This window comes from Gobio gobio, assembly GCF_949357685.1.
Source record: "Gobio gobio genome assembly, chromosome: 3".
In the NCBI taxonomy this organism is placed as follows: Eukaryota; Metazoa; Chordata; class Actinopteri; order Cypriniformes; family Gobionidae; genus Gobio; species Gobio gobio.
The window spans coordinates 26,560,802-26,704,980 of record NC_137099.1 but is presented as its reverse complement, the minus strand read 5'-3'; the positions used below and the strand labels follow the sequence as shown (position 1 = coordinate 26,704,980).

The following is a 144,179-nucleotide window of genomic DNA, read 5'->3' as shown; positions in this document are numbered from 1 at the left end:
AAAACATTTTTTTCATATATTTTCACATTTGTTTTACATAATTGGATCTAGATTGTAGATTTTAAAGAATAACAGGAAATCAGAATAATCAGGAAATTAAGTTTGAAAGAGAAACAAAATTTTGTTGTGTAGATCACATATAATATGATTATAATTAACATATTTCCTTTAGACACAAGCCAAAATATTACTTAATCCATGTCTGTCACATGTTCGTTCTAGTTTTCCAGCCACTCCTGTGTTCCCATGGTTACCCTCATCAGTTCATTTGTCCCAGCTGTGTCTTGTTAATTACCTCATTTACCCTGTGTTTTTATGCCGCGTTCCAGACAACCCGTAACCCGTGTTTTTCCAACCTTCTTCCCGTGAAAGTGAACTGGAACGGCAGCCAAAACCGTGACTTCCCACCCGTGAACACGTACTAGATCGATGTACTCCCAGTTACGAGTTTTGACGTCACGTAGTCCGCGAAGCAACAATGGCAGCCTCCTACGGATGCAGTGTTTATGAAACAAATATACAAATAACGTAAAATAAAAGGTATAACAGCTTTTCTTGCCGTCTGCACTGTTTTTCTCCTCCGTTTCCCTCAAATAAGCAAGGAGTAAGCACCTTTGGCGATAGAAATGATTGTAAATGAGCATACAACCTGTACGGTCCGCCATGCTTTGTTTACATCTAGCTACCACACAATTCCTTGCGCTCAGGCAGTTTGGCGTGACTTTGCCTGGAACACTACAAAGTCGTGAGTCGTGGTTTGAAGTTGTAATTTACGGGCTCAAAAACCTGCCTGGAACGCAGCATTAGTCTTCAGGGTAGGGTTGCACCGTTCGTAAGTTCTTTCTTAAATTGGAACGTAAAGTCCACACTAGAGGCTAGATAGTTTGTAACTAACTCTATACTTTTTTCGGTTGCACCATTTGTTCTTAAGGCAGAACGTAAATAGTAGGTAGTAAGCTTTCCGTAAAGTAATACGTAGTCACATAATATGACGTTTACCCTCAATGATCCAATAGCAGCCTTCAAATTCGTGAGCAAAAGTTATGTTGAAATACCGTGAATTTCAGTGTCCTTCATTATTATAACATCTTTTGCCTCACGTAACCAACGGTAAAAATCAGTTTCCATTAAATATACTTAATCATGAATAACATAAGTGCTTTTATATATAAATAACATTCAGAAGCATTCAGTATATGAAACGACATTAACAAGGATCAATAAATAAATACTGAAACAAAAAAACAAAAAACATAAGAAATTACATTTATTGATTATGACTGATTTTATTTGACATCATGACATGCACAACACGGACCGATGGGACAGAATCACGCAGTGGCGTGCACAGTTTTGGCTGGTTTCGTGTTGAAGAGCTGCAAATAAAGTAATCTATTCACATGATGTTTTCTCTCTTAAAATGTAAGTGAGTGTAAATGTCAGCATTCTCATATATGTGTAAAGAATTGAAGTCTGTCATGTAAAACAAGAGCTTATTATGCAGTTCAGTCAGTCTGCTTTATTATTCCAAACATTACTCCTGGGGCCAGTTGCATAAACTAAGCCATTATGTTAAGACAGTGTCTTAAGATCTAGTATGAGCCACTAGCAGTTAGGCAAGTGGCATTCAGTCTTACTTTTCGTATCAAATTAGGCCAGTCTATGTTTTTATGTAACTGATTTAAAAAAATTATGAACAGTCTTAAAGAAAAAAATGTATGTCTAACTTGTAAGACTAGTCTTAACGGTTTATGCAACCGGTCCCAGATCGGAGGCTTCCGTAAATATTAATTTATATGTAGAGTTACCCTTCAACTAAGTTTAATGGTGCAACGCAAAAATATTTAGTAGTGCGTAAGTTGTAACTTAGTGCCCATTCGCATCAAAACTAGTTGTAACTTATGCACAACTGGTGCAACTGGCCCCAGTTCTCCCTCGGTATTGGTCTGTTGACGTCTACGTATACTGGTGTTTGAGTGTTTCCTGAGTGTCTTTGTCATTAAAGTTCCTATTCCAAGTTCTCCTTCTCCTTCGTGAATCTTGATCAACACTAAGTTTGTAACAGATAGTGATGGGCAGACCGAGGCTTCGTGAAGCACTGAAACAGTTGAAGAAAATGTACCATATTGTTTCGAAGCTTCGAATCAAAACAACACCCGCCTCTACGGCGACACCTCGTGGTCAATTGCATGTGTTGATCTGAAATAACCTGACAATGATCCATGAAAAAAAAAGTTTCTTACATCTGCCTGACAACTATATGATCTTGGTTTTATAACCCTCCTGTAGCCTCCTCATTGTGAATAACTATAGGTTTATTTTGGTCATGAAAAATGAAGATTAATAAAATAAATAAAGCCACAATGTGTCACATTTGTTACATAACATTTTTTATTCAAAAATAAATATTGCTTTTTTACATTTAGTTTCTCAGCCTTTGAAAAATCCTCTCACAAGGGACACTTGTTGCTGGCATGCACACATATTTTTTAGTAAGTACATACAAATGAGGTAAAATTACTGCTCTCTCTTTTCAATAAATGAATGGATCATGCGTTCTGTGCAAAAATGCATCTTTGAGGTACTTTTTCAGTTCTATATCTCACCTATGAATCTATATCTATATAATTCTATATCTCTAATTTATGCTGTGCTGTCACTATCTAACTTAGCCTATATATGAATGTGTCACTTTATCTATCCTAACTATATGTCACTGTCTATAAGTCAATATATCAAAATCTAGCCTAAATATAACTATAGCATTATATTAATTAACCAAAGCGCACTATAAATCTCACTTATATCACAAAATGTCTCTCCTCTCACAAAAACCCACGAGGTGAAGATGGATTAACTTCACTTTTCAACTGTGGGGAATTAGGTTCATACAGATGTGTGACTGTGTGGTTTGTTCCTGCCCCTTTCAATCAAACGCAGTTTCGACAGGCGCCACCTGATGAAACACTTTGAAGCTTCATTTAGCCATAGTGACATGGGTGTTTCGAATCACAGGCCGGAGCAGTGTTTCGAAACATCTGCGCTTCGGGATCTCGATAAAGCGCTGAAACGTCAGTTTCGCGTTAGCCATCCCTAGTAACAGATCGTTACGGACCAATACAGTTTTTATGGTGTTGTCCCACTTTTTTTTGTTTCTTTTTCCTCCTGCCCATCCCACCCTTCCTGCTGTGCAGCTGCTATGCCTGGAGCAGGAAGACCGTCCGCTGGAAGCGTATACACGGGACTTCCTAGACCTTGCGTGGCAGACGCACTTCCCAGAACGCTCGCTCTGTGTCTTTTACCATGCCAGCCTGAGCGAGCAGTCGAAGGCACGCATTCCAGCGAGCAGTCCAAATGAGGATTTCGCCAACTCGTCACTCACCATCGGCCCTGCTGAGGAGGACAGCATTACCAGTCCCACTCCACCACCGCCAGAGACCAGCCATCTGCCACCGACCGCGACCGGCACGAGGGAGTTGCCTGTGCCCAAAGCAGATCGTGGAGACCGGCCAGCCACGATTGACGAGCCCGAACCCAGGCAGAGGTTGAGAGGAGTCTTCGTCCCGGAGGCCGGACCACAGGGAACGTCTGACCAGGTGTGTGAGCCGGCAACATCGTGCGTCGTGGAGGGAGTACTCGTGGAGCTAGAGGGTTAGGAAAGGAGTGCCGCCCACCACCCCGCCGCGGTGGAAGAAAGGAGGTCGTCTGGTGGACATCTTGAGGAACTGCTTGATACTTTTGAGGTAAATTTGATGGACTTTCATTCGGAAGTCTCTCCAGCGCCCCCTGTCTCTCCAGCGCCCCAAGCTTCTCCAGAGTCTCCTTCGTCTCAAGAATTCCCGCCCAGCCTCCCTCACCCACCTCCTCAGTCAGTCAGTTCCTCAGCACTGCCTCCGCTGCGGTCCTTCAGCCCCTCTGCTCTGCCAACATGCTGTTTGGAACCACCCCGTGTCCTCAGTCCATCAGCTCCAGCCAGCGCAGAAGATCCCCTGTCATCGCCGCCAGTCTCTGCACCCTTCACTCCACCGTGGCCTGTCAACACTTGGGCTATGCCCTGGCTCCTCCCTCCCTCGGCTCCACCGGAAACCTTTGGCCATACGGCCTCTCACCATACGGTTTCCTCGTCGGTCATCCCCAGGGTGTTTTCCACCGAATCGTTGACACCATTGCTCCTCCCTCCTCCGACTCCGCCCTGGGGCCTCATCATGGCTGGCCTCTGGCTTGTCACCTGGCTTCTCCTGCTCCAGGCCCCTCACAGGCCACTTTGTCATTAAAGTTCCTGTTCCAAGTTCTCCTTCGCCTTCGTGAATCTTGATCAACACTAAGTTTGTAACAATGTCAATATATCATATTGATAATATAATAATTTTCCATAAACAAAAGCTGAATTATTTATAATATGAAAGTAGAATTTTCACTTAATATAAAACTAAAAACATTCTGTTAGTCAATGTTTAATTTAGTTTACTTACTATCAATAAAGACAGGAATATCCTCTTTGAAAGATCTTAATGTTTATTGTGGTCTATTGTGATCTGCATTTTATACATAATGCATAACATTTTCTGTTATGTACAATAAATACATACATACATACATACATACATACATACATACATACATACATACATACATACATACATACATACATACATACATACATACAATAATGTCTGGTTTTTATTCCCTGTGCTGAAACATGCACACAAAGAGGTGTCTTCCATATCTTCAGAATAAGATTTCAGAGAGATCAGAATAATATATTTTTTTCTTTTTTAAATGGTCAGTAAAAAGAACTGTTTAACCATTAGAAAATATTGAATATCAACCTCAAGCGGTCTAATTAAATATTATTTTGTCTTTATTTTTAAATAAGGTCTGTAATTCTTGCAACCAAATTATCAACATTTACACTAAATATATGAAATTTGTTTGATCGTTTATAATTCTTTGGTTTTAGATTTTATTTTTTACAATATTTTTAGGGCAGAGTGGAATTGTTCAACATGACAAATGCAGTCAACAATACAATTTGTGAAAACATTTTGAAAATGGAATAAGATTATTGGATGAATTTGGAAGAGCACACTAGCATGCTGCTCTTACTATTTCTGCCTTAAATATGTAAGATAAGATAAGGATGATAGTATGCTATTCTGGATTCATCTATTTAATTATTTCCTGCCAAAGTGCAATGTCTGGCAAAGAGATCATAGGCAAGAGCAAAACAAAGTAATTTTTGGACATGCCCCCATGTCTTTTCTCTCGTGTAAATAAAAAAAAAAAGTAGAAGTAAAATAATTTTTTATTCTGAACCTCAGGTTGTAAGGACTTTGCCGCAATAGTGCAGCCTGAAGGAGTCTAATGACCCCACTAATGGAGGTAACTAAAAGGCAAGAAAATTAGGACATTTTTTTAACAAGACAGGAAACAACACTGTCCAGTTAATTGATATGTTTTGATGAGATGTGTAAATGAAAGGCATTATTAAAGCCACATCAAATGGATTTCTTGGATTGAGCCTTTGTGAAACTGGTAAATTTAGTCAAACTCAATGGCTTTACAGTTTTTTTTATTTGTTTTGCTACTATTTCACAAAAAAGTAGTGAATTTTCAAAAATCTTTTAAACTCTGAATTGTTCACAGCTATATTCTTTCAAAACTTGACCTTGTGTTTTCATTAGTCGTGCATATTTTCGTTCCACATAATACTTGTTTAAAAACTCTACGATTATTGTAACAGGAAGTAAACTTACTTTTGCTGTAGAGGAAAATAATACCAATTAACCACAAAATTGTTCCAATGGAATAAATCTCACAAATGTTGATTTCCAGAACGGCAAAATTAAGAAGAGCATAGCCATTAAACAAATGTATTGAGATTAGATTTATTGAAATGGAAAAATTAAAGGTCTAACCCCTGAAGACATCTTGCACAACAGCAGTCAACAATATATAGTTGGGCTTCTTTAACCTTGAAAATCTTAATGAAACCATTTTTTTTTTTTAATCTTGCATGAGGTCAATTGGAAACTTTCTACAGAAAAAAAGGGTGGTTGGGAGATTGAAAACACAAGCTTCAAAAAGAAGCTTTGATCTGACAAGATAGGGCTTTACAAAAGGAAAGGGCTAAGGTAATAATCGTGGAACTCTGACATCATTCCTCAGAGCGTTTCCTTATTGAATCTGGGAAGAGTCTTCTCAATATGTGTCTGGAGAGAAAACCTTGCCAAAGATAATATTGTCTGTGGTGAGAGCAGAATATGATGCATTATGTATAGTACCTGGATACTTCAAAGAAGAATGAGTAAAGAAGCCTTTTCTGTTTCATCTTCAACATTCAAAAACACACTGCTCTTTTGGTTCACAATATGCAAATACCGAATGTGTAGGAACACTGAGAGATTACATTACTGTGTTACACCAGTGCTTCTCAATACTGTCCTGGGATTGCCCCCACCATTTCACATTTTGAATGTCTCCGTCATCAGACACTCCCAATGCAAGTTTTGCAATCTGTACTAATGAGCTGATGAGTTGAATCAGGTGTGTCTGATGAGGGAGACATTCAAAATGTGCAACGGTGGGGAGTCCCTGGGACAGGTTTGAGAAGCACTGTGTTACACAATCAACTACATTCCATGTTATCTCAATTTTGAATCCTGATTCTATGGAAGAATCCTCCTCTAATCCTTGGTAATGGTGTGATTCATCATGAGCTATCTCTGTGTGCTATGAATAGGAGGTTATTCCTGCAAAAGCAATGGATGAACATGATCAATGTGGCATGGTTGGAATGAACAGTTAATTTTTTTCAGAGCACTATTTTGAGGTTAGAGTTTTCTCTGAAAGGAGAGCAAAGAGAGGCAGAAAAATGTAGGGTCAAGGACACTGTCAAAACTTTCTGAGCCAACTAAGGATTTCAAAATCTTCTGTATAAGCCCTGTAAGCCTTTACAGTTCAGTTGGAAGAACAATGGTAATGGTACTGCAGAATTGTGAAGACACAGATTTAAAGTTAGTACCATAGTGCTTCATTACTTCTGCTCAGAAAGCCATTGACCTCTTACACACCACCACATCAGAGAACATTTCACGTTTGCTTTACATCCTCTGACACAAAAAGAAGTCAGTTTTCAGCATCCCATCTTCTACAATCTTGTTATTCTAGAACAGAAAAACCTTGTAAAGAAGAGTGGGCAAAATTGTTATCAAGACAAGATCTATTTTAAGATGTCTTGTGTCAGCTCAAGCATCTATTGCATTGTATATATGGCATATATTACTTAATTTATCCCAGATTACTGGTAACTTGTTTTGAACAATGTCAAGGGGTTGAGTAGTTTGTTCGTCCGTCCGTCCATCCATTCATTCATTCATTCATTCATTCTTTTTTATTTCCCATATTTTTGGATTTGCTTATTCTTATTGTATTAAAGATATTCATTAAACCACTAAAATGTTTATTAATCAGAAAAATCTATTTGTAAATGTAAAACTCTATTACAATTCGGTAGAAATCAAGATAATCATGCAAATTTATGGAGAGTGAGCAACATTTCAAAAAGCCAAAACAAAAGGTTAAAAAAAATTATAAGGGGCGAATCCTGCAATATCATCACATACTAATGCAGATTTTCAGTATTTCTATCTTCCTACAAATATGACTTAATAACAGATTAGGGGCTGATGTATAGGCTGAACCAATCACATTATGAAAAAAGAAACGACAATAACAGTTTTTCTCATTTCTGTTCTTTTTCTGGCTGTGTAATGAATGTTTAAAAGAAATGGCTTAGCAATTAACAAATCATCAAACATGTCATATGATTAAAAACTAACTGATGCAATGAAATCACACCATGACAAAGTGTAGTCTACTAATCTTTTTAGAATGTTCTTTCAATTAACTTTAGTTGACATTTCCAAAACATAACACAAAAAGAACTAAAGATGAGCAATTGCCAGTTACTTAAAGCTGTAATGGTCTGGAAATGTTCCTATAAAAATGGGTACCACTTTACCTAAGGATCAACAAAAAAAACCTCAATTTTTTTTCCTCTTGGTAGCCTTCCTTCTTCTTTTCGAAGTGTTTCACATTCTATTGAGAAGAGGGTCAGAGAAGTAGTTTTGATGTTGGCCCCCTTCTCTCATCTTTTACCAGGCAGAGATTGCTCTGGATAAATTGTCACAGGGAGGCTCGCTGATAAATAATACTGTGGAACAGATTTTTATATCCTTTGTGTGTTTCCTGTGTGTGTTGGCAGAGTGGCATGATGGAGTACACTAATTAAGATCTCATTCTGAGGGATGTTTTCTTGCACACACAGCTGATGTGCCAAACAGGCTAGAAAAGTCAATGACATCCCATTTTCCTCTGGGATGTTTCATTCTCTCTCTCTATATGTCTTTCTCTCATTGGAATATAATGAGAAAGGACACTGTGTGACCTCTGCTGTATTATAAGCTTATACTTCTAAATCATATACATTTCAAATGATGTATTGTGTTGAAAAGATTCTGTGGTGGAAGTTATATTAAATTGAATCAAATTGGCAGATTCCTTTGTTATGCAAAGGCTTTTATGTACATTTTCACATTAAATTACATCATGATTGAAAACTACAAAAAAATTATAAAAAATTATATTAAAATTGAAGCTATACATGATTATTTCAGTCTTTGTTTAGATTTACATTTTAGAGTTTAATATTCTTGTTCAAGGGTAAAACAGAAAATCTATATATAAATTGACAAAAAATCATTGTGAGGGCAAAACAATTCCTGTTTAAAAGATGAAAAAATTGTCTGCTTTTTTCCCCTAAAATAAAGTCCATAGTTAAATAAACATGCATACAACATTATTTCCTTTAAATATGTGTTTGCATAAAATAAAAAATAATAATTCCTTTCTAAAAACAAGTGCAATACATGCACCGACAAGCTATGTGACACATGATGTGGTTGGCAGTCTTTCCTCAAACAGTGAAGGCCATCACCTGACATGCTCCCCTGCAGCTCTCCCTCCCTCCTTGTTCCCCCCGCCTCTGTCTGTGATAACTGCCAGCAAACCACCAAATTGATTCATCCCCCGTCCAGCCCTGCTTTTGATAAGGTGCCGCTAGATGATTGAGGTGAGTTTTAATATATGCAGTTAGCCATGGCTGAGAAAATCACCTGTGAAACACACAGAAACAGCAGCTGCTGGTGGTAAAATATGTTATCCACAGGCTCCTTCAGCTCCTTAAGAGTATTAAAGCCTGTCAGAACACCTGCCACGCTAAAGAGACATTTTCGGGCTGAAAAAGACAGGCTGAAGTCCTCCAAAGTATGATTGGCCCAGTAAGGCTCACTGTTGAAATATTACAACATCAATTTGAGCTCTTCTAAAATAAAACTGCAGATGTTTTTTTTTCTCTCTCTAAGACTACATTTACATAACTGCTATTTTTTTGCCTTGCAATGCTATTGGATGGAATATTTTGTCAATAGGCCTTAACCTGGCTAAGAACTCACACAACCTGCATACTTGCCTTGAAGCACATCGTCATGTTTTACTGGACTGAATAAATCAGCATTCAAGTAATTAAAATGCCCAAAATATTTTCAAGTGATTAGCAATATGTCTAGATCACGCAGATATTAAGGTACTGTTGAATGCTTTAATCATATTAGACTTTGAGTTTGTAATGTAAATGTTGTAATTTTACAACACTGGGTGAAAGGGTTAGCAAACTTTGCCTGTGCACCTTGCACATTACATGGATGAATTTTACTTCTAACCTGCATGTGAAATAAATACTAAACATAATGCTTTTGATAATTAATACGTTTTAAATGTCTTCTTTGTTACAATTTTCAGTTTTAATCAATTTTATTATTATTAAATTATAAGTTGAATTAAGGAGTAAATTATTTATTTGAAGTATTTGTGTGGCAATATTTGAAACTGTATCTGTTTCTTATCATTTATAAAATGTACTTAACTGGTCCTGTTTTCTTTTCTGGGCTTTGCTTGTTTGGCCAAATATCTGCTTGCTGCATGAGGGACAGGTGATAATGTTCTGGAATGTGGGGGGTATATGCTATTAGCATGATAGTAGAGGGCTCAATAAGCTAGCCAGACTGTGTTGTGTGAATTCTGTGGAATGTGTGAATTCTTTAAAATCTGTAAGTATGATTGGGATATGGAAAATAACTAGTGTTTTTTTTTTTTTTTTTCATTTCAGAATGCCACCAGCCAGGAAAGGCTGTATTATCTACAAAGTGCATGCTGTCATTTGAAATGGATTCTGATACATGTGATAAACAGGAATGTGGAGATGCCTGTGAACTGGAAAATGAAAGCCCAGTGACCACCTATATGATGATTATGTGGACATTATGCCAACAAAATCAAGTCATTCAAGAGCACAGACCATGGCCCGTGACAGGTATCACTGGCTGATAAAGGATTTTATCAGTCCCGACACTGATTTTTTAGGTCAGGATATCACTAATGCATCTGCTTCTCGAAGGGCAAGAACTGCCTTTGGGACTATTTTTTGTAAATACAATCTAAACATATTTTTTTATAATAAACTCTTTTTCATAAAAATATGACTTGTCCAATCGAGGGTATGCACGTGACGTCACCGTCTGCCTGAGTGACTGTGGTTACACCCACTGAGTGGCAAAAAGCCTGAAAGGGCAGCATTGGTTTTCAGCGTGAATGCCGCGAAAAACACTCAAAACCAGGCTCTGTGCCAGACGGGGGGTCGGGGGGTCTTGGCCCCCCTTGGACATTCCTGTGCCCCCCTCCGGAGGGAGACGGACTTGATAATAGCGTGTAATTTTCTTACTCAAACCGCTTGCTGCTTCCGCTACTGATTGCTTTTAGAGGGAAAAGCTGCCCATAACTGCTGGTCTAGGACCTGTTTTCTTCGTAATAATAGCATATTATTAAAAAATTGGCAAAAGATCCAGTGCGTATATGTCAAATTATTAAATTTCGTTGAGTAATGTAGCCAATCACAGACATGTTTGTTGATTTCTTGAACACAATCAGAGGTGTTGAAGTTAGAATCCACTCACCACTCAAGTTCTGCACATGCACAAATCCTCTCTAACAAAGTGTAACGTTAGACATTATGTAAATCAAATATTAATTACGTAGTCAGCTTCACTGATTAATATAACAGAACTTTGTGAGATCGAGTTCATTGAATGAATGACAGTTTTTAGTGATTATAAAGGGAGCGCTCTTTGCCCGCTGTCTATGCATTATATAAAAAAATCATAATAAATAATTATTATATTCAGAATTTGAATAAAACTTTTGTTTTCCATTCTTGACAAGCGGCCACATACACGCTTCAATACATAGACCCAGCCGCATATACAGTGGCAAGAAAAAGTATGTGAACCACTTGCAGAATCTTTTTTAACTAAAATAATTGTAACTAAATAAGAGATCATACAAAATGCATGTTATTTTTTATTTAGTACTGTCCTGAATAGGATATTTTACATATATATATATATACATATTTTTGAAGAATGTGCAGGACCTGGAGGATATTTCTGACGAACATTGGGCAGTTTAACTGCTCAGGAAAAACAAGGGACAAACAAAAAAACAGCTGTGGATCGTCCAGGGAATGACACACAGTACTGAGAACTAATGGTTCATAAACTTTCTATCAGGGTTATTTTAATAAATTCAGCTAGTGGACTATATGTAAACATTTTTTATGTAAAATACCTTATTCAGGACAGTACTAAATAAAAAATAACAAGCATTTTGTATGATCTCTTTTATTTAGTTAAAATTATTCACATTTTCACAGATTCTGCAAGTGGTTCATATACTTTTTCTTGCCACTGTATATCCGAAATTGTGATGACTTACAGTGATAAATATTTATGTATCGAAATCGGGCTTATATAAATGTCAGGAAAACACGATTCCTGGCAGCATGTCAATATCCATGGATCACTGGATCTTTGGTAAGTTGTAAGGAACACTATATATCGAGTCCAACCTTTAGTTTATACTGATCATTTGTTTTACTCGCGTTTCCCCTTATTAAATCCATCCAGTCATGCAGCAGTTGTGTTGTGGCTTCACAAATGCTTTGCTGCATACCTCGGTTGTAACGAGTGGTTATTTCAGTCAAAGTTGCTCTTCTATCAGCTTGAGTCAGTCAGCCCATTCTCCTCTGACCTCTAGCATCAACAAGGCATTTTCGCCCACAGGACTGCCGCATACTGGATGTTTTTCCCTTTTCACACCATTCTTTGTAAACCCTAGAAATGGTTGTGCGTGAAAATTCCAGTAACTGAGCAGATTGTGAAATACTCAGACCGGCCCGTCTGGCACCAACAACCATGCCACGCTCAAAATTGCTTAAATCACCTTTCTTTCCCATTCTGACATTCAGTTTGGAGTTCAGGAGATTGTCTTGACCAGGACCACACCCCTAAATGCATTGAAGCAACTGCCATGTGATTGGTTGATTAGATAATTGCATTAATGAGAAATTGAACAGGTGTTCCTAATAATCCTTTAGGTGAGTGTATATGTGTAATGTACTGCTCCGAGACTTTGGGTTGTAGATCCAATTGCAGCTTTATTGAAGGGTAATCCACAATCGTAGTCAAAAAAAGGCAAAAGGTCATACACAGGCAAGCAGTCCAAACAGGCAAACAAGGCAGGAGAGACAAGCGGCAAAAGGGTTGTCCACGGAACAGGCAAGTAATCTGAAACCAAGAGACAAGATGGGACAAGACTCTGGAATGGCGGCCATGACGGGACGAGACGAGACTCTGGAATGGCGGCCATGTTGTCCGAAGACACAGGCATGGCAGATGCAGTGGGAATGTCACAATCCCTCTCCATGACACCCACTGTGAAAGCAGAGCCGCTCTGTTGCAAGGCAATGTCTATGTAATATTTCAACGACCAGTCCGGATGCCATAGTGGCATATACAAGCTGAGTGGCTCTGATAGACCCCCTCAAAAAAAAAAAAAATACGGCATACCTCATCCATGGTGGTCTTATTTGCCAAATCAATAAAGTCCTTCACATATTCCTCGATCGGGTGGTCACCCTGTCGGAGACGCATGATCTGTGCTGCTGTATTCATTACAGCGAAGTTTTCTGTTACGTACTGCTCTGAGACTTTGGGTTGGAGATCCAAATATAGCTTTATTGAAGGGTAATCCACAATGGTAGTCAAAAACAGGCAAGCAGTCCAACAAGGCAGGAGAGACAGGCAAAAGGGTAATCCACGGAACAGACAAGTAATCCAAGACCAAGAGACAAGAAACAAGTAACCAGGGATAATGCTCAGAAATGCTAGCCTGACAAGCCAGACCCACATCAAGATGTTGGGTCTGGAAACTCACCATTGGCAGGGCTCAATCCGAGGGGCAGGATAAATGGTTGTCTTTCAAATTCCCTCTGCGCGCAATTGGATAGCGCCATCCGCCATGAGCGCCACAACCAATCAGAGCGAAGGAAAAGGTGAAGCCGAGCTAACGTTATTTGATAGACTTTCGCCGTATCCGGTAGGCAAAACTTCGAACATATCTTCTTTTCTTAAGAATGACTTCAGTGCCGTTCTTTGTTCTTTTCTCAAAGAAAAGCTGTACTCCAAGTCTTCCAGAGTTGCGGCCAAAACCGATTCAAAAGACCGCTGTTCGTCAGCTTTGTTTACGAGTAGCACGCAGAACCTCCGCAACTCTGCCGTGACGTGCCATCATTATGTTAAGCCCGCCCACCGACTCTACACACGCTGTGATTGGCCTGACCAGAGTTTGGTTTTTGCAGCTCTCAGGTCTACCGAGAGTTGCTAGACTACACTCGCGGCAAAATAAATTTTCTGCCGCTAGGGTGCGTCTAGATTTCTAGGCTACAGAAATGCAGTATTACACTTGACAAGACATCGCAATGAATGACAAGGTGAATATGGTTTGTATAGGCAGATGAAATTAGGTAAATGAGACACATGTGTAAACAATGAGTGATGATGAGTCCGGGCAAAGGATTATGGGTAATATAGTTCTTGATGGGGTGACAGTCCGGGGTGGAGTGCCCTCTGGTGGTAATCAGAGGCACTCTCTGTGAATCATGACAGTATATGCTTACTGTAAACAGTCACACAACACACGTTCAGATAAAGGTGTTTTAGTCTATTCAAAATGTTCAAATTTTGTATTAATTGTTAAGTTTTGTTTTGCAAATTTTATCATGTATTGTTGTTCTCTTATTCAAATTATAAATTATATAACTAAACAAATTAATATTTAATTAGGTGAAACTGTGCGCTTGAATTTGTCGTTGCATCATACATCCTATTCAGTGCGGTGAATTATTATTGCTCTTTATTGTCTATTTGGGGTATTTTAGTCATTTAAATAACATGGGTTAACTTAATATGTGATTAATGACATTTTATTATTATTTTACACCATCCAAATACAGTGCATCCGGAAAGTATTCACAGCGCTTCCCTTTTTCCACATTTTGTTATATTACAGTCTTATTCCAAAATGGATTAAAGGGTTACTTTGTATCAGTAGAAAACTGGTAGTATATTCAAATGATGGTACTTTCCCCCTCATATCCCCCTGAGACGAGATAATTATGCATTTTATTTCTGGAAAAAATCCTCAGATGAAGCAAATATTGTCATATAATTGACCCAGTTTAAATACACATTCATCTTCCCAGCGCTGAAGTACCCCTTTAATTTCATAATTTTTTTCCTCAATTCTAAAAACAATACCCCATAATGACAACATGAAAGAAGTTTGTTTGAAATCTTTTCAATCAGGCCTGTATGGTAGAGTGGCCAGACGGAAGCAACTCCTCAGTAAAAGACCACCTGGAGTTTGCCAAAGGCACCTAAAGGACTCTCAGGCCACGAGAAAAATAATTCTCTGGTCTGATGAAACAAAGATTGAACTCTTGGCCTGAAGATTGGCCTGAATGTCAAGCGTTGTGTCTGGAGGAAACCAGCCACCGCTCATCACCTGGCCAATACCATCCCTACAGTGAAGCATGGTGGTGGCAGCATCATGCTGTGGGGATGTTTTTTAGCGGCAGGAACTGGGAGACTAGTCAGGATCGAGGGAGGGATGAATGCAGCAATGTACAGAGACATCCTTGATGAAAACCTGCTCCAGAGCGCTCTGGACCTCAGACTGGGTCGAAGGTTCATCTTTCAACTGGGCAACGACCCTAAGCACACAGCCAAGATGACAAAGGAGTAGCTACGGGACAACTCTGTGAATGTCCTTGAGTGACCCAGCCAGAGCCCAGACTTGAACCTGATTGAACATGTGATTATTATTTTTATTTTTTATAAATTTGCAAAGATTTCAAACAAACTTCTTTCACATTGTCATTATGGGGAATTGTTTGCAGAATTGATGAAAAAACTTACGAATTTAATTTATTTTGGAATAAGGCTGTTATATTAAAAAATGTGGAAAAAGTGAAGCGCTGTGAATACTTTCCGGATGCACTGTAAAATCACCAAAAAGTGATTAGTGTAGCCTGCTTAAAATAGCATAAAACAACAGGACAAAAACATAGTTGATGACTAAAAACAATAATTTCATGACTAGAACACAGACATTACTTCGTGAAGACAGTGGCATAATACAGTGACAATACGTGTTTTAGCCGTATTAAAACAGTAATCATGTGCATGGGTAAATTGTACCCACTGGCGGTTTTAGGTATACAACAACCCCTGGCATTTTTTAGTGTTAAGAACCACACATTTTCTCATTAGCTTCAGTCTGAAAAATACTTTCAAATGCTTAAAAAAAACAAAAAACAAAAAAAAACACCAGTCAATTCTAAATTCCATCAGCAAAAAAGCATTCAGCCTTGAAATTCTGTTTTCCTGTATAATTCACAACTTTATATGCTTGTACAGTCCTGACACAGCCATAAAGTAGCTTCCAGCGAGAAGGACGTCATCGCTAAGACTGCACATACCAAGAAGAGACCGATTTTTGATGGGAGAGTGGCTGTTTCCCCTTCCTGCCTTTCCATCATTAATTTGTGAGCTGACAGCTTTATTGCCATGTCACAATTCTTTAAGGGACCCAAAAACACCAAGTTAAAAGCACTTAGAGTCTCTGCAGTGTTGGGAGGAAGAATGTTGTGTGTGTCAATGTGTTCATTCACTAAATGAACAGAGGATAGGCAGATGTCATCAAGAATAAAAAGAGGAGGAAAGAAAGGAAAATTACCCTCTGGTAGGGGGCTGTGGGTAGAGCCTTCACAGATGATTCTGACGTGCAACAGTGGTCTGATGCTTATGCTGTCAGATAAAACTGAGCCAGTTGATTTGTTAGAATCATTAGTAGTTTGTAAAGTTGTTCTCTGAACAAACAGGGATGTAATGTGTATGTTCTGTTTTGAATTCTGGTTTGCTTGTGTTTTTGTGCACTAATTTGTTTTCGTGGTTACTGATTTAATTCACCTGTTCTTTGATTACTTCCCTGGGTATTTAAGACCTTAGTTTCCTATGTTCTTCCTTCTGCTCTTATCTCTGTGTCAGGGAGGATGGCCACTGGAAGATTTTGTTGAAGACTTTTTAGATCTGTGTCACCATGTGGAATGAGAGCACATTGAAAATGTGCTTTTGGAGGAGGCTTGATGATGATCTCCTTTAGATAAAGCCAATGGGGAGCAACAGTTGCTTATTTCTCCACTACAACGAGTATTCACTGGTTCACCCCTAACTGTGGAGAAGGAAGCCCGCTCCATTCCATTCATGCCCAATCCAGCCATCTCTACCTCAAATCCTCCAGTGGACATCATACAGCCCAGCCAGACTTCAGCCCACCACAGACAGAGAGCCTGAGCCCACCGCAGACTGGGAGACTGAGCCCGCCACGAAGACAGCGATAGCCCAACCCATACTCCCGCCACTGAGGGTGTGCTTTGCTAGGTCCCCATACCATTATCTGAGGAATTGGAATGGATTATTCTGGTCTCGCCTAGCTCCAAGACTCCTGCGTCTTCGCTGGTCCTGCCCAGCTCCAAGTCTCCTGCATCTCCTTTGATCCCGCCCAGCTCCGAACCTCCTGCATCTCCGTTGACCCCGCCCAGCTAAAAGTCTCCTGTGTCTCTGATGGTCCCACCCAGCCTCCTTCTCCCATTTAATCTATCCAAGATTTACTCATCTGTAACTGTATATGTCAAATATATGTGTGATATACATAATATATTTAGAGAGAAATGTTTTTTTATTGTATAAATGAGTGGTATCCATAGAGAAATTGTTCAAAATATACATATCGACAAACCTAAAACAAAACACAATAAATAAATAAAGAACAATATAAGAAAAGAAAAAAAGGGGGGGGGAGTCCTAAATGTAAATGAAGTCTTGAATATGAAATGTTTCATCGTCCAGCATCAATGACTTGTTTAACATAAGGTAACTTATTGACAGCCGATTGAGTGTCACCTCTAGTTCAATGTGTAATTGATAATAAGGCAATAATATATAGAAGTGCGTTAATAATAGAAAAAAAACTATATACAAATTAAAATACAATAATAATAATACGATTTATTTATATACTTTTCAGGCATAGAATGCAGTTCGAAGTGCTTTACATAAAACAATTTTATATAAATATATATATATATATATATATATATATATATATATATATATATATATATATATATATATATATATATATATATATATATATATATATATATATATATATATATATATAAACAAATATCAATAGCAGAATCACATTCAATAAAAACATGTATATCAATCAAACATAAGCGATTCAAAAATATTAAATGCAACATACAGGATAAAATACAAAACATATATGAACCAACATAAAAATTAAAATAATCATCCACAACACATCTGACAGGGAATGCAAAGCACATGGGACACAATTTATTATAAGCACAGTTCAGAGTAACTAATTAAATGCAGAGTAAAAAGATACATTTTTAACTTTCTTTTAAAAATACTAAGTGTACTAGCTTCCCTAATATCTGATGGTAGTGTGTTCCATAGTTTTGGCACATAATAAACATTTATCCCTTCAAATGTTTTAAACCAATTTAATACCATATCAGAAAGACCTACTAGCTTTTCCAGATGATTGATTAAAATATCATGGTATTCATATCAAACGCTGCACTTAAGTCTAAAATAACAAGAATTGAGACTGGAATTTGGAAATTGGAATTTATTCTGAGGTCACTAATTATTTTTGTAAGGGCAGTTTCTGCACTATGGTATGCTCTAAAACCAGACTGAAACCATAATTTGATTTCCTTCAAGAAAGGAGTTTATTTGTGTTGAAACTACATTTTAAAATATTTTACTAATAAATGAGAGGTTAGATATCGGTCTATAATTAGCCAGGACATTACTATCCAGATTAGGCTTCTTCTTAGGGATTCCGAGTTTACATTAGTTGTTTTAAAAGCCTCAGGGAATAACCAGTCTGAAGAGATGTATAGTAATATGCAAAACATGACTTGAGACATTGTCAAACACCTATTTAAAAAAAGTTGTAGGTACAGGGTCAATGCATGAGGTAGTGGAATTACAAGCGGTAAACATTTTACGAAGCTCAGTTAATGTTATAGAAGTAAATTATCCCAAAGTTACATCTCTATCATATATTTTATCAACTATATTTTCATAGATTACAATACTAAAAATGCAAGATGGCGCCGCCGTGCTCGGTCGCCGTTCAGGTCGCTCCGCTAAGACTTTGCTTTTATTTATTATTCTACTCTCTTTTACTCTCTATTTTTTCCAACGGATCATCTGCTTTGATCTGTTACGACAGCAAAACACTTCTGGAAATTGGTTACCGCTACACTGACCTGTTTCAGGACACTTTCTCCAATCTTCCATCTGAGATTCGCCGGGACGCCGAGTTGAACAATGGCCACTCGAGTCGACGGCGAAGATTCAAAAAACACCGCGGGAAACGCGCTGGGATCCGCAACAGACTGAGAAAAAGAGCATTCAGTCCTCCTCTCCCGAGCATTTTGCTCGCAAATGTCCAATCCTTGGAGAATAAGATGGACGATCTTAGAGCCAGGATAAGTTTTCAACGGGACATGAGAGACTGCAACATCTATTGTCTGTCCGAAACATGGCTCACGCCAGCGGTCCCGGATACAGCTGTGACGCCGTCCGAGAACTTCTCTGTTTTTCGGATGGACAGAACAGCCGAGGCCGGGAAATCTAAAGGCGGTGGAGTGTGTTTCATGATAAACAAGAAATGGTGCGATCCTAGGAACATCTCCATTCTTTCGCGATCCTGCTCGCCTCACTTGGAACATTTAACTATCATTTGCCGGCCTTTCTACCTGCCGAGGGAGTTTTCCTCGGTCATCGCCACTGCCGTTTATATTCCACCACAAGCAGACACGGGGCTGGCTTTATCTGCCCTCCATGATGTGACCAGCGGCTTCATAAACAAACACCCCGACGCTGCTTTCATCGTCGCGGGTGATTTTAACAAAGCTAACCTAAAGAAAGTATTGCCAAACTTTCACCAGCATGTCTCCTGTCCCACACGAGGAGCAAACACACTGGATCATTGCTACTCTCCGTTTAAGAACGCCTACAAAGCTCGTTCACAGCCAGCTTTTGGCAAATCGGACCATGCCGCCATTTTCCTCACACCGGAATATAAACAAAGGCTCGTTCAAGAGCCCCCGGTGAGGAGGGAAGTCAAACGCTGGTCATCCCATTCAGAGATCACGCTACAGGCAGCTCTTGATGACGTCGACTGGGACATGTTCCGCGCGAGTTCTGAAGACGTCAGCGAGTTCACAGAAGTGGCGCTCTGCTTTATCAACACACTGACAGAGCAAGCCACACAAACATTAACTATAACGTCCTTCCCTAATCAGAAACCGTGGGTGGACAGTTCAATTCGCACTGCAGTAAACTCGCGCACCACCGCTTACAATGCCGGTCTCCTAACGGGGGATATGAGGGAGTACAAAGCTTCATGTTACGCCCTCCGGCGCGCCGTTAAAGCCGCAAAACTCCGCTATAAAGACAGAGTGGAATCTCATTTCCAACTCAACGACTCCCGGCGGATGTGGCAGGGACTGAGAACCATCTGTGCTTTTGGAACTAAATCCTCTGCAGAGGTGAGAGCTGATCCGTTACTGGTGAACGAGTTAAACTCTTTCTACGCTCGCTTTGATGGTAATCGCGGCAGCGCGACTCCGGCGAGTGACGCGTCAGAGAGAGTCCCTCAGAGCAGCAACGGTCACGTGATCTCTGTCTCGGAGGACGAGGTTCGGAGGGCACTCAAACGTGTGGATGTCAGGAAAGCTGCTGGGCCGGATGGTATTTCAGGTCGTGTTCTGCGGTCCTGTGCTGATCAGCTCGCAGGGCTCTTTACATCCATATTCAACGAGTCCCTTGCTACATCTGTTGTCCCCACCTCCTTCAAACGATCCTCCATCATCCCTGTACCTAAGATCAGTAAACCCTCTTGCCTAAATGACTATCGTCCAGTGGCTCTCACATCTTTAGTAATGAAGGTCTTTGAGAGACTCATTAAAAACAACATTTGCTCCTCCATTCCTGACACTTTGGACCCTCTTCAGTTTGCCTATCGTCCCAATAGATCGACTGAAGATGCCATTTCTCACGTCCTTCACTCCTGCCTCACTCACATCGACAGCAAAAGTGGGAACTATGTCAGGTTGCTATTTATTGACTATAGCTCAGCCTTTAACACCATAGTTCCCATTAAGCTAACACACAAACTCCTGGATCTAGGCCTGAATTCTTCTCTCTGCCTCTGGATTGAAGATTTCCTCACTGGCAGACCCCAGGCGGTGAGAGTAGGCCAGTTCACCTCCACCTCCATCACCCTGAGTGTTGGAGCTCCACAGGGCTGTGTGCTGAGTCCCCTGCTCTACTCTCTCTACACCCATGACTGTTTGTCCACACACAGCTCCACCTCTATCATCAAGTTTGCTGATGATACTGTTGTCCTGGGTCTCATCTCCAACAACAATGAGACGGCATACTTGGACGAAGTGGAGCAACTGACATCATGGTGCCAGGACAACTGTCTCTCTCTGAATGTTAACAAGACCAAAGAACTGATTGTGGACTTCAGGAAGAGACAGCATCGGTCATACTCCCCTCTCATGATCAGCGGGACACCGGTAGAGAGAGTGAGCAGCTTCAAATACCTGGGTGTGAACATCTCCGAGGATCTGACCTGGACTACACACATCCAGACACAGGTGAAAAAAGCCAGGCAAAGACTGTACCACCTGCGCCAGCTGAGGAAATTCAGGGTTTCACCAGCCATCCTGAAAACTTTCTATCGAGGGGCGATAGAAAGTGTCCTGACTCAGTGCATCACAGCGTGGTACGGGAACAGCACCAGTCATGATGGCAAAGCCCTGCAAAGAGTGGTGCGCTTATCCGAGCGCATCTCAGGCTCAGCTCTCCCGTCTCTGCAGGACATCTACACCAAACGCTGCAGAGGTAGAGCTACCAAAATCATCAGAGACATTAATCACCCTGCAAACTCTCACTTCACCCTGCTGCCATCTGGTAAGCGCTTCCGTAGCCTGATGGCAAAGACTGAAAGACTCAGGAGGAGTTTCTTCCCCCAGGCCATCAGACTCCTGAACTCAGTCACGTGACTTCACTTCACCCCGCACACGCATAAACATACGGTTTTTTAACATTAACATCCACATACTGCAATTGCACTGCACTTTACTTTCCTATTGTTACTGCGTAACAACCTGTAATAAACCTTGCACATTATACTTCTTTATATATACATATATATATATTTTATGTTAACCACTTATTTTTAAGTCTACAGTTTATCTCACTTATCATATCCACATATTTTTTTATATTTTTATTTATCTTATTTCCTATTTTTATCTTTTACTTGATTTATTTATAATTCTACTTATGTTAATACTTTTTATTCTAATTTTATTCTATTTCTATTTTAATTTCTTGTAACTGTTATTTGCACTGTCCATGGAGCGGACCTGTTTACATTTCACTGCCAGTTGTATATTGTGTATATAACTGTGTATGTGACAAATAAAACTCTTGAATCTTGAATCTACTAGTTCTTATTGATTATATTTTGTCATTCAAAAACAATGCAAGTTCTTTACAATGTTCTAGAAGTACCACAATTCTCTGTAATAATCTTGGAGAAATAATCCAATTTATAATAATAATAATTTTTGTCAGAGATTAGCCAGGCTCCACCATCACCCAATCACAGCGTTCGATATCGCGGAGTTCTAATCACACGCACCTGTACTTCATCTCCTCATTAGCACAGACTCATACAAGCACCAACCTCACACAGTCACTTTGTCTGGTCTCGTTTTTGAGTAAGGACTCACCTTCCTGGTTCCACTTACCTGATTCCTGCGAAGGTTACCTGTCTCCTCCTTTGTATCTCCTGTTTCTCCATGTCTCCATCGTCATCCTGGTCCTCTGTGTCTGCTGTTTGTCTCCATCTCCAAGTGTCCTTCCAGTCATCAGTTCCTTCACCGAGGTGTATGCACCCGCTTCCATCGTCTCCGCCATCCACAACCTCCTCATCCATCTTCAACAACAAAGACTGTCAGTATTCCCATTCTCCATTCATCTACTTTCCATATCATCAGATATACTCACCACAAACTCTTGTCTTTTACATAATCCTTGTTGTGAGTCCGTACTTGTTCCGTAACACTTTTCTTGCCAAAAGTAGTGTTTTGTTATAGACAGTCCTTACTTCTTTATATATATATATATATAGTACAATGAACTGTTAACTGTGTTTTTCTCCATTTTCGTTCAGCAGCCCGACAACTTCCCTTCGCTTCTCTCACTTTGTTCTCACAACAATATATTTTGAGGTAAGAAAGTACAAATAATAATCATATAAATAATCAGGCTATGGGGGCCCACGCATCCTGTCTGTTGGATTTACTACAGTTACTGTTACAAAATAATTCTCAGAAATTCAGAAATTACTTGTAAATTTCACAAATAACTACAAAGAAATGGCAAGTTACACATAGAATTAAACATGAAGTTTTGAAGTAGAAAAACAAAAATACTATTTTCTTGTAAAATGCAGTCCAATAATACAGCTTTGAATTTTTTACAGTGTGTAGATTGTGTTACAACATCTCCTCAGGAGGGTTGTGGTCATGTATGAAATTGGTTTCATCCCTGTAACTCATTTATAATCAGTTCAATTGATGATGTCTGGAAAACAGACTTATCAAAAGGGAATTTTCACAGTGCCAAGAGTTTAGTCTCTGTTTGATCCAACAGGGCTTTCTAATCTTTACATCATTTATTATTGTAGATTTATTGCCGCTGGACGACATCTACAATAAACACCTCCAAATGCAATTTGTAATAGATCTCAACTCCATTGAGAGTGCTTATTTGATTTCAAGGAACACAATTAGGGAGAGAAACATGGAAAGTGAACAGGGTCACGGATGAACGCTTACTACAGAGGAAGCTAAAGAAAGAGAGTAGAAATGTGGCAGCTTGATTGTGTTTGTTTCTCACTCACCTGCATGTGTGAGACACATGGACGTGTCATAGAGGCTGCAGCTTTGGTTACTCAGTCCAGTCACACCTTCCAGCAAATTACACTGCTTATTACCCCTCAGTGTGGCAGAGCCGCTGTAAATCACACAGAGTTATGGGAACACAGCAGAGGAGAGAACTCAGCAGAGAGCCAAGATTTCATAGCCTCAGGGAGAGATATCTGCACTCTGGTGCGCCAGGACAATACACTTCAGAGAAATATGACTCAAAGCCAAAACAAAATGGACTTGGATGGATAGACATAAATATGCAGGAAGACCCATAGGGGTCTAAATACACATGCATTGATACATGTAACAATTATTACACAGGTCTCTGGAATACTTCATTCTGGTCGGTTGTGCCATCCTATTATTTTCTAATATTAGCCATTATCCATTTCAGCACTGTATATTTGACTGGTTTCCAATGTGCATTACCGGCTCCTTTCCTGCTATACTCACCTGAGAATACTCCAAGCAATCTCCTTGTGATAAATCCAGCGATCTCCTTGTGAAACTCCAGCGATCTCCTAGAAAGACTCCTAATATCTACCTGTGATACTTCAGTGATCTCCTGTCCTGTGAATACCTGTCATTGAAGAAGTGAGTTCACTCCTACTCCATTCACAGTCAAAATCTCTGAATCCTGGTAAAGAAACAAAGACTCTGGTAATTCTGCACGTTGAGTGTGTAAGACCCCATTTCACGTGGCGATGTGCAATGCATTTTTTTGTAACTTCCCACATGGAAATAATCTATATGAACATATATGTTTTGATATAGGTTTTTAATATATGTGACATATATAAAATTGGTCGTTTTCCTATATTACATGTACATATGTGTACATATATACACGTGCATGCATATACCTATATAGGTACATATATGCACCTATATGTTCACCTTTGTACTTTTTTTTTTTTGTTGCTACATTTAGACTGTAATGACCTTTCAGCCATATTCATCTAGAAACTGCATTAAGACAATACAGAAAACATTGTGTGGCGAGCAGCGAGGCTGAGGGACCGTGAGAACGGGACGAGGCCTTGGTCATTATTATGATGATGAGCGCCAGCTGCGTGCCGCGTTGGCCTCGTGTCTCACGGAGGAGTGACGGGAGTATAAAGGAGGAGCGACGACAGTGAAGGACGAGAGAGGACCAGGCCTGGATTATGATTTGTATATTGTTTACGTTTTGTTTATGTATGTGCGCGGCAGTCGTCCGTGAGGGGCTGCCGCTTTTACTTTCATTTTGTTTGTATTGTTTTATTAAAGTTTGTTCTATTGTTCGCCGGTTCCCGCCTCCTTCTTCCCCGAACGTACGAACCTCGTTACACATTGCATTTTGCATTGCATTTAGTGGATGTAACAGTGAATGTGTGGATGTGTATGAGCTTTAATGTGAATCTGGAAGTGACTTGAAATTGGAAAAAAGGCTTGATTGACAAAATAAAAAAAAACGACAAACCATTTTGTTATACATTTCCTTCTTTTCCACTATCTTCATACAAGAAAGAATCAACCTTGTAAATGTTTCAGGAAAACGTGTAGACACCATAGCTTTCCATCTCCTCTCACCTAATGCCATAGTTATATTCCATAACATGCCAATTACATGTGATACCAATTTCACGTGTTCGCACATACATAAGTTCTAGCATAATATTTTTTAGTTAGTTCTTAGTTATTTCATTGATAATAGATAATATGAGCTAGGCATCATGTATGACAGTTGCCAAAGTGAGATATGAGCTACAAAATGACCAGATCCTGCCATGAGCAATATATGAGACATATCTTGTATGTATAGGGCTTATATGTGGATATAAAGAAGCAATACAGGAGACCTATATGGCCTGTATATGCACCTCAATTTTGCCTATATGCGGCATATATACGCATATATGCAGCATATATAATATCATATGTGCATATATGCTGTATAAAGTTTCATATATGCGCATATATCCTCATATAGGTTCTTTCCATGTGGGTTTCCGAAGAAGCAGTTAGCACCGATTTGCGTTTGTCCAAATTAAAAGCTTACATCTACAAAATGAGCCTGCACTAGCACAAATAAGCCTTTTTTAATAAAAAAATATAGGTCCATGTTTATTTAAATTTTCATGAAATTAAATTAAAATGTTTAATGAAACTAGAAAATATTTAAGAGGTTGTGGTTAATTTTAGTTGTATACATATGTTCTCATATCCATATATTTTGTTCTAATGTCACAAATAATAATCTTAGTGTTTACTGGATTTTACACGATTCTTTGCTTTTGTAACGTGATTTGGTGAAGTGAAATCTCCTCCAGTTTATGTTGCCAGTTCCATACTCTGGATCAGCGTAGGACTGCAATGACTTCCTGCTAAATTGTTCACTCACCCTACAGATGCAACCACATCGCTTCCACACAGAAAGAGTCAAAATATCCTTCATAATTTTATTGCTAAACGGGTGAGTGCTCCAGTGGGCTGAAACCATTTGACAACAGGCTGAACCAGTAACACAATCTCTCGACAGTTTTGTTGCTCTCTTCAGAGATGTTTTCGGCCATCCTGTGGATGATTCTTCTTTTGGTGAGCAACTTTATCATTTAAGCCAGGGAAAAAGTTCTTAATGACTATATGCTCTGAGGTTTCGTACCCTAGCAGTGGCCAGTGGCCACTTAACGCCAAGGATTGGAACTGGCTCTGTGGCTGCATCTCTGAGCTTATGGCGATTCCTTCAAGTACAGAACTGTATGGAAGACTAACAGTTCCAGCAGTCCTCCTACTTCCACCGCCAGGCAAAGTTACCCTGCATGAGGATGAGGATTATTCTAGGGCGCCCATGGCTCGTGACCCACAATTCCATCCTATCCTGATCCAGTGGAGAAGTCCTGAAGTGGGGCGATCAATGTTTCCCTGACCTGATCCCTGATTCCTTCCAACCCCAAGACGCACTCCATTAACTCTACCTCCATTGAGAGCTCTGTGGAGCAGCAGTCAGTGGATATTACAGCACGCTATGTCCACTTCTGTGACATCTTCTGCCCCAAATGAGCCTCACATCTTTCATTACCGCACTACTCACCACCTTCGTGAAAGGCAGGCCCAAGTCTCTGTGCTGGACTCCCAATGCCGTTATGAATATTACATAACAGCTTTACTGATGGAAGTAAGGAGCATTCTTTAAAGGATTAAATGTAATATAATGACTAATTATTACATTGAATGCAAAGTTAAAATGTTACTGTTAAAATTTAAACATCCTTCTCCAGAATTTGAAACGTTTCATGTTACATTATAAATCATACAAAAGTTTTTCCCCCTCAACAATAAATGTTCAAACTCACAATAGATCATCCAAAAAGAGAGATCAGGCATGGCCCTGAATGCAAATAATTGGTAAAGCTCCCTCCCTGTGAGATGTGCAAGGGAGGGTTCTAGCTCAATGCTCTGTCTGGCAGGATATTAACAGAGAGGCTGATTATTCAGTCTGGGCCTCTGTGCCACTACTGAACCACAGTTACTGCTTGTTTGTTGTACGCAGTACCGTCGCAAGGGCTGTGCCAAGTGTGCGACCGCACAGGACCTCGCACCTTACCAGGGCCTTGCAAAGTAAAGTGACAGCTGACTTGATGTAAAAGCCAACAGTTAAAGTTTATGTTTTTGTCCTTCAAAATACTATAATAGTTAAAAAGACACAGCTAAAAATGTGTATCATGATGCTGTATTATTCTGCCTGTTAAAAATGTATTAGGCTATGCAGTAACTACAATAGGCTACAATATTTCTCTTTGCGTGAGACTGTGCGTGTGACAGTGATTCATGCGCATACATGTCAGTCAGTGGGCATCGCACCTCAAGTTAGAAAGCTTTAATCAATCCATTCAAATTTGATTTTGGCTGCCTCTGAAATGGGTTAAACCATAGATATTTCACTACCTAAGAAGTTCAAGTAAATAGGCTACACTAGAAATGCGCGCTCATTGAAGGATGTGCATGTATTGCATGGACGGAGAAAGCAGGACGCCTGCATTTCATCTGACGGTACGCACAAAAGGTTTTTTATTTAACACTGTAAAGTTAAATAACCATATAGCCTAACTATTACGCACCTTTCGGAGCATCAGTGCCGCAGAACGAGTAAAGCCTATAGGCTACTATATCTCTAGACGTTTTAAACGTTTTTAAATGTGAAAACTGCAAAAAGCAATTCAATTGTCAGACATCCATTTAGCGCATGTTCACAGAGGAAAACAACTGAAAAACAGCGCTGGTTGTTCTCTCAATACTGTCTGTTTATTTTACTGAGTGAGAAATCGCTTCAGATGATTAAGTGAGAGAAGGCAATCCAAACTCATTCAAGTGGATTCAGGCCGTTTTGCAAATGCGTGTGACCAATTCATAATTTACAACATAATTTAAGCGTCAAAATGTGCGCACTGTGCAGTTCAGGTAGCCTACAGTTTAACTTCTTGAACCTAATGCTGTTAAACTGAATTTATTTTATTTTCCCACTTAAATATCCACATAAACAGCAAATAATTCATCACTATAGCAACAGTATACCCCCGTTAATATACCCAAGGGGGGTGTGAGGCCCTGTGCGAACGTGATGTGCGAGGCGCACATCACGTTCGCACAGGGCCTCACACCCCCCTTGCGACGGGCCTGGTTGTACACACAGCTCCTGGTCCCCGATTAGAGTCCTTAAACCTGTGGTTATGAAGGGTATGCATTTTAATGCATTTCAATCAAGTCATTTTGTTGACAAACTGCTAATAGGAGAGCTGTATTAGCGTAACTGTGTTTTACTTCTTTGACATTGTGTAGTTTTTTAGAAATTAATAGAGATATAATATTAACAAGGTTTAAGACTTTTATTTTGTAGAGAAGGTTATCGAGTCTTTTTCCTACATTATTCATTTATCTTCTGTGTAAAACAACAAGAAATGGGCAAAAAAAGAAGAACCCTTTATATGATTAATTTAATAGTAATGTATTACATTTTATATAGCGCTTTTCTAGGCACTTAAAGCGCTTTACATCGAAGGGGGGAATTTCCTCATCCATCACCAATGAGCAGCATCCACCTGGATGATGCGACGGCAGCCATATAGAGACAGAGCGGCACGCGTCATAATCTGAAGACCACGCCCACCGGGGGGGAAAACAACCGTCTCCATTGACTTTGTATTGCGGGAGGCTGCCTCCTTGTCATTTCGGACTTATTACAAAAAAACTGAACAATGTATAAAAGCTGATATGTGACAAAGTGAACTGCAAACAAGCTAAACAAAACCCAGAGGCAAAAACCCAGACGTTTTTATAAGCTGTTGACCCAAAAAACGAGCGTTTAAGGACAAAAAAGTGGATTCAGGCCATTGAGACAGAGCGCTACAGGTCATATTACACTGATAACTACGGCGACTAGAGGGGAATGTAATCAACGACAGGAAATATCATATATAAAACGGACATTTGGATATTTGACTTAACAGTGACAAAATGTTTACTGCACACATACACATACTGAGACATACTGAGTGTCAGGATCCCAACATTTACCCATTCATCCTGCTGAAGCGTCACTTCGTATTGCCTGTATCCACTTTTATCTTCTTAAACGCTCGTTTTTTTGGGTCGACAGCTTATAAAAACGTATTTCTGTGTTTTTTTAGCTTGTTTGCTGTACACCTTGTCACATATCAGCTTTTAGACATTGTTCTGTTTTTTGTTATAAGTCCGAAATGACAATGAGGCAGCCTCCCGCAATGCAAAGTCAATGGAGAGCGTTGGATTGTTTTCCCCCCGGTGTGGGCGTGGCCTAAATGCGCTCTATCTCTATTGCACCAGAACGCCCACCACACACCAGCTTTGAGTGATGAAGCCAATCATATATATATATGGGGATGATTAGGAGGCCATGATGGACAGGGGCCAATGGGCAAATTTGGCCAGGATGCCGGGGTTACACCCCTACTCTTTATCGAAGGACATCCTGGGATTTTTAATGACTGCAGAGAGTCAGGACCTCGGTTTAACGTCTCATCCGAAGGACGGTGCTTGTTACAGTATAGTGTCCCCATCACTGGGGTGTTAGGACCCCCTTAGGTAAGCACCCCCTGCTGGCCTCACTAACACCTCTACCAGCAGCTACCTAGTTTTCGCAGTTGGTCTCCCATCCAGGTACTGACCAGGCTCAGCCCTACTTAGTTTCAGTGGGAAACCAGTCTTGGGCTACAGGGTGATATGGCTGCTGGCCATATATGCTGAAATGGTTCTTTGTGATAGAGTTTAGAGTTCTTTATTCCCACCTTATAGTTTTTCAAATCTGCAACTGTCAAAACCACCTCATTAGCTCATACATTCAATTACACAGACTGCAAACACACTCTCAACAGGTAAATTATTCCTTTCTTAAAATGTCTATCAATTTTAACTTTCCATTTGTGACTTGTTTCTTACTTGTGGTTTATGTATGATAGATTGGTGATTTCAGGGGTTAATGTTTATTTTTTATTTTCATGACTTTATAATTTAAATGTGTATTTGTGTATATTTGCCAATTTCATTATTTTTGGTATTGTATTTTGTTGTAGCCTATTCGGTTGTCTAAATCGAATGTCATGTGACTCTTCCTGATTTATTTAACCTGGTGTTGGCGCCAATGGAATGGCGAAACATGAAATTCGGATATACATGAGCTCCTGAACATTCTACTACTGGTTACCGGGCAAACACGGAAAAAGTGTTTATATTTTTTATATTTCTTTATTTTTTATATTGTGTCTTTAGTGGTGTTGTGAGTAAAACCGTGTTTTGTTGTTTTTGTTTGTGTCTAGTTTTAACGGTGTCTCAGATCAATAAATAAAACGTATGGACATCAGTACTTCTGAAGCGTGGACTGTTTAATAACCAGCGAGCAGTTACACTACTAATCATGCCTTTTTCTCTTTTTAGTTTAACAACATGTAAGTGTGACCAGCTCTGTTCACTTAAGGATAGTACTTATCTTCTCTTCTGCACTGAGTAACATAAATATTGAATTTATGATGCATATTGTTATATTATGTTTAATTATTACTTACTAACATAAACATACCTAGTCACAAAAAACATTAATGCTATCCCATGACTTTATATATATATATATATATATATATATATATATATATATATATATATATATATATATATATATATATATATATATATATATATATATATATATATATATATATATATATATATATATATATATATATATATATGTATATATATATATATATATATATATATATAATTTCTTTTAATATTGTAAAGGGCTCACATACTGTCCATCTTTGCTAATTTTGGCCTCCTCTGTCACCACTCCATAGTGTGGATTTACCTCGGGTCTTCAGGTCTCCAGCGCTGCACAGGCAAGTAGATCCCCCGGCTTTGCCTCCAGCCGCTGATCCCATCACTCCTCCACAGCCTGTCGACCTAACGGTTCTGTCCTGGCTCCTCCCTCCCTTGGCTCCACCAGACACCATCGTCCTTGCAGCTCCCTCGTCTCTCCTGCTATGCCTTGGTCAGATGTCGTCCTGCCTGCTCCATCTCAGGAGTTTATACTTATTAAACGCACTGTTTACAAAGTTACATGGGTCAGAAACAACAAAAACAATAACGTTTTGTGCATTTTGACAGGGCAAGTAAATGTCTGAATTGGTCTGACTGGGCCAATAGAAAAAAATTTAGTCCTGATATATTGAAGGTAGGTAAATGTGACATTTATTTTAATGGGTTTATGTGAAGGAAACTTCAGACAATAATGCCTTAGAAGCAGCCATACTTCTTGATGAATGAGCTCTAACAAATAGGCAAAGGAAGGCCACGGGCCCCATAAGCTATAGAAATCGCCTAGACAATCCACCTGCTTATTCTTTAGTTGGTTGCTAAAAAACATCAGTCTGGGTTAACTAAAGCATACCAGCAATTAGTCAGTTTTACACCTCTGGGCAGCGCGGTGGATGTAACAGTCAAGTGCCCTGACCGGGCAAAGCAAGTTGACCTTCTCTTAGTCCACCATTGGAAAGGGAGGAGGACAGAAGGCCTGCAGAACAATACAGTGTGCTGTATTTGTAGGAACCTTAGACACATAACCCAGTCTAGGGTGAACAGTCTGTGGCTGCCGTCGCATCATCCAAGTGGATTCTGCACACTGGTGGTGATTGAGGAGAGACCCCTGATATGAGTGTAAAGCACTTTGGGTGTACAGTAGTACATATGAAAGTGCTATATAAATGCCTCATTAATTAATTAATTAATTAATTAATTAATTCATTCATTCATTCATTCATTCATTCATTCATTCATTCATTCATTCATTCATTCATTCAAGGCAAGGCAAGGCAAGGCAAGGCAAGGCAAGGCAAGGCAAGGCAAGGCAAGGCAAGGCAAGGCAAGGCAAGGCAAGGCAAGTTTATTTGTTTAGCACATTTCATACACAGTGGCAATTCAAAGTGCTTTACACAGAAATTAAGTTAAAATAGTCATAAGTAAATAAAAAAAATATATATATATAATTAAAACTAAAAAATAAAACAGGGTTAAATTGAAACACAATTAAAGTGCAAGCAGTTTGGACAAAGCACAGAGCTCATTCAGTAAATGTATAAGATAAGGTGCAATCAGTCGGACGTACAGTGGCACAGCTCAGTCAGTAAATGCACAGCTAAACAGATGTGTTTTTAGTCTGGATTTGAAAGTGGCTACTGTTGGAGCACATCTGATCTGTTCAGGAAGCTGGTTCCAGCTACGGCTGGCATAATAGCTAAAAGCAGACTCTCCTTGCTTTGAGTGAACCCTTGGTATTTCTAATTGACTTGATCCTGATGATCTGAGTGATCTGTTGGGTTTGTACTTTATCAGCATATCTGCAATGTATTGAGGTCCTAGGTCATTGAGTGATTTATATACAAGTATTAGCACTTTAAAATCGATCCTAAATGTAACTGGAAGCTAGTGTAAAGACCTGAGGACTGGTGTGATATGGTCATATTTTCTGGTTCTGCTCAGAATCCTGGCAGCAGCGTTCTGTATGAGCTGCAGCTTTCTAATGGTCTTTTTGGGAAGGCCAGTGAGAAGACCATTACAATAGTCCACCCTGCTGGTGATAAAAGCATGAACGAGTTTCTCTAAGTCTTGCCTGGAAACAAAGCATCTAATTCTTGCAATATTTTTCAGATGATAGTAAGCTGATTTAGTTATTGCTTTGGCATGACTACTGAAACTCAGGTCTGACTCCAAAATCACACCAAGATTCCTGACTTGATTTTTTGATTTTAGACCTTTAGCCTCAAGATATGCGTTTCACCTGAATTTCATCTTTGTTTCCAAATGTAGTGATTTCAGTTTTGTCTTTGTTTAACTGAAGAAAGTTTTGGCACATCCAACTGTTAACTTCATCAATGCATTTACATAAAGAGTCAATGGGGCTGTAGTCATTAGGTGATAGGGCTCAGTAGATCTGGGTGTCGTCAGCATAGCTGTGGTAAGCCATTTTGTTATTTTTCATTATTTGGCTCAGTGGCAGCATGTATAGGTTGAATAGGAGAGGTGCAAGAATTGACCCTTGTGGGACTCCGCAAGTCATGGATGTCCACTCAGACTTATGGTCACCTGTACTCACATAATAACCTCTCTCTTCTAAGTATGACCTGAACCATTTGAGGACCATTCCAGAAAGTCCAACCCAATTTTCTAGCCTGTCAAGAAGTATGTTGTGGTCAACAGTGTCGAATGCAGCACTGAGGTCGAGTAGTACCAGAATTGATGTTTTGCCTGTATCTGTATTGAGGCGAATATCATTTATTATCTTTATGAGCGCCATGCCATCTCTGTGCTGTGATGCGGTCGGAAACCAGATTGAAAATTGTCAAAGTATCCTTTTGAGTTCAAGAATTTGTTCAGCTGACTGAAAACTACTTTTTCAATGGTCTTGCCTATGAAGGGGAGATTTGAGATTGGTCTGTAGTTGCTCAGTATGGAGTTATCCAGATTTCTCTTTTTCAGGAGAGGCTTTACTACTGCGGTTTTAAGGGAGTTTGGAAAAGTCCCAGAAAGAAGTGAGGCGTTTACCACTTCTAGGAGATCTGCTTCTAAACAGTTAAACACACTTTTGAAAAAAGAAGTGGGGAGTGTGTCAAGGGCGCAGGTTGATGTTTAAAGGTGCTGTACCATTTCTTTTAAAATTTTACCATCAATTGCTTCGAAATCAGTCATAGTAACTTTCTGAGGTTGTGGTCTGATCTGACTCACCCCAGAGCAACTCAAGTATGTGCTGATCGCATTTCTGATATTATTGATTTTCTCTGAGAAGAAGGAAGCAAACTCACTGCATTTGCTGTCTGAGAGCATTTCACTGGGAATGTGACTCGGAGGGTTTGTTAGTCTCTCTACAGTAGCAAAAAGAGTGTGCGTGTTGTTTATGTTTCTGTTTATAATATATGAAAAGAAGGTCTGTCTAGCTTTGCCTAGTTCCACATTGAAAGCACGAAGACTGTTTTTATAGATGTTGTAATGGACTACAAGTTTTGTCTTTCGCCACATGCGTTCAGATTTCCTGCATTGTCTTTTCATTAATTGCACTGCTGTTGAGTTTCTCCAAGGTGTTTTTTGTTTGCCACTCTTTTTTCTGACTTTCACAGGAGCAATATCATCAATTACACCCTTGACTTTTGAGTTAAAAGAGTCAAGGAGAAAATCAACAGAGTCTGCAGATATGCTTGGTGTTAGAGATATAGCCTTCATAAACAGCACACTAGTGTTCTCATTTAAGCATCTCTTTTTGATAGAGACAGATCTAGTTTCAATGGCAGGAGAGATTGATATATCAAAGAAAATACAGAAATGATCAGACAGTGCCACATCCTTAATAACTATCGATGAAATGTTTAGCCCCTTACTGATAAGTAAATCTAGAGTGTGTCCACGATCATGTGTGGGTCCGTGAACATGTTGTGTCAAATCAAAAGTGTTAAGAACAGTCATGAGATCTTTTGTTGTACTGGATTCAGCATTGTCAATGTGAATGTTAAAATCCCCAGCAATAACAAAACAGTCAAACTCAGATGTGATTGCTGATAACAACTCTGTAAAGTCATCAATAAAGGCTGGACAATATTTTGGAGGCCTGTAAATAATGATTAGCAGGATGCATGGAGCACCTTTTAGCACAATGCCCAGATATTCTAGAGACAAGTAGCCACCAAATGATACTTGCTTACATTGATAGACATCTTTAAAAAGAGCAGCGACCCCTCCACCCCTCCTGACTGCTCTGCAGACACTCATAAAAGTTAGGAGGGGCTGTTTCATTGAGGACTGTTGCACTGTAGCTGTCTTCTAGCCACGTTTCATTTAGAAGCAAAAAATCTAGGTTGTTTGTGGTTATTAAGTCGTTGATTAGAAATGATTTGTTTTTAAGTGAAAGGATGTTTAAAAGTGCTAACTTAAAAGTATTAATATAAATTTTTTCCCCCACAGTAATCTTAGTTTGACAAGTAACAGGCAGCATATTAGATGGGTTTGCCATACGGCCTGAGAAGGCCTTAGACTTTCTATCACGTAACAGTACAGAAATAGAGAAAGAGACAGGCACACTGGGTTCACGCTTGTTTTGTAAACATTTGATAAGGCTGCTGTTGACGTTGCGAGGACCCAGAACACGTCACTGAGAGCTGGTATCAGTTGTTTTTGGTGCAGATGGAGGAGGAGGGTGTGTGCCCTGGCGTTGTGACCGAAGAAATCTCACAGGAGGAGGGGCAGAGCGAGCTGGGCCCACAGTCTTTGGTGGTTGTGGGGCTCGACGCTCTTTGGTTGATTTCTGGGGGCTCGCAGCGATCGAGTGTGATTTGTCTGGTTCCAGTATAAACAAAATCCATTTTCTCTGTGAAGCTCAGAAGTGGGGATGCTGTAGAGAGGAATAACATGTCTGGTGAGGGGGGGCTGTTGCTCTGGTGTTACTGGAAGCTGCAATATGTTATCGTCCGGTTCATGGAGTGACTTAGACATTTCTTCCAGCTTATTGTTCAGACCACACATAAGGCGTAAAAGTTCACCAGTCTGACCCCCGATGGTCCCCATTTTTACCAGTGCATCCACAGACTGCACAGTCCGGGCTGAGATGTTACTGTTTAGTGGCTCGATCTGTGTCACTTGGAGCAGTTCTAATCCATCACAGTGTGTCTGTGGTGAGCTCTGAGGGCGGGGCTCAGCTGGGAGTATGTCCATGAGAAGTGGTTGTTGTGGCTGCGTGGTGTTTTCATTGTCCTTGTGGGGTGTATCAACCGCATGTCCACATTCAGATGCTGAAATGAAGTCCTGTGATCGTCCATACACTGTACTCGTGTTTGTGTGCCATCCAGATTGAGTGGGTTGGCACACACAGCTGAAGGATGATGAAGGGAAAAATAAATATTGTCCTTTAGCACTCTTGCACGAGTTTGTTTGGGTGGAGGCCATTTGATGTAAACAGTTGTCTCTGACTCAAGAAGAGATTAAAGTTGTCGATAAAGTTCACTCCCTTCATGTTGCAGTTTTTTTGCAGCCATGTATTAATCCCAAGTAGCCGTGAGAACCTATTTGTTCCTCTTGCTGGAAGTAGTCCACTGATGAACGGCTGAACTTTCAGTTTTCTAAGTGTTTCAAAAAGTTCATTGAAATCCCTCTTAAGGAGTTCTGACTCCTCTCTCTGAATATCGTTCTTCCCCACATGAATGATTAGTCGATTTGCAGTCTTATGTTTGATTAGAATGTTCTTAAGTTCCCTGTTTACATCAGAAACTGTTGCTTGTGGAAGGCAGCATGTGGTATTATCCCTGCAGCTAATGTTTCTGACGGTGGAGTCCCCCACTATCAGAGTCCTGGGCTCGGCTGCACTCTGAGCTGAGGGCCGCTGTCTGCTCGACCTTGAGCGCCTGTTAGCATCAGTGTTAGCTACGGGTTGATTCAATCTGTGTTCGGTCACATTCATCACATTTGGGGATTCCTCACCCACATTCATTAACACTTCAAATCTGTTTTCAAGATGTATATTTGGTGGTAGGAAACTAGTGTTTGCAATCCTTGTGTCTGGGGTAGAGCATGCTACTGCGGCAATATGTGGTGCTCGTGACAATCTGATGTCTCGAGTGCCTTTGGGTCTTGCTCCCTGTTTGTGCCATCGATTAGTGTGTTGATCAGTTACTTGTTTCTCTACCTGTTGAGTAGCACTACATTTATGGGACTCACCGGCAGTGTGCAGAGGGCGATCATGATGAAGCTCTGCTGTGTGATTCGTCTGTTTGGATGGTTCCGCAAATAACTTTGTTTCAAGAACTGCAATCCTTTGTGAAAGTCTGTGGCAGGTTGTGCAGCAAGTAGATTCTAGAAGAGGCATTTTCTTATCCTTTTGAATGTAGGCAGCTGTGTTTTCCCTTCTCCGGAATGTAAGCTGAAGGCAGTGGGAGGCTGGTCGGTTGAAATATTCTGCTTTTTGTTTAGTAATCCAGTCACCAGAGTTTCTAATTTTATCATTGGAGTCAAGCTTTGTCGTTTGAGCACTGTGCTGAATTGCTGAAGTTGAAATTATGAGATAAAATATAGAAGCGATAGAGCAAAGCGCGGAGCAGTAAGCAAGAGCGCCCGAACAGTAGCGAAGCAGTGAGTAATGTGCTTCAACAAACGCTTTAACCCTCCCAGGAGCAAACTCAAGGCAGGAGGAGGCAACCGACAGGGCCTGTGAATCTCCATCCCTTTTAATGTGATTGTGAGCAAAAAAGCCGTCTTGAGAGTCAGGAACTTATCTGAAGCTACTTTATTTATAGCTGCTTCAACAAGATATCAACTGGGGTTACCCCAATGATCCACTACTCAAAGGTGCGTAGTAAGCTGCAATGGCTGCCACATAAACCTATAGAGTGGAAGGGGTTAACCCTGCAGAAAAACGGTCCTGAATTAACTCCTACATTGAACCAACAGGGCAGTTAACTGGGTCCAACTGGTATTCTCTGCACCATGAAGACAAGAGCCTTTACTTCAAGGCATATATTTTTCTCATGGAAGGAGCTCTAGAATTAACGGGGGTCTCAACAACTGAGTCGGTCCTGCAATCCCTCTTTTGGAGTTAAAAAACTACTGTCAGGATTAACTAAAGTTATTATTGTGGCTGATCTTGTTGCATATACATTTGTAGGAGTTTCCCTTTCAGACGCAAAATTTATGGGAGGAGAGTATTTAAATTAATCATGCATGGTGATTTACTAAGGTTTACGCTCGTCAATTGTCTGGTTTTTGCACCATTATTTAAATGCCCCAAAAAAGCATGTCTTAAACCAGGTGCTAATTTGCACTGCTCTTGGTAGACTGCGTTGGTCATTATCTGACTTGTCTGTGTTCTTTAACAGTGTCATCAGTAGATCACATGCAGAACTTTTTTTGAGGGAGAACCAGCGTGTCTTGTTGGATGCGAACAAGTCTACTTTCACCTAACCAAACTTCTTCCAAATCAACTCCATCATCTTCAGGTGGAGTCTCCATTCTCCGGGTCTCAGCCCCTACTTCGACAGAATTTCTGCTCCTGGATTCAGGTACCCAGGAATGTAAATTGCCCTCACCGAGAGTAGCTTGCCCTAGGACCACAGGAGGATCTGGTGTGCCAATCTGCAACGAGGGCGTGATCCCAGACCCCCCTGGTGATTTATGTATGAGGCCACCGATGTGTTGTCTGTATGGACAAGGACATGGTGGTCTCTGAGGAAGTATCTCAGTGCTAAAAAATACAGCCAACATCTCCAGGCAGTTTCTGTGCCATGAGAGATAATGACCTCTTCACAGACCTCGAGTCGAGGACTGCACCCCTGCCAGTAAGGGAAGCATCTGTCAGAAGTGTTCTGCGATGACAAGGTGCCCCCTGTACCCCTGAACCAAGGCTTCTTCCACAACACTAGAGTACGAAGGCAAATGTGAGGGCATATTTTACAATGACACTTGGCCTAGCATGATTTTGCCTACAAGCTGAAAAAATCAAGCAGGCGACCGATGTGCCTGCATCATACCATCCCTATAAGAGTGGTTCTCTTTAGTGAAGAAAGCACACTCTTCTTGTAGTCTTTCTGTTGATGCCATTATGATGACCTTGTGCTTGGCTGGGGCAGCTCCTTGTCAGCAGCCCCCAGGACCTGGGTCCAGCGAGGGATGAATTTACACCGCTGCCTGTTTCTTTGGTCCAGGTATCCTACATAGCTTCCACAGTATGCCGTTGTGCATCACGAGATGATGTTACACCAAAGATTTTGGAGTAATTCTACACATGCTTCAAAAGCAATCACATAGCGTTAACATTCTGATGCAGCGTTGAGTTTCCTCTAAGTCTAAGAAAACTGTCTTTCATAGAAAATAAAGTAAAAGAACGATACAAAGATAGAATTAGAGGTGAATTTATGACCTTTCTGAATGTGACATTAAACGAAATTGGCCAAATATCTTCGGTATTTGAAATAAATCAGCACACTTTCAGCCCTTATCCTCTCTATAGGTCAGCAATGAAACACAAGGGTTTTGTTTCTGTGCTTCCAGATGGGTTTTTTTAGGAAGAATAAGAAGTGTGTTTACCAATTGAACTCCAACTCAAGATGCTCATCTGCTGTCTCAATGTAGCTTGTGCTGAAGATTCTCAACAGCTCAACAGCTTTGACATATATTCACGTGATTGATGCATGGACACAACAATCTTTTAAGCAATCAAAATTATCATTCCACTCATTATATAAGGCAAATTTTAGACCCCAAGCCTTGAGGTAGTTTCAAGAGGGACCCCCTCCTGGGTTGAGGATGCAGCTGTCGCTCTATTCTCTCTGGCATCAGTGTTCCACTATTTTCTGTGCCAGGGAGCTACTGGTTCGTAATTGCTATTTTGATGAGAATAAATGTGGATAAATAAAATTAAAGAAATGAATGAGTTAGAGGAGTTAACGGTGTGTTTCAGACAAACAAAAGCCTGTGTGTGCTAAGAGATTAGTGCCAATATTGATTTTTTTTTAAATTCTTTTAAAAAAGAAACTAAATTATAATACAGTGTACTTATTATTGTTGTGTCTTGTTTTGGGTAGTAGAAAATAGACATTTGCAGCATTTATGTAATCAAAATAAATAATTCCCTGAGAGCTTTTAGATGATCGCTTTTAGATTAATTTTGAATAGTGACAAATTTATGCTCCATCCATGTTGAATTACTATTATGGACACATACTTGCATTTTGCTCTAAAATAAGTTTATTTACCCATATCCCAGCATGAAACATCAAAACAAGCACATGCTGCCCTCACTTCAAACTGATGGACAACAAGAGGATGAAAACAGCTTTGAACCAATATTAAAAAGGCTTTGTGGCCAAAAACTAACAAGTATTAAATTTCACTGGCAGCCTGAAGCAAAAGCTAAACAGGTGTTCACTACTTAGAGGGCTTTGATGACACTGTAAAATGTCTCTTCAGAGAAAACTGTGAGGTTTGTTCAAAAACCCACTGGTAAGATGACAGTAAAAAAGATGTTCTCCTCACAGATAAATTTATAAACTTTGTTAGAAGCATGAAGGATTATTTGAAGGATTATTTTCTGACACCTAGATTTTACAGTGATGGGGTGATTGATTAATTCACAATATTAACATTTCTCTGATGGACTTTGCCCACTGATTCAGGTTATTATGACAAACAGTTTTGCTGTTTAGCAAGTTACAGAAAAAAATGGGTTATTATTAAAATGATGATATTAATTATTTTATTAGTAGGAGTAGTATTGATATTGTTATATAAAATAAATAAACTTCTCAAAAAAAATGATCAGAAGTGCAGAATAAGTAAGCCTAAAATAAAGTAGTAACACAACACTGAAAGTCCATGTGTGGGTTTTTGTTTGTTCTCTTGAGATTACTTTTTCTATTCCAAATCAGAAAGCTTGGAAAAACAAGAGAATGTGTCAAGAGTGTTCCCAAATTGTGTGTTTGTTTGTTTCTATTCTTGTTTAGTTGGAAGTGATGTCCTATTTTCAAGTATATTCACATCTCAACAACTCAAAAATAATACTTTCCAAAGTGTTTCTCTTTTTTTTTTATTAATTGCTGCTACATAATTTAGCAGATAGCCAGGGAAGTCTATACTTTTAAATAAGATTTAATTGTATTTTTTTCCACTGCTACAACTTCCATTTTTACAATCTTTAGATCTGTTTTAGTACAGTATCTTAAATTCAAAGATAATGATTTTGTTGGTAAATTGTTAATCGTTATAATCAATTTAGCATTAGCAGTGTAATTAAGCTTAAAAAGATGTTGAAGTCTATTGATTTGTGCTCACATATGAAAATGTACGCTAATCTCAGTCAATATCTCAAAAATCTGGGGTAAATATTCCTTTTGAGCCATAAAACAAGATACAACGAAATGCAGATATTAATGAACATATAAGCTAGAACAGAAATTCAAAGTACACAGAAAAATACATTTAATTTTTTTTTTTTTACTTCTGTTTTTTTCTTCTTCTTCAGATTAATTATGATCATGTGACCAGATCAGGCTCTTTGTCTCAATGGCCTTCCCCTGGTTTGATTTGTTTCATTCATGCGCCATTGTTTCAGCTTTCAGTGTTTGAATTATAGATGGAGGTCATGTTTTGTTCTGTTTAATCAGAAAAGACATTATGGTATCCATGGTTTCCTGTGAAGTGAGGTAGTGTGTGTGTTTTGTGTAGGGCTAGGGGTGGAGGCTGATAAACAAGCTTCATGTGTGAGGACAGCACTTTAGTTCACTCCACTTTTTTTCTGCCTATTCCACTCTCTCTTTTCTACCCCCTTCTTTTTCTCGCAGCCCTTTGAACATGGAGGCCTTGGATTTGTGAAGAGTTGTGGGAACAGCAGGGTTCTGAATAGGTGGCCTTCACTCTCTGGTGCTCAGAGCGGCCCTCTTCCACAGGGAACGGAGCCAAAAAGAGCTTTCACTATGACTATGAATGGAAAAACGAAAACAGATCCCACGAACAAGAGTGGGCCCATCTATGGGGCCTTACTGTAATTAGTTATCTTTTTACTTGGCAACCCTCTTGTTCACAGTGCACTTTCTATTGAGTGTAGTTCAGATGTGGCATAGAGATTCGTGGCTGATTTTCACTAACTCTCCCCTCATTTGTGCGACTGGGGCCCCTGAGAGGGATCAGCAAAGACCCTCGATAGGCTGATTTGCCTTAATAAGGCAGGATTTAATCGCTATTTAGAGCACTAACAGTCATTTGGGGTACTCTATGGCATGCACCCCCAAATGGATGCCCCACTATATAACATGCAAGGACATTGTATGTTTTTTTGGTTAATATACATTAATATAAAATATTATACAACAGTTCAGTCTGGTTCTCGAATCTGATTGGATGAAAGCCTTTTCCAGCCATGCGATATTCTACCAGTATCACCACTGCTTGCAACATTTCTCATGGCAGATGAGCAAACTTTACAAATACTACTGTTGTTGTGTCACAGAATGTAGTTTTAAAGGTCCCATGGCATGACATTTTCATTTTATGAGGTATTTCAACATTAATATGAGTTCCCCTAGCCTGAATATTGTCCCCAAGTGGATAGAAATGTTGATCGGTGTAAAACCGAGTTCTCGCTGTCTTTCTCTGCCTTTGAGAAAATGACAGGCCAGACTAGCCAATCCTGAAGTCTCCTGTTTTGACATCCACACAGGAACGGTTACCTCCCTTTCCTCCACCCAGAGAATCTGGCACGCCCATGCAAACGCTCGAGAGATCATGGCTTGTGAACGAGTGAATGCTGGCAGTTTCTCAGTGTTTGGATATACAAATGAAAACAGAAGTCTTTTTTCAATTCCTTCTGATCTGTGATCAATGATTTCTTATGTGTAGCTAATTATTTATTATTCGTGCACACACTGCGGCTTCTCTCTCTCCCGACAGAACGGTGTTTTCGTGTTTTCTATCTTGTGAGTCAGTGTTTTTGTACGTCCTCGTCACGTCTATCTGTTCTACAATGTGCATACAGTCATGAGTTTCTGCTCAACATTGGCAGACTCACATCTCTTTAGAGATAAACCTCACGCACGCCGAGGCTCGGGCTGCACTGACCAGTCGGCCTTCAACATCCCCGACCCCCAGTACTGCATCTGGCCCACAGCGGAGGCACCAAACGCGGCGCGAGATTAAGCAGAAGGGGGGTAAGCGTGAGCATATCCGGGCTAGCCAGCTTTCCCCACAATAAACTGGATTACATTTGATTACTGCTGTTGTGTCTTTGTTTGCGCTGTGTACTCAATGCGCGTCACTGACACTTTTCATATGATTGGAACATATCTAAAAATAATGCTATAATCAACACTTACTAACTCGTTCATCTCGCTGTAATGATACATTGCATTGGTTACAAAATTGGTAGAATAACGATGAAGACGGACTCGGCGTGAATGGGACTCGTGTTTATTCAGAACTCTCAGATACAAACACAATAAACTTGCGCTGACTGACAGCGCTCTCACAACTCAGTAAGTTACTATAAATAACTTTGTTAGCAATCGCTCCGTCTCCGTGATGTCCGGTTCGCGAACGAATCATTCTTTTGAACCGGTTCTTTTTAGTGAACCGAACCAGTTCACCAAATCGGACTGAATCGTTCTAAACGGTTCGCGTCACGAGTCAGTGCTGATCCATAATTTACTAAAGTTACTAACTTTCTGACATGAGTGACAGCCCCTCCGACTAGAAATAAACTAATAACCTGAAGTATATCCTAGTAACTACAACAGTTCACTGAACTGAGACATGCTGAGAACTGATGTGAAGTGAACTATGAATTTGCCGCTTGCTCTTATGTTTATACATGAGGTATAATTCATTTTGGGTATATCAAGTGGGCAATCTTTGGTCTTATTAATCTTTTAATTGTTCCAGAGCAAATTGATTTGTTACATTTCATAGATTTATATTTTTATTTAACTGAAATCCTGTACTATAACTATCACTTTTGTATTTTTGACTGACTGAACTGTTTGCTGTGTTTATTCCATAGGGCCAATAGCCAACGAGCCCAAAATCATGTTCCGTTTCCACTGTCAGGCCAGTAGCCCTGCAGCACTGCTCTAAAACCCGCAATTAACACGCCTCCATAGAACAACGACACACCCCCATGCACCATTTCACCAGTTGGCTGAAAACCAGCAAAATGAGTATGACAGAAGCGAACATTTTAGCCTTGTTTGACTGCCCACACCGATCGGCGGCTGACTTGAAGCAGTGCTTCTCTAGAGCAGCTGCACAAGCTCTGATGACGACACAGCTGACACATGATTGGCCAGATTGACTGCATAACAACGAGCATTTGTGTTTCTGACACCTTCAGTTCTACTAATGCTCACAAATCTGTTTTTTATAATAGTAAAAACTATATTGTGTCATGTTTATCAAAATTAAACTGATAAAAAAAGTAGACCCCACTTCATTGATAGTGTAGGCTTATGTTGAACTTCATTCTTGTACCAACAGATGCTGTATTAAGCAGTACATAAAGTATTACATGACAATAATGTCTCTGAAACATCAGAGAACAAACAGAAGCGCTAACGTTACCAGCTCTCACATACCCTGACATTGTAAATTACCTGGTTTATGGTATCGGTGCCTATACAATTACTATTTCAAACACTCGCTGGTGTCTGAATATGAGTTTTGAGCTGAAAATTGTTTAAAATGACGTAAATGTTGACGTTGGTAGCTTGGTATAATAACGTGGGGAATGAGCAGCAGTGTTGACCGTCTCCTGACTAAACTCAGACTTTGTTCATGACCACTCCTCAAGCTCCAGTTGACCCGGTTTAGACCAAGCTATTCGGCGGGCCAAAAAAAAAACTGTTCCCAGAACTGTTCCCTGTCTTAGCTTTTCATGGAGCTTATGAAAAGGACAGGGAATTTAGAACAGAGCCATATCGCCAAAAGTAACTTTAGCAAACATGCCAATTAAAGATGACTAAAAGTATGGTATTTTTGACTTAAGTGGTCCTGTCTGAACTGCTTTTTCTAAGACGTTTATATTAGATGGTTTCCAAATTAGTGCTATTTAGCAGACATCTTAGAGACGTACCTGTGCTATCATGAAATTTGTTTGAGATGAGATTTTGTGTCATCTATGATTAAGATAATAAATAAACATGAAATAAAGCCAATTAGAATGGCTGCAGCTCTGGTGATCTTGCAGAAATGTGCACCGATTACAAACTTCTGTACTTCTTAGTGGTCCTGCCCTAAGCATCTGCAGATTAACCTAATGGGGAAATGTATGAATAGCCCTTTTTCTGTAATGTATTATAGATCTCCTTGAAGGGCCAGTTCACAAAGAGCGTGTTTTTGCTGTTCAAAACGCGAGATGCAGGTCAGTGGAAAAAAAAAAGCATAAGGTCTAGAGTTCAGTTTTTAAAGGTTGAACTATTTTAACTTGACCACCACGTTTTTAGAACGCCCTGTCATTTGTGAGACGCTGCAAAAGACGTGAGATGGTCAAAGCATGATGGTTAAAGTTGTCTATCTATAGCACACGTTTACATTGAAAAACAATGTAAGTGCAGTGGAATGATAAAACACGTCTGTGTGAATTACTCCTAAGTCACTATTCAAAAAGCACTATTACAATGAAAATTAAAGGGAAAACTGCAAGCAGGTGAAGACACAAAACTAGGAACCTAAAAGAATAAATATATCAAACTATGAATAGCTAATGACAACATCAACAGCCCATAACTGCTCATATATAAGCTCAGATGATATAACAACCTTTACCAGGTCAATGATGTTTCTAAATACTGCACTTTTTAACAACTATGAATTATAGTTCAGAAAGGATTTGAATTAATGTATTACCATAATTTATTTAAAATTACTATTGCTAAAAGATTTCATAGAATCCTAACTTTCCCAAATTGCAGACAAGCTATTTCCTTTAAGAACAGCTCTTTAGTTCTAAACACGCACCAAAGTCTAAAAACTTTAGTGAGAACCAACACACTTCTAACAGAATAGCCTGTAAAGTCAGAGGGACTTCTCCGCTCCTCATGCACAACAGAAACCAGCCACACTCATCACAAATTCATTTTCCACAGATGAAATGACTAATGGGCCAAAAGGCTGGGGAGAGATGGTAAATAAAACAATCTTGCAGCAAGAGGAATGTGCTGCCGGATCTTGTATTAAGCAGAATAGGAATGTAAAGCAAGCATGAAATGAAGGCGGGCATGCAGCATTCAGCAGCATGCATGGAAAGTAGGTCAAATATGCTCAGAGAGACTCATTTCAGGATTTAATTCACTGTTAATCCGTCTCCTGTAATTTCCATATGTAAACATCGGTAGTTAAACACCTAAGGGGGAGAGCAAAATTAAAAACTATTTGTTACTAATAGATGCTGAAGACAAAATAGCCTACTTTACATTGAAACTTTAATAAGATATTAACAATTGACTATTTGACAAGTATCTGCATTATAACCTGCAAACATTCAAGAATTGTCCGCTCATTATCAATCATACCTCCACCAGTGCAAAGTACAGAATTTGGACCACTTTCAGCAACTCAGAGTGAATATGATCCTTCTGTATTAAAATTTATATAAACTTCTTCAACAAACATGAGAAAGAGATCTGAAGCTTCCCAACATGCCAATTAAATACGCAAGCAGACATAGATTATGGATGGCGCCTGTAGCATGCATGGGCTATGACCTCACAAACATAAACCAGTGCCCAGCCATGACTCGATCATTGCTGCCTGACACCACGTTGGATAAGAGCTGCACTACAGCTGCCATAGATGGCGCCGTATTTGTACTGGGCCAAGTTTTCCCTGAACAGGGATGCCTATATATCACATTATGAGGATCACAGGCATCATGATGATCACAGATCACAGCAATTCCATTCAGAAGAATGACCACAACCGGTTTAAACATGTAAATAGCAGGGTTGGTCAAAATTCTGAATTTAATTCAGAATTGGCTTTCTTTGGAATTTGAGTTAAATTGGCCACACCACACAGGAAGTTGAATTGCCATTTTAATTGAAATGATAGGAAGAGGAATTTACTGAATTTCAATGCAAAGAAATGTGACACAATTGTGCATTCTGAGAAATAAAGTGTACTAGCCAGTGTTGTTATTGTTTCTAAAACTAAAACAAAACTAAAAATCATTTTCACTAAAACTGGAATCAAATAAAATATTAGATGAAAAACTTAAACTAAAAATGTTGCCTTGGCAACTAACTGAAATAAAAGAAGTTGGAGTTGAAGTACTAAAATGACAAACTAAAAACTGAAATAAAAATAAAGCAGAATATTTTTTTTGAAAAAAACAAACAAACCGTCTCAGGTTACGAATGTAACCATTGTTCCCTGAGAACAGGGAACGAGACGCTGCGTCAGCTTGACGCTACGGGGAACGCCTCCAGCGTGACTGGTGCCTGAAATCACTATCAAAAAACTCAATCCTATTGACCGGCGACAGCCTATGATGTCATCAAGGTGCGACCAGGAAGTATATAAGGGCGCCTTGCCAACATGACAGTATCTAATCGTCTGAAGGGACTGTTTTCGGCAGGCAGGCCCTGCGGCATGGCACAGCGACGCAGCGTCTCGTTCCCTGTTCTCAGGGAACAATGGTTACATTCGTAACCTGAGACGTTCCCTTTCGAAAGGGAACTCGCGCTGCGTCAGCTTGACGCTACGGGGAACGATATACCCACGCCGCCATGCCGACGGGAGTGCATGCCCACTGGCAGTGACAACTGTCAAGACAAGCAAATTCTACTGAAATGCCTGAACTCCCCTTCTGGTCACATTAGGCTGTCAGTGACAGCGCTCCCTACGGTCATAGCCCAAGCTATCGCCCAAGAAGGAACCTTCACACACATGAGGTCCTTCCCAGGCCCTGCTCGAAGGCCTGGAACCACCCATTCGACTTAGAAGGGGTTCCTTTAAGGGAACGTGGCAAGGGAACTACGAGGGAACCCTATGCCAGTCACTATTCGGGAGGTTCTCACCGAATGCCACCAGGGAGACCTGACCAGGTGACCCAGTCTGTTATGGGACACGTAATACGGTCAACCCTGTCTGTACAGTACAGAGCCTCTGGTACTCGCCTCCGAAGAGGCATCCCGCTAGGGTGCTGCAAGAAAGGCAGTAACATCCACTAGCCGGATCTCAGAGACGGGTTACCCCGGAGAGCAGCTCTCAGCGAAGTGCTATATAACCCTTGCTAGCGAGGGGAGTTTAGCCGCTCAATCCTCGGATCTACCAAGCACCTACTTTAAAACGTGCTTAGGAGGCCAGAGGCCTTACAGGCTGATTATGCCAGGGAGGCCCCGAGGGGCCTCCAACCCTTAACCAGCGCCAAGCGGCCGTAAGCTCATAGTAGACCCTCATTCGAGAGGAGCTCATAAGCCTGCCTGGTAGGTAGCCATGCAGTAGGCAAACTATGAAAGTTCCCTCCCGTGGGGACCGCATAGCAGCAGTAACGTCTCGTCGTGCTAGGGTAAGAACACCGCCTCCAGGTCTCGCGAACGGCCAGAGACCGGCGCCTGATAGCGGGTGACCACTAGCTGTCAGCGTAAAGCCAGTTGTGTGTTCCCGCCAGGGGAACTCGTTCCCCATGGAGGCCGAGAGGAGCCTCCACCTGGTAACCCTTGCCGACTGCTCGCGTGTCCAACAGCGGAGCTCGCCCTCAGGAAGGCCATACGGGCCTGAAACCTGATCGCAGTCGTGCTAGCCCTCGAGGTAGCTGGGAAGACCAGGGACTCGCTTCATCAGGGAGGCCAAGCGGGCCTACCAACTGCAAAGATATCGGGCACTCACAGCCTAGCTGAACGTGCTACTCGTAGCACTTCATGCTCACCACAGCGGCTGGGGACCGGGAGCTCGCTCTCAGGGAGGTACCATGCCTACCATCTGACAGCAGAACGTGCCGCTCACGGCACTTCATGCTCACCAGAGCGTGCCCTCAGAGGAGGCCACGTAGGCCTACTACTCCAAGCGAATCCCCTCAGGGAAGCCCCGTGCAGCTTGCCTGATAGCATCCCATGCTACGATCCGTTAATCGACCGGGGAACGATTTCAGGGAGGCGCAATGCCTCCACCTGATAGCAGAGCGTGCCGCCCATAGCCAGAATGTGCTACTCATAGCACTTCATGGTCACCATGGAGACTATGAGGTTACTGCTGACGTCGACACCAGTGGAGAAGATCCTCCAAGGCCCACTCGTGGGCCATGGCGTCGAGACTTCCTTGCAGGGAGGCCGGTTGACGCCTACTACCTGTCCTGAAGTCCAGCTGCCCAGACTGCCCAAGCTGGCTACTAACAACCAGCTGGCTCCTACGCCCGCACCTGGGGCTGGCTCCATCCCAGAGGCAGCTAGGGACAACCGCTTCGCCGTGTCCTAGGGCCCCCCGGACGGCGCAGTCTCTCGGGCAGCGCCTACAAACATGGACCTAATCACAATGCCAACAGCAGTGTACTCAGCGAAAGTGCTTAAACAAAAACCCTCTAAAGCGAGGGGAGTACAACTTACGTCACCTGCCTTGGGGCGGCTGTCTTACTTTCCATGCAGCGGCCAACCATAAGTACGAGGGCGTCAGCCATTGGCAATGCTCGGGCCTCAGGGGAGCATCCGACCAGAACCTCCACAGAGGTTTATCCGATGTTTAGTTCAACCCGAGCCCTAAAGGAGGTGGAGCAGAGACATAGAGCAAGGGTGAAACAATACCTTTTCTTTTAGAGAATATAGAACCCACCGGCCAAACATCCTCCAGGAAGAGGCAGAGGGCCGCCAAAAGATGGCGGCCACCAAGCTCTGAAAGGCGGAAACGGCAGATAAAGTCTGATCGCAAACCAGCAAAAGACGCTTCACTCCGCCCCACGACCACTGGCAAAGTCGCTGTCTGCTGCAACACCCCGACTGCGTTACTCGTAACCCCAGAACGCAGAGAAGGGGGCGGGCCTTGGCCGGACGACTCTGTAACAAGAGGAGGCTGAAACAAGGATGCATAAACCACGCCATGTTCTTATATCAAAAGACAGGCCAGGGGCGAACAACCTTCATTAAAAGGGAACGCCCCCATCCTTGACAAAGCCTAGGCCAAGTAGTGCGACATAAGAACGCACTAGATCTACTCAGGGCTCGGGAAAGAAATATTATCACCTCTAATATTACACATTGAGGCCCCGAACCCCTTTTCCCAAAGCCCCGCAGAGCTGGGCGCAGATCTTACTACAGCTCGCGCATTAGCGCGTACCCGGTCTTCAGCTACTTCCCACTTTTACGCTAGGAAAACACAGCTAGCCCTCTACACTACAAGCCCTCGGGCAAGAGCGCGAATTAATCACCCACATAGTGGGAAAAATAACACGGAGAGGCAGCAAGACTCAACTAGCAAAAGTGAGGCATACACACACAACCACATAATGTTGCAAAGAAGATCGTTCTTAGCTTACTCACGGGGAGCTGCAGGCCCTGCGAAATCCCTCGATGATCCAAAATCTCCCCAAGCAACCCCCCAGGGGAGCGACGGTCAAAAAGTCCTGAAAAACATAGTTTTGAAAATGTTTCGCCCTCATAGAGGGGGACTTACCGATCGCTCCTCGCGGTGCTTCAACCCAGCCATCGAGCTAGTATCCGCCCGCCATCCTGAGGGGGGCGCTTTTAACAAACAAACCAGGCGGGCCGGCAGAGTCTTACATTTTCTGCTCATCATAGGCCCACCGGCCTGATGTAAAGCGCCCGGGGGAAAGCCAGAGGAAGGGAAAAAGGCAGCGTTCATCTCCACGTCCTCGAGGGCGGAGTCCGCTGCCTGCGCTGGTTCCGGTTACCAGCCCCGGCTTCCTTCCTCTTCCTGTTGCGGGTGTCCCGCCTCCCCTGCGCCCCAGTCCTCTGCGGCGGGGCGCTCGAGAGGCGACGCTGGCTTGCTGTTCCCGTCTCCAGCCCTCAGACTGGAACGGGCCGGGGACACCCGACTGCCTGGGCGCGGTCCCGGACCTCAGCGGGATGCATGTTCTAAATGCTGCCGAGCACGCCTTTGTCACAGATGTCTCTCCGTGGCCACCGTCGCCGCCATCGGCGCAATCTGTACGGTGGCCCGGAGAGCGAAAACCGCGGTCCGGCGCGACTCGACTTCCGCCTCAGGGGGTCCCTCCCCCTGATCGAGGTCCCTCAGCAGGTCTGCCTGGTACGCCTGCAACACAGCTGTGGTGTGCAAAGCCGCCGCAGCGTGACCCACTGACATGTACGCCCTGCCATTCAAGCATTAGACCGGCAGGGTGGGAGCCACAGTGTCGCAGGCCGCCCAGAGGCGAGATAAACATAACATCTTGTCCACGGGCAGTCCCGACACATACCCAGCCAGGCAATCCCTCGACATCAGCGAAATTTAGCTCGCCGATGTCGACAGATGCAGGGCTGAGTATGGTTTCTTCCATCCCCTCGAGATCTGCTGATGGAGACCTGGAAGGAATGGAAGACTCCCAGGAGTTGGGAGGTCATGGGCGGAGAGAAACCGATCGTCCAAACTGTTTGGACGCTCAGCCTCTCTCCTCACGCGCCGCAAAGGCAGCTGCAGTCTACCCGCAGCGCGTTCCATGACTTCCAGCAACTCCCCGTACATGGGACAGGATGGTTTGAAAAGCTTCAGCATCTTTAACTGACTCACCCATCCTCTGCTCGAGCCTCTCGCAATCTGGATCGTCCTCAAGAACCATAACTGTCTCCAAGCGACGAGCCAGATCCATCTGGGAAGCGCATTTCAGACGCCGAAATTGCAGCTCTTGTGGGGTTTTCCTGGTCTGCATTGGTCAGTATCCATCAAAAGTGGTCCAGGTGACAGGGTCATGGGCAGCCAAGGCTCATTGATGCATGTGGGGAGCGAAGGCTGGCCCGTGTGGTTCGATCAAACAGACGAGCTACTGTAGCTCAGATTGCTCATGACGTTAATGCTGGTTCTGATAGAAATGTGTCAGAATACACAGTGCATCGCAGTTTGTTGCGTAACGGGCTGCATAGCTGCAGACTAGTCAGGGAGCCCATGCTGACCTCTGTCCACAGCTGAAAACGGCAACAGTGGACACGTGAGCATCAGACCAGGACCATGGAGCAATATATATATATACCATAATGTTGTATAAATAATACTAAAATAAAACTGGTTCTACCTTGGATACAATGAAATATATATAAAAAGAAAACTTCAAAACCAAAGCCAACATACAAAGTTTGTCAAGACAAACTCTCCATTTATTTAAAAATAATATTTCTGTGCATTTATTTAAATTTCAATTCATTTTAATTCTACTTCCATGCATTCACAAGTGCAATTCTGCATTCTTTGCTACCATGAAATTCAGCTCAACTAGTTCAAATCTGACTGGCATGTAACCCTGCTAAAAAAAGATCTTTCAACTGATCAGCATTCTTTAATTCTGTTAAAGCAACAGTGGGAAACCACAGCACTAAAGAGGCTGCTTGAGAGAAGAAGTGGCATTATGCCCAGAGAGACTAGTAGCGAGATTTAATAAAGCTTTCTGTCCTTTTTAATGATTTAATGCACGCTAGAATTGGACACCAGGGTGGTTAATTGCAATTAGCAAAATTCTGTTGCCTTACTTTAGAAAAGATTGTTTCCACCCTTTAGCATCTGCAGATAAAGTTCAACAGTGAAAGTTGCTGTCACGCTCTACTCGGTTTTCCATTTCATCAGCAAGCTCAGTGAATCCCTCCCACGCCAAGTTCTCAAGCTAAGCTCTTCACGTCTGGCAAAGTGGCCACATGTCCAGCAAATATTTGGGAGTTTTAACTTCACTATCAAGTATAAATTGACAAGGAACCTCTTTCTTGTTATCCCTGAAAATAGCATGCTGGAAAAACAGCAATAGTACTTATTGCTCCTTGAGGAATTGCACATGCTGTGGTGAGAAGACATGATCTTGCTATCCAAGCTATCCAGTATAATTAGGCAGTAGGTTAAATTTCATGCATTGCAGATATATTAAAGCGGAAGAGGAAACTTATTTAGGTAATCAAAGCCATGTTGCTTGTTCATTGCACTGTTCGTGTCTGCAGGAAGATGTGTGAGGTTTCCTGCTCTGAAATGGCATGAGCAATGACCTGTCAGATCAGGAGAAAGATAAAGCAGCTGGGAAATTATGTGGCCAGAGCGAAAAATAAAACATGGAGGTGTGATACGACAGATAGAGAGGGAGGAGGACAAAACAACTAAGTGGAAACTCCTCTACGAATTGCATCAGATTTGACGTTTTGAGATTTGACAAGGTTTCTAAGAAAATATAGTTCTGTTCTATTCAGGGGCACAATCTGAAAGCGGAAGGACACATTATAAATCTCATCAACCTCTTTTCACAAGTATGAAATGGTTTAAAATACCTACATCAGAGTGAGGCTGGTGAGTGGTTTGTGTTTGTAGCTCTATATAGCTCTGTTTTGAATTATCATTCCTTATTTTTTATATTGCTAAATATAACTTACTCATCACCATATATCTGATATCGTCTAATATTGCCTATCACATTAATCTGACATCACTAGCTTTCAATCTAAATTGATATCGCTAGCACAATGCATTAGCATTTCGCTAGCCTGTTAACTTGATATCCGTGCTTACCATCTTTTTTCGCTTGTGCGATCCTTTTTTACGAGTTACTGTGGTAAGTTGGAATCAGTCAACAAACACGATGAATCATGTCATCTTCTCCTGTTATTGTCACTTGCACTGCCTGCCACATGTTTAGCGTAGCACTGCCACATGTCATAAAAACAGGGAAATAGTCAGGCTGACAGAGAAAATTACAGAACTAGAGACACGCATCCAAACTTTAATCAAGGATAGTAAGAATGCAAGGACTCTAGATACTGCTTTGGATGCGACTAGCCTAGCGAGCCCCGTACATTGTTCGGTTTCGGATGCAGAGCCCCCGCAGCAGGGCAACTGTGTGACTGTGAGACGGCAAAACAAAACACAGCTGTTCCGTTCCGATTAGAACATCAAACAGGTTCTTCCCGCTCAGTGATGCACCCACTGAGAAACCTGTTGAAAGTGCTCTAGCTATTGGAAAAGTTTTTGGGGCAGACCTGACCTGTTGAAAAGAGATGGTATTCATTCTTTCTGGGGTGATGCTGCTCTTCTCTCTAGTAATATGGCCCACAGTCTTAGAGTTTAAGTTTGACTAATGGGGCCCAGGTCAGGAAGCAGACAGACTGGCTAAACTGACCGTCTGCTAGCCACCTCATGTCACAGAAGTCAGATAAATCCCAACACATAGAGGCTCTTTCACCTTGATATCATCATATAGAGACTTTGTCTGTTCCTCGAACTAGGAAAAACAAAAAACGTTTTGTAAATTATATTATTACAAATCATAACCTAGATCTGATGTGTTCGACAGCAGCCTTGCTAAAACCAGACGATTGTATTACTTTAAATGAGTCCACCCCCCAAGATTACTGTTATAAACAGTATAAAGCCTCGTCTGAAAGGAAAAGAGGGAGGTGTTGCTGTAATTTATACATTAATATTTCCAGTATTACTCAGAGATCTAGTTTCAAGTATAATTTTTTTAAGTGATGGTACTTTATGTAATGTGTAAGTGATAAATCCTGTTGCTATTTGTCTGGCTACTATATACAGGCCACCAGGGCACCATACAGACTTTATCAAAGAATCTGCTGATTTTCTATCGGAATTAGTACTGGCTGCAGACAAAGTCTTAATTTTAGGATGATTTTAATATATATGTATATAATGAAAAAGTTGCATTGGGATTGGCATTTACTGACATTCTAAACTCTATTAGAGTTAGACAACATGTGTCTGGGCCTACTTATTGTCAAATAGTCCAATGCCGTGGTATAACGAGCACACTCGGGCCCTGCAGAGAGCAAAAAATGGAGCACAGCTGGAAGAAAACAGAACTAGAGTTACTTCGCATTTCGTGGAAGGAAAGTGTTATTACATACAGATAGGCCTTAGATACTGCTAGATCTGCTTACTTTGCAACTCTATTAGAAGAGAACAAACACAACACTAGGTATTTATTTGTTACAGTGGCTAAATTAACGAGAAATAAAGCCATAACTTCAGATGTTTGCAAACAGCACAGCACTTTATGAATTTCTTTACTTACAAGATTGATACTATTAGAAAGAAAATTATAACCATGCAACGTCTACTACAGTATCGCATAAGACGTCATGATCTAGACCCCCTACTTAAACTTAAATCATCAAAATCAACAACATGTATGTTAGACACTGTACCAACTAAGCTACTGAAAGAGATGCTTCCAGAAGTTATAGATCCTCTTCTTAATATTATTAATTCATCATTGTCATTAGAATATGTACCAAAAACATTTAAGCTGGCTGTTATTAAATCTCTTATTAAAAAATGCAACTTGATCTTAAAGAATTAATTAATTACAGACCGATCTCGAATACCCTTTCTGTCATAAATACTAGAAATGGCAGTCTCCTCACAACTGTATTCCTTTTAGAAAGAAATGGTATCTGCAATGATTTTCAGTCAGGATTTAGACCATATCATAGTAGTGAGACTGCTCTCATCCGATCGTGGTTGTATCTCTCTACTAGTGTTTACTGGATCTTAGTGCTGCATTTGATACTATAGAACACAACATTCTCTTGAACAGACTCGAAAATTATGTTGACATTAGTGGAATTGCATTGGCATGGTTCAAATCATACTTATCTGACCATTAACAATTTGTTGGAGAAAATTAAGAGATGTCACACCGATCACAAGTTCAGTATGGAGTACCGCAAGGCTCAGTGGACCGTTGCTTTTCACCCTGTATATGCTACCCTTGGGAGATATCATTAGGAAGCATGGACTTAGTTTTCATTGTTACGCTGTTTATACATTGATCAGGTGTTATAGGACCTATAACACCTAATGTACTTGTTAAAAAGAATGGCATCTACGCTAATATAAATCTGTCTGTCTCATCCTTATCCCGAGGTTACCGTAGTCAGCCGGATCCAGTCTGTATCCAGATCAGATGGTGGACCTGCTTACATGTTCACATCCGTTCTATCCTCCGAAAGATGCATTCTTTCAGTGTCTCAGCATGAATACCCAAACTGCGCCTGCAATAGTTATGTATATTAGTTATGTATATTTATTATATTTCAACTTGCAGATTAGTTCAACCCACAACTAGTTTCGGCAGAGGTTGTTGCTTGATCGTACAGTGGATGTAGTATGTCTAACATTTCAATTAACAACTGTAAATGTTTAAAATTAAAATGTTCTTAATTAAATGTCAGTCTGTTAATATAGTTCATAAAATTTTTAATAAATGGGGCCAAAGAAATAAAATCATTTGACCCCTGCATAAATTAAAATGTTTGAAAACAGAGTTAACACACTTAAATGTGCCCCAATTTCAAATTTAGCACATTCAAAATTAGTGTTACAACTGTACTCAGCATGCACTCCTTTATTGCAACTATTAATTGTGAAAATAAATCCCATGTTTATGCTGGTCAGTATTTGTGCACTATAAAGATGTGACAATTGTTCTCTACTGTTCAATTTTGCACTTTTGCGGATGTATGTTGTTTATTTATTTCTCAAACAGCTACATTGTTTTTTCTTCGTTGAATTGCAGTCAAGCAGAATAATCTTTAAAATACGAGGATCTCTCTCTCAAAAAAAGAGAGATATGCTACCCCCAATTATAGTAGTTGCAATACAAAAGAGATAAACTCTAATTGTGTATTGCATTCTGCTGTGTTCTGCTCTATACTGACATAGTTGACACCTACTGTATAACTGTGCTGCCTATATACTTTGGTATTGATCACTTCAAGCACATGAACTGCAGTGCTAGAGTGTATTTAATGTGAGGGTGTAAATTTTTCATCTGTATTCAGCTTTAGTCTCGAGTAGCATAAATTCTGCCTTCAGGCCCTGCTACCTGAGTGTTCCGAGAATGTGCGCAATGCACACACTCAGTTGTGGACTCAAATGCACACACACACACACACACACACACACACACACACACACACACACACACACACACACACACACACACACACACACACACACACACACACACACACACACACACACCACAGATGCATGATCAGTCAGTACTGAACAGTGTAGAGTAAGGAGGCCATCTGTTTTTGACAGCTGCATTTTTATGGTGATGATGACATTGTAAAGGTTGCCTCTCTGGAGCGACAGACTATTTAACACGCGCAACCTTAAAATTCTGCCCAAACCATTGGATCTTCATGCCTCCACAAGAGAAATTAGCCCAATCTTTTATTTAAAAGGGAAAACGCACCATCTGTGATTCAGCTGCTTTGTTACTGATACAGTGCACTCTCACTGACAAGATTACTGTGCCATAGACAGCTGCAATAACAGGTTTTACCTCTCGGTTGATCTAATGTGAAACTCAAACTCAATTCATTTCAGTCATATATCACAAGCAAAATGTCACGTGTGAAAAATGCCCTCTGGTGGTAGCTTTTCAGACAGCCATTGGTCTGTTCTGATTGCTAGTACAGCTAGTCAATTGGAATCTCTTCCATAGCAACAGTCCTACATGGTAACAACTATCTTGAATACAAGATTGCCATTATGGTCTGCTGCCTTCTCAAGAGAGACGTCAGTTGGAGTCTTTTATCCTGAGAGTGAAACTGCAGCAATAGATAAAATGCAGCTCTCTGCGCATCACACATATTAAGTTCAGAGATTCGTTTTTGTTGTTGTTGTTGTTGAATTTTTCATTTAATTTATATAAAAAAATTACACAACTAAATAATAACGATAATAAAATCTCATCAGAGATAAGATATGGCAGGTCAATATAAAGTAAGACCAAACAGTTGATGGGACCTCATTTACTTCCATAGTATGGGGGTGGGGGCATCACATTTTTTCAACCCACATTCTTCTAAACATTTATCCTTTGTGTTCAGAAGGATAGAATAGAATAGACAGAATAGAAAATAAATAAATTCATACAGGTTTGGAACAATCAAATAAATGATGACAGAATTTTCATTTTGGGGGAACTATCCCTTTAGGTTTCAACCATAGTTTGCTTTCATTAGGTTGGTTGGGTGACTTAAGGTGCTGGCGGTTTGTTAGACGTGAGGCTGCAAGGAGGCCAGGTGAAGTGGGGGTTCTAGGGAAAAAAAATCTTTATTGAGAAACAGGAACTTTATAGGTGAATGGTCTTGTATTACTTCAATCTCCGATAAAATCCCTTTTCTGCAGTACTTTGTTCTATCTGACCCTCTTTTCGCCTCACCCTTGAAGGTTTTGCAGGAAATAAGTGATGGAATCTGAGTTTCGTGTGCACTCATCCACGCTCTGGTCCACTTATACAGAGGCTGGAGTCATCAGACCCATTACTCAAAATGTGCTGATGTTATTGCTGTGGGAATGTGTGGCACTTTAGTGTCATTGTGAGAAAATTTAGTAACTGCTGCTCTTTCCCCATGCAGTGCTGTTCCATCTCCACAGTACAGCATTTTGATTTGACTGTCTCGGTGTTACAAAGTGCACTCTTGTCTTTCATTTTCATCCTGTGGGAAAAGGTTCTTCTATTGGATCTATGACGACACCCCAGAACAACAGATTTAGATCTGCACAGGGATTAGTCGTTTCTGAAGGGAGGTATGGAGCTGAATATAATATAAGCCAATGGCTGACTTGAATATTTAAATTATCTATAAAGAGAATTTAAAAAGTTTGAGGTTCAAACTAGGGTCAAGAGTAGCTTTTTAGTCTGATTTTATAGCTGACTGCTTTCGTTATTTTTTTAAGAAAAATATCCATATTTAAAACTTTATAAACTGTAATCTCTAACTTCCACTAACTGTTGTATGCATCATTTTTGGGTGAAATCCCTTTAAGGTTTGACGTTTTTGGAGATGCTATTCTGTGTAGCACTATTACAACACTGATATTTCGGCAAAATTCTCTCCAGTGGTTATCTGAATTAAAGTCTGATCACTGAAATCCCTGTCTATTCTGTGGCTGCTCAATCATTCATTTGAATGCGAGCGATTCAGGGAAATTGGGAGAAATTTGAGGGAATGAAAAGTATGCTGTAAGGGGCAGGGGGATTAGTGTTTTCATCCCCTGTGGACGTCTCATTTGAGGACAAAATAAGACTTGATGACATGGCTCAAAATTTTCCCATTTGAGGGAAACAGTTATTGTGGATTTGGATAAATCTCTAAACACTAGGCCTTACATCTACAAATGTAGTTTTTTAAAAGCAAGATTTCACCAATTTTAGTACTGAGACTGTTGACGGCTTTCAAGATAGGCAACAGAGAAAACATGTTGGATTTTGACATTTTCATGCAGAAATCAAAGAGTGATAAAGGTGGCGGTCTTCCATACAAACACTCAGGATGAAAAACAGATGCTGGGAAAATCACTGTCTGGCTTCTAAAGTCTGAGTGGCATGAGAAATCACTGAGCAAGGGGGAAAGCAGCAGTAAGGCATCCCCTATGGCGCAGGACGCTGACAGCTCACTCTGCCCCCCACTTGGGCGGACACAGAGAGAGAGAATCACAATAGATCAACAATGTCGGGGAGATGCAACTTCTGTTTGTATCAGAATAACAGTATAATTGTTCTTCTTGATTATGCTTTGGCCGTTTTGATACTGCAATAAAAAATGACTCATTTGCCAAGGGTTTAAACAGCAGTCGAAGATAAAACCTCTAATAAAACACTTTGGTAACTAGACCTCAAATCTGGAAACAATGAAAAGCTGCAGATGACCTTCTTCGACCGCCAGCACTTGGAAAATCAAATCTATTGATCACATACTGTTCTAATACTTGATCCGTAACATGCAGTGCAGTGAGAGAATGTAGTTCTGAAAAGCAAATGGCTTCCTGTAAAAATGAAATAAATATAAAAATTTCCAATTGTAACTGGTCTGTTGTCTGCGTTGTGTTTTGTGTGTTTGGAAGAACAGGACAGCATTCGGCAGGTTCACTGATCTTCTATTCCTCTCCAGTTCATCACCAATGCAGAAAGCAAGATAAATCACATTAAACAAGAAAATAAATGTAACAGAAAACATACCTGATAAAGAACAAATAAAAGCAGCCTCTTTGTGAATGACAGTCACCCTTGTTTTCTAAAACTAATATGATCTACACCTGTCACCATGTGCTTCATTTCCACTTATAAGACAAAAATAACTCAAAAAGAGTAAAATTACAAAAATAACCACACAGATAAAAGAATATTATATACATAAATTGGAGTGAAAATATAGACATAAAAGCAACAATTAAAATAAAGATCTCCAGTGAATCACCCATGCAAAGAGGAAGAGGAGGGGACAGAACAGGAAATTATATTGACTTATGATGTCATCCCTACAATTAAAGGGGAAAGCACTCACATTTCAAGTAGGCAGTCATATCATCTGTATGTAAACAAACAATTTTGAGTGAATTCTAATAAATAATATATGCATTTAACAGGAAACGTTCTGTACTTTCTTTCTATTACAGTACTCAAACACACTGAACACTCTAATATATATTTGCCACAGTGGCATACTTTGCTTTAATCAGACACTTTCTTTAATAGTGTATCTTTCCTGAAGCGGCTTCCCCTCAGCACTGCAGTGTTAATGCATCTTACTAATCTGACACTTAGCTCAGGAGACGAAACACTCTACTAATGAGCTGATGAATTGAATCAGGTGTCCAGACCTTAACTTAGCTAATTAGAGGTGTACATACCATCAGAATAACAAACATTACAGGATGATAACAAGTCAGACGTTGTTGCTTAACCACTTAAGCTCTGGGACCATTTTTGGGGATTTCCGATTTGGCCTACCCAAACAGAAAACCCTTTGAAGTTACATAAACCACTGTTAAAAGTGATAAACATGTAGGACCTAAGTATATGTTGTCTGAGCTGTAATAAAATGTGTAAACTTTGTGTAAAACAAATGCCACAGTGATGCATGTCTCCAGAAAGTAGAGACTCTAAGCTTTCAAATGGTACCAACATATCAGACATTGCTCCTCCACAGACATTTAAAATCTAAAGTAGGGGAGAGCGGGGCAAAACCAAACGCTTTTTGACTGTGTCAGTTTGTGTAAATCCACTTGGGGTTGAGAGTATTTATTTTATCCCATATTAATGTCACACATGTCTAGTACAATTATGTGGTTTTGTTTCAGTAATACAGTATATACTTTTTTCTTGGTTTACTCTGAAAGAATGGAAGTGAAATGTGACAACGTGCCCCATAGGTGGGGTACATTGTAACATGAGCAAATAACAGCTTAAAATGTTACCTGACATAATCAAAAAAATATCCAAGACACAATAAAATATTTTGTCAATAAAATACAACTATTAACTTTTTAAAATACATTTTTTAATTTATAATTAAAAATATACTCATTTTTGAGTTTGACAACAAACATATCGCTAAATACAGCTAAACAGCATATTTAAAAACATCATAAGAACAAATAATTTTTGAACGTTAACTCTCAGTCATCATTCACCCCTTTTTCATGGTTTCTCAATTTTTTTTTATAAAAGTATAGAATATAATGGCACATTTCTAATAGGGGCTCATTGTAACGCAGTGTTACAACGCACCCCATCTGCACAACTGGGATTTAAATCGCTGCTCGTGTCTTCTGCTGGTTAGATCAGCATTAAAGAACGATCTCAACTGTTAAATATCAGATATAAGATTATAATAATATCAGAAATATCTTATTTTCAATTAAAACAACAAAAAAATGAAAAATTAACTTAGGTAAGAAATAAACTTTTGCAATGGTTAAATAAACATTCAGTAATATCTTCCAACGATTTTTACATTTTGGCGCAATTTTTTCTCAAAATAATGTTGATATGGCAACTAGTAAATACAACCCCAAATCAGAAAAAGTTGGGACAGTATGGAAAACGCAAAAAAAAAGAAAAAAAGAAGTGATTTCTAAATTTACTTTGACTTGTATTTCATTGCAGACAATATTAACACAAAATATTTCATGTTTTGTCTGGTCAACTTCATGTCATTTGTAAATATGCATCCTTTCCTGTCATTCAGACCTGCAACACATTTCAAAAAAAGTTGGGACAGGAGCAATTTATGGCTAGTAATGAGGTAAAATGGTTAAATAATGATGTGATTTGAAACAGGTGATGTCAACAGGTGATTGTAATTATGATTTGGTACAAAAGCAGCATCCAAGAAAGGTCTAATCCTTTGATGGGCCGAGGATCACCAGTTTGCCAACAAATACGTGAGAAAATTATTAAAATGTTTAAAAACAATGTTCCTCAAAGAAAGATAGGAAGATAGAATTTGGATATTTCACATTCAACAGTGCATAACATAATTAAAAGATTCAAGGAATCTGGAGGAATTTCAGTGCGTAAAGGACAAGGGCGCAAGCCTAAGCTGAACAACCATGATCTCCGATCCCTCAGGCGGCACTGCATCAAGAATCGTCATTCATCTATAAGCGATATCACCACATGGGCTCAGGACTATTTTGGCAAACCTTTGTCAAGTACCACAATACGTAGTTACATCCACAAATGCCAGTTAAAACTGTACTGTGCCAAAAGGAAGCCCTATGTTAACAGTGTCCAGAAGCGCCGTCGACTTCTCTGGGCTCGGAGGCATCTGGGATGGACCATCACACAGTGGAAACGTGTACTGTGGTCAGATGAATCAGTATTTCAGGTATTTTTGGGAGGAATGGACGCCGTGTGCTCCGGACCAAAGAAGAAAAGGATCATACAGAATGTTACCAGCAACAAGTCCAAAAGCCAGGGTCTGTTATGGTATGGGGTTGTGTCAGTGCCCTTGGCAAAGGTAACTTGCACTTCTGTGAAGGCACCATTAATGCTGAAAAGAACACAGAGATTTCCAGGGACGTCCAAGCATATTTCAACAAGACAATGCAAAACCACATTCTGCACACATTACAAAGTCCTGGCTGCAGAGGAAGAGGGTACGGGTACTTGACTGGCCTGCCTGCAGTCCCGACCTGTCTCCAATAGAGAATGTGTTTGAAGCGCAAAATGCGACAACGAAGACCCCGTACTGTTGCCCACCTTAAGACTTGTTTGCAAGAAGAATGGGACAAAATTACACCTGAAACACTGCATCACTTGGTGTCTTCAGTCCCTAAACGTCTTTTAAGTGTTGTGAAAAGGAATGGCAACATTACAAAGTGGTAAATGCTTTACTGTCCCAACTTTTTTTGAAATGTGTTGCAGGTCTGAATGACAGGAAAGGATGCATATTTACAAATGACATGAAGTTGACCAGACAAAACATGAAATATTTTGTGTTCATATTGTCTGCAATGAAATACAAGTCAAAGTAAATTTAGAAATCACTTCTTTTTTTTTTTATTTGCGTTTTCCATACTGTCCCAACTTTTTCTGATTTGGGGTTGTACACTGAGTTTCGTCATTCTGGCATGTGTGGAAAGTGTTAAACCATGCGTGTTACAACTAACCCCACGTTAGGTTGTGCCCCGCGCTCCCCTATATACTTGGTGATGTTCCTGTACAGGGTCTGCAGAGTTTAAGAGGTTAATTCTCTGAATGGCTTAAAGTGCTGCTTTTAATTAATTAGGTTCCTAATTAAATAACTTAAATAAGGTCTGATTAACACAAGCTCACTATATTTTCACAGTTTATATGACATAAAACAGTAATACCCCCTTGAGATTTTATAAAGGACGGTTGCTAACATGGGACTACAAAGGTTTCAGGGGCAGTAAACATCACACACCGAACAGGAACTCATCTCCCAAGTCTATTTTCACACCCTACATGTGCTTATGTACGGTGGCCCAGTAGTGCACAACACAACGAAATATAAAAAGCAAACATAAGTTCACAACACAACGAAAACATCTCAGGTTACTTGCGTAACGTATGTTCTCTGAGTAGGGAACGAGACGCTGCGTCACTTTAAAACGTAATGGGAACGCCCTCTGGGTGTGCCGATTGTCTGAAGCCCTTATAGAATCACGCCAATTCATTGGCTGATGGCGCGGGCGCCGCCCTGACGCTCTGACGTCGCCACATTATACTGGCGCACACGACATCTGCTCCTCAGATTTCTCTGCCGAAAAGGAAGGCCTGTCAGCTGCGCGAGGAGCTTGGCAGCGAACGCAGCGTCTCGTTCCCTACTCAGAGAACATAGGTTACGCAAGTAACCTGAGATGTTCTCTTTCATAGGTTCACTCCACGCTGCGTCACTTTATGACGTAATGGGAACGATATACCACACACGCCAAGCTAAAGCACTGTCATATCTGGCTCAAAGAATACCAGATAATCTGCATGGTCAGGCTAAGCAGATAGGTCATGCAAACCCAGAGCCATGTCGAGATCCAAGCTATAGAATCTCACAAAAGTGTGCGGGGAGGACCAACCTGCCGCTACACAAATATCCTCCAGAAGAGCCCCTCTAAAAAGCGCTTGAGAGGAAGCCACACTTCTGGTAGAATGCACCCTAATGCTAAGAGGTAAAGGTATACCACGCACCTCATAAGCCACCGAAATAGCCTCCGTCACCCAATGGGAAATCCTTTGCTTCGATGCGGCAAGCCTGCGGCGGCCAGCACCGAAGCACACCAAGAGCTGGTTAGATTTCCTCCAACCGTCAGACCAGTCTACATAGCACTTCAATGTTCGAACAGGGCAGAGCAGATGAAGCTTCTCGTCCTCCTCCGAGTCAAAAGGAGGGGCGTGAAAAGAGTGATAACCTGAGAGCAGAACGAAGTGGACAAAACCTTGGGCACATAACCTGGCCTAGGTCTTAGGGTAACCTTGACTAGGCCAGGAGCAAAATCCATACAGGTCCCATTAACAGAGAGAGCCTGTAGGTCGCCCACTCGCTTCAAGGAGGATAAATCTAACAAAAGAGCAACCTTGAGAGTCAGAATCCTCTCCGGAGCTGACTCCAAGGGCTCAAAGGGAGCCTTTGTTAGCCCCTCAAGGACAACTGAGAGGTCCCAAGAGGGAATACCAGGGGAGCGTGCTGGCCTCAGGCGCCTAACCCCTCGCATGAAAGACGAAACCAATCTATGCTTGCCTAGAGGAACTTAGTCCAACTCCCTATAAGCAGCGATCATGGCAACATAAACCCTAAGGGTGGGTAGCCACTGCTCCAGCGGCAAACTTTTCTTGCAGGAACTCCAGAACTGGACCCACTGGGCAGTTGACTGGATCTACCGCATGGGACGAACACCATGACTCAAAGACCCTCCACTTGGAGGAATAGAGCCTCCTAGTGGAGGGAGCTCTCGCACTCGCAATGGTCTCCTGAACATCGGCAGGAAGACCAGTGTCCAGCGCTACTGGCCCTTGATGGGCCATACCCACAACTTCCAAATTTCCGGGTGAGGATGCCAAATCCTGCACTGAAGCTGGGACAATAGGTCCTCTCTGATCGGGATCTCCCAGGGGGGGGAGTCCAGGAGGAGAACCATCTCCGAGAACCAAGTCTTGGACAGCCAACGTGGAGCCACCAGCAGGAGGCTGACCCCACTCTCTCTCACTCTGCACAGAACCGCCGGAATCAGTTTGATGGGTGGGAACGCATAGAGTTTCAGATTGGGCCATGGATGCGCAAATGCATCAATCCCCAATGGGGCCGGAGAGCTCAGAGAAAACCAGAGTCGGCACTGGGACGACTCCTTCGAGGCAAAGAGGTCCACCTCCGCTTTGCCGAACACTTCCCAAATCTGAGATACAGTTTGAGGGTTCAGCATCCATTCTCCCGACCTGAGCTTCTGCCTCGACAGGTAATTTGCTGCGAGGTTCAAGACTCCGGGTACATGGACTGCTCTCAGGGACAGAAGTTTGTCCTGAGACCACAGGGGGAGACGGCGCGCATGCCTGTCCAGGGTGCGTGACCATGATCCCCCTTGGCGATTCACATGAGACACCACCGCCATGTTGTCTGTCCTGACAATGACATGATGTCCCATGAGGGAGGGGAGAAAGTGCTGAAGGGCCAGGGACACAGCTCTCAGCTCTAGGCAATTTATGTGCCAGGAGAGAACTTCCCCTTCCCAAACCCGCATGCCGGTCTGCCCTCGAATACCGCACCCCAGCCGGTTAGAGAGGCGTCCGTCGTGACCTTTTGGCGATGGAAAACAGCCCCCATATTGACCCCCTTCTGAAGAAAGAAAGGGTCCCGCCATACTGATAGGGCGCGGAAGCAGCCGCGCGACACCTTCAATAGGCGAAGGGCCGATCCTGTTGACCGAGCCTCTGTGCATTTCATCCACCAAAGGAAGGGTCTCATGTGGAGCAGTCGCAGGGGAAGCACCGGGGAAGCTGCGGCCATGAGACCCAGGAGCCTGCGACACGTACCCACTGAAACATGATGGCCGAGCCTAAAGCGGGCCAAGCATGTTACAATACTGTAAATCCGAGCAGGGGCCAAGCGGGCCTGCATCGGAACGGAATCCAGATGAACACCTAAGAAGAGAACGCTCTTGTCTGTGTTCACTCTCAAACCAAGAGACTGAACGTGCTGAAGAACGACATCTCTGTGGTGAGTCGCCAACTCCCTGGAGTGGGCCAGAATGAGCCAATCGTCCAGGTAATTGAGAATACGGATGCCCTGGAGCCTCAGTGTGTAATCTGACTGAATTGTGCGAAGAACCCAGGATGATATCCCCGGCAGATGCTTCCACTCGTGGGAGAAATGTGACAGAGGGAGTGGGGTGTTGAGGTGCGGTGGACATACCTGCGATAGGGTGTCGAGCTGAACCTCGAAGGAAGGTGTGGCCATCCGCGAAGGAGAGCACGTGGCGTCCTGGCACGGAGTGGGAGATATCACAGCTGGAGTGGGAAGACTGGGCCGCTCTGATTCCCGGAGAAGACCGAATGTGTCTACGTCTGAACGAGCGGCGGATGGTGAGCCAATCAGACGTGAGGGGAGAAAGCAAAAGGCGTCTCCTTCCTTCAGCGCCGGAAAAGGCATGGGTCGGGCCAGTTCTGTATTCCGAAGCGCGCTGGGCGGCGAAAGTAACAAAGCTGGATAAGGAGAGCTGGTGAGAGGCGGGCAGAAACGCTTGCGCGGTCTGACCCAGCCTCGGATGTGAGCTGAAGCTCTCCTTTTTCTGACCGGAGGGTCAGGAGCGACTCGAAGTGGCCGGAGCAGAAGGTTTGCTGGGCCGCTTTGGGTCGATGCGCCTGTGAGGATGTTGGCGGGGAAACGGGCGACCACGAGCTCCCCAGACAGTGGTGGGTGGGGGATGACCTTGGTCGCTACTCCTACTGATAAACTCCCTTCTGTGAGAAGGGTGTTCTCTGGACTGAGAGGGGGAGGGGTGAGGAGAGTCCCTCGCTCTCCTAGGCATGAACTGCTTAAAGGCGGCAGACTGAGATTTAGCAGCTCTAAACTTTTCAACCACCGTGTTGACCGCCTTCCCGAACAAACCAGACTGTGAAACCGGAGCGTCCAGTAGGAAAACCTTTTCCTTATCACGGATTTCCGTGAGGTTGAGCCACAGGTGACGCTCCGCCGCCACCGCGCCCGCCATTGAACGTCCTATGGCGCGAGCTGTGTGCTCGTGGCTCGTAAAGCCAAATTCGTGGCTTTGCGCAGCTCCTTGACTGCTTCCGGTGTCAAACCGGCGCCCTCGTCCATTTCTTTAAGTACGTCCGCCTGATAGGCCTGGAGAATAGCCATGGTATGAAGGGCCATGCCAGCCTGACCAGCCGCCGTGTAGGATTTACCGATAAGGGCGGAAGTGGTCCTACACGGTTTAGTGGGAAGAAGGGGACGGGACTTCCACGAGGGAGCTGAAGAAGGAGCGATGTGAGTGGCCAGCGTATCCTCAACTGCAGGAATGGCGGAATAGCCCTGCTCCATAAAACCCACGAGGTTGGTGAAGTCAGCGGCTGCCGTGTTAGTTAGGCAGGCTGAGAACGGCTGCTTCCAGGATCTGGATATCTCGCTGTGCAGATCGCTGAAAAATGGCAGCTTCCTCCGCGATGGCCTGGAATTAGGGCCACTGAGAAATCTCTCGTCCAGCCTAGAGGATTGAGCTTCGCAGGGTTCGTCCGGCCACTCGATAGCGAGCTTCTCCGTAGCGCGCGACAGCACGTCGACGATTTCCGCGTAAGCCGCTGAAGGCCGCGCTTCCTGGCCGCTAGGCGGGAGAGCCTCGTCATTAAAGGCAGGCCCGAAATCCTCAGAGTCGGACGCTGCAGTGAACACGACATCATCCAGTCCGAAGGAAACCGCGTTGCGTGCCTCCGGGCTGGGACACAGGTAGTCGTGCGAAAATTCGACGGGCGAAGTCCCGCACACGTGCTCGAGGGAGAGAGGGAGAGAAAGGGCGAGGCCCATCTGCTCACACTCCACATCCTCAAGTTCTACATCCGAACCCCAGGTCGCGGATCCAAGAGAGGCATGCGCAACCTCGGGAGCGCGACGGGAAAAAACGGATGACTCCCTCTCAAAAACCGCAAGCCTCGAGCGGAGGGTTTTGAGAAGGAGGCTATCACAGAATTTACACTTAGAAAACCCCTGAACCGCCTCGCACGCATGTGAAAACCCCAGACATTTGACGCACTTACTGTGGGGGTCGTCAATCGCGATGAAGCGAGTGCACGGCGGTGGGCAACGACGAAAATCCATGACACTACACCGCAAGGAGAACAATGTTCCACTATCCGCAGTCACTGAAGTGCTGGTGATAAAGGTCGAATCAAATCCAAGATATTTGGGCCAGAAAAACCGAAACCGAAGGGCATGAAATGGCCGCTTCGTGAAGGCAGAGAAATCTGAGGAGCAGATGGCGCGCGCGCCAGTATAATGTGGCGACGTCAGAGCGTCGGGGCGGCGCCCGTGCCATCAGCCAATGAATTGGCGTGATTCTATAAGGGCTTCAGACAATCGGCACACCCAGAGGGCGTTCCTATTACGTCAGAAAGTGACGCAGCATCGAGTGAACCTATGAAAGAGAACAAGCCACAACACAACGAAAAAGCCACAAAACAAATAAATCAAGCCACAACACAACGGAAACAAGCCACAACACAACGAAAAAGCCACAACACAACGAAATCAAGCCACAACACAACGGAAATGCTCCCAACCACTCGGGGGCATTCGGAGCGCAGTAAAGTTGCCACTGTTCTATAGAGTCGGCAAGCTTACAAAGAAATCAATACCACAATTAGTTTTAACAGTATGTAGGCTAACCATTGTTTATCGATATTAAATATTAATTTAAAATCACCTACATGTATTATAGCTGCATATTTATGCTCGAGAATGCTTTGACCCGATACCACGGCGCTAAGGGAACGTCTGCCAATTCCACCAATTGGTTGAAACGTTTGTATGAATTAAAATTGCTTTTAACATTTAAAAACAGACATATTAAAATTCCACAGCTTGATTGTATTGGTAAAACTGACTTAATAATGCACAACACAACATTGGAATTTGAAAATTAAAAAAAAGTTAATTTAATTCATACAAATTATATGTTTCAACTTGGTGGAATTGGCAGACGCTCCCTTAGCGCCGGGGCAGCGGGTCAAAGCGTTCTCGAGTACAAATATGCAGCTATTATGCACGTAGGTGATTTTGAATTTATATTTCATGTCGATATACAACTGCACACTTAAAACTGATCGTAGTGTTTAAATATTTGTAAGATTGGCGAATCTTTAGAACAATGCAAGGAAAACTAACTTTATGCACTCCGAGAGTCCCCTAGTGGTCGGGATCATTTCCGTTGTGTTGTGGTTATTTCGTTGTGTTGTGGATTTTTAGTTGTGTTGTGGCTTGATTTCGTTGTGTTGTGGATTTTTTGTTGTGTTGTGGCTTGATTTCGTTGTGTTGTGGATTTATTGTTGTGTTGTGGCTTGATTTCGTTGTGTTGTGGCTTTATTTCGTTGTTTTGTTGTGGCTTCATTCCGTTGTGTTGTGGATTTATTTTGTTGTGTTGTGAACTTATGTATGCTTTTTTAAAGGTCCCATGGCATGAAATGTTCATTTTATGAGGTTTTTCAACATTAATATGAGTTCCCCTAGCCTGAATATTGTCCCCAAGTGGATAGAAATGTTGATCGGTGTAAACCAGAGTTCTGGCTGTCTTTCTCTACCTTTGAGAAAATGACAGGCCAGACTAGCCAATCCTGAAGTCTCCTGTTTGACGTCCACACAGGAACGGTTACCTCCCTTTCCTCCGCCCAGAGAATCTGGCACGCCCATTCAAGCGCTCGAGAGATCATGGCTTGTGAACCAGTGAATGCTGGCAGTTTCTCAGTGTTTGGATGTACAAATGAAAACAGAAGTCTTTTTTCAGTTCCTTCTGATCTGTGATCAGTTATTTCTGATGTGTAGCTTATTATTTATTATTCGTGCACACTCAGCAGCTTCTCTCTCTCCCGACACAACGGTGTTTCTTGTGAGTCAGTGTTTTTGTACGTCCTTGTTGCGTCTATCTGTTCTAAAATGTGCATACAGTCGTTTCTGCTCAACATCAGCAGACTCACATCATCTTTAGAGATAAACCTCGCGATAAATCCCTGACCCCCAGTACTGCATCTGGCCCACAGCGGAGGCACCAAACGTGGCGTGAGATTAAGCAGAAGGGGGGTAAGCGTGAGCATATCCGGGCTAGCCAGCTTTCCCCATAATAAACTGGATTACATTCGATTACTGCTGTTGTGTCTTTGTTTGCGCTGTGTACTCAATGCGCGTCACTGACGCTTTTCATATGATTGGAACATATCTAAAAATAATGCTATTATCAACACTTACTCGTAACTCGTTCATCTCGACAGCTGTAATGGTACTTTGCATGTGTTACAAAGTTGGTAATAAGGATGAAGACGGACTCGGTGTGACTGGGACTCGTGTTTATTCAGAACTCTCAGATACAAACACAATAAACTTGCGCTGACTGACAGCGCTCTCATAACTCAGTAGTTACTATAAATAACTTTGTTAGCAATCGCTGAGCTCCGTCTCTGGTACATTAGTGAAGTCCGGTTCGTGAACGATCTTTCTTTTGAACCGGTTCTTTTTAGTGAACCGAATCAGTTCACCAAATCGGACTGAATCGTTCTAAACGGTTCGCGTCTCCAGTCAGCGCTGATCCATAATTTACTAAAGTTACTAACTTTCTGACATGAGTGACAGTCCCTCCAACTAGAAATAGACTAATAACCTGAAGTATATTCTAGTAACTACAACAGTTCACTGAACTGAGACATGCTGAGAACTGATGTGAAGTGAACTCAGGTCCATCCGTCTCTCTGGCAGCAGCTTGTGCGTCGTAGACCTCGTTAAACCACGCCCCCTCCGCTCATTTAAAATGCAAAGATGTCAGCCAATCACAACAGTAGGCGTTTTTACTGAAGTCTCACAGCAGACACGCCTCTTGAAACAGGGCATTCAGCCACAGGGCAAACATCAGTAATGAAAAAATGCCTTTTATTTCTAAATTATGACATTTTATGATGTAAAAATCATACTAACAATATAAGTACACCTCAGGAAACATTATAAAATAATAGAAAAATGCCATGCCATGGGACCTTTAAATTTTGTTGTGTTGTGCACTACTGGGCCACCGTACAGTCAAACAATGACAAATAAAACGTAATAATTTTTTTTAAAAATCTTAGTTAAATAACATTTCTGACTTTATAATTAATTTTTGACTTTTTTTGTCAGGAGATACAACCAAATATATACACTACTTAATGCATTGATTATATATATTATATATCAAATCTAATTTGCCGCGATGTAGTCTAGCAACTCTCGGTAGACCCAGAGCCATAGAGAGACTCATTCTCTCTCTATGGCTCTGGGTAGACCTGCGAGCTGGAAAAAACAGTCAGGCTATTGCCTATGCTAGCAAGTTCATGCATAAAACATTTTAAATATAACAAAGACGGTTTTTATAAAATCGCATTTTCCTTTTACATTGATTGTACCACCTGACATGGAGAGTGTACCAACCTAGACATACTTAAGACTAGCTATTTTTATCAGTAATTGAGAGAGCTACAAACCTTTTCTCTCTGCCACAAGGATCCAATGGGGTCATCCATATTATCATGCTTACTGTTATTACCTTTCAAATTCCTAATAAAAGACCCATGTTTGCTGTTGTGCCACCCTGACATTTTAGAATTTACAAATTGCCAGACAAAAGTTTACAATTATCACAACAGCCTTAATACTACATTTTTTTTTTTTTTTACATTTCTGATTAAAACACCCTTTTAAATAGTTTTCTTAGTCTGTTCATTTGTTTGGACAGTTGCACCACCTGACATTTTGGGGTTTAAGATGACAAAACATAAAATATTCAGAATTTTAATGTGCTGAATATGAATTCAAGCTAAATAGGTTTTAGAATAAATGATGCCATGAATTTATCAAATTATTTTAAAAGGAAATAATACACTTGGACACAAAATATGCACATCATGTCACTGGCCTTTATAATCATGCTCTTGCAATTTAAGTATTCTAATTCAAAAATGTTGTCAGAAGCTTAGTGAGGGTGAAAAGTTTATAAAAGTTAAGTGAAGACTAAAAAACATCTAAGAATCATGGTTGGCCACAGTTTATTTTCTGCAATAATCTAAAAGCCAATGGAAAAATCCTATTGGTCTTTGGTTGAGGGAGCAGGGTGATACAAACTTCTGGATGGCCTACAAAAATATGCCAACACTGCAGCGCACAATTGGTTATGGTACTAGTAATATATGGTAACATGAACAGGGATAATTATGAATAATTACTGCAAATTATAATCACTATAAAAAAAAAGTAATGAACGCCTGTATCACAATTATTTTGACAAATGACCTAATCTTAATTTAGGTAGAAAGTTCTGGCTCATTATCAATACCATGATTTTTCATAATTTGCAATGTCTCATATACAATGAATATATATTTACATAAAATAAATAAATATAAAAAAACATCACTTCGCTCACATGCTGATTCATAGTTATAACTATGTTTAGATGTAAATGTATATATCCAGGATTACATGTATATATTCAGAGTTATAACTATATATTCAGAGTTTTAACTATATATTCAGTTACATTTATATATTCAGTTTTAGATTCAAGATTCAAGAGTTTTATTTGTCACATACACAGTTATATACACAATATACAACTGGCAGTGTATATATATTTTAACTATATATTCAGAGTTAAATTTATATATTCAGAGTTTTAACTATACTGCTTTAGTCAGTTACATTTAATTATTTCCTGTTTGGCCCCCCATTATACATACACACATTTTAAATAGTCAGTAAAGTTATATTTCAATTTAAAACACTCTTGATCCAGCAGCACTTTTAATGATTTGCTCAATTTTAAGAACGAGACTGAAATCACAGAGGTGCACTTCTCAGAAAGTTCGACTTCAACCATGATCAAACTCACTTGCCTGTAATTTTTTAGTAATCTTTGACTTGAAGACCTTAATTTGTCAGTTTCAGGTGTTTGATCAGGTTTGTAGCTTAACTCTCCAAGACAGTGAACCTTGAGGGCCAGAATCAGAGAACCATGACCTAAATAATCTCTACATGGACAAGCACCTAATGTTTATAAAATACTTAGAGTCAGCACAACTAACTGTTATATGCAGCTTGAAATGTTCAGTTTCGATGCTTCCAGAAAGAACATTTGCACAGAGACCACGTGTGCTGCAAAACAGTTTACTGTGATGCAAAAACTGTACAAAATATAAGCAGCTTTTGTTTGTTCAAATAAAAACAGAAGAACTTTAAAACTAAGTTACTTACACTTGGAAGTGTGCAAACATGGTTTCTTACATACAGATATTTACATACAAAAGCTTAACACAAAACCAAGAATAGTAGTGCCAAACACAGGCGATGAAAAATGAATAAAATCAGTAACTAAGATCCCAGTGGACTTTTACAGTTTGGAACTGTTAAGGCACTCAACATCAGTTCCCTCGAATTAAGTGTTTAACCACAACAGTCTTTGGCTACAGAACCAAATCACCCACATCAGTCCTTGTATTCAGTGTATTTCTTGGCTGATCCATGAACTTTGCTCGCCGGGTACTTGAGTCGATTGAGAGCCATTTTGCGCAGAACAGCTTGAGGTAAATCAACGTGGCATTTCTCGGCCAGTTCAACCAGATAGATCAATACGTCGCTGAGTTCCTGAGCCAGGTGTTCCCGCTCCGGCTCGGTCCAGTCCGGTAGACCTTCCGCCACCTCCCCGCGCCACTGGAACAGCTCCGACACTTCTCCGACCTCTCCGACCAGCGCAAGCAGCAGGTTCCTCGGCTGGTGGAACTGGTTCCAGTTCCTCTCGTCCGTGAATTCAGCCTGCATGCTGCGGATATCTTCAAGTGTAGGTTCGGATGTGAAAGTGAACCGGTCGGCCTGATCGCGATTGGTTTCTCCGTTCCCGTTGATAGCTTGTCGATGGCTGGAAGTTTCGCCGTTGTGTTCGGGCATTTTGGATGCGGTCCCGTTTTGTTGAAGTGCCATTGTAAATGCGACGATCGAAACGCGAATACTGAAAGTAAGAGAAGTGCTCAAAAATGATCATTCATGTGCAAGAGACCATGCGTGAATCTCCCGCCACCGACTGACCCACAGTTGTGAATGTCGTCATAAGAAATCGCCGGAAACTTTGCCGTTGCGCCAGTGGCATTGTGGGAGTCAAAGTTTTTTCTTCATCTTTCTACGGTACACCCGCGAGTTCCTGGTGGCTTTGAAAAACTACATGTACCAGCTGCCCAAACACTTACGAAAGCATGGCAGCCTCCTCTTCAGGGTACAACAAAATGCTCTTTAGCTTGAGAACATATACTAATAAATCACAAAGTTTATATCATATTGATACTTTTAATTTCGTGATAAGGAAAATATGGACATCCGGATCAAAAAAACAACTGAAGTCCAAAGTACAGACTAAAAGGTAGGCATCAAATGCCCCCCAAAATGCTGTCTACTGTAAATTGGAGGTTCATAGGTTTGGAGACGGGGACACAGGCATTCTGGCATTTGTCATCAACATGACACGCTGAATTTGAGTAATAGTCTTTCTCTGGTTTAATAGAATTAATTGTGCTGATAATAGTCATTAAATTTATTGTGCAATATTGTGAAATATTATTACACTTTGAAATAAATGTTTTCTATTTTAATATATTTTAAAAATGTAATTTATTCCTGTGATGACAAAGTTGAATTTTACTCCAATTACTTCAGTCTTCCTTCAGAAATCATTCTAATATGCTGATATGGTGCTCAAGTAAAATTTCTTATTATTATCAATGTTAAAACAATTGTGCTGTTTATTATTTTTGTGAGAACATGATAGATTTCTTTTCTGGATTCTCTGATGCACAGAGTTAAAAAGAACAATATTTATTTGAAATATTCTTTTGTAACATTAAAGGATTAGTTCACTTCAAAATGAAAATGTCCAGATAATTAACCCCCATCTCATCCAAGATGTTTATGTCTTTCTTTCTTCAGTCAAAAATAATGGACTTCAATGACAACCAAAAATCCAAATCAATGGAGTTTCAAAGGGCTTCGAAGGGCTTCAGAGGCTCTGTACGATCCCAGTCAAGGAATAGGGTCTTATCCAGCAAAACCATCAGCCATTTTCAAAAAATAAATAATAAATTAAATATACTTTTTTAATAAATATACTTTTTAACCAAAAATTATCGACTTCGATGTTCTGCTTCTTCACGACGTATGACGTCATCACGTCAGAAAGGTCACGCCCGTGACCTATGTGGACGTACTGACCCAGTGTTAAAGTGAACGTGTAAAGACTAAATCAAACGCCCTTTACAAAAATAAAGGTAAAACAACGATGTCGGACAATTTTAAAGTTGGAGGAGAACATGAGTTTTGGATATGGAGTCACGGATGTGACCTTTCCGACCTGATGACGTCATACGGTGTGAAGATATATATATATATATGACCTTTTGTGCAGAAAAATCCTGGAATGTTTTCCTCAAAAAACGTAATTTCTTATCGACTGAAGAAAGAAAGACATGAACATCTTGGATGAGATGGGGGTGAATAAATTATCAGGAAATTTTCATTTTGAAGTGAACTAATCCTTTAAATGTCTTTATTGTAACTTTTGATCAATATAATGTGTTGTTGCTGAGTAAATATATTAATTTATTTTATTAAATTACTATTGTCTGACCCCAATTTTATTGGTTATTAGTCATTAGTCTTTTGACTCTAAATATTATAGATACTGACTGAGATACACATTTTTACTAGTCCTTTTTCTTTTTACAATTGCATATTTGTAATTGCAGTATAAGAAAAAACATAACCACTATGTCAAGACTCTGTCTTAACTAGTTTGACCAACTAACAGTTAGCCAAGGGGTAATAATCAGTTCAGATTTAAATTAGACCAATCTACCTTTTATGTAAGTGACTTAAAAACAGCTTGTAAGACTTATATAAGCAGTTTATGCAATCAAACACTGGTTCACCAATATTCAATTCTTATTAAAAAAAAATATTTAAATTATATATCTTCATATAAATTCATACTGTAATGGAATTTAGCTGCTGCATTACATAATTGTCTTTTAATACCTCACCAATTCTCACCAACTCTTCACCTCTTGTGCTATGTTTCCTAGTCTTCCTCAAATGGTTGGTGTTGTGGGTCTGGAAATCCACGCTCAGATTCAGTCCACATCAAAGCTCTTTTCTGGATCTCATGTAAGATTCTTGGCTCCACCAAACTCACTTGTCTCACATTTTGATGCTTCATTACCAGGAACACTGCCAGTAAGTAAATCAACTGAATTAACATAAAAATATCATTTTATTTTTAGATTCTCTATTTGATATCAAAATAAATCTTCACTATGTCTTCCTGCTTCGTTTCATAAGGTGCTGAACAGAAGATGTGTGGAGGCTGCTGTATTTACAGGCCTTGCTCTCAACTGTACCATCAACAGGAAGTCACTGTTCGACAGGAAGCACTACTTTTATGCAGACATGCCTGTGAGTTCTTTTAGCTGCACACATCTGGTTGCTTAATGCATTTCTTAGTTTCATCTTCGTATTCCAAAGCATAGAAGTGCTGATGATACAAATGCAATAAACAAGAACATTATTCTTATGCTTCCAGCTCTATGTGGTTGTTATTTTTGATTAGCTGCTTTATAGATCCATCGTTTGTCAAAGAGACGTGCACATATATCCAGTGCATCACTCTCTCTTTTCCAGAGCTTTAATGAAGAAGTGATGGCAATCCATGCTAAATAGGCAGGAAACAGAATAGCTGCCACTAATGTAGATGAATAACAAGTGTCAGCTCTTAAAAGCTTAAAACATTCAAGCTCTGGTTCGAGCAATGTTTCATCTCTGGTATTGGATCTCATTCCTGTGTCTACTAAATCTTTGACAAAATCACGGCAGAACATTCAAATCTGCATTCACACTGCCGCCGACCCAGAGAGAGCTGTTGTATGAAACACTTCACAAACAGTCTTTTCAACAACACGTTATTGCTATTTTTGTGTTACAAATATTAATGTTATCACAGAAGAACTGGGACTAAAGTTTATTTCATATATAAACACTGATATCTATGGTAGTGATCAAAATAGAGCAAATTGACAAGTGACTATTAAAAAATGTATTCGTCGTTGAATCATTCATTCAAGAGATTTGTTCAAAAAACGCTGATTCATCCAGGAATGAAACAAGTGAAGTGTATTGTCATTGAATCATTTATTCATTCAAACAGAACCTCTAGTACACATTTGCTGCGTCCCAATTCGCCTACTTATACTACGTCCTAAAAGTATCTACTCTTTTTGTGAAGAAAAATTACACACTTTTGAGTGTGTAGCAGAAGAGTATGCAAGCTTTGGGACATACTACTTCGTCATCTTTAACAGACTCTGTCGCTTAGTTACGTGCATCCCGTCACCGTTTAAACTGCCCTGTCAATCATCATCACAGTTCAAATCCTCCACATTCAATTTAATTTCTTACCGTATCGGAGAGAAATGTAGCCGCACGTTGATCTGCCATTTGTGGGTCTTTAATGCAGAGACTCCCCTCATGTGTTTGCAGTTTAAATATAATGATGCATTTAAAATTTAATGGCCAAACGTATCATTACAAAAGTTCTCAATGCTGCTGCAGGTGAAATATAATTTGGATAATACTGAATAAATATATTTTCGTCAGGTTAAATACTGATAATTGCTCACTCAAACCCCTTTATCTAACCCTCTCTACTTAACCGTCCGACTCGCATAACCGTCATGTTTGTAGTTTTTAAACACTTTTTATCCGTGTTTGTAGTTCTTATGTAGAACATAAATATGTTCTTAACACTATCACCACCAAAAAACTACAAACACACCTCTTGTAAGTTTTATCGAGAGCTTTATTTGAATAGCATTTTCCCTTCAAATTTAAGTTAGAATTGTTTGCAGGAATCCAATTATAAACAGTGAGGCTGTGAAAGCGGACTAGTGAGTAGATGGGTTTCCCTGTTGGTCTGATGAGATTAAATATCCCCGATATCCTCTGTAGTCCCATTTATCTACTTGTTAGCAACCTCCTTTTTTAAGACAAGCAAAAGCTATAAAAATCATTAGGGGGTGATACTGATGTATTTTATGCTGTAGAATAAAGCATGAAAATATCTTATAGCTTCACCACAAACCTTATTTCAGGCAATTAACTAAAAAACCCTTAAAAAACTGATTTCAAGATGATGGAAATGGAAGTGGTAAAATGCTAACTTGTTTTCTTTTCATGTTTTGGCCTATAAAAAATAAGTCCTACAAACAATTAACTACAAGTCTGCAGTATAAAATGCGGTATATACAAATGTTTTCAATTTAAAAAAAAAAAATAAATAAGATGATTTTAAATGTAGAGAGATTTTCAATGTTTTATGAAGTGGTGGATTACTGTAGAGTGATATTGCTGCATTTCTTGCTTCCATGGTAACAATGCCTTCTCTTATTGGTAGATGTCTTTTGAGCAGTGTGGGTAATGTAGTACTCCATTGGGAATTCTGCAACTGAATGTGATGTTCTTAAAATGAAATCGTGTAGCTCCTTCTGAAGCTATCTCTTAACATCACTCCAGATACTCTGTCAGAAAGGTTATGTATTTTATCATAATTAAAAAACGAATAATAAATGGGACCCCCCCCCCCCCCCCCCCCCCAACCCTCTTGAGTCTTTGCAACAATCCTTTGATTTTTGTTACATTAGCGAATCATAATTGAAGACCAGGTACCCTAAATTATGTCTTGTGTAAACACTGTGTTAAATCAACTTGTAATTAAATAGCGTTGTTAGACTGCAATTGTAATTTTAGTTCCGACACAAAATAACCGCAAGACAAAATATTCTGTTTTGAATTCATGCATATATTTGGACTTTGAATCACAAGTGATTTGTGAAGCATGTCCTCTTTTCTTGAATTATGCATTTTGTAATGCTACTGTATATTACCAAATGGACTGCAAAACCAATTTTAAGCCAAAATAATCAAAGGTAATCAAGGAAAAAGAGTTGGCATTGAGAAAGCTCAAATATTGAAAGGGAGGAGGACATCTTTGACTTCTGAGGAATCACTCTTCATTAGTGCTAATTTAATTTCTTTAGTGCTTCCATTTGTTTTAGTTTTTTTTTTGTGCTGGTGATGAAGTAATTGATCAGGTACAACACACAGATGGTAATGGTTAATTGCTTTTTTTTTTTTTCCTTTACTCTTTTGCATGCCAATAACTATGATAAATTTCCAGTGGCTTTTGGTCATGGTGTTGCCATAGCAACAGTTACAAGTGCTCTGTTTTGCTTCCCAGTGAAACTGAAGGGGGTTGAATATGTAGCCAGATCACAAGTATCTGTATGCAGTTTCATTTTGTCATAACCCTAACCCTGGCCTTTTAAACCCTATCTAACTCCAGATTTGATTCTGATGATGGTTCTTCAAAAAAGACTTCTGTGATTTATATATTGATGTTTTAAGGTCATTCAGTTAGATTTCCAGTCAAGTTTGGATGAGGTCTGACCCAAAGCACAGCAGTAGCTTTGATGCTACAGTCACCCAAATATGATGATCCCCTAAAATACAAAACACAACTATGTATTTTAATGTTTAAAGAAAGTCCTAATATATAATGTGAAAAAAAAAACATTAAATACGCTACCCTTCAAAAGTTTGGGGTTGGTCTGATTTTTAAAAAAAATTTGAAAGAAGTTTCTTGCTTTTATTTGATAAAAAATACAGTAGAATTGTGGAATTTTATTACAATTCAGAATAACTGTTTTCTATTTTTATATATTTTTAAATGTAATGTATTCCTGTGATGGTAAAGCTAAATTTTCTGCATAATTACTTCAGTCTTCACTCTTCAGTGTCATATGACCCTTCAGAAATCATTCCAATATGCTGATTTGGTTCTCAAGAATCATTTCTTATCATAATCAATGTTGAAAACAGTTGTGCTGCTTAAAATTTTTGTGGAATTATAGAAACGTCAAAAGAACAGCATTTATTTAAAAAAGTTTGGTAACAATGTAAAAGGCTTTACTGTCATATTTTATCAATTTAATTCATCCTTGCTGAATTAAAGTATACATTTTTTTTTAAACTTAATGACCGCAAACTTTCGAACAGTACTGTGTGTGTAAAATATTGTCTAGAAAATATTTGGTTTAAATTAAGACTAATTCTAACTCTGTATTTTTAGGTGTACGAACCTGAAGAGGAAAATAAAACTATAGATGTCAATACAATCAAGTGATTGTGATTTAATAATATAATTTCTGACCAGTATTTAAAATGCAGAATGAAATTGTAACAATGACAAAAATCTATCATTATTTGTATTAATTTTTTTATACATGGCTCTCCAATTATATATCTCCCCTAAACTCCTGCTGTTTGGAAACCCCTTTCAGAAACAGAAATACATTACTGTAACATATCTATTTAGGTCTAGATAAAATTCTGTGTAGCAAATTCAATGGTCTCGACAGTGACCGTTGCTTAGTTTTGTAACAGTTTTTTTTTATGTGTGTTTTCAGGCAGGCTACCAGATCACTCAGCAAAGGCTTCCCATAGCAGTTGATGGCACACTGCTCTATAGCCTTTTTGAAGGTCGCAAAAGGAATCAAGTGGTAACCAAGAGTGTGACAATCAAACAGATCCAGCTTGAGCAAGACAGTGGAAAGAGTCTCCATGACAATGAACGGAGCCAGACTCTAATAGATCTCAACAGAGCAGGTGCTGCTTCTTCACTCTTATACAGAAACATAATGACTGCATCTTTGTGGACAGTGTCTGATATGAAGGCTGTGTCTCTCTGTCTGTAGGTGTAGGTCTGATGGAGCTGGTGATGGAGCCAGAGATGTGTTGTGGAGAGGAGGCAGCAGCTGCCGTCAGAGAGCTTCAGCTCATCCTGCAGGCTCTGGGCACCTGCCAGGGCAACATGGCTGGTGATTTAATACACCCCCTACAGCTAACATTGATCAGAACCTTTAATGTCTACAAACATTTATTCCCATGAATTCGTCTCAGGCACAAATCAAATTGCTTTCACCAACGTTATCAGAGTTAGTAATCCACCCAGTACCCATAGGGATGGGCCATGTGGCTGAAAATCTCTATATTTTTCAGCCATTTGGTTATATTCAATTTATCTCAATATTTATGTCAGAAGAACCATCATTTTGACCAGACAGCCCTTGTCACTAGATAGATTTATGTTGTAGAAAATGCAAGAAGTAAGATACAGTAAAACTAAATCTAAATCTAAAAAAGTTCACCCAAAAATGAAAATTCTCTCATCATTTACTCAACCTCAAGTTGTTCTGCAGAACACAAAAGAAGATATTTTGAAGAAAGTCAGTAACAGGTAACAGTAGCCATTGACTTGCATAGTATGGGGGAATGTACTATGGAAGACAATGGAGCCCATCAACTGTTTGGTGACAGACATTCTTCAAAATGTCTTTTGTGTTCTGCAGAAGAAAGAAATTAATTCAACTTGAGGGTGAGTAAATAATTAGAACATTTTCATTTCATTGTAACGCATATTATCAGGGCTAAATGAGTAGGCTACATAGCATGAAAGGACTATAGATGGCCCCCCGCATCAATGGCCCCCTTTTCCCGACCAATTTGTTAACCCCCTTTACAATTTCACTAGAATTTGTGCTTCGAGTGTACTGTATCTTATTGTGATTAAGTCATAGCTTCAGTTACACATTTCAAGTAAGAACGTTAAGGAACTGTAGTTGTAGTTTGATAAAATGTATCGTTTGTGTAGGAGACACAAATTCAAATGAGAAAATAACTGACATGTTCCTCAACCCTTCTTAACGTGTCACTGTTCAATCAACCTATTGTCTTCCTGTAATGAAAAATTCAATAGCTCTTGATTAATCAAAACTCCCTGAAGCAAAATACAGCAAATTGTTTATCTGTGGCAGACTATTCAACGGTGCACTCCAGAATACAGTATTTCATGCAAATAAATCATTCAAATTCAAATGTATGCACTGTTTGTTAAGCAGGGGTTTTGAGAGCTGTGAATGGTTGAATTGTAATGACTGTTTAGAGTGATTCTCATCAGATCCCTCTTTCTCTCCTCTCACAGAGGGGCAGCTTAGGGTTGATGCCAATGTGTCCGTGCATCGACCTGGAGAGCCTTTGGGAGTGAGGACAGAGGTCAAAAACATCAACAGTGTCAGGCACCTGGCCAAAGCCATTGGTGAGGATATGTCTAGTGATACTGAGAAAGAATTTTATGGAAATCAAGATCTGCATGTTGGTTTAGAGAAGGTTTTTCTGGTTTAAGCACAAGCGTACAGTAAAATCTCTTTGCCGTTCCTCAGTACAGCAAGATGTGTCGAGGGAATGAAATAGACTTTTAGCCAGAGGGTTTCAGAAATCTTTTAATCATGCTGCATTCCTATTCACACACACACACACACACACACACGCACTTTAGTAATAGCTGGAAGTCACTTTTCTTGTGTGGTTGTCAAATTTAGCCCAGCATCAGTTGAAGGGAATGAGTGCCTGTGTGTAATTATGCCAGAGCTGAAAGTCAGACTGCAAACTCCAGATAAGAAACACGAACAATAAGCATTTTCACCTCACTCCGTCTCTGTTTCGTGTTCAATTCTCTGTCAAGATGTGCACCGTTGAATAAAGGCTGCAGAAGCAATCGTCTCTGCTGCGTTAACACACACACACACACATACAGTACACACAAACACACACAATCACAAAGTTGTGTTTTTGAACAGGAGTTTCACTCAAAAGGACATCTGACTGATTTGATCCAAGAAAATAGACTAGAGTTGAAGACCCTCATAAACATGCCTGACAAAGACAAGAAGATTAAAGAGTGCTGTCAATAAAAGAAAGAATAAACAAACATTGAACATTTTGTGCAATTTAATTAATATTTAATGAGTTTAGTTTGATTTTTTAAAAAGACAGCTATTATACTTGTTTAATACTGCACATTGTCCTAAAACTAAAGGACTGCCAGTGGTTCTCTACACTAGTATTTCCCCCAAAAGCACATTTAAGCAGTCATGAGGAAAAATGCTGATGTGCAGCCATTTCAAAAGTACTTTAGGGTCTTTTGTTGGCAGAAGGTTGTGGTTAGAGTTTGATTGGTCCTCTCTTGGTACATGTTCCATAGACTACGAGATCCAGAGACAGATGGAGGTTCTACAGAGCGGTGGGACGGTTCTTAATGAGACCCGAGCATTTGACAGCAAATCTGGGTAAGGGGGCCCAGAACTGGCAGATTTCTACAAACGCTGCATTCTCCTGTGATATCAACTGGAACAGAGCAATGCAATTAGACGATCTGTGTTTTACATAGATTCTATATTGGATTCTTATTGCATTTTAAACCCACAGCCACTTAAAATGATTCATGTCAGATTAAGTATTTAGCATCTCATGGCTGATTACACACGTTGAGCTTTTTAGTTGAACACATTGAGCTTCTACTTCAGGTTTAGGCAGTGTTTTTGACAGGATTCTGTTTTTGCAACAGAGGAGACCCTCTTCTACCCATAAACAGCTCAACCTAACCATATTAGAACATAATACAAAGCCAAAAAACACAATTTTGGTAACATGTTTTAAAGATTTAATTAATAAATTAATATAATTTATTACCGAAAACGTATAAAAAAATAAGCACATTGTCATATGAACAACCAGTCATAATGCTGCCAATGAGAGTTTCACAAGTTATTGCTTTGATTTGAGCTGGACATCACTAAAAGTCAAGACTTGTTGCGTTCAGTAAGTACACTACTATTTAAAAGTTATGAGTCAGTAAGATTTAAAAAAAAGAAATGAATACTTTTATTCAACAAGGATGCATTGAGTTGATCAAAATTGATGGTAAATACTTTTACCTAGTTATTATATGACAAAAATGTTATTTCAATTAAATGCTGTTCTTCTAAACATTCTGTTCATCCTAGAATCCTGAATAAATGTTGGGGGGGGGACTTGTCAAGTTTCCATAAAAATATTAAGCAGCACAACTGTGATAATAATTAGAAATGGCAGTGGCTATTTGCACTAAGTGAAAATAAAATTTTCTTAGCGATAGATGATAATTACACTTTGCAAATAGCAATAGATTCTATTTACACTAAGTGAAAATAAAATAAAATTTATTTTATAATTGCTTTTTACACTGTGCAAATAGCGATAGATGCTATTTACACTAAGTGCAAATACCGATAGATTATATTTACACTAAGGGAAAATAAAACTTTCTTAGCGATAATTGCTATTTACACTGTGCAAATAGCGATAGATGCTATTTACACCGTGTAATAGCAACTAGATTCTATTTACTCTAAGTGAAAATAACATTTTCTTAGCGATAGATGATATTTACACTAAGTACAAAGAGCTGTAGATGCTATTTACTAAGTGAAAATAGTGATATATTGTAGTAATTGTATAAATGTATATGATATAAATGTAGTAATTAGATGCTATTTTTACTTTATTTTGACAGATACATACTTTTTGCACCTCATTATTGTTGTACATTGATAACATGGTGTAAATTATTATATTTATTCAAATTATTAAATGGATGCCTTAATGGGACAATACAAGCCCTCCCTACACCTACCCTTACCCCTACCCCTTACGTTTTACTGACTTTGCACGTCTTTTTCAGGTATTGTTAGGCGGAGCTAGACTTGGTGTAAATAGACACTCTAATTAGAAATGTTTATTGAGCACCAAATCAGCTATCAGTATACATTTTAACATTTCTGAAGCAGGATGCGAAACTGAAGACTAGCTGCTGAACTTCAGCTTTGCCATTACAGGAATACATTACCTTTTAAAACTTTAAAATATTAAAAACATAAAAATATCTTACCAACCCTAGACTTTTGAATGATTGTGCAAGTCAGGAACCACTCTGATTGATTCAGTGAGTTCCTTGAAGGAGCCGTCATAGTTATTCAAACCAATAACGTTCATTTGTTCGGGAATCGGACTACACTTGTCATGCTGTTTTTTGTTTGTTTGTGTGCAGCCAGTGAAGACAACACAATAGACATATATGTTGTCTTGTGAAAAACTGTCTTCTTATCTCCTGATCAATTCAAACTGCAAACTTTTTTCTTTTGTTGTGGTGCAGTAGATTCTGCAGCACTGGCAAATAGTGATTCAGGAAATATTGTGTTTAGTCATAGGCAGCATACTTTTCCCTTGGTCTTTTTCCTGTCCCATCTGTGTCAAAAGATGAATGTGGTCATTTGACCTCAGTAGTTCTGTGTTGACTTGGCAGCACCAGACACACATACACTAACTCATGCTCTGTACAGATGACTGAGCAGTATTATTGTGAGCATCTGCCCATGAAATAAGTCTCATCTCACAGCTGTGTCCTCCTGCTCTTGGATATGATCTGCTAGCACAAACCACCAATCTATAAGTGCTTAGTACACAACCCTCTGGTATACTTTATTCTAATTGGTCAATCGCAGCAGTCTGCCGTCAAATATCTTTGTATAATGGCCGCAAAACTATAATTGCGTTTAGTCATGAGCAGCATACTTCTCCCTTGGTCTTTTGGAGTTTCTAGACAACAAGGGCGTAGCATGTAGCTGAATAAAAATTAATATATGGTGCTGTCTCTTCTCACATAATTTAAACAAAATTTAGGATCTATTTATGTTTTATTTGGTTAGTAGCCATACCATTTACAGGATAACAATGAGCTGGTTGTTATCATCACTAAATAAAGCCCATCAGGTTTATACAAAAGCTAGGTGCAAACCCTACAGGTGAGAAAAATATGTCTCACATATTTTTGGTGCCCTTTTACTCAGAAGTAAAATGAATTATAAAAGATAAAATTAAAAAAAAAAAAAAAAATTAATAATAATAATAATAATAGCAATACGTTGAACAATCCATAAACATTTAGAATTCTAGGAACAATTTAGAATTCGGTGTGTGTGTGTGTATGTGTGTGTGTGTGTGTGTGTGTGTGTGTGTGTGTGTGTGTGTGTGTGTGTGTGTGTGTGTGTGTGTGTGTGTGTGTGTGTGTGTGTGTGTGTGTGTGTGTGAGCGCATCACTGATTGGTCGACTCCTCCCTCTTTTTGTGGCAGACATTAGTGTATCTTGCTTCTAGTGGGATACATTCTCTTTTTTCACCTAATAAAGATTGAAGTTTTGTTTTATTGTCTAGTTTTATAAAGTCAGGACAAAGTATTTGGAATTTGGGATAAAATGTTTTTCTGATTAGTTGATAGTTTGGGCAGCTGGTGAGGAAGTGTGTCTGTCTCCACTTCTCCAGTGGTGCAGTATGGCCAGATACGGCTCTTTCTGGGCAGCCAGTTCTGTCTGTATCTGCCCGTCTCTATGGTCAGTGTGTGGTTGCTCAGTCTGTACCTCGTCATTCTTCTTCTGAACTCACAGTTTTTCACTGCGCTCAGGTATTCAGCTGTTGTGTATTTTCTGCTTAGGGCCAGATAACATTCCAGTTTACTTTGTTTTTGTGTTGTTTCATTCCAATAGGTCAGGTAATTTTCTCTTTGTGCTTTAATAATTTGGTTGGGCCAGATTGTGTGTGTGAGTGTGTGTGTGTCCTGAGGCTGGCTGGTGTTAGTAGTGTTAGTGTGTGTTTGCAGCCTCAGGATCAGCTGAATCAGGGGACTCTTATCAGAGTTCACTTCATGGTTTTTAAGGGCTTTAAAATGATAAGAGTTGGGGTCACTCATTTTTAGATGTTTCCAAAATTTGATGGCTCGTTTCTCAATGTGTATTAGTAGAGGATATTGGCCTAATCTCTCTCTCTCTCTCTCTTGCTCTCTCTCTCGCTCTCGCTCTCTCTCTCGCCAGTAACACAATTCCTATGAGGGATAAGGAAGGCCTACAGGACTACAGGTGAGTATAACTCTCCATTGAACCCTACAAGTGAGTGAAATCTGCTCTATCTTGTGGAGTGCTACAGGGAGTAAAGATAAAGAAAAACAGGAGAGGACATTGGAAAGAGTGATGGAGTAAAGGGAAGATGGATAGTGCAGGATTAAAGAAAAACGGGTGAAAGGAAAGCAGCAGAAAATACTTTGTTTCTAGACAACAAGGGAGTAGCATGGAGCTGGATGAAAATGAATATGGTGCCGTGGAGGGAAAGAGTGATCGAGGGGACAAAACAGAGGAGGAAGAGGACAGGAAGACTAGACAAGTGGTGAAATGAAGGACCAAAGATGCATCACCTGTGCTGTGATAATGCGGCTGTAGATCCACATAAAGGAGGAGGGAGGGAACAGTGGGGGAATGTAGTAAAGAAATGGAGCAAATCATGCAGTGCCATCTACAGACTGTGAGCAAAATAAAACTTTATAAATGATTGGAAAGCCACTTTCCATCTACACACATATTTGAACTTTGAATATATATATATATATATATATATATATATATATATATATATATATATATATATATATATATATATATATATATATATATATATATATATATATATATATATATATATATATATATATATATATTAGGCTTGCTACGATAGTCGGTGTTGCCGGTGTTACCGGTGTCCAGACTCCACACCGGTTACATCACTTGCCCACCGTGGCACCGCCCACCGTCTTTTTGATTTTTTTTTTATAGTAATAAAATAATTTACTTCAGTTAGAGAACAGACAATACAAATAAAAACTGAACGTGTCTGCTTAATAAAGCAGGATCCGACCGTGAGTCTCGGCAGCGGCAGGAGTCATTCATCAGATTTAAGAGTGAGGAGCTGACTGAGATGATCGCGGAAGATTTGGTTTCAAAGCGAAACGTAAAAGCGCCTATTTAAGGGAGTTTGTCGTTTGTTTTGTTGTTGTGTTTTTCATTAAAAATAATAGGCTAATGAACCCACAATTCAAGCAACCCGCAGCCGAATTGGCGCTAATTAAAAACCGAAAGTAAAATGTGCACGGCCGCACAGAGCGCGCATTGTTTACTTTCGCCTGGCTCCGCAGCGCGAGCCTCCGCGCTACGCTGCTGCGCGGATTTATTTTTGCCGCGCGCACCCTCGCGCTCGTGCGGGCGCGTCGAGTATAAACGAGGCTTTACGGACGAACTAACAGTGTGCATTCATGGCGTGCATCTCAATCATAGACTGATCAATGCTTGATCAGTGCCCTGACTACTGAACTAGGGAACTGATTGAGACGCGCCCATGGTCTCACAGAGCGCGCATTTACAGACGAGCGGTCATTCACGGTGTGTGCGCACTGGCGCGTTTTCAGTTCAGAGCGGTCGTGTGCATGTTACTTTCGGTTAGATAGAATTAGTGATTTAAAAGCCTCCGCCGGTGATACCGGTATTACCGGTGTTGTCACACATCAATTAACCGGTGGGAAAATTTCCTCACCGTCACATCCCTAATATATATATATATATATATATATATATATATATATATATATATATATATATATATATATATATATATATATATATATATATATATATATATATATATATATATATATATATATATATATATGTGAGTTATTCTTATTTGTAAATTGATCAAAAGTTTTATCACATCAACCTTTACATAAGTTTTTAATACATTTTAAAGAGGGCTCAGCCTCCCTTGCCTCTGATGGACTGTCGCTGGAGAGGACGCTCTCAGACACACAGAGGCTGGATATGTGTGGCCAGTTGAAGAGATATATGAGGAGGGTGTGACCGAGAGACAGAGAGGACTGGAGATTAGGCCTTGAGATGACACACGCTGTCTGAACACTACAAACGCTGTGGCTTATCTTTGCACCTGATAAGAACATGCTCTTGCGTTTCCCCACATGACCTGCTTGAATCACGCCTTCTGTTGTGTTGTATGTACATACATTCTCTCTCTTTATCTCTCAGGTTCATGCCAGAACCCAACTTGCCGCCACTGTTTGTTCATGAGAGTGAAGCTTCAGTGCCTGCTGGCGTTGACCCCGCCCAGGTTGTGGTGATTGACAGGCTGAGTGCCCAGTTACCAGAGCTGCCGTCTGTGAGGAGAATGAGGCTTGTGGAGACGTACGGCATTCTGCGAGAGCACAGCTTCATGCTGGTGGTGAGAAAGTCCACATGCAACCTGTGCATGCTTATTTTATGGCACACATTTCCCATCAGGCACTCTGATCCTTTTAAGACAGTTAATTCCAATTGCAGTTGTAAGCACTATGATTTTCCATTCAGAGGGGCATGCCTATGGGCATTTAAAATAAAAAATTCTTACAGTTGTAATATTATTTCTTTATATTTTGAACCATATCTTCAAATCTCACAATTGTGACTTTAATTCTCACAATTGCGTCATTATTTCTTTTAATTATGAATTCATATCTCACAATGCCAAGTATTTCATGTAATTCCACCTTTTTTCCTAGCAATTGCAACTTTATTTTAATTGGGACTATTTTATTATTTCAACTCATCATTGTTTTTATATCTCACAATGTCAAATATTTATTGTATTCCGACTTCATCTAACAATTGCTACTATATCTTGGAATAGCGACCCTATTCCTCATAAGTGCATCTTTATTTTTCTTCTTTTAATTTCTAACAATTGTGACTATTCCTCGTAATTGACCTATCGGTAAGCCCCTCCCCTCGAACGCAGATGAGCCAATGGCAGTTGAGTATCAGTTGCGCTGGGACCGGAACTCGGACATCTTTAGGTGTCAGCGCCATAGAGAAACATTGGAAAATCCTAAACTCTCATCGATTTGATGGTGTTTATGCTACAAAAATGCTAAAATGTCGTGCCTGAGGTACTGTAACACTGATTCCAGGGATCCTGAGAGGATTTTCTGTTTGTCATGCTCTCGTTAAGTTACGATTAAAGTCCCTGCTAACATATAAACCGAAATAACTAACTGTTCTCACGTCATGTGACAAAAACGTCAAAAACACGAAGGTCTACATTTCAGTGCCTCTCCATATTAAACTGGTTATATGTAAATTAATTTAATTTTAGATATGTTTAAGGTGTATATTATCTGTCTTACTAAGGAGGACTCCTATTTTGATGGGTATTATAGTCTACGGGTAACGTAGTGAAAGGAAAATCTTGCACGCAGTTTATCGGAGTTGTTTTGCAGATACAAAGTTTACCAGTTATTAACTGCACCCTCGAAAAGGCATAAGCTCTGTGTATATGTTTGTTTACTGTTAGTTGTACGAGTGTTTTTGTGTAATTTGCTGTGTATGTTAATGGTAATGCAACGGAGAGAGATTGTGAATGAGACGTTAATGCGCACTTCTTATGCTTTGTTTGTTCAGCTCTTACGATGATTTTTTGGAGTGAAGAAGGACATAATAAACTTGATAAACCATCAGTTAAGTTTGGCCATCATTCGGACAGGATATACGCTACATTCTGTGTCCAAAAACATCTTGGGATAAAGTTTTCACACTGACAGCTGTCATTGTAAGATATAGCAACTCCGTTTGTTTGTCCGAGTTAGCAACAGTAACTAAGGGGGGCGGGGCTTACCGATAGGTCAATTGTGCCTTTATTTCTTGTAACTGTTATTATATATCACAATTGCAACTTCTAACTTGTCTTTACTTGTCTCACAATAGTTACTTTATGTCTCATAATTGCAAGTTTGTTTCATAATTGTCACTTCATATCTCACAATGTGACTTTATTTCTTAAAATTGATCACAATTGCATAATTGCTTTATCTCACTGAGTTAGAAACAGGCTTCCATAATTTTTGGTTAATCTTATCATTTGTTATACTTTTTTTTAAAATCACAGATATTTAATATTAATTTAAAAGACTTGAATTAAATGATAACTATTCCGTTTCAGAACGAGGACGGGCTTATGGAATACTTTGAGAGTGTTGTTCAGATGACCAAGGCAGAACCGAGAAAGGTGATTGGCTGGGTGATGAATGACCTGATGGGAAATCTGAATCTTCAGAGTCTGAAAGTCTCTCAGAGGTGAGCCAGCACTGAGAACAATTATCCAGTTGCTACGGTACATACAAAACATTGAAAAATAAATTAGAATAAATAATTCCAAGAAAAAAGGTGAAAGGAAGCATGTGTGTGTGTGTGTGTGTGTGTGCGCACGCGCCAGAGGCTTATTACCAGTCTGTTTGTTGTATTCCTTCTCACCAATATTGTTTCCTGTCAGTAAATAATAAATAATGGAGGTTGTGCTCACTCCACGCCTAGGGATGTATAAACGGGAGTGTTTTTCTGGGTCTCCTCCAGCTCAGTGATCAGAAACTGCCTCAATGATCATCTCTTGTTTTCTTGATTTCACTAATATGTGAGCGGGGCCAAATTGTGTGAACATACAGAAGAAGCCACGTTTAACTCATCCAGTAATGAGTTCTCCTGGGTCATAATGTTTCAAATTTTTGCTCACCGAATTATGTAATGTGAGTTTGTAATCTGTTCTTTCTAACTAATCTCTCCCTTTCTTTCTTAGTCCCATCTCTCCATGTGGTCTTGCTGAGATGATCAATCTTGTGGAATCTGGTCACATCTCATCCTCGACTGCCAAACAAGTAAGAGAGAAAAACATCTGGGGGGAAAAATACTTAATTTGGCTAATTGACAGATGTTTAAGACGTATTATGTGAGGTTCTCCGTAAACCTCAGGCCTGTTTTGTGTTTGTATGTGGTTGAGCACAGGTTTTCCAGGAGATGTGGAAGGCTCCAGAGAAGACAGTAGGCCAGATAGTGAAGGAGCAGGATTTGTGGATGATAAATGACAAAGAGGAGCTACGAAAGATCTGTCAGAGGGTAGTGGACAGTCACACTGAGGAGGTAAATCCAGACATTAATCCACCTTAAAAACCCACTTTAACTATTTTGAGCTACTTATAACTTAAATTTATAAAACTATTTATTTATAAAAAATTAACTGTTGCCAACGATCATTTGTACCCTATTTTTTTGTGCAGTTTCAGTTTATCAGAAAAACTCTATTTTGACCCAGTACATATATTATTATGAAATATAAAATATATTAAAATGTAAAACGATTTATTTGTTTGATTATTTAAAGATTAACTAGTTGCCAACCCTGATAACTTACACACTAATTTTTGCTGATGAATTTTGTTGCAGGTTCAGATTATCAGAGGGGGTAATAAGAAAGTACTGAACAAATTAATGGGTGAAGTTCAGAAAGAAACTAAAGGCAGGACTGACCCGGTCCAAGTCAGAGCCATTCTAGATGAAATGATCTCATGAACTGCCCAGGATGCCTATTTTGTGGGTTAATGCCACTTAATGGAGCAATGGAATTTACATTTAATAGCCTTTGTACAGTCGTTCCAGAAAGGTGTCTCCACTGTAAAAATATATTAAATATTTTGAAAAACAAAAGTGTTTCATGCAACAGTGTTTTTGTGTTATTTGAGTATTTAATTCATCACAGCTGAGTTATTTCTGGGCTCTGAGACATTTATCACTCAATGATCATTGATTCCTTAATAGTCAAGCCTTGTGAGAAAATCCTGTGTGCACAGAATCTTTTTGTGCTGCTTTAAATTTTTTGCAGCTCTGTATGGATTTTCTATCAGAATTAGATTTTGTGGGATTATTCATCACTTTTAGAGTTTAGCAGGTCAGGCCAAGGTTGCTTGAAACTTCTGGTATGTAATTACCATTATTAGCCTTTGCGAGCACAGGTCTGCTGGCATGAGTGATTGAAATAAATTGAATGTTTTTGTGTATTACTAAAGGTGATGATACACAGTAGGGCTGCAACGACGCGTCGACGTCGTCGATGACGTCGACTACGAAAATACGTCGACGTGCGTGAAATGCGTCGACGCGCGTGAAATGCGTCGACGCGTCGGCGGCACATTATTTACGTTCTAGAATGAAACAGAAGATCTAGAATAATGGCAGCTTCTGCTCCCGGGCATAGTGAAAATGATAATTTATCATATAAAGCCAGACCGCGACATTCAAAAGTGTGGGAGTACTTTAAACAGAAGCCGAATAAAACTGTGCTTTGTTCGCTCTGTAACGCCGGTTTCACACTGCACGCAGTGGCAGAGCAGAAGCTGTGCGCGTGGAGAGCGGGAGCTTTCACACTGCAGTCAGTGTTGCCAAGTCCGCTTTTTTCCGCGGAATTGGGCTACTTCTACACTGACTGTTGCCGCGGGCTGTGTCTTATGTCCGCGGGTTGAAGCAAAAAAACACACATATTTAACCCCTCGAACGCGATGTTTACCAGAGAACCTCCCCGAAACGCGATTGGGCTTGTTTTGGGCTAGTTTTGAGTAACGAATGGGTGGGTTTTGTTGTGTAAACCTGGCAACCCTGCTGCCAGTGTTCTCTCGCGCAGCTGAACTGTGGCGCGTGTATTGCAACAGACGGTCACATTTTCCTGGGTTCTTCTCCGACCCCAGTACGTCTCGTGCTTTTATTTATTATGGGCTGCATATATCGGCTGTTAATGCGACCTGGTTCCCCTCTGTCCCAAACACATATGCATAATAACTTGTTGTATATAGGTAGTTTACATGATTAAAGTAACATTAAAGTTAAGATATGCCTCTAGCTTTAATCATTTAAATGTGTCTTTGAAGTTTGGGCAAAACCTTCTGGCAGCTTTAGTCGTTGTTTATGCACATGTATCTTCAAAATAGACGACTAGTTATACATTAACACTATGCTGAAAGCTCCTGTATGTGAACCTTTTGCAGATAAATACAAGTGCATTTTCGTTTACTATTGACACTAATCAATAAGTAAATCATACTCAACTACTATAGTAAACAACTTTTCCTAATTAGGCCTACTCTGTATACATTTTATGATGAATAGTATCATTATATATTATGTTTAAAAAGCTTCTTTTGTTCATATATTTCATTATAAAATGGCATACTATGTACACTACCCTTCCTGAAATACAATTAATATTGTCATCATTCATTGATTTCATGTTAAAATAATATACAAATTCACTACCCTCTTTGAAATACAATAATCAGTAAAAAAGAATAATAAGATTAATCTGGAAAAATAGTCGTTAGATTAGTCGACTAATCGAAAAAATAATCGTTAGATTAGTCGACAGAAAAAATAATCGTTAGTTGCAGCTCTAATACACAGGGCAACTTTTTGAGCAATGTTGCTGCGCGATGTTGCTTGGGCACTTTCCCATTGAGAATGGGCAACAAATATCTATTTGGATACTTTAGGTCTTATCTGGTTGCCCGTTGACAGCAAAAACTTGTATTGTCACCTTAAGACATGCTTTTTTCAGTCAGACCCAATATATTTAACTCATTCCACGCCAGCGTTTTTTTCTTCTAAATTGCCAGCCACCGCCCTCATTTAAAAAAAAAAAAACATTTTCACACATTTTTCATGGCCCCCAGATTATTTTGTTGAATATCTGAACATGCAATATATCAAAAGAAAGAACAAAGCCTTTGCTTTTAAACATTCTTTTTTTTTATCAACACTTGAATTTAGATAAATTTCATTAAAAAAGCAACATTTTGAGCAAAAAGTTTCTTTTTTGTGAAAGACTACATCCAGATCGGATTCAGAACGATGATCAAAACATAGATGGAGTAAACCGAGTCCATCAACACCCCTAAAGCTTGCACAGTCCTCCAGCTCGTCCTGGATTGACATTGTATATGCAGTTTTGATTTATATGCTGTTTAATGTTGATGATCGTGTTATTTTACATATGCATATGATAACATAATTCAGTACTTGTAATTAGATTATATTACATTTTAAAATGCTCTTAATAAGACTACAGTTACTTTTTTATTGATTACATGATTACATTTTACTCTCATAATGGTAATAAATTATTCATAATTAATTTGCTTGTAAACAAATAAAATATTTCATTTTTTGAGTAAGAGTTTTATTTTGATTTTGATCTTTTTCATTTTTAAATTATTTTTATAATTTCTATGATTTAATTAGTAACTCCCGAACTCCAGTCTGAGAAACACTGAGGTAATGTAATTTTTAATACACTTCGTGTTGTTGATAACACAGAATGGAATTTTTTTTATGTATGGTACATGATTATCCTATACAAAACAATGTGATAAATGAGTTAGGTCAAAAGTAATCTAAAAGTAGTCTGATTATATTATCTCAAACGTGTGATGTAATGGATTGTCACTTACTACTATGTTTGTCATGCAATAGGGAACCAGTAACTGACTATAATCTGTAAGTTATCTACCCAGCACTGATGATAACTTGATGGTGGTGGCTGTTAAGTATACTTGTGTCATATGAGTAACTAGCGCCCTCTGGTGGAGTATGAGTTTCATATACCATTACGTCAAGACCTGCGAGTTATCACTCAGTGCCATGGTCAACATCGACATACTTTAAATTTTACATTCAATTAAATTTGAAGTGTCTGTGAAATTTGTTCAGTTTGTCTCAGTTGTTACTTTGTATTTCAATTCAAATATCTACACATGTTAAGAAATGTGCTCAAGAAAACCAGTTGAAAGTGAGTACTTTTGTTGCCGTTTTATATATACAAAGATGCCATTGGTCATATCAGTCACAGAGCTGACTGCCTTAGAACAAAGTCATTCCAAACATTAAGAGAAACAAAATATATTTTGAATAAAGATGTTTTTATTCATACAATAAAAGTTAATGGGGTGAAAATGAATTTTATTGTATGGATATATAGCGTCTCATTTGTTAACACGGTTAATACATTAACTAACATGAACTAACAATGGACAAAATATTCTTACAGCATTAAATAACCTTTGGTAATGTTATCTAATAAAAATGTTAATGTCAGTTCACAGTGCATTAACTAATGATAACCAATATAAGGTTTTATCCAAAGCGACTTACAAATGGGGGCAATAGAAGCAACTAGAACAGTCAAGGGCAACAATATGCAACTGCTGTAACAAGTCTCAGTTAATCTAGCACAGAACAGATTAATTATTTTTTTATTTTTTTTGTAAAATCTATTACTAAGTGTTGAGATTACTTATGATTAATAAATGCTGTAGAAGTATTGTTCATAGTTAGTTAATGTAGACTAATTACCAAATCTACCAACTCAAGATAAAACCCATCTGTAGGGAAAGTGTGCAGTGGTTGAATGCATTCTTTTAAGTTTCAGCAACTGTTGCTGCCACCATTAAAGGCATAATATGTTAGCTTTTTTTTATTAATTCATTCAAAAAACACTTGAACAATGTTATATATTTTGTTGTCTTGTGTATTTACATTATCCCAAATGTTTCCAAGAATGTTAAAATCCAGAGAAATAAGCAATTTAAACCAGGGCCATGTCTGTGTGTTGCCCATCAATGACATCATACCCGCGTTACCCTTGATTTATTTAGTAGAAACCAAGGAAACACCAAAGATGCTTTAATATATTATGTTGTATTAGACAGGTGAGCAACTGTTTGGATACATTCATCGACGGACAACTAATCAATGTTAAATAGCTCAACATAGTTACGGCCCGAGCACCGATGGTGTGAGAACCCTATTGGAATTGCTCTGTCTATTATTATTCTTCTCTGAAATTAATCACTTTTTTGAGGGCCTAAACATGCTCGAAAACTCATGAAACTTTGCATACGCTTCAGAAGTGGCGAAAATTTACATCTGATATGGGTTTCAGAATTAGGTGTGGCAAAATGGCTCTAAAGCGCCACCTATAAAATTTCAATTAAGTGCAGTTTGTGCTACATTTAACATATATGAAATGCGGTAGACATATGTAACAGCCCAATACCTACAAAAAAGTCAGAGGGAGCAATATCTGATAACCCAACAGGAAGTGAGATATTTAGAATTTTCTCTGCGCAATTTTTGCAGTTTTTGCCATTTCCAAACTCCTCGTAGAGATTTTATCAGATCAACATCATATTTGGTCAGTCTAATCTTAAATTGTGAAGATCTTGAGTTTTCCCTGAAGGGTATTTCTGTGGCGGTCTGACAAAATTCGATGCTTCACCATGAAACAGGAAGCTGTTGTAACTTGGGCATACAATGTCCGATTTGGCCCAAACCTCACATGTTTTATTTGAGTGCCAATATTCAGTTACAGTTATTGCGCCACCTGCGGCCAACAGGAAATCTCATATTTTACACTGTGATGTAAAAAGAGATTTAACCAGAACAACATCATATTTGGTCAGTCTAATCTAAAGGCCTTGGTGATGTTATATTGTGAAGATCTTGAGTTTTTGCTGAAGGGCGTGTCCGTGGTGGTCTGACAAAGTCTGAGGTTTTGCCATGACACAGGAAGCTGTTGTAAGTCAGGCATACAATGTTCGATCCGCCCCAAACTTCACACGTTTGATAAGAGTCCTGACCTGAAGACATCTACATGCCAATATTCAGTTAGTCATAGCGCCACCTGCTGGCAACAGGACTGCAATTCACTCCAAGAAACATTAAAATATGCCATGAAGTGCCAAACATGCTAGAAACACATTAAATCATGCTACCCTTGGTTAAGTGCTAATGTATTTGATTAACACCCTGAAACATACAATGTCCGATCTGTCCTGCCCTGAACACATCTACATGACAATATTCAGTTATAGAAATAGCACCACCCACTGGCAGCAGGAAGTGGCGTGTTTAACACTGTGCTGCACTTCTAGCAACAAAATAAAATATGCAATTGAGTACTAAACATTCTAAAACATGCTAGCGACACATAGCTGAGTGCTAAAGCATGCTATTATCGCTATGAAACAGGAATTTGTTGTAACTCAAGCATAATGTCCAATCTGCCTAAAACTTCACATTTGATAAGTGCCCTGGCCTGAAGACATCTACACACCAATATTTTGTTATAGTCATACCACCGCCAGCTAGTAGCAGGAAGTGTGTCAAATACAAATGACTAACGTAGTCCTCCTATTTTTATATACTTAAATGCATATTGCCCATCATGCTCTGTTTTCCTAAAGCCACCGGGTGGCGGAGGCACGGGTGTGAGGGCCCTTTCATTGCTGCTTGCAGCTTTAATTAGTCTTCTCGTTTCTTGATTTACCGCGAGTCCCATGTTTTACCATGCAACAAGTGTCTCATAGTAGCCGCTGAGCAAATGCACAGAGCATTATAACATAACTTTCAACACACTCAAATGTATCTAATATGATAAAACAGTGCTGCATTACTCCACATACGCATGAGCGGAAGAAGCTTAAGCGGCATAATAAAAGCTACGCCTTTGTTTTCAATAAGCGACCTCTAGCGGTGAAAAAATACAAATTGCGGCTTTAATGAAAATTATTTGATTTAAAAAAAACTGCCCCCAAAAGGACTATCTGAGTGACAGTGAGTTAAATTGTGTCAACAGTCTCAATGAATTAACATTACCATACAGACGCAACCTCACCCAGAGCCGTACATGTAGTAGGCCAATGTTAACACAATAAATTACAATGCAAACATTTGATGCCAGCCCTTCAGATCGTATTTACAATAGCATTATTTGCTAAGCACTTCTTTAGCAATGCTATAATGTTTTATTTAGGATTAGATTTTATCGATTTTTCATATTTATACTGTACACAAATTACACATTTTTGAATTAAGGGAATGTGTGTGCTCTTCTGTGTCTGTGATTATAGTTGTATTAGACATGGAGCTGTAAAAAAAAAACTAATGCTGCAGAAAAGGATCATCTCAGTTAAAGCATAGAAGATTGACAATGTTATTGCCCACTAACTCATATGACAGTTCTAAGTTCTGTTAGTGTACAAGAGACGTCTTTATTCAAATTGTCATGCCTTACATTTCTGACATAGAAACTATTGCCATTTGACATACAGAAAAAGTTTCCCATTTGAAAATAAAACAGGAGAAGGTGAAAATATGAGCTGGTGACATTTCTACAGATTCAGCATTTCAAGGCACACAGAACTGTACAATTTAAGTAATGCTTACCACCAGTAAAGGCAATTTAATCTAGAATGTCTAATCTATCCCTTGTATATAAATATCTTTGGATTGACAAGCTACATTGTGCTACATGATGTTTGGTAATCAGGTTTTGATTGACATATGTACAAGGGAGAAAGCAAAACATCTACCTTAAAAAAGACCACTGAATGTGTTTAAGGCATTTCATCAAATAATATGTCAAAACTATGCATTTAAAATTGTACTTGTCTCATAAAATTCTGTGTAACTATCAGTTTGTACTAAAAACAAATGTGCTCAGGAATCAGGTGAACTTCCAGAGTTTCAATATACATTTGTTCTTACGGAGCAAGTTCATTGTGTTCTGATATTTATAACATGACACCTAGACACTGTAAAATACTTTCAAATCAAGGCAACTTCTTTTATACTAAAGGACACTTTCTCTTTTGCATATGGGGTGTTTAGATACACTGGAATTGTATATCAATTGCTTTATTTTATACATTTAAAATATGTGATGTACATTATGCATAGTCTCTCTCATTGTGCTTCAGCTAAATCAATGCCATCCATGACCATTTTGATTTTCAGAGGCCATACAAACGAAGTCATTGGGATTCAAGATAAAAATAAAAAAGAGCCAATTTTTTTGAAGATTTTATGTAACTCTAAAATAGTTTTAACACTATTGTTCAAAAGTTTGTTGTTGGAAAGATTTTTTAAGTTTTTAAAGAAGTCTCTTCTCACCAATGTTGAATGTCTTTGATCAAAAATACAGGGAGAAAAAAAACAGTATTATTGTGAAATATTACAATTGTTTTTTATTTTAATTACATTTGTAAAATGAAGACTGTATTTATGATGCTGAAAAATCAGCTTTTGCCATCACAAAAGTTTTGTGTCAAAAGTCAATTTTGATTAATTTAAAGGTGCACTATGAAAATTTTAGCGACATCTAGTGGTGAGGTTGTGAATTGCAACCACCCACCGCTCACCCCTCCCTTTCGAAGCACATAGAGATGCTACGGTGGCTGACACAGAACAAATATGTCGTCGTCTGAGACAGCAGATAGTAGCCAGCGCTCTGTAGAGCAGTTTGTCCATTTAGGGCTACTGTAGAAACATGGCGGCACAAAATGGCGACTTCACTGTAAGGAGACCTGTGGTGTATGTAGATAGAAATGGCTCATTCTAAAGGCAATAAAAACAACAGTACATTATGTAAGGTCCTTATATATCACTTAAAACATTATGTATATTAGATTGCATTTCTGTCAATATATCCTCTTAAATATTACACAGTGCACCTTTAAGGCATCCTTGCTGAATAAAAGTATATATTTATGTCTTTAAAAAAAATCTCAAACCCTAAACTTTTGAACGGTAGTGAATATCTTACCTTACTAAAGAAAGACCTCATTCCGATTAACAAGTAGGTGCATTACTAGTTTTAATCATGTTCGTTAACAACTTTGTAAAATGCGAAAGGTACTAAGTTAATATCAGTGATGCTCTACAAGGAACCAGAACAACTGTTAAGAATTGTTTCTAAAAATCCCACAAATCTACAGGTCATTTGGTCAGTTGTATAAAATGGCCATTGACCAGCTTTACAAAGTGTTTACAATGTATAGAAAACTGTACAGCCAATGTTGAAAATTAAGGACTAAAGGAATAGGCACTAATTAGTATAAGGCCATCAGGAGAACAATCCAGCAAAAGACATCAGTCTCACTGAACAGTATGCAGAGCATTCAGTCATCCAGTGTTGTTATTAATGTCTAATGCCCCATCACCTCTTATTACTCAATGGCTCTATGGCCGTCATGCTTTGGTTTTGGCCTGAAGTTTCATTTAGGTTTTGCCCAGCATTTTGTGTTTGTAAGTCACTTTTATGAAGTGAAGGCACATCAATTCACTGCCTTGTGGCAGGTGATGCTGTGTGCTGTAACTGTGGTTCCTGGGAAATGAGGCTTGGTAATGCATAAATAAATGATGGAGCTACAAAAACTATTCACACAGCAGACAAAAACATGCTGAAAGAATCCCCCATCAAAAAAAAAAATATATATATATATATTATATAAAAAAAGTCAAATAAATCCCCACATATAATTTATAGGTTATGGTGCTTTCGACTAAAATTCATTCAAAATGTCAAGAGTTTCCTGCAAACATTAACAAACGAACAATCAAACACAGAAGGCTACAGCTCTGTGGGAAGATGAGAAAGGATGGAGTGTTCTTGTGCAATGGCTGCCAGTTCTTTTAGGAACTCTGTGAAAAGAACTGTGGCATATACTTCAGTTTTGTTTAGGGGAACCACAGTTTTAGGTTGGATTTGGTTCTTCCTGATTCTGTCTGCTTCAGAACCATGGAGCCAATCACCAGTCTGTGGATTCTGAGAGTCTAGATTAAAATGGGGGAAAAAACAAGTCATTGTACTAACACAAACATTCTCATAACATCTATTATCCAACCTATAAAAGGATGAGAAGCTGACCAAGTCAAATAAAGATGATGTAGTGGTTTATATTGCCATAGAAAAAAACAGCAGCTGAAACTAAGAAAAATGACTTCAATACCAAAAATGTTTTTCAAATAAATTAGATTCAGAGTAAAACAGTGAGTTAATAAGCAGAGTTTCTTCCACGGGTCTATATAATATAATTAATATAATTTAATACATATTATTTAGTGCTGTCAAATCAATTAAATTGCATCCAAATTAAAAGTTTGTGTTTACATAATATGTGTGTACTGTGTATATTATATAAATATATATACACCTGTTGTATGCTACAGGAACCAACAACCACTGTGGGTCATGTTTATGAAACATGCGCATACTGATCATTCTTAAAACAGCTTTGTGTTTATTAAGCTTTGATACATCATGTCTTAAATATAAAACAACATGATTGAAAGGATATGAACATACTCTGACCATTTAATGAACTCTCTCTGGCCAATAAGCAGTGCTGAGCAGCAGTGAGGAGCTCAGGGAAGTCTTTATTATTCGCTGACCACTGCTCTATCTGGTTCTTCACTGAAGCCAGCACCTACAAAATCAAGGCAAGAAGGGAGAATGAATAAACAAAATCAACATTCCTCTTGATACCATGTATTCACGACCAAGCTTACACCTGGTATTAAGATCCATTTCAGGTGATCCATCACAAGTTGACAGTGCTGTATACAGTTGTAAACTGTTCCACCTAATGGAATATCTTCATTATGTCTGTTATCAACATGCAGGGACTCCAATCATGTGAAGTTCTGTAAATTCAAGTACTTCAAGAAAATAACAGATTTCTGCTTGACATATTACACTTGTGTAGTATAAAAGGTGCACTTTGTCAGAGACCCTCCCCTTGAAATTCATTTACAAGTGACTGGATCACCTAAAACTAAATTTCAAAAAGTGTAAAAGGTCTGTTCACACCAAGACGAAAAAAAAAAAGAAAAAAAAAATCGGCTGTTTGGAAACACGTAAATATAGTTTAACTTCTTCATGACAAGCGGGTGTCAGAAGTGGTGCATCGTTGCCCTTGTGCACCACTATATTTCCGCTTTTCCATAAGTGGCACCTACTGTCAGAGACTTAATTTGCACTTTTATTCAGTTCCTCAAAAAAAAAATTCTCTCATTGAATAGACAAATTGCATGAGAAAACTAGACCAGATTTTTGCCAAACATTTGTGTTGGTGTGAACAGGCCCTTAAACAAGGTCAAGGCTTTGTGTGAAGGCACATCTTTGTGTCTGCTGATGAAGCGACAGATCTAACAAATGCCTCTCAAAGACATGCTGATCAATGCAATGGGACGTAGAATAACAAGACAAAAGCTTTTGAAATGGGTTGAGAAAGCATCTGCTTTCACTATTGCCCCATGTATTTAAATGTACCTGCTTTTAATTATATGAAACAAAGTATAATTCATTTCAATTACTTGTTTATAAATTACACTCTACTGAATTATGTAGAGCTATGCAAAATATTTTTTTCTACGAATTGTGATGCATCTATGCATTAAAACAAAATAATTGATTTTAATTGTAATTGAATCGGCCTATCATCCATATTAATGTGCTGTTTTATTGTAATTAAAGCACTCTTATTATATATTTATCAAATCAAATACATTACAATATTAATTTAATTTTTTTTTAATTTTTAGAAAAAAAAGAACATGAATGAATGAGAAAATTCTGCCTGGAAATGCAGTACGTGCTTGGTGTTAAAAAGAGTTATTAAATCACAATAAGCCACTAAAAAAGATCTCAATGCATTATTCACACTAATTATTGTTAATAAAAGCACTGGATGAAAAGATCATTTTATAATCGAATCATTACCCTCTGAATCGTAATTAAATAAAATAATTTTATATCAGACAGCAAGATGATTTTACTAAGATTTGAGAACTGCATGCACATTTTGGAGAGATTTTCCACTCTTATCCTGACAAAGGGGAAATCTAAATAATACCACAAGTATTGAGTACAACACCTTGCCTTGACACTGTCTTTCTGAGATGTGCCACTGAGCATCTGTATAATATTAGAGTTATAGAGACAAAGGCTACATTCACACCACAGCTGAATGTGGTCCAAATCCAATTTTTTATCCCCCAAATCTGAGGCAATGTTCACATGAGCTCTTAAATGTCCCCCACATTAGACATTGTTAGTCTGAACAGGTGATATTTCTAAACTGACCTGCATACATAAAACATTAATCTAGCATGTTAATCAGAGTTAAGGAAATGTATTGAGCTTGATTGTATTGAACCTGATGTTTAGTGACATTCTAGGGACTCGTTATCTTCTACACACTTTAAGCATGCAATGACAATGAATATTGAGTTAGTATGACCTAAAAACCGCATTCATTCAGTCATAACCTGTTTAAAATCAGATGCATATTTATTTCCACATATGAAAATCTAAATATATTCAATCTAAAAATTGAAAATCTAATATTGCCTTACTGTCCATGTCAAAACATAGAAGAACAGAGATATGTATACAAGTAGATGAGATGCTGTATGTACTTCAGTACCTGGTATAGTGAGCGGACGCTGGGCTGGAACACCATATTTGTGTTGATAAGGAAGGAGCGCAGCAGGGGCTGAGGGTAAGCAGCTAACTGAGCCAGGATGCCAGTCAGAAGCAAGTTCACATGGAGAGAGTTACTCGGCAAGTTTTCTAGACGAGACAGCAGTACACTCACAAACGGCCCTAAATGAGACAAGAGTGAAACTCAAATAAATGAGCCGGATCACCACAAACCAAAATATCATTCAACTGAAGCAAACACTATATAATTCCAAAACTCTGCATAGTAGTTCATGGAGGCCAGAACTGAGGTCACACTTCATGAGATACTCAACTTGACTTCTAGTAAAAATAATAAAATCAACAACATCAGCTGTGATCTTTCAAAATCATACTTTGATTTATTTGCCATTCAAATGTAAAATGATTGCGTAAATGTTGTCTAGATGCCACTTGTTGAGTTAAACAGTTGAAATTATTGCATACTGTTTTACAGAATTTTTCAAAATAAGCAGACAATATACAATGTACTGTGCAGTATGCTAGTATTCCGTGTCTAATACAACACTTGATTAGCTGGTTCAGTTGTGTTTGATTTGGGCATAGAACAAAACAATTGACCCTGGCTGTATCCGAAATCACCCCGTAAGCCCTCATTAACTATTCCCTATATTAGTCCACTGAATGAGTGAATGAAAACAAGTGAGCAAATTTAGACACTGAGTGTGCGCTGAACGTGCTGTGGACGACATCTTGTGAGACAGTCTGAATGTACATCAGTTATTGAGGTGCATTATGGAATTGAATAAGTGCACTCGATAATGTCCACTACAGTTTTGGACACCACTACAAATGGTCGTCACCTCAAATAGTGCAATACCGAAGTGTATAGTGGGGCAATTTCGAACACAGCCACTGTGATGAAACAAAGTGTAAGAAAAACAATGAAAAAGAAATCCAAGGATTTGGCAAAATATCAAAGTATGTTTTCTGACCTGTAAAAGGCGCAGCATGACCCTTGCTCCCACTGCGAGGTTTGGTCCCAAAAGGAGACAGCAACTTTTCTGCCTCTGGTGTCTCTGGTGAGAAAGAGTTAAAGTCCATCTCATCTTCCTCATCATTAAGGAGGTCTGTAGGACTCTTGAGTTCACAGTCTGCTTTTGCTGGACTACTAGGTTGTGCACCCAGAGTTCTAATCAGTTCCTCATACTGGGCCATGAGGTCCCCCCCTTCTGGACCCAGTGACTTGTGGTCTGATTGTGACCCTCTCTTTTGACTGTCTATTTCATCTACTGGGGAGCTCAAGCCATTGCTCATTGCAGATTCTGAATTTGTAGTCTTTTGATCAGTTCCATCTAACACCTCCTGCTCTGCTGGTTCAGTAGGTCTGGATGAGACATGATGGTTGTTACCAGAGTCAAGGGCATCCTTCTGAGCTACCAGGTCATAGACCATAACATCATTCTGGAACTCAGACTCTTCAATGTAAGAGCCCTTCACAATCATAATAGCCGTTCTCCTTAGTTCTTGAATGTGCTTTGGGGGTTCTTCCGGGATGGGACGAGTCTCCTGATCTTCCTCTGGCTGCAATTGTGTTGGACAAGCATCATAACTATCATCCCACTCCAGCTCCAGCAATCCAGGAGTAGCCGTGAGATCTTTGAGGGGTGGACCTGAGCTATGCATCTGATTTGGGGTTTTCCTGCTGGTAACTGGTGGTCGAGTCTTACCTGCTTCTTCCAAGGTACTACGCTGGTATTCTTCTGGAGGAGGGTTCTCACCGTCGTATGGGGCGGACCACACTTGGCACGCTCGCATACAGTGACTGATGCTGTTTTGTGCATCGCACAAGTAGTGCAGGTAACTGACATCCAGGTAGATCTCTGAGCCAATGACACAAGAGTTACCACAGTCGTCCTCCTCTGATAGGACCTCCTTTGATTCTAGAGGAAGATATACAAGCAATATTAAAACTGTTGTTGACACACATCTCATTACATTTCATGACCTCTTTTTTTACAAATACTGATCCTAACAAAAGTAGTGCTCTGGAATTTGTATCAGCTTGTAAATGCTTTAATAACAGGCACAGCCATAAGCGGATTATATAGTCTGGAATGAAGAAATGAAGTTGATGCAGTGAAGCATGTTGCAGATTTAATCCATAAGACGGAAGTCACTGAGACATGAATGGCGTTTCAGTCTACAAACAGCTCACAGAGCAACTGGAGTCCAGTAATCTGAACCAATTTTGACCAAGTTAGTCAACAAATTTTCAGCGCATAATTTTGTAAAGACCAACATAAAAAGATGCATGAAATCATGTTGCCTCACTTTTGACATTTAAACATGGAAATACTTTGAAAAAAACACCTTTAACAATGGCCAATTCTAAGGCTATGCATTAATATAGGACAGGAGTGTCCACTTCTTGCGCCTGGAGGACCAATGCCATGGACAGTTCAGCTCCAACTTGTCCAAACACACCTGCCTGGAAGTTTCTAGTCATCCTGAAGATTTAAATTAATTTATTAGCTGATTCAGGTGTGTTAAATTGGGGTTGAAGCTAGGGACAGTGGCCCCCCAGGAGCAAGATTGGACCATGAACTAGGTCCTTATAAGATTTTAAATGTTTTGTTGTTACTATTACACATTATGCACACTGCAACCTCAAATGACATAAAATGACAAAAGGTTCCACAGGACGTAATGAAACTACATTATACCTATTGTTCCTGTATGGGAGTCATCAGTGACTTTTGACCACAGGATGGAGTCCAGTTGTCTAAGGGGAGGGGGGATGATCTCTGGAGAGCAACAGGAGGGTGTAAGGGCTAGAAACTTGGCAGCTGATACGGAGTAACAGTCTCTTTCTCTCAGGACTCTACGCTGACTCAACATCATATGGTTACAGGGGATCAGGTACCTATGGAGGGGGAGGAGAAAGACTACTTATAGTGCCACAATAAATGCACGTTAGGAAGCTAAAAACAAAAGAAAAAGTGATTAACATGTCACAGTGAACTACTGATACTGTGAGACTACAGTTTACAGAACACCAACACGAGACTATGGCTACGCTCACACTGCAGCCTTTGAGAATATTTAAAATACATATGATGCAAATCTTGTCAGAAATAGAACAAATGAGTAAATAAGCATGAAGGGTCTGCAGAAGTATACTCACTTGAAAATCAACTGGAGCATTACATCCTCACAATATAAGCCAATGAGAGTGCGGAACAGAGCCAGAGATACAGTGCCAAGCTGGAACAAAAGCACAGCCTATAAAAACACACCACTTCAAAAAAAAATAGCTTAATGAAGACACTACATGTTTAAGAACAATAAATCTAATTGATGTAAAACATTATTTCTTATTAATCTTGGATAAAACCAAGTTGACTTTATCGTGGATAACAGGATGCTTGAGGCTCAGTAATGTAGGGCGTTTTGTTTGAATACACATGCTGTGAAAACTAATATTTGACTTCAAATATTAGTCTCATGTATTAGAAAGAGTCTGCAATTGGAAAACCTTGACCTTCATTCTTCTACCCAATCTACCAACCACTTCTGACAGGGATTCATCATTCATTCATTGATCCTTATACAACCTTCTAGGGTCATAGGCTGGAACCTATCTCAGTTTCTTAGGCCAGAGGCAGGGGAAAGCACCCTGCACAGATGGTCAGTCCATCACAGGGCTCTCACATACACACAATCTCACACAGGCAATTTTTACTCCTAACTTGCATGTCTTTGGACTGTGGGGGAAACAGGAGTACCCGGAGAAAACCCATGCTGATGCGAGGAGAACGTGCATACCCCACACAGGAAGGACTCCTGGCTCAGCCGGGGCTCGAACCAGGGGCCTTCTTGCTGTGGGGCCAAAAATCATCAATTAGTCACCTTCATGTCATTAGACTTTTTCATCTTCAAAACCAAAATTTATTTATTGAACTAGGGATGCACTGAATTTACCAAAATTATTCAAAAATTGCACTTTATGTGTTCGGCCGAATAAGTGAAAAGACCCAATACATTTTACAGAACAAGGACATTTTTGATGACGCAACCAAATATAGCAACCAGTGCGTGTGAGAGAGAGGTGCGCACGCTTCTAAATGCAGCAAACATGTCGGAAGTGTGGAAGCATTAAAGTGTCAGAGAAAGATGCGAAAATGGCCGTTAGCGGACACTGTTCTGCTGAATTGTCTAAGCACCCTCAAATGCAAACAAGAGTACCCTCAGTTGATACTGTAATAATATATTGGCAAATGCTCCAGTGCATATTTCTGTCTATAGAACGTCAAATGTATCCATTTACAACGTGTTTCTGCAGCGGTGACATAGTTGTTGATATCTTGTCAGCAATGGCCAATGTGTTTAAAGTTAGTCAGACTCCACTCACTGCTCAAACCGCCATAGTCTTTATTCAGTGCCGAGTTATACAGGCTCGCAAAACCTCTCATGAACAAATAAACAAAGTGTAGACACGAATCAATGCAAGTAAGATATTTATTGTGCATTGTTAGCAGCTTCATTGAACTTTGTACTTTGTGAGATCACGATGAACTGACAGCGACAGCGTTTAGTGATCATAAATGGAGTGGTCTTGGCTCGCTTTCGAGTCCACAGTCTATATAATCCATTGAATAAAACTATTGTTTTTCATGTTGCAAAAATGATTAATGGCCAATTGCATGCTGCAAAGTTTCGGAAGTGACATAGTAAAGCATTAAAGCAATGTAAAAGGCAGACTAATAAATTCATAGAAAAATATTCATTGCAAAATATTTTTGAAATTCTAAATAATCTTAAATGTCTCCCTGTACACACACTGCTGTGGTGGAGCCGTTGCTTAGCCTACATCTGCACTTAAATAGAGCACCCTCAGTGATTTGATTATGATACCTGTAGGCATAATAGGCCAAAGATAAGATAAGATGGGCAAATAAAAATATTTTTATTTTACTTTTTTTTTTTAAAGTTATATTGTGCTTTGTTTGTATAATGTCTGCTGGAATGCTAAAAAAATTTCAGTGTTAAATATATATTTTAAATTGTAGTTTTGTAATTTATTTTTCTTTTAAAAGCAAGACAAAATAGTAAAAAGCTAATTTTTACTATTTAATTTATGCAATGGTAAAAAAAAATAGGCAAAATAAATGAAAATAAAAATAAAATGATATATATTAATTATATTATAATATAATAATATAATATAATATAATATAATATAATATAATATAATATAATATAATATAATATAATATAATATAATATAATATAATATAATATAATATAATATAATATAATATAATATAATATATATATATATATATTATATTATATTATCTCGACAAACCGCGTTTGGTATTCAGCTTCGGCCAAGTGTTATATTATTATTCGGCTTCGGCCAACAATTTTCATTTCGGTGCATCCCTATATTGAACCAATGAAAGAATCAATGAGCGTGAGAACCAATGAGGTTTGTTCTTGTGTGTCACACAAGCATTTTTGAGCTTCAGCAGTAACTGATGAGATTTGTTCTCAAGTCATGCAATTACGGTACATGTCATTTAGCTATTTGATGTGCTTTTATGCATGTGCATTGTTCAATTCGTACTTAAATCTGAAGAGACACAATTAATTAATATAATAAACAGAAGACTTTGATTAAACAGCTTGATTCATATGGATCACTTTTATTATGTCTATGAACCCTTTGAAACTTGAACATTTTGGTGGAATGATATTTTAATGGCGGAAAAGATATCTCTCAGGTTTTATTAAAAATATCTTAATTTCAGTTTCAAAGATGAACAAAAGTCTTTTGGGTTTGGAATAACATGAGTGTGTAATTGATAAAACTTTTATTTTTGGGTGAACTAAGCCCTCACCCTTTATTTAAAGTATAGCAATACAGTAGTGTTACAGTAGTTGCCCATTCTCAAGTATATACTGTTTTCATTTAATGTAAATGGCTGATATACAAGATACAATTGTGGTTACCTGAAAGGGAGTATTAATGCGGCTGACTAGCGTGTCCAATATATGTACACTGTCATGGCGATGGAGCAGGATGAAGCGGAGGAAGGTGTGCAGTAATGCAGGTTCAGAAACACTGCGTATGAACAGGTCCAGGTATGCTGTTGTGGTCATCACCTCTTCAAGTGTCAGCTACAGAAGATTAGATTGCTTGAAACAAAACTTATTTATATCAGCTGTCAAATCTAGAAAAAACAAATGGCTCATGCACCACTAACCTTGTGTAATGCCGGTGCTAGAACAGGTACCAGAAAACCATTATGGATGTAGCCAACCAGCTGGTTTCTAATGGAAGCATGGGCCACCTGCAAACAAAGCAAGGCTAAAATGAGATCCATTCACACTCTATAAATGTTTTTTCTTCCTTTATTCTGCTTGGCACATAAAGATAAGGGACCAACAATAATGTTTATTTAAAAGCTCAACCTTTGTCTCCCGACATAAACTTCCTCTGCACATTTAGCAAACATTCTTTCTGAAGTCTTGTGTCTGATTGTAAATTGATTATACAGCTATAGACCAGGGGTGTCCAGTGCTGTTTCTGTAGGGCCATCTTCAAGCAAAGTTTAGCTCTAGCCTAATTAAACACACCAGTTGAATAAGGACTACAGGATCACTAGAATCTTCCAGGAAGGTGTGCTGGAGCTAAACTCAGCAGGAAATGAACCAGGAGCAAGACTGGATACCTCTGCTATGGACAAAACTCAGTAGTGCAGTAGAAATTAAGTAGCTCTAGCACAAACCTGTATGACAGCGTTGCAGAACTCCAGGGAGTTAAGAAACTGCACAAGTGCGGGCAGTTGCTGCCAGTCTTCACGGTGCAAACAGTGCCACTCCTCACTTGGTACATCTAACTTGGTAGGCAAAGACGAGTAAAGCCCACTCAAACCTGTAGCCAAAACCTTTAAAATCAAAACAAATGACATGTGTTACTCCATTTCATTCATCTGCAAACATAAAAATCACCTGGGTTGATCAACACTGCTGCTTTAGTGGATGCCAGATTTATAATGTATGAATATTGAGTAAATTTAATAGCCAAATCGTTCAAAATACAACATGTGAACATTTGAAGAAAGACGATCATTATGTAATAGCACAACAATCTTTAGTTACATGCTTTCTGGCTTCATTCACTCGCAGATGCATGTGAGGTCACAAAGGGCTGAGAGTGCATATCTGCTGCCAGACTCTATTGAGGTTGAGGGTGATGTCATTTTAGTAAGAAGGGTACTCATCCATGGTGTAACTGATTATGCAATTATCTCTAATGACTTTACATAAGCACATACTGTGCTGCTGGATGCCCTGACAGGGCCCACGGTGGCAGATATTCGAAAGGAATTTTTTAATAATATTCAGAAACAAATCCAGGCATTCACTAAAGATTTAACCAGTTTGACCATCCTGTTGGCTTCATTGACTGGATTTCATTGTGATTTCATAAACAGCCAGATAAAATGACTCAAAAGCGTTATTCATGCTCAGGCCAAGTTATAATGAGCATATTTGCTAGTTCATATAATGATGATGATGATAATGATGATGATGAGGACACATACAGTATGTGTACATTCAGCTCCAGTTTTGTTTGTTTTTATTTTGTTCTGTTACGTTTAACATTACTTAGCCCACGTTAATGAGCTGTCTTATGGATGAAAAGTTTGAAAAGTGAATTTAGGCATCTCAACATGCATACTCACTTTGTAATTTACTGAAGAAATTTAAAATTTAACATTGTTATTATATGTTTTTAAAGATTATTTTGTGTGAGCACAAAATTACAGCAAAAGCAATCTAAATGTAAAAACAGGGCAAATGTGCATACACAATTTAATATCCAATAAAAACAAACAAATAAAATAAATAAATAAATAAACGGTTCCGCAATATTATGTATCTTGGGCTATGTTCAGTTCACACTGTCAGTCCAAATCTGATTATTTGTGTTGTGTATCTCTAAATGATTGACTGTCACGATTACAAAATTTGGGTGACGATAAATGGTCTAAGAAATAACTGTGATTATGATGAATATTAGTCTATTTTATGGCTTTGACAAATAATTGTCTTTGTTTTTTAGGGCTTTGACGATTATGATGATGAATTTTCTGTTTTAGGGCTGTGTCATACTTTTTTTGTGCACTTTGTTCATTAAATAATTGTCACAAATTATTGTAATTAATGTAATACTTTGTAAGTTCTCACTTTGCAGTAGAAGCTTAATACAGTTAAAACCTTTAAATAAAAGTTATTCATTCAAATCTGTAAATAAAAAAAAATATGCCAATCACAGAAAAATACATAAATGTAATATAATATATGTAATACAATAATATAATATAAATGTAATAACTTTGCTTTTCATTCATTACTTAAAGCCTACTTTAAGTACTTTACTTCAGTACCACAGCAAACACTACTAGCCTAGCATTAAATAATTAAACATTATTCCAAGTGAACAGTCAGTAATAAAATATAAACAAATAGAAAAGTTACAAGCATAGATAATTAAATATGTGACCCTGGACCACAAAAACAGTCATTTTGAACATTTTTTGAAATTTAGATTTCCATTGATGTATGGTTTGTTAGGATATGACAATATTTGGCCGAGATACAGCTATTTGAAAATCTGGAATCTGAGGGTACAAAAATATCAAAATATTGAGAAAAATCGCCTTTAAAGTTGTCCAAATGAAGTCCTTAGCAATGCATATTACTACTAATAATAAATGTTTGATATATTTACAGTAGGAAATTTACAAAATATCTTCATGGAACAAGATCTTTACTTAATATCCTAATGATTTTTGGCATAAAAGATCAAATCAATCATTTTGACCCATACAATGTATTGTTGGCTATTGCCACAAATATACCCGTGTGACTTATGACTGGTTTTGTGGTCCAGGATCACATATAGATTAATCTTTGTTAAAGCTGTGTTTTGTTGTTTGATTAACATTAATGACATAGACATTTGGATTCCAATTGGATATACACAAAATAGGATTTGGACTGACAGTATGAACAAGGCTTTAATTGGGACATTGGGATTCAATACAGTATTTTGAACAGGTGAAATGGGAATGCAAGCCAAATGGAAATTCCTTTTTTATGCACCAAGGTCCCTAAAGACTATTTAATTAAATGGTAATTTAGGCAATGCACAGCATTAAATAAAGTAAGCCCAGCAGAGCAAGTAACTTTGATTCTGCCCAGAAGTGCTCACGATTATCCAAGTAGCTTAAAGAGAGAGAGAAAGACTAGAGGAAGACCTACAATAATAGACTCATACCGGACAGAAATAGGTGTTCTCTGCGATGTGTTTGGCCACAACATGGTTCTCAGCAGAGAGAGCCATGATAAGCAGAAGCGCATCCCTGGCCTGCTGTCCGACTGACCCTTCCCTGTGTATGAAAGGGATGAGTAAGGAGAAGATGAGGAAATTAGCAGCTCCTTGGTCCTCGCTTGTATGGAAAAACAGCTCCAGGACCGATGGGTCTTTAGCCAGGACACAGCACAGCTGGTTCAGGAGCAGTACAAGTTCTGTCTCCACAGTGGAAGAGCGTGGACCCGACGGGGAGTCAGAGCAGGACGATAGGAGCATCATCAAGGGCTTCAGTACAGGTTTATGATGAAGTAATGGCTGCCTGGCTTGTCCGATCAGCATCTCATACATCTTCAGTTGCTCTATTTTCATATCATCTGTGAATTCTCGCCTCAGGCTCCAGATAAAAAGTCTCTCTAACACGTTCTCCATCACCACAAACTCCAGGATGGGCCCCATGGCTCCATTTTGACCACACTCCTCTTCCATGAGGAGGAAGAGCATGTGCTCTACATAGTTCTGCACAGCGCTGGCCTCATCGCCAGGGATTGAACCAAAACGGAAGCTGCCAGGTCCTCCACCCCCACCAAGACCGTGACCTCCACCCAAGCCACCAACATTACTGCGCAGCGGGTCATGCTTCTCTAGTATCTTCACCACCTGGAAAAATGTCAAGAGATCAGAGGTCGTTCAAGCTGGAGAGAACAGTCAAGTTCATAGTTGTTATTATAGTTAATAGTTATTATTAAAATGGAATATTTATGCTTATTAAATCAGAAGTAGTGAAAGCTGCTAATCCTAATCAACTGAAACAATGAGCCCTCTGTCTTTGTGCTTATCTATTACCATTGCAACAAAACACCCAGTCAGGTGTGTCAGACTGAGATTTAGTTATTTACAGAGCAAAAGAACAACCTGAAGGCTGCAGGAAGAGGAAGTGCAAGCAAGGGCAAAAGGGCTCTTAACAAAGTGTATCACTCAATGCAAAGTAAGCAGGAAGAGGTGAAAGAGTGAAATTGTTAACTAATGCAACTGAGTACTAAAATATTCAAATGATTTGATATGTCGTTAACAATCATACTAGCTTGCTTTCAGAACCACCCTAGTTTCTGTCTTTATAGTTTCTCTAATGGCCTGATCTTGTCTTCTGTACCCAAACAATGCCTCCTATGTTCTGGAGCATTCTGCTGAATCAACAGGAGAGGTCAGGAGCCTTATTCACAGTGTAGCATCACAACAGGATAGCCTGTTCTAAGACCAGTCTAATCCAGTTAAATGTACTTATTTTAAATCGTCAAAAATGTAATATTTCATTATATACAAAATAATACCATTTAAATTTAAATATTTTATTTTTAAATTTTATTTGATTTTATCATGATGCTGCAAAACTCATAAAAAGTACTCTAAATAAGAAAATAACATATAATACTTATATAATATATGGTTTGAACACTTTTCAACAAACAATTTATTTGTATAAAAGATTTCCATATATGCTGTATATACACACACAATTCATCTAATTATACACAAAAACAAAAGCAGCAAGCAGGTTGTATAGCAGGTAGTAATGGTTATGCCAGTTATATATTACATTGTAAAAGAATCTCCCCAATATAAAAAAATTTACACTTTCTTCAGAGTTCCTTAGCATAGTATTTTAAGAAGATATGTCACTCTCATATGGAGGTCACAATGACTTTTTATTTTGCCAACACCATGTGTACACAACACAGAAGAGAAATAGAATTGCATAGTTGAAGAGAGTGTTGTTTATATTTACGAAGAGCACATGGGGAAAAAGATAATGCATACCTGCGCCCAGTGGTTTTTGAAAACGATCATGCATGTTTCAGGGTCCACTCCTTTCAGGACCAGTGACTGGGCACCTTGGTTCCCATCTACAAGCATGGATGTCATTGTTGTGCCCTCACAGCAGGACTAAACCACCATGTTCAGGTTGAAGGGTAGAGCTGATGCCAAATTTTAACTTAATGTGGACAACTGCATGGTAGCATTAGACACCGATTACCTGCAGATGAAAAATCACAGAAAAGCCTGATTAAAAATGTATTAAAAAAAGTGAACCGTATAAATAAATCTGAAATTGAAAAAACAAAACATCAAATAAATAATACATATTTAATAAATATTTATATATTTATTATTTCATATTTTTTAAAATAAATAAATAAATAAAAATAAAAAATTAATTAAATAATTTGAAAAAAATTAAATTAAAATAATAAATTAAATTAAATAAATAAAATCTTTAATTAGAGTCTTGGTGGGATGAAGTACTGGCACAGCACAAACCAAACACTAATAGTAACATCAGAGAACCATTAGGTTGCGGTCTGTTTTAAATGTGCATTGCTTTCAGAAGATGTCTTGGCAACAGCATTGTGTCATCTTTAGAAAACCAAAGCCTTCCAAGTGGGATTTGCTGGGATATATGTGCTGCATAAACAAAAGAGCGACTTCTTTATGCTGCCATAACTTATAGATGCTAATTACAGCATGTGGATGTGAGCTTTGTGTGTTATGCAATATCATACATGTTACAGCTTATGTAATGCTTCCTAAAAAACTGCATAGCTTTCTCTCTACTGTATATGCCAAGCTATTTTTATCAAATCAATAAGCAGACCCACAGCCGTAAGCATTTAGATAACAGCTATTGGCTTAAACCAAATGCATGTGCAAGTACCAGTGATTATAGATGGACACAAAGATAATCTTTGTCTCTAGTCAAAAATGCATGTGGGGAGTATTATCTATAGATTTATAGTGTGTGTGTGTGTGTGTGTGTGTGTGTGTGTGTGTGTGTGTGTGTGTGTGTGTGTGTGTGTGTGTGTGTGTGTGTGTGTGTGTGTGTGTGTGTGTGTGTGTGTGTGTGTGTGTGTGTGTGTGTGTGTGTGAAAAAGAATAGGAAAGCAAAGGCATAAACAATAGCATTCTTCACAATCCATGTTTTCTGGAGATCTTTCCATCTAAAGAAAGATCCCACCTCCAGGAATGCAGTGTAAAATCCTTAAAGGGGTGGTAAACCACGATTTCACTATTCTAACTTTAGCTAACGTGTAATGTTGCTGCTTGAGCATAAACAACATCTGCAAAGTTACAACGTTCAAAGTTTAAAGCAAAGGGAGATATTTACTTTTAAAGAAATCAGTTTCTAAGAACTACAGCAAACGGCCAGTAGGCGACTACACACATTCCTCCAGGGTTGGTGACATCAACAGGCTCAATATTTACATAAACCCCTCCTCCGAGAATATTAAATAAGGGGGGGGTGAGGCCATTTTGTATCGCGGCGCTGTTGTGGTATAGTTAGGCTGGAGTGTTGTTGCCGCGATGCAGAGGAAACGCTGTTATTTTCATCCGGATTGCAGGTCTGGGGTACTTGCTCTGTTCAGCCTTCCTTGGGACGGGGGTGCGTTGCAGAGCGTTTAACATACAGCATGTTATATGCACGTGTGTTTGAGTCAGCGGGGAATCAGGCGCGCGCAGGGCTCCCTGCATCCACCGTCTTCGCGATTTCAATACCAGATTTGCACAACGTCAGCTGCATGAAAAAAACACTGCCGGTGCGTGGATGCACGACGCGCGCGCTGCACATTTCACGGAGGACAACACAAACTTCCACAAACTTCGCAAGTTCAATACAGGATATGCACAACGGCTTGTCCTGAAAGCTGGATTTACAAACAGAAGCTGTTTACGGGCCACAACCTGTAAGTCTGATTTATTTTTCATCGATGTGTTTTCCTGTAATAGGTTGTAGCAAGGAAGTAAACAGATGACAACGCTGTTCTGCAAACCAGTCTGTTAAATACTCATTCATACTTAACGTTATCCGACGAACACCTAACGTTGCAAACATTAACGTTAAAATCTCAACAGCGAACTTGGCATTAGTGTAAATGATTCTTTGATTAGAGCTTTTATGTATTGTTTATCTACAGGCTTGCTAAACATGCTTCTGTGTGTGATTTGGCTAACTTACTAGTTAAAGCCAGTGCTTAGTGTTCGTTTTGGGTTAACGTTAGTTCTTGCGACAGATATTTGGCTATAATCGTTCTAAAAATACAAAAGTTAAAGTGCCATTCAGTAGCGATCATTATAGATCCGCAGTCTTTACTCTTGAGGACTGAACAGGTTCTGCTCGATCATCTTCACTCAAATGTTCTGGGTCTGATTCGAGCTCATATGGTTTTATTGACGCCGTTGTTTCTAATACTGAACAGCCTCCGGTAAGGGGCGTGACGTTTCCGACGTGCACTGCGGTTAGCGAATCACAACACACTGGGCCAGCTAACCAATCTGAGCCCACTGCGTATTTTTGAGGGACTGGCTTCATACAACCCGGAAAGCATCAGACCGTTTTACAAGGAGGGACAGAGCAGTGTAGAATAAAGGTCAAATATATGAAAAATAAGGCAATTTTTTTTTAAACGAAGCATAAACACATGTTACAGTGCACCCCACAAACACAGCCAAGCCTTCAAAAGAATGTGTTTTACCACCCCTTTAAAAAATAAAGTTATTCTCTCAAGCTTCATGAGATGCATGCTGGGATGCTGTTTAAACTTTGAACCATTTTTTATGTTTTTTCCTTTAGATAGATAAATAAATAAGTGATGATGAAATGCTAAATACAACACTACAATACTAAATGAAACACTATATGAAAAACATAATATGCATATTTTATTCTCATTATTCTTCTTAATAACAATTGTCAAACTGAACAGCCTGTAGATTCAAGTTTAAGAAGTGTTCTCCATCTCAGCATCAGCATGTGTAAACCCAGGGCCTAAAACTACATTTTTGCCACGCCTGTCAATGGCTGGTGGTGACTTAAGAAAATTTACCAGCCATAAATATTTTTTACTGGCCATGAAAGTCTAAAAACAGACAGTAATGACACCAACATTTTAGATGCCAGTGAAAACTCACAATTTTCAGGTACAGAAATTGTATAAAGTAATCAAATGTAAAATAACACCGGCTGCATAGTCTTCACTATATAAATTAAACATAGATGAATCCTTATTAAAGTTGAAAAAAGTTATTCAGATTTTCTCTTTGTCTTTTGTTGTTTTATAAAACATTAATGACACAGACAGCAGCAAGACTAAGACCTGCACGGATCCAATATACTGATACTGTAAACATGCATTTTATTTACGTTCTTAAGACATAACGACAAGGAGTGTTTATGTGTGAATTTGTCCTTTTAAGTGCAGAAGATGTGAAAGAGACCTCAATTCAGTATTCGTATGCTGTCTGAAACACGGCTTTCTTGGGGTGCTTCGAATATTAGCGCACAGAAAACTTCCAACAGCGTGCAAGTAAACAAGGGTGTCTTCTTGTTCTTGAATATTTAAAGTGGCAAGGCTTAAACTTTCGTGACAATGCAGAACTGTCCTGTCAACTGTTCCAAGCATCGTTCACGTTTGTTCACGTTCATGTTCTCACAACATTTAATTGTTAGAATTCATAAAAATGTTGCCGGCCAACTGGCGACTGAGCCCATTTCATATACTCGTCAATGGCGATTTTTTTCCTCTCACATTTGGCACTTTTTAATTTTGGGCCCTGTGTACACCTCTCCAAGCAGGACCCTAAATGAGTGCATCACACACCACAACTGAATCTTTACACTAACCAGCCAATCAGTAGGCAGAAACCATTACCCATCATTGATTAGAACCAATCAGTGCAGAAAGCTCAATCTAAAACATTAGGCAGAGATGCATATTTTTGGTTACACATGTGGCTGTCCACTCTCACTATTACACAAAAATCCAGAGGGGAGACAGTCAGAATGGATTTTGAATTTCCACCTACCTCAGTCAGGCTACTGCTGAAAGCTGCTGTTGGGGACAACGAATTTTGTAAGGCATAACACATCCACATCTTCAGAGTGTTCAGGAGCTCTTCTGAGACATGTAGACTGAGATCTAGTCAAAGGGGGCTCTGAAAAGATGAAAAAAATGGGAAGAACTGCTTAGCCGTGCTTGTGAGAGCAGCATGAGTGAGACAAGCGGGGCCAGGAAATGGCTAGATGGATCAGACCAGTGACAAAGAGCTTTAGAACGGTAGGCTACAGCAGAAGAGCGGGAATGAGAATGAGGAAGACACAAGAAGAGGAGGTGGGAATTCAGAAATGCAGAGAGGGGGAGAGAGGGATAGAGGGAACTAGTGTCTGTGAAAACCTCCAAAGTGCAACTGCATAAAATCTAAAATAAAGTTACTCTTAAATACCATTCAATAAATGGACAGACACAAACAGCATGAAAATACTGATCCCATGAGCCACTGCAGCTTTAGGGGATATGGTTAAACTGCTGGGAATTATTTTTCCCTTCCTTTGTAAGGAGGACCAGCCCTGCCAAAAAAAATCCAGTGTCCTATAGGATTTCAAGTCATACAGTATATGACTAGAGCACTAAATCAGAATATTAGACTTTATTCTAATGGATCAAGTGCACTAAAGACTGTGGCCCTCTGATGTTTAGAAATGGCTGCGGATTTTTTTTTCCATCACCGGAATAAATGAAATCTGATTTAATCAAATTTGGTCAGTCTAATCAAAAGGCCTTGGCTATGCTAAATTGTGATGCTTTTGATTTTTTGTTGAACAGCGGGTCATTGGAGACAAAAGATTTATTTTGCTTCATGGCAAAACAAACATAAATGTCCTATTTGCCCCAAACTCCTTTCTTTAAATTCCTGGCCTGAAAACGTCCACATGCCAGTTTACATTATAGTCATAACCAATATTCATTATAGTCATATTTGCAACAGGAACTGACACATTTTACACTGCGTTTAATAGCAGTGCTTCCCAATCGTCACAAGATCAACCACACTACTGCACATTTTACATGTCTCCCTAATCACACACCTGATTTTACTCAATGAGCTGTTAGTAAAGACTCCAAAGACTGCATCCGAATACTGGAAAATGCTGCCTTCGGAGGACAAATTTCAGGGTTGGAAGACATTAAGGCACGTCCGAATCGAATGTTAACTTCACTTCCTGCCTCCCTAGAGACCTTCATCTGATTGATTTTTTAAGGCAGCTTAGATGTATCCTTCACTGCCTTTTATATCCCATTCGTTCCATTCTGTGACAGTTGAGCTAGAAAAAGAAAGATGGTGTCTAAAAGTTGCGGTTGTCAGTTAGTGTGTAAATGTATGTTTTTGACCAACGTTTTCCACTTCTGATGTCATTTCTATAGCGAGCAAATTCCATTTAGTTTAGTTCTCACCAAAGCTCACTTTATTTTGCTGTAGATCATTAAACTGTTACGCTGCCTCAGAAGTCTATCCGAAAACAGTTTTGTGAGGTGCCTTTGTGCACTTACGCTGCCTTACAAGGCATTGCCTGATAACAAGTCAGCTGCCTAGGTTTTTGGATGCAGCCTCGGTCAGACTGTCAGTCCAAATCCGATTTTTGTGCTCATTCGATTGAAATCCAAATGACGCCTTGTCCACACTAATACATTTTCGTTTGAAAACGCATATTTTTCTCTCCGTTTTGACCTTCCATCCACACTAGGACAGCGTTTTTTATTAACAAAAACGCTCTACAAAGTGGATACATTTGAAAACGCAGTTTTCGCGTTGTAGTGTGGACTGTGAAAACAAGGGTATTTGAAAATGATGATGCATGTTTGGTCATGTGACGCTTATTGAACAGAAAGATATCTATTTTTAAACTGGTAATGTGCCTGTTATGTGCTATTCACTTTCACACTGTTGCCAAGATGTTACTTTGTACTCTGCATATCACAGTCCTGTAAAGATTACAGAAAAACTTACACGCAAGTGCTGTCCTGTGGCAAAACATAAGAGCACTTTGCGTTTTAGACCAAACATATAATGGTGTTTAGTTTGACCTGCACGCATCAGTAAATGGTGAGATATTTTGCGGAATAAAATTGTGTGATAACTTTATTATTTCTGTTCCGTCTGTATCATCTCAGTGAGCTTTTATGAGTTTTTACGCATGTGCAGTAAGGTGAATTTAGTGTTTTCCAACATTTCAGTTTGGACAAGAAACTTTTGGAAAATGCTTGAAAACACTATTGTGGACGGAGAGCATTTTGAAACCAAAATGCAGATTTCAAATGTATCCGAATTAAGGTAGACGTAGCCTCAGATTTAGTGAGAGATTTACAAATCCATTTCACGCTACATTCATGTGGTTTGAAATCCTATTTAAATCGCATTTCTGATGAATCAGAGCAGACTGTGCTTTTCGGAGGGCGGACTTTAAAGACACAGAAAACCGAAACTAAAACAGAGGGTTCAGACAGAGGGTGAAAACAGGCGCTTCAACAATGTAAATTATAGGAAAAATTTGTTTTTTGAACATTAAATTATGTAAACACATTCTAGTAGACCCCTTAAACAAAATTATGAACCTGTAAATTAGAATAATAGGAGCCCTTTAAAATAAAAGAATAAAATGGATAGCAAACCAAACAAATATTTTTCACATCTTCTTAATGTGAAAAATATCAACCTCATCTTGTTGAGGTTATGATGCCTTGGGAAGTTTTCTTCCATGATGCTTTCATACAAAAACACGGTCCCTTAAATTGTTGATTGGGTAGCAAGACAACCATCTTCAGTTTCAGACACATACTGCAACTGTGGATCAATGCACATAGCACAAACAAAGTACCAGTGTGTGTGAGTGACAAGTAGACAAGTCCATCTACTGTTAAGCATGTGAATCTGGCTAGTGACTATTTATCTGCATTACGCCACATGCCTGACCTTTACCAAGTGATCCATTTGACTAGACACAAATCACATTCGGATATATTGTCGAAATGCTCCATGTAAATTGAGCTTCAGGTAAAACTTGCTCATGTATTGCAATAAAGGCAGCTTACTTGCAACTTCTCAAAGTAATGCCTGGACTGAAAAAAATATATATTAGAGGAGGTCCAGATGCAGTACACCCACAGGAAATGACCATGGTAAGCTGTTATCAGAAAAACGTGACCCAAATTGCACATACACTCATTTATCAGTGTGAGAGAGGGGTGGACAGAGAAAACCTCTGGAGAGGAAACTACACTGGATTCTTGATCTTGTTCTACTTCTTCAAAGAGATCAGAGGAGATACTGGGACAAAACTGGGACAGAGGAACTCTACAGATATTAGGAAATGACTTTCCTGACTGAGCAGCACAGATGTCTAATCTTAGTAATGATCTAGCATGTGGGTGTATGAAAATGAAGATGAAGTCACTCATGTTGAGCACACCGGATCTGTGTTTACCTCAGATTAACAGCACTTATCCAGTTAAGGTCATTTAGTTAATTACGTTAATTTCAATACTTGAATCTACTTCCTGAGAAATTACAAACCACACAAAAGAAGATATAATTCAAAAAGACAGTAAAAGAAATGGACACAGCGACTCCATAGGCTTCGATGGGGAAAAGTGAAGTCAATTAGAAGCACTCACTTCCTGAAGGCTGAGCGTACTGCGCAGCCTCAGACTGAGCTTGACGACGTAGATGTGACGTGAGCAACCTGTCTGACAGTTGTAAGTCTCCTAGTAGTTGTGCAATGTGAAATCTGAATCACGTTGTTGAAATATTTTGTCCCGTTGCTTTTGGCTCTCTATGGGCTTCTCCCCATGCGCACGGGCGGATCTACAGGGGGGCAAGGGGGGGCAGGTGCCCCCCCACTCTAGAGCCTTGCCCCCCCAGCTGCCCCCCTAACTTTGATGATCCAAAAACTGTACTTGTAAAAACAACCCGCCAGTATCTCCAATACATTTACCAAAAGTAAACCATTTAATTTTTTATTTTAAATGTATTAAAATTAAAATACATAAAATACCCCTCCCCCCGCCCCTCAAATACTTAGCTACGTCCCTGATTCAAACGTGCAGAGTGGCGTTCGCTCAGTCTGGCTCACACACAGCGAGTCTGCTGCGGTGCGGTGGCCCTACAAACCCACTGGAGAGACTGAGCTGCCCCAGAGCCCCTGAAGGTGAAGTGAGTTTCCCCAGGTGTAGTTTAAACACACGTTTAACTTAAAATTACATCTGCAATGAATGTATTGTATGCTAAAGAGGATTCAGCATCAGCAAAAACAGCAAGTCTATTACGTTAGCCAAAATCAGCGGTTGTGATTCATAAGAGCACTCTTCCCTTTGATTAGCCTAATTTTGATGTTAGTAAAGACAAGAACAGCCTAATAAAAAATATTGTATCCATAACTGCCAACTCTCACTCATTCACCATGAGACACACGCAATTGACACTTTTCACGCTGTCACGCCACACATAGGCCTACATTTTCTCACGCACAGAAAAATCGCGAAGCAAAGAGGAGACGGAGACTGACAGACTAGACAGAGCAGGTTACTTATGATATATAAAAAATATCTCAGCTCTCAGATTCTGTCACTTTTATTACGAAATTCAAACAATAAATGCCGTTTTGGCGCTTGTAAATGTTACGTGACAGATCCCTAGCTGCACGTGGTCCGATCATCTCTACTAGCTAATAGTAAATAAGCACGAATGTACAATGTTGAAAGAAACAGTAGCCTACAACTTACCTAAATGTATATTCCTCATACATAATATCGACCAATCAATCTAACAAAGGGGTCAATAAAACAACTGGAGAACAATTATGTCACATAACATTTACCTCAAGAAAGCCATTTAATGACCATAATAGGCTATAGCACATTAGTTGGCTGGAAAAAAAGAGCTATAGAGAGTATTTTGCTAAATATGTGTAGTGTACCATATTACATATTTATTATATTTTTATTTATATAATTAAATAAAGTTGTTATTATAATAAAAAAAATGCATTATATGTAATTTGAGTTATTTTTAACCTTAAATAACACTGTCAGCTGATAGGGCTCTGTATGTTTACAGCATTAGGTGAGTTGTTTTTTCTTGAGATTAGGTACATCTTGTGTGCCTAATATTTATCCAAATGAGTCAATATTAAATCAAATCACAATAATTTAATTGAAATGAAATAACAAAAGCGTAGCTTACCAGAAATTGTACCATGTAAACACTGTAACATGTTGTCACTAAACCTAATAAAATTCAATTGTTACTAAAATGTTAGTGACAATCACAATACACTTATTGTGATGCAATTTTTTTTTTTTTTTTACATTTGATTTAGCTAAGCAGTCCTATTAAATCCAATTCCTCTCAGATATCACAGCAATGAAACCAGGTTACAACTGGGGAAATAACAAATACAATAGGATTAAGTAGTCTAAACATAACTGGTGTGTGCATGTGATAATTCTTTCTGATTTTATATTTGTTATATAGGCTACTTATTAGCTACATGGCCCTACAGTGTAATGTAATACAAGGATAACCAGAGGTTTTCACATATTGACTTTTGCAGGCAAGGGTAGTTGAAGAAAGTAGCTGAAGTATACAGTAGTATACTGTTTTGTTTTGTTTGAACACTGGGCTTATTCCTGTTGTGAATTAAAAACCTTTGTAGTGTGCAAGGGCATGATTAAACAATACTGTAGTTTAAAAGTGGTTTTGTGTTTGTTTTGTTAAAGCAATTCACATATAGGGATTTCCATGTACCGTCTACCCCTGCCACCCTGCCAAGACCTCTTGCCACCCCTTTGCCCCCCCATGTAAAATTTTCTAGATCCGCCACTGCCCATGCGTCACCCTTGTCTTTTTTCGGACTTTATGCCTCCACGTTCCCCCGATTGCCTCATAGACAGTAAAAGATTGCCTGTGAGCTTCTCCTCCTGTCTATACGGTAATTTCTCTACTATTCGACAGAGTTGCGTGGTTATGACGCAATCGTTAGCCTATTTTTTACAAAAACGGCTTCTATGGGGCGATAGTGTAAGATACAAGGCAATGGAGCCTTTTATACATTGTTGTGTTTCTTTAGAAATAAACAATGGTCAAATGGAGTCTTTAAACACCTCAAATGTAAAGTTATTCACTGTCACAGTGACGCCAAAATGAATGGGAGTCAATGGGATGCTAACAGCAGGTGATGGCTTGGTTAGCAATGGCTGCCCCTTTGGAAGGTACACTTTCCGGGTGCTGGATTACCCCCTTGCTCACATCACATATCGATTTTTGCCTGCTTACGACTGAGAAACTGATGTTTATCTGAACCCAATGCTTGTCACGTCCTATAAAGCAGGTCTGAAATGAGTCACCCTTTCAATGCCATGCCACACCACTGAAAAACAGGTTCCATGTGTTTGTAGTCACACCAAAACTCACAGGACCTCATAAGAGCACCTGTTCCCATACGGGGAAAAAACGTTTTCAAAGTTTAACAACTGAGGTATGGCAGAATTTTCTTTTTTTTAATAAGGTCATCACTCAGTAATGTGATAGTGGTCAGGGCTGGACTATTTGTTTGGAGTCCCTTTGTGATTGACTCTCCTTTGAGAATGGGTTGGGTTTCACACCCTGCAGGCCAAAAGGAGTGTCCTTGGAGCTTTTCATGCTGAAGCGAGAGGTTAAGTAAGACAGTCCCACCCTATCACAGGGCTGTCGTAACTTGTGTTAAGAGATTGTTCTGTGTGCATTCATTTACTAGCACTTGCCTAACACATTCCACACCATATGTTCCACTGCCATGTGTCAGAGCAGTAGCTCAGAACATTAATTTGAAGCGAGGTTGAAATGAGGTCAGTTAAACGAACAGCATACTTTCTCAGAAAAACTTAAATAATATAAATATGAAGACGTTTACAACTAGAAAAATGTAGTATATAAAACTATACTTTAAAAATGATATTCTATAAAGATGTTGGTGTATTGAAACATTAAAAACTAAAATGTACTAATTTTAAATGCTACATGCAATTCGCTGAATTTGCAAAAGAATACCAACATTTTTTTAAAGAATATCTTTAAATTGAAAATGTAATGCTTACCTCCTACGCAGTGCATCGCTTCCAAGTTCTACGTCACCACGTCGGCTCTGTATTGGCCGATGCTGTTCACGTGAGCACCATGACGCATGCGTGTGATACTGACGCAGGAGCTGGCCAATAATGAGCCGGCATTCTGACGTGTAACAGGAAGCACTACACTGTGTTTACTACATCGACAGAGTAGGAGACTGGCACAAACGAGAAGAATTTGTTGAATAAAGGCATTATTTTTGTCTAAGTATAAGTCTAAGTTTTGAATAAGTATTCTTGTCGCTTAATAACATTAAGGTTGAACCACTGTAGTCACATGGATTATTTTAAAGATGTTTTACTACATTTCTGGGCCTTGAAAGTGGCGATAACGTTGCAGTCTATGGAGGGGTCAGAAAGCTCTCGGATTTCATCAAAAATATCTTAATTTGTGTTCCGAAAATGAACAAAGGTCTTACGGGTTTTGAACAACATGAGGGTGAGTAATTAATGACAGAATTTTTATTTTTGGGAGAACCAACCCTTTCATTGTAAAATTGCAAACTTTACTTCGATATCTAAATGGGGACATCCCATAAAAGCAATTGTTTTATATACTGTACAGCTAATTATAAATACTATAGCCTAACCTTAACAGAAAACTTTCTAGGAAAAAAAAAAACCTATGAACAAGGACATTCATAAGGTTTCGTCAGATAACTCACTTCTGGGTACAAATGTGTTTCCAACACACAATGTTGGGTTTTTATGTTTTATGAGGACTCATAAACAGACATCATGATTTCTATACTGTACAAACTGATGTTTAAAAACAAAAAACTATTTCGTATAATTTGATCCTCATGGGCCCGAAACTTTGTCCCCACTATTTCAAAAAAGTTTTACAATCTTAAGATTGAAATACCTGAACCACGCACACACGCACGCACGCACGCACGCACGCACGCACACTTACTTATCAGCTGCCACAATAATTCAATAATATTAATTTCTGTAAATATTAAGCATAATTAATTAGCTTTTGCAATTCATTTGATTAAATATTTAATTAGACTGGTAGCCCTAGGCATGAACATTTCAGAAAAAAAATTTAATCAGTAAAACAAAATAAAGTAAATCTATAAATAAAAATTACCACATTACCAACAGACAGTAATGCATGGTTTTTGATCTCATGGTTTTTGATCTTTCATGATGGGAACACCTGGCTCTTCCTCTCACTCACACACACACACACACACACAGAGAGAGAGAGAGAGAGGCACGTACACATGATGGACGCCCAAGCAAATCAAAGCAGGGACATTTGTCATGATCAGGTGCTGTCTGAAGACACACAAGGGAATTTACCAGGAGTCCTGCATGGTGCCCATGGTGACTGGGTGACTTGAGGGCTATTACATTGACAGAGTCTACTGAAAAATTTACAATGGATGCAATGAGACAACTACAGCCTCAGGTACTGATCCCGGCTCAGGTCCCGATTTCTGACCTCAAAGTAAACCCAAACACATTTTCAAAAACTACAGCATGGAATCATAAAAGGCAGAAATGCATTAAGATTTTTAAATGAATCGTTTTGATATTGATGTCCAAAGGCTGCCAAATGCAGCAGATAACCAACCTTATCATAATTTTATGGCCTGTGAAGGTTTTACCGCATGCACGTGAGATCCAAACATGTGCTGCGCGTGTCTACTATACTGTTGGTTCCCTACCCAGAGTTCAAAGCACCTGATCTGCATAGATATTAACACACCACCTGTCTCCATCCCCTGATTGGTGGGAACTGCACAGGCCTAGAGGTAACTTGGGACCAGTAACTATGGAGACATTCGCAACCCGAGTGTTACTTGCAAACAGGGAAGTGGGTTGGAGGCACAATGACTTTACATAATTCAAGAACCCATGCAAATATGGAATGTTTGCATGTTTTCATACCAAAACCTGGTTTGTGTTCATCTTCTGTTTACAGAGTGTGAATGTGTCCACACTTACAAGTAGTAAATAAAAACGATTGCTTGATTTAAGATTATTTCTGTAGCACATTTCAAAACATGTTGATGCTTTACATACCAGGACCTATCAAATTCATACAACCTAAAAGCACACAAGACCAAGTCCAGATACAAAAATCACTGTAATACTGTAACACTGTAATACACTGTAATCACTGAAATACAGTCGAATACAAGTGAGAATAAATGGCTCTTTAAGTGAGATTTAAAACATCTAGAGGTACAGGATCTAGTATTGAAAGGTAGGCTGTTCTATAGTAGAGTATCTACAACAAAGAAAGCCCTCTCATATTTTGATTTAGACAAAACTATAGTTAATAGTTGGGAACTGAAACCTCTGTGAAGATCTTAATGGCCTAGAGGATGTATGTTGCTGAAGAATACACTACAATCCTGAAAAAACACACACAGAGAGAAAGAGAAAATCTATGACACCAAGCAAGGCAATCCTTCTCACAGAAGAAAGCTTTTCAAAAGGAAAGGATTTTATGGAGCTGCCTGTTACACTGAGATAAAACAAAACTATGGTGGCCCTGTTAAGTCAAACAAAGGAACAGCAGTCAGGTGTTTGCCTTTCGAGATAAAGCACATCATTGTGTGAGAAATCTTGCAGGTTTAAAAGGTGCACTCACAATTTAAAAGTAGTTTTATGCTACATGGAGTGGGTTGTGTTCTCATTGGAGCCACCATTGAAATGTGCCTTTTTTTTTTTTTATTACAGTAAAAAAAAAAAAAACACGTACTTCATGTGCCCTTATGCTCTTTAATCAAAATGACTTCCCCTCCCTCTTGCAAAAACATATCTTCTTTTCTCTGAAGATGTGTTTACTATCACGAGGGCGGTACATCCTGTCAATCACATGAGATCACAACAATAGCAAACAAAAATTATCCGAAATGTACTCATTTTAAATGCTACATGCAATTCACAGTATTTGCTGAATTTGCTAAAGAATACCAAATTAATATTTTTAAAGATCATCTTTAAACAAGTGGTAGATGATGGAAAATGCAATTGAAATGAAAAAAGGGCAAATGAGCAAGTATAATTAAATGTTCAATACCCAATAATTATTTAATGCTGACCTACACAGTGCATCACTTTCCAGGTTCTACGTCAACACATCAATTTGCAATGGACCAAATTAAGTCCTGCCCTACATTTTTTCTTGCGGTTTTACAACTTCCATTTCATATACATCACATACCATTATACATCACAACTTCAATTTCATGCCGACTTTAAGATCACATAACCAGCAATTGACTAGGCTACTACTCAACTATTACTCACTACTATGTTAAAACGCTAGTTTTTTTTTCCCCTACTCAAACACTGGGTTGAGCCTGTTGGGTAATTTTTGGGGGTTATTAACTGGTGCATTTCATTGGTGAAATACAGGTTTGCGTATGTTTTATTTCATTTATAAACTTGTGAACATGGAATACACATGCGCATGACATCACAGTTTTGCACAGTTTGAAATTTTTTCAAAAGCTTGTATTTTCAGGTCCCCAAATGCTGTTGTTGTGTAAATGAATGGCCAAAACGCATACGTTGAAAAGGGTGTAGTGTAAACATACCCTAAATAATGAGTGGCACCAGAGTGATGAAAACAAATTTGCATTTATTTGAATTACACCACCCAACTTGCTAGGTAAGATTTGCCCAAAATGTGTTTCTGTCTTCCATTTAAATTTGGTGCGTTCAAACTTGTAGTTCAGTTCCCTTGGTTTGTTTGGTATGGACCAAAAAAAAAAATTTGTCCTGATCCGCTTAGCGCTCACACTGGCATTTTAACAACGAACCTAAAGATACAGAACTTAAAGGAATAGGGATGTGTTCACATCCTGATTGGTCGGCTTCTATATCTATTCATATACGGAACAGAACTTACCAAACATCCAAAACAATGCTGTATGCTGGGCCAAATGCACTCGTTGTATGTGCGTAGCCTACATTTGATGGTATTTTGACCAGCTGAAAACTCATGAAGAGCATATAAAATGTGTAAAGGAGTTAAAAAAAAACAATAGGAATCCCTCCGTCACACACACACAAACAAAGATCTACTGCACTGTGATGGGCAAACTCAATTTTTTTTTATGTTTGAGCCTTCTGTCCTTTTTAAGGTCGCAACTTGGGGCATCATGTCCTGTTTTTCGTCCATGTTGCATTCATATTTCATTTGAACCGCACCAGAGTTCGTTCTGAAGTGGACGAGACCCATCTTTTCAAAGGTCTTTGTCCGCTGTTTGGTGCGCACCAGGGTTCAGATGGCAGTGTTCACACTTATTCAATGAACCCCACTAACAGAACATTTACATCAGGGTTTGTTTTATTCGAACCAAACATGTCAAGTGTGAACGCTCTTTAACGCAGTGTTTTTTAGAGTGTACAGTTCTCAAGGAACTTCAGATACCATAAATTTAAACATAAATGCTAGGGGTGTGACGAGATCTAGTGCCACAAGATCTCGCAATATTAAAACGTGACTATATTTCTCATCGAGGTGAAAAGCTGTCTCACGATATCAGCATGAAGGAGTTGTTTTTCCAGTCATATATTTAGCCATTGAAGATGTGTTAAATAATGTTAAAATATTGTCTCGTTCTCGTGAACCTAATACTGTGTATTGTCTTCTGAGTGAAGTGTATTTTCACACCCCTATATGTAAATAAAAAACAAAACAAATACAGACCCAACAGAGCAACAAGCAGAAACTTCAGAAGACCAACCCAATTCAACAGTGTAATCTAGGGGGATGGTACGGATCTGTATGCGTGCCATTTACCAGTCCAAATAGAATGAGTGAGAGTACAAAATAAAATGTACAAACAAGCAACACCTGCTGGAGGGATAAAATAAACTGAGAAAACCCATAGCTGCCAAGCTACAGATCGAGGATAAACAGTAAAACATCAAGCACAAAGGGGACGGCTAGAGTGAAATGCAGCAGCCGAACTGCATGAACCACCAAGAATATGCTATTGTTGCCCCGCCCCCACCCTGCTTAATACGACAATAACGTGAATAATTCTTTAATACATTAGCTCATCCATGAATATGATTTCTGCTAGGGTCCCGTTGGATTCTTTTGAGGTGAAGACAACAACTCGACAACCCACAAAATCAAAACGTCATCAAGCCAAGCCTTTATATTGAATAAGCGACCTCTAGAGGTGAAAAATTACATATTGTGCCTTTAAATTTTGTGAAAGAGGAAAAACAGGCAAAAATATAAAAATAATAATAAAAATAACTAATTTAAGAAAGAAAAAAAGAAGAAAAAAACAGGTCTATATAGTCCAACACCATAGGATGAAGAGGAGAAGGCAAACAAAAGATTACTAAATGCACCTTTAAAAAAATCATAGGCCTTCTCTTAGTGTTAAACTTAAGGAAAAAACATCAGTATCATGCCAGAACTGCAGCAACAAAACTCAGGATGTGTTCATGAGTACCAAACAAGTAATTAAATCATCTTAGGAAACAACAAACAATGTCCTGACATAATCCTGAAATACTACATCTTTTTTGCATTTATCATGAACGTGTGGGATGTTTACATATGAGCAAAGGCTGTTTGTTTCAAAGGGGAAGGGCAAACAAAATAAGACCGATCCTAAAAAATGATAGATAGAAAGAAGAGGGAATGTTTGCACACAGAAAACCCTTATGACATGGTTTGTCTCACAAAGCAAAAGAGATGCACGCATGATCCAATTACATGAGTCAGATCAAACGCAGAGATGAGAGAGACACAGAGTGCTTTTTGAAGTCTGAACGCTCTTTTCAGTCCCATTGAGACATTTTTTCATGTAAGCATTCAGTGCCACTCTTTCACCGGGAGTCTGTGATGATTCAGTCTGAGTAAACAAGATTTATGAACCAGAAATGAGTGAAATTACTGGAGGCAGGGATTAAAAATAAATGTTTGCCCAACATTGTGGCATTCATAGTTCAAGAGATGTAATAATCAGTCACTATTCCCCCAGCATTCCCTAGTAAGTCTAACGTCACAGCTATGCAGTACTGAAGGTTAGTGTGTGCGTGTGTGTGAGATTTAATCTTCAGCACAAGACAAAGCTGAACCAGACAGAGGCAAACAGAGGGGAGGAGCTACGGCTGGAATTGTATACTGAAGTTTAGAAACAAGTTAAAGCTGTTAATCCATCTAATCCACAAAAGTAGTACAAAATCAACCTGAAGTGTCTCTCCTTTCAAAAACCAGACAATCCATTATACTCAGCTTGGCAGCAGCTGGAATACATCATGGACAAGCTTTGTAATGACGCATTTCAGGGTTATGAAATCTGTATCAATGACAGGCAACTGTGAGGATGATAGCATACATCAGTATTTCCCAACCCTGTTCCTGGAGGGACATCAACGGTGCACATTTTGGATGTCTATCATATCTGACCCATATATTTCTGGTCTTGGGAGTCTCTACTAATGAGGCGATAGGTTGATTCAGGTGTGTTTTATTAGGAAGAGTTGAAAAATGTGTAGTGTTGGTGTGCCTTCAGGAGCAGGGTTGGGAACCACTGTTTGTGGCTGTAAGCACAAATAAAATGAATTATTTTGTAAACAATTACTTAGAGAATCCATTTCAACTTGGACTTGGTAAAAACATAGAGACGTAAAGTCACAGGTGCAACCAGAAACAAAGCTTCAGATGTGCGGCGACTTCACTTGTTGCTGAAGAATAACATCACAAAGAGGGACCTTCTCATGTGTACTAACAACCCTCCCTACAGAGCATTCTTAGAATTCTCACGCTTTCATACTAAATCGAGCAGTGGTTTTCTCAGACTCTCCCGCTGTTCTGTCATATTGGTTTGTCAGTTTTTTTTCACCCAATTTACATTTCTGCTCAGCTCCCCTTTCATTTTTATTCCAACCCTTGTTAAAGACTGTCTTTTCTAATTATCAGTGACAGTGTATAAACGTTTGAATTTACAACCAACTTTCTTGTGCCAATCCCAGCATACACACTGCATTACACTTTAAATAAAAAAAAATATATCCATGGGTAAATGTAGGTGTGTTACCAAATTCAAACAAAACATCTGTTGCATTTTTCATGTCAACAAAGAAGCCAAACAGTTGTTTCTGTAGGCTACACTACACAAGAGGAAGATAGAATGGACTTACGAGTATGTGTATAAATAACTAGGTAGTGTATTAACTACGTTGTTATGCAAATACTTAGTCATGGCTCCATCAAAAGTCCACGCATATTTTTCCAGACAACCTAGATCAATCTGTTCATGTTTGGCTGGAATAGAAACAAGGCACACAACTCTGCTTTCGAGCAGAAACACTTCATAACCCGTTGAAAATGCTTTCATAAACCATAAGAATAAAACATGGACGGTATTGTAGTAAAATTGCACATACTTCGCCTTTTAATGTCCAAACGCTTTTTTTCTTCGACACCTGACAAAACTTCGACTCAGCAGCTCTGTGTCCCTGTGTCATATTCCTCTGTCGTTGAACCGATCATAATCCCGTCGCTTTTTCGCTTTCATATATTTCATAATCGTGGCTCAGTGCAGTTCGCGGCGACGGTTCTGTTTATTCTGTCAGATCACACTTTAAAGATCCAGAGACCTCTGACGCCACTGCGCTCGCTCGGTCACCTGAGCGTGGATTAGAAAGGTGAGCTCCATCACAAGCCCCACCCCTACTCTCTAGACCCGAACCGTGATTGGCTGCTGCTTGGGCGATCGTGTAGGCTACTCTTATTTGAATAATTTATTCGTCTCTATCAGTGCGTCTTAAAATAAATAAATAACATTCATAATAGTGCGTAGAGACAACGACGGCGTACACACAGTAACAAAATCTACAGCTTGTTTTTGAATATACAATTTCGCAAAATAAATACAAGTTAAAGATTATAATGAGGGAACATAAATACATTATTTAACACTGAAGTGGCAAGAGAAATTGAGCAGGGGAAAAATAATTAATCTAGCCTGTTCAAAAACAATAGCTAGGTATAGGGTCGTTATAATAACAGAAAAGGGTAGGTACAGCATTAATATCAGAACGCCACTCGTTTATATAATTCACTATTTACTATATATTTGCTAGATAATAGATAAACATTAATCAAGAATGTAGGTTTAGTGCAATCAAGTAGCCTAGAGACAGATGAGCATGTTATTACAAGCTATGGGGTAAGTCAGCCTGCGTCTTACAATGTTAAATCATCTTAAAATGTTCCAGGACGAGGGTATGCCACATTAAAGTATCTTAGAGCAAGGATTTTCAAACTTTATGATGCCAAGGACCCCCAAATATGATGAACATTTTATGAGGGACCCCCTTCCTAAAATCCATTTATATATTTTTATGTATGAAAATACATTTAAACTGTTAGATAAATAGTAAGTGTGACATTATTAAATACAACATTGTTTCCAAACTTAAATTGGCTATACGTTGATGTATAAACCTGAAGAAGAACATTTTTCAATGAAAAATTATTTGCATAAGCAGCTTTCACAATAAATGTAAGCAGCTCACGTCCTGCATTAAGAACTGCCTTACAACCCCAGTGAGCAAGATAAAGGGGAGTGAGAAAAAACTCACTAGAAAGATACAAAGCAAACATGTACAATTCTGGAAAGTAACGTATGTATACAACAAGAAAGTAGAGAAACATTTAGAAATGAAACAGAATGTTTGATAGACTTTAACCATTTTGCTTTGTTTTTGTATTCTCTGAAATTTTCCAGGGACCCCAGAACCTTCTGGAGGACCCCAGTTTGAAAATCCCTTACTTAGAGTAACAAAATTATATAGGCTACAACAATTTAAGTACATGACTAACACTTTATTTTTCCTTCCTTTGGTGCTCCCACTCCTGTCCATTTAGTGGCGCTAGTAAACCAAATACCAACCGCGAATAAATGAAGACGAAGAACAGAAGAAAGTGAAGAAGACTTGTCATCACATGCGCCATAAACGCGTCTCAGTCAGGTCCTTATCAATTTTTTTGAAAACAAACATTATGGCTTCATGAAACATGGTGGAAATGAATGAAACTTGAAATGTCTCACGGAGATATAAACAAAACTAATTAATTAGTGGATTTGTTGAAGCAAAGTAATTCTCTTTTGGTTAACATACTGCAGACTTGGTACTCTCTGGGAAAGGAATTATGAAGGAAACCAAATAAAAAACCTGTGTTTTATAAATCAGGAAGATTGTGTAGCAGTGAAGGGAGAAACGAGGCTTTCCGACAGAATTAATCAAACAAATTGCTTCGCCAAATAATTAACTCGAAACACGACACGCTGGCGACATCTGTCGGTCAAAACGTAAATGCGACGACCAACAAGAACAACCCAGACATGCATGCACACCCTTTACAGATCAATTAATGTTTTTATGATAGTATACGCTATTAAATGTAATCATTAAATATGAAGTGTCCGTATAATTTGTCTTTTGTTAATTTCATTTAATTTTGTAATGATTGTTGTATGTGCCTTAGTCAGGGCTTGGCTAATTAGGCCACTTAAAACAATTACCTGTCACTCACTTTTATACACGTAGGTGTGTTTAGCTAAATTAACTAAAACTGAACCTACACTGTAAAAAAAACAAAAACATTTTTTAATAAACTAAACTTTACTAAATTTACTGCATTTGGCTAAATCAAATAAAAAGTCTTAACTTTTGGAAGTAGCCTAAGTAAAACAAAAAAGAAAAGAAAAATATGCCATTAAGTTTAGAAATCTTGATTTAACAGTGAATGACAATTGCTTTTACATTTTCTGATATCTGAGGGGCTCCATTTTCAACAAACAGACAATCAACAATTTCATTCTAGCCTGTATCAGTCTCCTACGCCTGACTGTAAATACAGTGCAGCTCCAGCGCATGAGTCGTGGTGCTCACGTGAACAGCATCGGCTGCAATAGACCTCGAGAGCGCTGCACTATTTACAACGTAAACTGCGTAGGAGACTGGCACAGGCAAGACCGAAGTTGTTGAAAAAAGTCTTTTTTGTTTGTTTTTGCACACAAAAAGTATTCTCGTCGCTTTATGAAATTAGGTTAAACCACTGGAGTCACATGGACTATTTTAACAATGTCTTTACTACCTTTCTGGGCCTTCAAAATGTTAATTAAATTGCTGTCTATGGAGGGATCAGAGAGCTCTCAGATTTCAACAAAAATATCTTCATTTGTGTTCCGAAGATGAATGAAGGTCTTACGGGTTTGGAATGACAGAACATTTTTGGGTGAACTATCCCTTTAATATATCCAGCACTTTGTTGTTTTTCTTTTCACTGTAGTATGAAGTAGTATGAATTCTGTTCCTCATTTGAAAGAGGTGTGTTGATGACAAAGACATGTTCAATTTTTTTTTTCTTTGTGAATAGTTGCTCTGCAACCTGTCTATTCACTTTCCCAGCCAACTGAGATATTAGAATGAGCTTCCTCAACACATCTTTACTTTCTTTTGTATTGGCCATATCATACAGCACATAGTAATCCGATGAACCTGTCAGTGGATGACCATTAAGGTCTGGCACTGTCTTTTTAGTGTTCAGCCAAGGTAGTCATACTTAATTTTTTCCACATTTGGCCAGTTCTTTATTGGATTGAGAGGGTTCTGCTAAGCTTACCCCCTGGATACCTTTTCTGATGCCCTTAAATGTATGCATGTTGCAAGATGACCCTGTGCAAAGTCATAAATTTGGACATTTGGCATATGTTTCCAGTATAATAGTAAGCCTGGAAAGTCTCGAGGGCTCTCAGCTCACAGATTGCATTTGAGACTGTAAACAATCCCACATGGGCACATTATCAATTCCCAGCCTATGAAAGGATTTAAGAGAAAAGATATTAGTCACATCCAATTAATAAATCAAAGTATTTATTTGTTTGTTGTTTAAAACCACACATTAACTAGATTGCATTTAAAACATTAACTTAACACAACTTAAGCTTACCAGAGGCACCCCAGATTTTGTCATATGTTTGCCTGGATTTTATTTAATTTAAAAACCTCAGAAAAAGGTCACTGCAAGATCCATTGGAGTCAAAACCACATTCTTTACATAACTTTCTAATGACCTCAACTTAACAAAATATATATTATTTTATATTTAATATTATGTGCTGGTGGCTGATGGGGTCCCAGTAGTCGCTGGCATGTTAAGTACTGTGCTGGTGGCTGATAGTGTCCCAGTAGTTGCTGGCATTGTCATGGTTGCAACCCCTGGGATGGTAAATGTTGCACTAGTGGCTGACAGCATTATGCATGATGTGGGAAGCTGCTTACATTTACTGACATCTAAATTATTCGGAAAATCATCTCTCCTTAAAATTGTAGCTGTACAGTAGAGACAGTGTTAATGTCGTGTTGGTCTGCTGCCCAATTCATCTGTGAAAATTAAAATCTATATATTTTTAAAAAAAATGCACAAACTCAGTTCCTGGAGGGCCGGAGTCCTGCAGAGTGTAATTCCAACCCTACTCAAACATATCCCTGTTGTGTGTTTGATTGAATGTTTAATTAGATGTGTTCAGAGACATGAAAGACTATAATTGTTTGTGTTTGTTATAAATTATGCCGAAAACCAGCTAATTCCAAATGAACTACCATTAAATACTATTTCTTGCCACCTTATGGGCCAGATTTACTAAACAGGGCGAATTAGCTTAAGAACTTAATTCCAAAAAAGTGCAGATGGGAGTGGAAAGTTCAGTGCGTGATCTACTGACACAGACGCAGCCGGATCATTTCCATAATGACCAACACAATCTACCAAGAGCAGTGCAAGTTAGCGTCTGGTTTAAGACATGCTTTTTTGGGGAGTTAAATAATGGTGCAAATACCAGGGGCCCGTTTCAAGGAGGTTCAACCAACTCAAGTTTAACCCTCTGGTGCTCTTCGGTCATTTCTGACCGGAATGTTCTGACTTATTGAAATGTTAAAAATCACAGCTTCATCGGAATGATATGAAACTTAGTGACTTTTCTTGCATTAGGTATGTAAACACACACAAAAATTGGGGTCATGATTCGAACATGCTAATTGGTCTTTAAAAAAAAAGTAGCGTTCATTGTCTTCGGTCATAAATGACCGACCATAGGAAACTTGGTGACTTTTCTAGCATTAGGTATGTAAACACACAAAAAAATTGAGGTCATGATTCGAGCATGCTAAAAAATACTCCCACTTGTGCTCTTCGGTCAGAAATGACACCATAGGAAATGAATGGGAAATCTGCAAAAACACAAATTCACAGAAAAAAATCTATATTTCTAACAAAAAAATAATAAATAGTTTTTAAGATTTTTTAAATATACATTCAAATCCATCAAAAAAATCATTAAATGTGTTCAAATTTCTCAAATAATTCCAAAACAGGGCGCTAATCTGCCTTCAAAAATTTTTTTTGGAAGGCCTAGTCTCTATTTTAACCGGAAATACTGCAATAATAATAAAATTAAATTAAAAAATAACAAAAAATGTTTTTTGTATAATTTTCAATGGCAATATAGACCATAATTATTGCATAAATATTAAAAAATACCATCAAATCATCTCAAAATACAAAATTAAAAAAAAAAAGAATTATTGAAGAAAAATGTATTGCATTGGTTTTACTGGGATGGAGGAAGTTTAATTTTTAGGTGTCCGGTCACTTATGACCGGGAAGACAACCAATGCAACCCCTAAACGAAGAGCACCAGAGGATTAAACTTAAACTCTGAGTTGACTTACCCTGAGATTGGAAACTCTGAGTTTTGGGTTTCAGAACAGCTGAATTGAGGTAGTTCAATCAATTCTGAGTAGACTGACTCTGAGTTAAGCGTGTGCACCATAGATATACATAATAAAGGCTAGATGTCTTACGGCGGAGTCTCTAACGTCATCACCGGCAGCCATCTTGTCACAGGCAAGCTTTCTGGCGGGCTCTGTGGTACCTGATGTAAGGCGAGTGATCTGCACGAACACAAATACTCTTATCTCGCTGAAATCTTCACGGATTTATAAATGGTTTGGTTTATTACAAACATTATTAACGTGGCTATAATTATGGATGCTTGAAGTCCATGGTTATAATTATTCATAAGTATGCAGTGTCATAACTACATCTCTGACGTTTATAACAAACAGTTTGAAAATCGGTAGAAAATTGAGCAAGTTATGGTTATTTAAAAAGTACATGCACCATTAAAACACAATGTTACAAGTGAGCGAGCTGACTGTGACAAGATGGCCGCCAGGTGCGAACGTCGACCTCCATTGGCCAGCAGCGCGGACGAGACATCTAGACTTTATTATGTATATCTATGGTGTGCACCACGACTATGAAAAGCCATGATCAATGGAGCTCTGAAATTATGATTCACCATAGCAACAGCACCCAACAAAAAGATGTCTGCATACTTACGGGTCAATATGTAAGTTTAATTCTTAGTTTAAGTTTAATTTTCATGGTGTCCCACAGGCAAAAAAAAGAATGTGGCAGCAGCTCAAAATTAAGTATACAAAATATTTTTAGGTTATATTTAGGTTGACTTTACTTTACAAACATTTGACATATTAAATAAATATCATTCAGTATTTCAATGTGCAGCAGCTTTTACCACATCTAATGATCTTTTCCCCTTAATTAAATGTTCTCTGATCCCACCTGTTACATTTATTATTTCAAACAATGACCAATTTCATACAAAGGACTGCTTTAATATTGTTTGTATGGTACTTTTTTAGCCATTATCAGAGCTTAACAGCTGCAACCTGGATATTCTGCTAAACATTTTGTGTTCCACTGGAGGAAACACAAACCTGTCCCTACCCTTACCCACCTCAATAGCAGCAAAAGTGTTTTGCGATACAACATCAACAAAATAAATATTGTACCAAACATTTTTTTTAAAGGCATCTAATATAAAACTGGACCACATTTTTATTTAAAAAAATGTTTTAATAGATTTTCATCAGTTTTTTTAAATAAATTTTCATCAGAAAGTTATTGTAGTCATGTATTATGCAAGCTAGAACACTAATTTTGTTTATTTTTATTTATTATTTTTTTTAACAAGAAACCTATCGTGAGCCATTGATTGTGGTTGTGTTTAGTTGTTGGTTTCTGATTTTTGTTTTTATAGTAACTGATTATATTCACCTGGGGGATATTCCAGAAAGCAAGGTTAACTTGCCATCACATATACCCTGAACTCTTGGTTGATTAACCCAAACCTTGCTTACTCAAGGTATGCTGGTATCAGAAACGAGTCCGGGGGCCCGTACCATGAAACCAGTTCTGCTGGCTAGCTAGGTAAGTTTCAGTTTAAATTGCGCCAATCCTGGGTTTTAGGTACCATGAAAGTGGCTTGGCTTTTAGCAGTGTTCATCGTCATTTAAGCTCCACAGCTAACCTGCTTTGGAGCAGGTTATGTTCGGGATAAGAGATCTCAAACTGAATTTGAACCAATCAGCTGTGAGCAAAGTGACATGTCTGACTCTGATGCAATAAAGTCACACCCCCAGTTTCTCTTGCTCCAAATTAAAGGTCACTATATGATGGTTACTTAATATAATAATTGTATCTGATTTATAATTATATGATGATATATTAATTATATAAGGATATTTTACAATGATAAATTACATTTTAAAATATAGTCAAATAGAAAAGTTATTTTACATTTTAATAATATTTCACAATGTTACTTTTAATTTTTCGTCCCCAGGATGTCATCTTCCATCGAGTTGTCATTACCATGGCTCCTCCTGCCTTTGACTCTGCCCTGGGGCCTTGTCCTGGTTGACATCTGGCTCTACATCCAGCTCTTTCTGCTCCTGGCTCCTCACTGGCCTCCCCCAGCTTCCACTGCCCCCTGGACTGTTTTTGCCCTGGACTCTTTTTATTTTCCCTTTGTTCCACACCCTCCTCCAGAGCCCCCGCCCTCTGTGCTCAGTTGGACTATTTACAGCACAAGGACGTGCCTTCCCGGGAGGGGGCAAACTGTTACATGCTTGGTCTGTCTCCTATGTTTCATTGTGTTTGGCCGTTTGCTTAAACATGGGCATTATGTTAAGACAGTGTCTTAAATTCTTGTGTGACCCTCTAGCAATTAGTCAAGGGGCATTCAGTCTTACTTTTCAGTATCAAATTAGGCCAATCTAACTTTTTATGTCACTAATTTTATAAAAAGTTATGAACCGTCTTAAAGAAAAAAAACTGGATGTCTAACTTGTAAGACTAGTCTAAGCGGTTCATGCAATCGCCGCTGTCGTCCATTATCTTATTAACTCCCTTTGTTTCATCTGTCTACTTCAGTTTTTTTCTGAGTTTTCTGTCATTTTTGTTGAGTCTTTGTCAGATTATGCGATTATGCGTGTGTTGTCTGAGTAAGTTTGAACAAGTGGTTTTCTTCTGTGTTTCTGTGTTTTTATTCCCTGAACTCTTCCACGTACGAGTTTATATACAACCACGTTACGTGACTATGGTTCTTCTGTGCTCCCTAGTGTTTTGTTTTTGTTTAATAAATACCACTTATCCTTGCCTCAATTCTCCTCATTCACACCCAACCATGACACATACAAATTTGATTACAAGATCCAATAGCATCTATTGTTATTGATTTCTGTCCTTTATTTAAAGCTACACTGTGTGATATTTCCCCCCATCTAGTGGTGAACTTGTATATGACCATCCAGTGAATTTTAGTTTCTGTTCCTCTCAATTCCGATTTCGTTTCAACTCCTACGGTGGCCAATTTAGTCCAAGATTAACATGGCTTCCAGTTCGACCTCGTCCACATTGGACACGGTGCCTGTGGGATATTCTGTGCGCAGTGGGATGGTTGGAACTCAACTGGCCTAATTATTCGGCTAGAAAGAACTGCAGCAAATCCAGAGTGAACTTTGATGATAGTAATGTTTATTCAGTCATCCAATTGCAAGGCATAAACAGGTTTGCGTGGATATGTACATAAATGTGGTTTCTGTGAGAGAACAAATAAGGATGGTAAATATACATGCACAGTTAAGAACTGTACTATACTTATAAGTTACATTTGTATAATGTAACCGTAAACCAGAGCTTATTGTACCATATATAGGCGCTAAATGCAGCTGCATTAAAAGGAGCGGAGCTGCCGCTGCTGCTAACAAGCGGTGTCCGGTTACAAAAGTGTGTGCGCCGCTTTAACGTTAGCACTGCAGTGCGCTCTGTATAACAATTGTTAATATGCCGATCAGACCTGATACATATTTCCATCAACATACATTACAAGCAAATATTTTCTATTAACGAATAAACATTGTTGATAACAAAATAACTGAATGATTATTCAAATAGGTGAGCATTAGGCTACTGTATGTTGACACAAAAATACTTCTGAGGTGACATCAACTGAATTACGCGATGACACACTCTGAAACACATCTACAATGACAATAACTATTATTACTTACGGAGTTATTAACGCACAGAAATACCACACAAGGAAAAACAGACTTTTGAGGAATAAACAAGGCAGGAAAACTCTGTATAACTCTGTTACTGGACGCTGCTGAGATGAAACCCGTAAATTCAAGCTTCGCCTTTCGCGTTATGTCCCTCTTTGGCTAATGTACTTTCAAGATGGAGGGGCAACATGGCGACCACCGTTAGATCCCATTACCTTATGTATTTTCAATGGCATATTATAAACTTACGAGAATACTTTATTACTTGAAAGAAGTAAATATACATTTATGAGCACATATATTTTTGAAAGAACTAAGTGTTTTTAGCTAAGAATAGACTAAAGAGGCCTATTTTAAGCTATTATCAGTTCACAGAGGCCAAATGGACTGGATTTTTTTTCCGGTTTTATTTGTGTATCCGATTGGAATCTAATCTAAAATGATTGACGTTCACATTGTGCATCACAACTGTTCAGATCCGGTTTGTGTGTCCATGCCGCATTTTTGTTTTGTTTTCCGGGATATATACATTAGTTTCTATGTCAATGACATTGAGTTGGTAGGCATACAGCAAAAACAACAACCGCAGCATGGAGGGGTTTGCATTATGTTGTCTTATTTACAACATGACATTGTGTAGCCTCCGCACGCTGGACACAGTGTCATGTTGTAAGTAAAACGTAGTCTGGTATGAGCGGTTTTATACCGCGCTGTCATCTCAGCCAGTTTCAAAATATGTCTCCGTTATATCCTATTGTTGCTCGTCCGGCACTTTGCAACAATACAACCTTGTTTCTGTAGCGACTTTCAGCATGTTTCCTATAACAACATCTGACATTTAAGTTTTACATCACATGAGAAAGTCACATAAATCCCAGAAAAGGATTTCAAACCACATATGAAATGTAGCTTTAAACAGATTTGTAATCAAATTTAATGTGATTTCTGGCCGTTCAGACTTGCTGATCGGATTTCAATCGGATA

General features: G+C 39.2%; 3 protein-coding genes across 3 annotated transcripts; 1 reads left to right on the top strand and 2 right to left on the bottom strand.

Annotated features, from left to right (window-relative positions):
- Positions 1-72,039: 72,039 nt before the first annotated feature.
- Positions 72,040-74,325, bottom strand: dctpp1 (dCTP pyrophosphatase 1; the record flags this gene model as incomplete). The annotated part of the gene is made up of 1 exon (XM_079813038.1): positions 72,040-74,325. One exon carries the CDS (start codon positions 74,323-74,325, stop codon positions 73,834-73,836), a length of 492 nt encoding a protein of 163 aa, XP_079669164.1. The 3' UTR covers positions 72,040-73,833.
- Positions 73,872-95,277, top strand: gatb (glutamyl-tRNA(Gln) amidotransferase, subunit B). The gene is made up of 14 exons (XM_079813037.1): positions 73,872-74,758; positions 76,473-76,623; positions 76,729-76,842; positions 80,907-81,105; positions 81,195-81,317; positions 82,481-82,594; positions 83,540-83,624; positions 87,239-87,283; positions 89,291-89,483; positions 91,236-91,369; positions 91,866-91,944; positions 92,072-92,206; positions 92,510-93,142; positions 94,514-95,277. Exons 1-13 carry the CDS (start codon positions 74,595-74,597, stop codon positions 92,633-92,635), a joined length of 1,662 nt encoding a protein of 553 aa, XP_079669163.1. The 5' UTR covers positions 73,872-74,594; the 3' UTR covers positions 92,636-93,142; positions 94,514-95,277.
- A 3,865-nt stretch (positions 95,278-99,142) lies between these two features.
- On the bottom strand, positions 99,143-134,363 carry fhip1aa (FHF complex subunit HOOK interacting protein 1Aa). Its single transcript, XM_079812037.1, has 13 exons — positions 134,139-134,363; positions 119,620-119,748; positions 115,579-115,795; positions 113,728-114,420; positions 111,170-111,328; positions 110,645-110,731; positions 110,391-110,558; positions 107,560-107,639; positions 107,099-107,298; positions 105,368-106,315; positions 104,377-104,555; positions 102,255-102,375; positions 99,143-101,722 (listed from the first exon to the last, which is right to left on the bottom strand). Exons 3-13 carry the CDS (start codon positions 115,681-115,683, stop codon positions 101,520-101,522), a joined length of 2,943 nt encoding a protein of 980 aa, XP_079668163.1. The 5' UTR covers positions 115,684-115,795; positions 119,620-119,748; positions 134,139-134,363; the 3' UTR covers positions 99,143-101,519.
- Positions 134,364-144,179: the final 9,816 nt, after the last annotated feature.

Coding starts and splice junctions, on each gene's coding strand:
- gatb (XM_079813037.1), top strand. CDS start 74,595: ATGGCAGCCTCCTCTTCAGGGTACAACAAAATGCTCTTTAGCTTGAGA. Junction 81,106..81,194: donor AATAGATCTCAACAGAGCAG/GTGCTGCTTCTT, acceptor CTCTGTCTGTAG/GTGTAGGTCTGATGGAGCTG. Junction 83,625..87,238: donor GCATTTGACAGCAAATCTGG/GTAAGGGGGCCC, acceptor CTCTCTCGCCAG/TAACACAATTCCTATGAGGG.
- fhip1aa (XM_079812037.1), bottom strand. CDS start 115,683: ATGACATCCATGCTTGTAGATGGGAACCAAGGTGCCCAGTCACTGGTC. Junction 110,559..110,644: donor TAGCACCGGCATTACACAAG/GTTAGTGGTGCA, acceptor AATCTTCTGTAG/CTGACACTTGAAGAGGTGAT. Junction 104,556..105,367: donor TCATGCTGCGCCTTTTACAG/GTCAGAAAACAT, acceptor TGTCTCATTTAG/GGCCGTTTGTGAGTGTACTG.